At 51.9% G+C, this 133047-nt stretch overlaps 13 protein-coding genes across 27 annotated transcripts in view; 5 read left to right on the forward strand and 8 right to left on the reverse strand.

The window, feature by feature from the left end:
* Positions 1-10866: 10866 nt before the first annotated feature.
* On the reverse strand, positions 10867-12632 carry Epo (erythropoietin). The gene is made up of 5 exons (XM_026413216.1): positions 12620-12632; positions 11922-12064; positions 11609-11695; positions 11193-11372; positions 10867-11022 (listed from the first exon to the last, which is right to left on the reverse strand). The coding sequence occupies exons 1-5, from the start codon at positions 12630-12632 to the stop codon at positions 10867-10869; spliced, it is 579 nt and encodes a 192-aa protein (XP_026269001.1).
* Positions 12633-23075: 10443 nt separating this feature from the next.
* On the reverse strand, positions 23076-30933 carry Pop7 (POP7 ribonuclease P/MRP subunit). 4 transcript variants are annotated; one of them, XM_026413170.2, is made up of 2 exons: positions 30703-30933; positions 23076-23908 (listed from the first exon to the last, which is right to left on the reverse strand). In XM_026413170.2, exon 2 carries the CDS (start codon positions 23896-23898, stop codon positions 23476-23478), a length of 423 nt encoding a protein of 140 aa, XP_026268955.1. In that variant the 5' UTR covers positions 23899-23908; positions 30703-30933; the 3' UTR covers positions 23076-23475. The 4 variants fall into 4 exon arrangements, with proteins under 4 accessions (XP_026268955.1, XP_026268952.1, XP_026268953.1 ...); XM_026413167.2 differs by lacking the exon at positions 30703-30933 and adding an exon at positions 30152-30680; XM_026413168.2 differs by lacking the exon at positions 30703-30933 and adding an exon at positions 24125-24360.
* A 357-nt stretch (positions 30934-31290) lies between these two features.
* Positions 31291-43693, forward strand: Gigyf1 (GRB10 interacting GYF protein 1). Of its 5 annotated transcripts, none has more exons than XM_026413135.2 (27): positions 31291-31366; positions 35576-35814; positions 36600-36745; positions 37022-37131; positions 37232-37361; positions 37456-37551; positions 37667-37778; positions 37891-37999; positions 38352-38392; positions 38551-38721; positions 38939-39192; positions 39298-39406; positions 39865-40002; positions 40187-40287; positions 40474-40645; positions 40740-40906; positions 41039-41139; positions 41220-41333; positions 41436-41536; positions 41725-41807; positions 41884-42024; positions 42107-42334; positions 42566-42756; positions 42841-43001; positions 43081-43247; positions 43322-43451; positions 43549-43693. In XM_026413135.2, exons 4-27 carry the CDS (start codon positions 37097-37099, stop codon positions 43599-43601), a joined length of 3105 nt encoding a protein of 1034 aa, XP_026268920.2. In that variant the 5' UTR covers positions 31291-31366; positions 35576-35814; positions 36600-36745; positions 37022-37096; the 3' UTR covers positions 43602-43693. The 5 variants fall into 5 exon arrangements, with proteins under 5 accessions (XP_026268920.2, XP_026268925.2, XP_026268923.2 ...); XM_026413140.2 differs by having other exon boundaries at positions 43352-43451; XM_026413138.2 differs by having other exon boundaries at positions 42569-42756.
* A 2438-nt stretch (positions 43694-46131) lies between these two features.
* Gnb2 (G protein subunit beta 2) lies at positions 46132-51233 on the reverse strand. Of its 2 annotated transcripts, XM_026413134.2 has the most exons (11): positions 51106-51233; positions 49207-49248; positions 48742-48887; positions 48452-48490; positions 48239-48345; positions 47858-47921; positions 47612-47774; positions 47452-47518; positions 47001-47202; positions 46690-46906; positions 46132-46611 (listed from the first exon to the last, which is right to left on the reverse strand). In XM_026413134.2, the coding sequence occupies exons 3-11, from the start codon at positions 48796-48798 to the stop codon at positions 46505-46507; spliced, it is 1023 nt and encodes a 340-aa protein (XP_026268919.1). In that variant the 5' UTR covers positions 48799-48887; positions 49207-49248; positions 51106-51233; the 3' UTR covers positions 46132-46504. The 2 variants fall into 2 exon arrangements, with proteins under 2 accessions (XP_026268919.1, XP_026268918.1); XM_026413133.2 differs by lacking the exon at positions 49207-49248.
* An 8027-nt stretch (positions 51234-59260) lies between these two features.
* On the forward strand, positions 59261-71936 carry Actl6b (actin like 6B). 2 transcript variants are annotated; one of them, XM_077802797.1, is made up of 14 exons: positions 59261-59285; positions 59742-59818; positions 60025-60190; positions 60491-60591; positions 65667-65764; positions 66390-66484; positions 66551-66657; positions 67348-67437; positions 67587-67648; positions 67772-67886; positions 68008-68102; positions 68174-68279; positions 68481-68567; positions 71856-71936. In XM_077802797.1, exons 1-14 carry the CDS (start codon positions 59261-59263, stop codon positions 71934-71936), a joined length of 1305 nt encoding a protein of 434 aa, XP_077658923.1. The 2 variants fall into 2 exon arrangements, with proteins under 2 accessions (XP_077658923.1, XP_026268976.1); XM_026413191.2 differs by having other exon boundaries at positions 68008-68088; positions 68184-68279.
* A 533-nt stretch (positions 71937-72469) lies between these two features.
* Positions 72470-87878, forward strand: Tfr2 (transferrin receptor 2). 2 transcript variants are annotated; one of them, XR_003302992.2, is made up of 21 exons: positions 72470-72491; positions 73231-73280; positions 73538-73598; positions 73871-74123; positions 74227-74413; positions 79480-79620; positions 79709-79820; positions 79927-80049; positions 80400-80516; positions 80622-80761; positions 81098-81261; positions 81814-81933; positions 82351-82433; positions 82517-82580; positions 82679-82746; positions 82829-82905; positions 82984-83068; positions 83157-83384; positions 83748-83888; positions 86668-87149; positions 87817-87878. XR_003302992.2 is itself a non-coding variant. In XM_026413153.2 (20 exons), exons 3-20 carry the CDS (start codon positions 73566-73568, stop codon positions 86938-86940), a joined length of 2409 nt encoding a protein of 802 aa, XP_026268938.2. In that variant the 5' UTR covers positions 72470-72491; positions 73231-73280; positions 73538-73565; the 3' UTR covers positions 86941-87355. The 2 variants fall into 2 exon arrangements, 1 of the variants encoding a protein (XP_026268938.2); XM_026413153.2 differs by lacking the exon at positions 87817-87878 and having other exon boundaries at positions 86668-87355.
* A 3807-nt stretch (positions 87879-91685) lies between these two features.
* Positions 91686-93970, reverse strand: Mospd3 (motile sperm domain containing 3). Its single transcript, XM_026413128.2, has 6 exons — positions 93696-93970; positions 93247-93514; positions 92935-93010; positions 92507-92736; positions 91955-92119; positions 91686-91851 (listed from the first exon to the last, which is right to left on the reverse strand). Exons 2-6 carry the CDS (start codon positions 93449-93451, stop codon positions 91820-91822), a joined length of 708 nt encoding a protein of 235 aa, XP_026268913.1. The 5' UTR covers positions 93452-93514; positions 93696-93970; the 3' UTR covers positions 91686-91819.
* A 1818-nt stretch (positions 93971-95788) lies between these two features.
* Positions 95789-101034, reverse strand: Pcolce (procollagen C-endopeptidase enhancer). Of its 2 annotated transcripts, XM_026413130.2 has the most exons (10): positions 100794-101034; positions 99883-99991; positions 99112-99370; positions 98833-98907; positions 98149-98273; positions 97590-97726; positions 96953-97236; positions 96437-96514; positions 96147-96317; positions 95789-96018 (listed from the first exon to the last, which is right to left on the reverse strand). In XM_026413130.2, the coding sequence occupies exons 1-10, from the start codon at positions 100895-100897 to the stop codon at positions 95852-95854; spliced, it is 1509 nt and encodes a 502-aa protein (XP_026268915.1). In that variant the 5' UTR covers positions 100898-101034; the 3' UTR covers positions 95789-95851. The 2 variants fall into 2 exon arrangements, with proteins under 2 accessions (XP_026268915.1, XP_026268916.1); XM_026413131.2 differs by lacking the exon at positions 98833-98907 and having other exon boundaries at positions 95790-96018; positions 100794-101023.
* Positions 101035-101172: 138 nt separating this feature from the next.
* On the reverse strand, positions 101173-111461 carry Fbxo24 (F-box protein 24). The gene is made up of 10 exons (XM_077802893.1): positions 111342-111461; positions 108880-108978; positions 108601-108784; positions 107408-107646; positions 106946-107180; positions 105991-106149; positions 105602-105723; positions 105224-105355; positions 102836-103006; positions 101173-102513 (listed from the first exon to the last, which is right to left on the reverse strand). The coding sequence occupies exons 1-10, from the start codon at positions 111459-111461 to the stop codon at positions 102151-102153; spliced, it is 1824 nt and encodes a 607-aa protein (XP_077659019.1). The 3' UTR covers positions 101173-102150.
* A 174-nt stretch (positions 111462-111635) lies between these two features.
* Positions 111636-123234, forward strand: Lrch4 (leucine rich repeats and calponin homology domain containing 4). Of its 3 annotated transcripts, none has more exons than XM_026413185.2 (18): positions 111636-111905; positions 115398-115542; positions 115680-115806; positions 116002-116107; positions 118820-118956; positions 119091-119203; positions 119339-119438; positions 119669-119759; positions 119852-119928; positions 120036-120097; positions 120200-120325; positions 120465-120533; positions 120611-120720; positions 120839-120922; positions 121141-121226; positions 121401-121538; positions 121630-121707; positions 122935-123234. In XM_026413185.2, exons 1-18 carry the CDS (start codon positions 111686-111688, stop codon positions 123037-123039), a joined length of 1974 nt encoding a protein of 657 aa, XP_026268970.1. In that variant the 5' UTR covers positions 111636-111685; the 3' UTR covers positions 123040-123234. The 3 variants fall into 3 exon arrangements, with proteins under 3 accessions (XP_026268970.1, XP_026268969.1, XP_026268971.1); XM_026413184.2 differs by having other exon boundaries at positions 121980-123027; XM_026413186.2 differs by lacking the exon at positions 120200-120325 and having other exon boundaries at positions 121980-123027.
* Positions 123235-123316: 82 nt separating this feature from the next.
* On the forward strand, positions 123317-125035 carry Sap25 (Sin3A associated protein 25). Its single transcript, XM_026413188.2, has 6 exons — positions 123317-123740; positions 123906-124005; positions 124106-124195; positions 124285-124435; positions 124544-124641; positions 124736-125035. Exons 1-6 carry the CDS (start codon positions 123595-123597, stop codon positions 125033-125035), a joined length of 885 nt encoding a protein of 294 aa, XP_026268973.2. The 5' UTR covers positions 123317-123594.
* A 245-nt stretch (positions 125036-125280) lies between these two features.
* LOC113199964 (insulin receptor substrate 2-B-like) lies at positions 125281-127931 on the reverse strand. Its single transcript, XM_026413181.2, has 3 exons — positions 127862-127931; positions 127105-127693; positions 125281-126892 (listed from the first exon to the last, which is right to left on the reverse strand). Exons 2-3 carry the CDS (start codon positions 127520-127522, stop codon positions 125835-125837), a joined length of 1476 nt encoding a protein of 491 aa, XP_026268966.2. The 5' UTR covers positions 127523-127693; positions 127862-127931; the 3' UTR covers positions 125281-125834.
* A 4440-nt stretch (positions 127932-132371) lies between these two features.
* Agfg2 (ArfGAP with FG repeats 2) overlaps positions 132372-133047 on the reverse strand; it is a 24115-nt gene continuing 23439 nt past the window's right edge. For both annotated transcript variants that reach the window (XM_026413211.2, XM_026413210.2), the window contains one exon: positions 132372-133047. This exon is cut by the window's right edge and continues 366 nt beyond it. The gene's annotated coding sequence lies outside the window, so the exon portion shown is untranslated.

The raw sequence follows: 133047 nt of genomic DNA on the forward strand, positions 1-133047 counted from the left end.
AAGAAGAAAGAGAGAAGACAGACTTGGAGGGTGAATCTGGGAAGTCTACCATCCAATAAAAATAGTTCAAAGAGAACAAAGGAAGAGAAATTATTTTTAAAAACGGAAAAACACCAAGACAATGTCCTGTCAGTGAAATACTCAAGTCCCTAGATTAGAAGGTGCCTAAGTAAGATGAATGCAGAGACCCAGGGGCAGGTACATTGTGAAATTTCAGAGTATGGGGTGAAGGGAAGATCCAAAGCACTTTCAGCTAGAAAAGAACAGGTCACAGAATAAGGATCAGGAATCAGCATGGCATTGGGGCTTTTCAGTAGCAACCACGGATTCTAAAAGGCGGTTGAACATTGTCTGCAGAATTCCACAGAAGATCATTTCAAACCTAAAATTCTATAACTGGCATCAGTGGCGAAGGCCCCCAGAGGGTCCTATAAAGGGAGAACGGAGAATGGCTGTGGGCAAAGAATTGAAGAAGATAATCACAGAAGAAATACAAACAGCCAACAGATATTTGAAAAGATGTCCTGCTTCACTACCAGTAAGGGAAATGGTGAACAAAACTACCAACTGTGAAAAGGCCTGCTTCTGTTGTGGGAATAGGGGCAGGCTGGAGAGTTAAAAACCCACGACTGTCATACTGATAAAAATTTTAAAAATGGATAGTGTAGAGTATTGGACAGGATGCAGGTAGACACAGGCAAAATATGGTGAGGAGAAGCCCACGTGTCAGTGGGCTAGATTGGGTAGCTCAGTGAGAAGAGCATTTATTTGCCCAGCATGTTCAAGACCTTGGGTTTGATCCCTATACTGCAAGAAAACAAACAAATGTGTATGTTGGTGAAAACTTCTTAGACAATAGTTTGACAATGACTATTAAACTTTAAAATGTGCCTAACTTGGTTTGTGAGTTGTTTTTGTTTGTTTGTTGTTTGGTACCAGGGATTGAACCCAGGAAAACTTAACCACTGAGCCACATCCACAGCCCTTTAAAAAATTTGTTTTTATTTTTATTTTTTAGGTCCCCGGGGATTGAACTCAGGGGTATTCAACCACTGAGTCACATCCCGGCCATATTTTGTATTTTTTTTTAGAAACAGGATCTCACTGAGTTGTTTAGCGCCTTGCCATTGCTGAGGCTGGCTTTGAACTCACAATCCTCCTGCCTCAGCCTCCTGAGCTGCTGGGATTACAGGCATGCACAGCCACACCCAGCTTGTTTATTGTTTTTTGAGGCAGGGTCTTGCTATATTGTCCAGGTTGTATCAAACTTCTGGGTTCAAGTGGTCCTCCCGCCTCAGCTGCCTGAGTAGATGGGCCTACAGGTGTGTGAAGATATGCTCTTTAAAATGTGTGCATATATTTGACTCAACATTCCCATTTTAGGAATCTTCCCACAGAAGCACATGTACATTTGTGCAAACACGTACATACCTTAAAGATATTAACTGCAGCATTGTTTACAATGAGAAAAAATATCATTAAGATGACTTCAGTGTTTATCAGTAGATATGTGACTGGTTTATATTAAGACATCATAATGCAGGTATTAAAAGGAAAGGTGGGGCTGGGGTTGTGGCTCAGTGGTAAAGTGCTTGCCTCTCATACATGAGGCACTGGGTTTGATCCTAAGCACCACATAAATGTAAAAATAAAAATATTAAAGAAAGATGTTCCTCAAAATATTGATATATGATAAAGAAATTCTTCTAGGTATATAGTCAAAGAAATTGAAAGCAGAACCTGTAACAGATGTTTGCACATGTGTGTTTTTAGTAACATTAATTATAATAGCCAAAAGGTCGAAAGAATACAAGGGATCCGACAATAGATAAATGAATAAATTAAATGTGATGTATACACACGCGCGCACACACACACACACACACACACACACACACTCAAATATAATTAGCCTTAAAAAGAAAAAGTAGAGGGGCTGGGGATGTGGCTCAAGCGGTAGCGCACTCGCCTGGCATGTGCACAGCGCTGGGTTCGATTCTCAGCACCACATACAAATAAAAATGTTGTGTCTGCCCAAAAGTAAAAATAAATATTAACAAATTATCTCTCTCTCTCTCTCTCTCTCTCTCTCTCTCTCTCTCTCTCTCCCCCCGCCCCCCGCTTCTTTCCAAAAAAAAAAAAAAAAAGAAGAAGAAAAGGTAGAGCCAGGTCCAGTGGGGCACACCTATAGTCCCAGCGACTCTGGAGGCTGAGACAGGAGGATCTCAGTATCTCAAATTCAAAGCCAGCCTCAGCAACTTGGTGAGGGCCTAACAACTTAGCAAGACCCTTTCTCAAAATAAAAAATTAAAAGGAAAAAAGGGCTGGGAATGAGGCTCAGTGGTTAAGCACCCCTGGGTATCAGGTACCCCAAAATAAATAAAAATGTGGGCTAGGGTGTGGCTCAGGGTGTGATAGAGTCCTTGCTAGGCCTGAATTCCATCCCCAGAGCTGAAAATCAACTAATTAATTAACAAATTAATTAATTAATTCTGACACATGTTATATATAACATTGAGGACACTATGCTTATGAAATAAGGCAGCTCCCAAAGGCTAAACACTTACATGAGGTACCGAGAGTAGCCATATACATAGACATAGAAAATAGAATAACGGTTTCCAGGAACTGGAGTGGGGGGCGGGGAATTGTCGTTTGATGCATAGAGATGAGTTTGCAAGATGATAAATGACAGTGGTGGCCACAGAACAATGTGAATGTCCTTAATACCATGCGACTGGTTAAGGTGCTAAATTTTATGTCATGTGTATTTTGCCACAATTCATAAATAATTTTTCGCTTCATAATATTACTCGATAATATGATACTGTTTATTCAAGTCTTTTCCTGACTTAAAAAAAAAGGAACATTAGCAAATCCATAGAGTCCTAAGGTGTAAAGAGCACTTGGATGTGTTATTAAATGTAAGAGGAGAGTCACAGAAAAAAAAAATGTATGGAATAACCTCATGTAAAATCCCAAATCAGTGTGGGGGCCTGTGTGTGTTTATATACATGCACAGTCATGCCCGACACAAGGACCCTTCAACCAATGATGGATAGCATATAGGATGGTGATCCTATAAGGTTATCACAGACCTGAGAAATTCCTGTCACCTAGTGATGGTGTAGCCATGGTAACGTCCTAATGCTTAACATAACACATTATCACACATTACCGTGATGCTGCTATAAACAAATCTACTGCTCTGCAGTCATCAAAGTATAGTTGCTGGGATCACAGGTATGAGTCACCACGCCCAGCTTGTACTCCTGCTTATTAAAACAAAAAACAAAAAGTTTCCCATTAAGAGTGTGCTGTGATGCCAGGGCCCACCTTCTACATCCTCTTTTCCATATCCCTGATTGCATCAAAAGGCCACATTGAGTGACCCATCTTGTGTAAATACACTCAGCAATGTTTCCACAGGAATTTGCCAAATGACGCAGGTCTCAGGACATGATTTGTTGTAAGTGCTGCTCTGCTGTAGGTAGGTAGAGGTATAAAGGTGGGACCCAAAGTTCACACACGGAGCCACTGACAGTGGTTACCTCTAGGGAGGGGCTGGTGGATTTCCCACACCATGCCCACTCTTAGGCATTATGGGAGTCTCCATAGGAAGAATGTCTCCATCCACTCCCATGTAACAGATTTAGGACATTATGAGAGACCTCCGTGTGAGCCATTTGAGGGGCCAGACTGGAAGGTTTGGGTGGTGGGGGTGGAAGTTGAGGAGATTTCCTTGGGAGACCAGGGACACGTTTTGGAGCTGGTTGGAAAGGAGAAGTAACTGGGGAGTAAGTGTAGAAATGGGCACAAAATGAGGACCTCTCAAGGCAGGAGTGATTGAAGCTTGTGTAAAGGCTTATGGGATGAGTCCAACAGCCAAAGAGGAGAAAAGGGTTTCTGAGAAAGTGCATGGAAGAGTCGAAAAATCAGAGCAAAAGAAACAAGAGGGTTTTATTTATTTATTTATTTTTTCATACCAGGTATTGAACCCAGGAACACTTAACTACATCCCCAGCCCTTTTTAATTTTTTTTTTTTTTAAAGAGAGAGTGAGAGGGGGACAGAGAGAGAGAGAGAGAGAGAATTATTTATTTATTTTTTCTTAGTTCTCGGCGGACACAACATCTTTGTTGGTATGTGGTGCTGAGGATCGAACCCTGGCCGCACGCACGCCAGGCGAGCGTGCTACCGCTTGAGCCACATCCCCAGCCCTTAATTTTTTTTTTTTTTTAATTTTGAGACAGGCAATTGCTTATTGCCTCACCGAGTTGTTGAGGGGGGCTTTTGAACTTGAGATCCTCCTGCCTCAGCCTCCAGAGCCTCTGTGATTACAGGCATTAGCCACCATACTCTACTGACAGAGGGCTCTTAACAGGAGTGGGGAGGGCTGGGCCAGGCAAGCCGTGATGCACATTTAGCTGCTTCTGTTTTATCTGTGAAATAGGAAGAGGGTAGAGCAATCTCCACAGGCACAAAGGCCACAGTCCTGGCCTTCACATCCACAAGCCTTCTCTCCACCCTACATTAGCCTGGTCCCCCCAGGTGGGCAGACAGACATATGAACAAGCAATTACCACACAGTGCTTTGGCAGGGAGCTGTGGAAGGAACACATGACCCCAGTTGCTGGTAACAGGAAGGAAAGAAAACTAGTTAGGGTCAACTCTCCATAGTAGGTGACAACCAAGGGACTTTCTAAAGGACAAAGAGATGGTCATCAGGCAAAGAAGTGCAAGACATTTTTGAAGAATGGCAAGAATAATCTGGGGGAAGGGGGTTGTGTGTGTGCGCACAGTGTACAAGCAGGACTGGGAGGAGGCTGTGCCCTGTCTGGAGGACCTTGAGGGCCATAGCTTTGAGGAGCAGTGGGCTCACTTGATCCCACCTGCATTTTCAAATGGCGGCCCCAACAGGCAGCAGGATGGATCAGAGGGGCTGGCGGATTTGGATAGCTGTGCAGATGGACGCTAACAATCAAGGGTCAAGTGCAGGGAGTGGATCAAGAGCTTTCCAGGAGCCAGAAACAGCAGTTCTTTCCTAGTGACCTAACCCAAACTCTTCACTGCAAATATATTTTCCTCATTTTCTTTTTGGGGAACAGAGCTCTAGAGAAATTTCATCGATTGCTCCCCGTCATTGTCAGAACATGGTGCTGACTCCAAAGCCCCTGGTTCCCATGCTGGCTTCTGCTGAGTCCCACAGTTCTGAGAGCTGTCCCTCTGGGGTTATTGGGGACATCCAAATGTCCAGGGGATATACACCCTAGCCAGAACTTTCCTGCCTTTTATTGGCTTCATAAATGGCATTTCTACTTTAGATTTCAGCCTGAGGGGCACTTAGAGCTGCTTTGGAAAACCCAGTGATGCTTGGGGGGTGTGGTTCAGTGATAAAGCATGAGCTTAGCATGCCCAGGGCCCTAGGTTCCATCTGGAGCACCAAAAACAAAACAAAACAAAACAAAACAAACCCACTGATTCCTGGGGCACACGCAGAGCTGGAGGCTGCAGCCACGGTGGGGGTGGGCAGTGTGCTAAGCTATCGTGAACCCAGATTTTAGATATATATATACATATATGAGTCATAGTTGGACACAATACTTTTCTTTTATTTACTTTTTAATGTGGTGCTAAGGATTGAACCCAGCGCCTCACTCGTGCTAGCAGAGCACTCTATCACTGAGCCACAACCCCAACCCATAATTTTTAAACATTTTTATTTATTTTGTGGTTGTAGATGAACAGAATGCTTTCATTTTATTTGTTATTTGTAGGCAGTATAAGGATGGAACCCAGTGCCTCACACATGCTAGGCAAGGGTTCTGCCCCTAAGCTACAGCCCTAGCCCCATGAACCCAGATTTCTGATACCCACCCCCCCCAGGTATTCCTGAGGCAGCCCCCGAACACTTGTAGCATCAAAGCTAGGCTCAGGGTGCTTGGTCTTTGCCTTGGAAAAGAGACAAAGACACTCATTCTAGCCATTCCCCTGAGCTGTCAGGGAGGGGACTATGTGGTCTTGTACCCTGTGTCTAGTTTTGTGGGTTTTTTTTAATATCTTTATTTTATTTTTATGTGGTGCTGAGAATCGAACCCAGTGCCTCACGCATGCTAGGCGAGTGCACTACCACTTGAGCTACATCCCCAGCCCCATGGGTTTGTTTTTTTTTTTTAATCGCTGTGACTACAGGACCTGACAAGAACAACAAAGAAGAGGGAAAGTTTATTATTCAGGGCTCATGGTTTCAGAGGTCTCAGTTCATGGATAGGTGACTCCATAGTTCTAGGCCTGAGGTGAGGCAGAACATTATGGCTAAAGCAGTCAGGACTTGGCAACCAGGAAACAGAAAGCAAGCTCCGTGCACCAGGGACAAAGTCTAAACCTCAAAGTCATGCCCCCTATGGCCTATTTCCTCCAGTCGCAACTTTCCTGCCCACAGTTACCACTCAGTTAATCTGGGTCTGTGGATTAATGCACTGATTAGATTAAGGGTCCCATAACCCAATCATTTCACCTCTGAAAATTCCTGCATTGTCTTACACATGAGCTTTTGGCGGACATCACATCTAAACTATAACGGTAAGGAAAATCAAGACCCCTTCTGCCCCAGTGAGGTCTGAAAGCCACAGCTGGAATGCCAATAGGGCCATGCAGTAATCCAATCAGGAACAGCACCCTCAACCTCCTTTGGGTTCAAGCTGAGGATATAAAAGATGCCCCATCTACCCTCCCTCCATGGGAGAAAGTAGGTAGTCAACAGAAGGGACAAGGACAGGAAATAGTTAACCCAGGGAAGAGCAGTAGAAGGTCATTGATCCACAGCCCCTCCAAGTTGGGCAATAAGTCCTCTGATGGCTGCTTTTGATGACCTCCTTTGGCACCACAGAGCTAGACGGTCACAGCTTCCAATTTGCCAAGAGGTGGGGAGTGGGAGGTCAAGGAAGGACAGAAAGGTTAGGGGGTGACACACTGGCTCTGCATTTTGGGGAATCAGGAATGGGCAAGGTTCCAGAGACTGGCAGGCTTTAGAGCTTCATAGCTGCAGGAATACAGTCTGAGAGATGCTGAGAAGTAGAAAAGCCCTGGGAGTCACCTCCTAGCTCACTCAGGGGTAAGAGAGATGACGTAACATCCGGCCTTAGTGCCTTCATCCATAAGATACAGGTAAGAGACAAAGTTAACACAGCCAATGTTTTTTTAAAATTAGGAATCTATAGACTTTGGGGAGCATGTAATTTCCTTCCCTTCCCTTTCTTTTCCAACAGGGCCCCATAAGTTTGGAAACAGTTGTTATTCTGCTGCAAATAGTCCCTTCACAAATGTCACATTTTTATGATGGAATTTTAGTAGAATTAGCATTGACCAGCTTGAAATACTGTCATTAATATTCAATTTAGATTCCAGTGTCTGAAAAATCTCATTTAGCTAATGCAAAGATCACCGTCTGTGAGGAGATGGGTAGACAGGTAGTTCCAGTAAAAGCTGAGGTGACCAGGTACATCTGGTCATCCTAAAGCTTGGCTAGAGAGGACCACAGTCACAGGCTGGAGCTGAGATGGAGAGCAAGGGGTGGGGCTGAGTTGGGCCATCATGCTGGCAGGGAGAGAGAGGAGGGAAGGAGGCCTCTCTGCCCTTCAGAGGGTGCGTGGGAGCCTGAGACAGGCGAGGAGCTAGTAGCAGAGATGGAGAGTCTAATGCCTCATTGACTATGATGGGTTCATCCATTCCATTCACCTCTCCTTTCCCCCTGCCTGGTGATCCTGTGCTTCAACAGAAGATGAACCCTAGCTGGAGTCAGGGAACACCTGGCCTCTGGTCCTGACCCTTCCTCTCAATGCCTTGCAACCTGGCCAAGACTTATAATTTCTGGCCTGTTCCCTTAGTGGAACCTATGCTTCGGTTTCTTCCTTTGCTAAATGGGGATCCTCTTCCATCCCTGCCCTCCTCATAGGGTTGGGAGAGCAAATGAGAGGAGGGCCAGGAAAACAACTTGTAAGTTGCCAAGCTCACTCTACACAGAAGGTGACATCCTTAAACAATTAAAGGATGTGCAGACTCAGAACCACAGTGTGATGGAGGCTCCTGATCCCAGCTGGTCTGGTCACTTACTTAGTGGAACCTGGTTTCCCCAGGTGACAGTATTTCTCTATTTCATGGAGTCATGATCTGACATTTAATGCTGGCTCCACCTCCTCTTCTTCCTCCTCCTCCTCCATCACAGTATAGAGAAAGCTCACTCTCCTGGCCTGCACCTTAGGAGACTCAGAAATCTGGAAACACCCTCCCATGCCTCTCATCCGGGGCTCTGGACTCCACCAGGTTCTTCTCACTAACGTGGCTCCAGACACCAAGGAGTCTGGAGACCCTGCCCCTCAACACTCAGTCACATAGCAAGCTATGTCTAAGTTAAGTGTTTCTGTGTCTTTTCTACCAGGGGACTGTCCAATCCAAGGACACTAGACTATGAGTGGCACGGGCTGAGTGTCATGTCATTTCCTAGCACTTAGGGCAAAGGTTTGGCAAAGAGTAGGCATTCCATAAACATGGAATAATGGATGGTGTTTTAACTGTCCCTAACACACTCCCCCACCACACCTAGCCCAGCAGTGGTCAGGAAGTTCAGGTTCAGTGGCCACTGTTTGTTGTTGTTATTGAGCTGGGGTCTCAACTGCCTTTTTTTTTTTTTTTTTAATTGAAAGCAGTAAGACGTTTGAAGAGAAGTCAAGGAATAAGGTTAGTATCCCTGAATCCTGGGAAGAAAAAAGAGACAGTTACCCCATGGGACATCTGTACCTTAGGCAACAAATCAGGCTAAAGGGTAGCCAAGATTTTGAGGTTTTGAGTCCTAAATCTCATGTTCAGGTCCTAGCTGTCATATATTAGCTGAATTCCTCGGGCTTAAGAACAAGTCTCTTAGCTCCAATTTTATCAGTCTAAGAGGGAGATTTCTCCCTTACTGACTCAAATCAGTGGGGCAAGAATCAGATGTCACATGTGGAAGCCACAATACAAATTTGTATTGAAATGTGCAGAGCAGAGCCCTTTGTGGGTTTCTCTAACAGTTCTCAATATGGCCTGAAGAGGGCACTGTAGTCCAGGAGCTAGGTTGGCCACTGTGAAAGTTCTTTTGGGTCTGCTCTTTTGCAGACTCCTCCACCTCAACTTCCCCACCCTCCAGTCTCTCCCCCCACCCCACAATCTAGCAAACCCCTTCAAATTCCCCATCATGCCTGTAATTTTTTTCTGCTCCATACTGTCAAACATTCTCTTTTGCATATGTGCCAGAGCGCATACTGACTTCCCTATGTTTTGTTTTAAAAGCAGAAAGACTGGCCACCACATCTAGGATAATAGCTAACATTGGGGTCCCAGTACACTTTTGTGGCATTTTTGCTGGTGCCTGGGTGGTCCCTTCCAGGTGAAGTATTAACTTCTGGGAAGGAATCAAATCGTTGTCAGAGCAAGATCAAGAGTGAAGTTCAGGTTCCTTGGCTGTGTGTTCCATGACCACCGTCCCAGGGGAGTAAGGGGGCAGGTCAGGATTATGTGGAAGGAAAATCAGATGCAGGAAGATGTTGGGTGGGGGGGCGCAGGATTGGGATTCCTGTTTTCTTGGCCTCGGGCAAGTTACTTTACTCCACCTGTCAGTGAAGGTGGCCGCAGACACTTTCTTATAGGGTCTTGCAAGGGGTTATATAAGGGAGCCACTTGGAGTTGCACTTGTCACAGAGCAAGTGCACAGTAAGACAGCAGTCTGTGAAGGTGGCCCTATTGCACCTCTAGGCCCTCTGTGAATTGCAGGGCAGAGCCTTACTGCGACAATCCTAAGGCCAGAATTGGGCTGCTGGGTTTACGGGAGTGGAGGCTTGTGTGCCAAGGTGGGAAGCTGATGCTTAGGGATGTGGCATGACCCAAAGGGGCCATGGAGGAAAGGTGGGAAATAGTAAGGGTCCAAGAGCCAGAGCTGGCAGCTGTCACTAGTCCCCAAAGGGGGTTCTCATCCTGGCTTGTTTCCTCCATGGCAGCCTGGGCTCACTAAAGGCTTGTCCTGGTGGGCTGGGCAGCTGCCCACTGAGGAACAGCCTTGAATGGGGCCTCCTTATTGACCAGCGTGGGCAGAGCTTGTGGCCTTAGGCCCAGTGGGGTCAAGAGGTCAGACAGGCCATGTGAGGCAGCACGTAGGATCCAACCCCCTCCACTCTGTTTTCCCATATCTGACGCCCTTCTGCCAAGATAGGAGCAGAGCCAGGGCAATAGAGGGTTCCTGGGGAAACAGAAAAGTCTAAGAGCCATGTTGGTGGTTTCAGCTCTTGCCAGTGAGATTGAAAAATACACAAAACTAGGACCCCCTTCCCCCCGCATGAGAGCCAGGAGCCAGCCCCCATTCCATTGTCATAACTCTCATCACCCCTATTGTCCAATGTCTTGCAGTCATCGGAGTCCCCATGAGACCTAGGGGATTCACAGCTGACCACCTAAATTCTCCAGTCCTTCCTGTCCCTGCTTAGTAGGTGCGAAAAGAAGTATTGGCCTTCAAAGCTTGTCTTGATGTCACAGTTCTGCAGGGCACCAAGTGAGTTTAGGTGTCTCCCCAACACAGCTCTGTCCCTGAGTTTGAAGCTGGTGTCTGAATTCTTCCTGCTCTGGGGCCTCAGCTGCTCCTGTGACATTCTTGGATCTCAGAGTTAAGCTCTGGACAGTTCCTCTGGCCCCTAAGATGTCACTGCTGGCACTGGAGTGTCCGTGGGACAGGTTGGCACTGAAGAAACAGCCCCTTGAGGGGATTGGGTGTCGTGGAGGGTAGGCATGGCACAGGCAGAGGTGGTGAGCGAGCTGGTGGATGTGCCTGAGTGGAGGCACCTGGTCACCTGTCCCCCCTCCTGCAGGCCTCCCCTGTATACAGCTTCAGCTTTCCCCGGAGGAAATTGGAGTAAATTCTGAAGAGTTTGCACAAAGTATCAACAGTGAATGTCCGGAGTGGAGCAGCGGAGGCTGCATCTGGAGGCAAGACGGCTTCCCTCTGCCAGGAGAGAACAGGAAGTTACTGTAGTGCTGGGGACCCCAGATGGAAATGGGATCAGGGACAGCATTGGTGGGGGGATGAGGAAGGCCCCCCATATTTCTTGGCAGGATCTTTTCCCCAGCTTACAGAAAGAGCAAGGAGAAGTGTCCACACCCCCTCCTACATACCTGGACTCCCATCGCTCGGAGCAGGGAGGTGAGGCTGCGCAGGCCACTGACAGCTTTGTCTATGTGCAGTCGGAGAGTATCTGATGGCTGGGAGGAGTTGGCCAGCAGGGCCTGGCTCCGCAGAATGGCTTCTGAGAGCAGGGCCAGGCCTTGCCAGACTTCTACAGCCTGCTGCCCAACCTAGAGGGAACAGAGACTTGGAGTCAGGAGGCCCAAGTGACCTCTTCCCCCTCCCTCCCAGCAGCTCCGTGCACCAAACATAGCAAACAGAAAGTAAGCAAGGTGTGTTGGATACGAATGACAAATGAATGAGTGAACATATTCCTTTCTCCATTTCTTTTCTATTGTTTTCTCTTCCACCCCATGAGGGTCTCAAAATTAGACCCCCCTCAAGAGGGAGGAAAAGACAAACTCACCTCCATTCTCCTCCAGGCATAGAAGTTAACCTTGGTGTCTGGGACAGTGATATTCTCACTTAGGCTGCAGCCATCTGCACAGCCCATCTGAAAAACACAGCCCAGGAGTCAGGACCCCCAAGGGCTCTGGTCCTGGGCCCCCAGGACACAGGCCACTCTTGCTTTGCCCCTTACCTGGCTCCCAGATATACTTTGGGGACCACCAGTTTTTAATATTCTTATGGGGGTGGGAGTGGAAGTGCCAGTGCCAGGAAGGAGACCCCTGGAGTCCTGAGAGTCAATTCTGTGGCATGTGCCAGGGAGGGGGCCTCACCGTGACATTCTCGGCCTCCTTGGCCTCCAGGATGTACCTCTCCAGGACTCTGCTGTCACAGATGAAGCGTGCAGGGGTGCCCAGGACTGGGAGACCCAGAGGAAGAAACAGCAGGGACAGCAGGAGCGGCAGGGCGGGACATTCTGGAAGAGCCAGGCTGAGCGTGAGGCCGGGAGGGGAGGGGAGGGTGGGTTTGGAGGGGCAAGTTCGGTCATCCCGCGCCCCTGCGGCCAGCTAGTCCCTGCAGAGCCCAGCCTCGCGGGCGCTCAGGCTCTGCCGGGCTTGCCTTCATTCAAACCCGCTGCGCCGGCACACCCCACCCCCCAGCGACCGGCATCCACTTCTCGGGCCAAACTTCAATCCCGGCGCGACAGAAGCTTCCCGCTCACAGAGCCTGGCTGTCGCTCCAGGACCAGGTATCCGCTGATCAACTGGCTCCCCGCCCACAGAGCAGCGCCTCTCTGCTCCCTGAACCTCCAAACCTTGTCCTGGGCTCCAGATTGAGCTTTTGCCATTCCCAGGGGCTCCCCAAGCCCTGCATGCACGTGGAGGCTGCCCCACCCCCTCCCCCTTCGCGGGTCCTTAGCAGGTCGCAGGTCCTTGAACCCAGCCACCTCCCGGCCAATAGCCCCAAAGGTAAATCCCTCCTCAAACAGGGGCCCGGGCGACAGCAGCTCCCCCTGCCCGCGAGTACTCACCGCGCACCCCCATCTCCGCGCCTGGCGGGGCCCCTCAGCGCCCAGGGGCTCGGCAGGCGCCCACGCCAGGAGCCCTCATCCCTGGAAGCTGGTGGGGCAGGGTCACCCCACGGGCTTGGAGGAGGGGGTCGTGTCCAGGGGGTGCAGGCACGTCGCGGCCGCCGAGCCCGGGGTCGAAGGAGAGCCGGCGCGGTGGTGGCCCTGGCCAGGGTCCGGGAGGACGGCACGACGCAGCGACCGGTCAGGGTTGGCCCGGGGACACTGCGGCTCCGGCCGGGGGTCGGGGTTGTTATCAGCATGTGTGCGTGCGCGGGTGGGGGTGGGGATGAGGCTGAGTGCGTGAGGGGTCGCCAGGGGTGTGGGCCACCCCCGGTCGGAGCAGGGGGCAGGACGCCTGGGTCCGGAGCTGCAGACGCACGTGCGGGCACGGATCTGCCCCCGCGACCCTGGGATCCGGCAGGGGAGCCAGCGGGGTGCGCACACGCGGGATGGACAGAATGCCTGGACCTGGGCGAGGAGGGCTGAATAGGGAAGGCTGGGCACCGGACACTGCCCCTGGGGGGCGTCCCAGTCTTGGTCCCGGAGCTGGGTTCCTGGGTTCTGGCAAAATAGTTGGATCTGAAAGACTGGAAACAACTGGGTGGCCTTCCCTCTCACAGTCCCAGGATGTGGTCTAAGGGTCGGTGTTGTCCATCTGGAGGGATGAATGGGAGTAGATGGAGCAAGGGTTGGAGATTTTTCTCCCCACACTCCTCACTTTCCAGGACCCTGAACCCTCCCCCCACAAAAAAAGTTAACTTTCAGGACACTCCTGCACTTTGACATCAGGGTTTGTGACCTGTGGTATACGTTAAACTCTGTGGCAAAATTCTTAAAAACCAGGAAGAGCTAATCCCAAGAGGTGATGGGAATGGGATTTACAGGTCAGCTTTCCTGGCTTCTGGAACCCCTGAGGCAAAGGGGCAAGTTCCCTAGAGCAGGAGTCCAAGGCTAGTTGGCCTCTGGAATCTTAGAAAGTGGCCTCATACTTGAGCCTCTGTGTCCTCCTGAACTGTCAAATGGGTGTGATGAAAGTACCATCCTCACTCTCTCGGAGGTCAGAAAGACAGCCAGTCCTACAAACACAGGCATTATATCTGTTCTCTAACTCCCTACCAGGTCTCATGATATCAGATATCTCTTATGCATGCATTCAGTACCTACTTTGTGGCTTTGGGGGCTTTGTTTTGTTTTACAGTGCTGGAACTTGAACCCAGGGCCTCATGCATGCTAGGCAAGTGCCCTTCCTCTGAGCCACATCCCCAGCCTATTTTCTGCAGTCATTTGCTACATACTTTGCAAGACAATAAGGGGTGTTGAGATGGAGTTTCTGACCTCCTGGAGTTTGCAGTGAGATAAGTTGGGTACACAGAGCAAGGTGTGCAGATCTGAGCTGGAAGAGGTTGGGAGAGGGGTGGACTCTCCTCCAGCTGGGAGATGTTAAGGCAGTCTGAAGGTGGAGGCAACTATGAGCTTAGCCTGGAAGAGTGAGGAGGGTTTCCATGGCAGATGCCAGGGGGAGGGGGAGGCTAGTATGCTGGGGGAGTGAGCAGGAGGGAGAGGTGGGACATTAGGCCAGAGTGAAGCCTGCGAGGAGTCAGGTTGTAAAGGGCCTTGAATGCCACTCTGAGGAATTTGGATTCTGTTTGAAAGAGTAGGAAACATTCATTCACTTATTGAAGAAATTTCTGTGGAGTTCATACACTCACTTGTGGCCAGGGACCTAAGTCAGAGTCGTGAATGACCAGATAAGAATGCCTGCCCTGGGGCTGGGACTGTAGCTCAGTGGTAGAGCACTTGCCTAGGATGTGTGAGGCACTGGGTTCAAATCTTAGCACTGCATATAAATAAAATAAAGGTCTATTGACAACAACAACAAAAGTATTTTTTAAAAAATGCCTGCCCTGGTGAAGCTGACTTCTAATTGGGAGACAAGGAACACAAGTGAATACAAGATAAAGGATCTCAAATGACATCAAGAATTGAGGAGAGCTGGGTGCAGTGGTACACACCTATAATCCTAGTGGCTCAGGAGGCTGGGGCAGGAGGATCACAATTTTGAGGCTAGCTTCAGCAACTTTAAGCAACTAAGTTGCTTAAAGTCTCACTCAAAATAAAATATAAAAAGGGCTGGGGAGGTGGCTCAGGAACACCCCTGGGTTCAGTCCTGATACAAAAAAAAAAAAAAAAAAAAAATGAATTAAGGAGAAAAGGCCCAGAATGCAGAAAGGCAGAAGCAGGGTTCAAGAGGTTGCCATTGTCAATAAGCCACTCAGGAAGCCACATGGTGAAGGTGACCAGATGGAGGTGAAGGAGGGAGCCGTAAAGGTGTGTGAGGGAGAACATGATCCAAGAGGGGGCATGGAAAGAGGAAAGGGGTATAGATGAGCATATGGCTGGTGGTATCGAGGGCCTGGCCCCTTCTCTCTGCTCACTTCCAGCCTGCTCTGGGCCCTCCCTGAACCTACTGTCCTGGCTTGGCACTCAGAGCCCAGCTGTGCTCCCTTCCCAGGACCCAGCTGCAGGACACGCACATGCACACACGTCCACACTCATCTGCACGTGCGCCTTGTCCTGACCACACACCCCCAATAGACTCTGCTCTCCAGGGCCCCTGACTCCTGCGTCACTGTCCTGACCTAACTATGACGAGGGGGTCGGGGACAGTTGGGGGTGGGGAGGACACAGTCTTGAGGAAAGGGTGGAGCCTTTTGAGCTGTGGGACCTGCCCCTCCTCTCACAGTGACTTGTCAAGATCCCTGGGTTCCTGCCCACCAGAAGGGAAGGGAGACGGGACAGGCCACCAGCCTTTAGGTGATGAAGCCTGCTAGACAAGGTGACCTGTCCCCTGGGACCTTTGGAGAGTTAAGATTACAGCTTGGCAGGGAGTTGGAGGAGAGGCCTGTGGTCCTCCCCACACCCAATCCCAGTGCCAAAGTAATCCTACTGAGGGCAGAGGCTGGTCTGGGGTCCAAATACAACCCAGATGTACTTGGATACACCCCAGCAGGACCCATTCATCTGTCCTCGGTGGCAGGGGACCCTGGGGAACAGGAAGAAAGTAAGAGGGTACCTGGAGCTCCCCCTCCAGTGCCCCCCATCTTGCCACCCAATGCTCCTCCATCTGCCTGCTGTATTTCTCTGGTGTGGTGCTGACCCAGCCGTGGAACTCTTAAGGGGGTCTCCTCCCTGACTTCCCCATCGACTCCCTACCTAACCCTACCCTCGTTCACTTTCCCATTGAACAGCCCCCTTTGTGTGATTCCCCTGAGCAGGAATCTGCGGTGGCTCCCCACTGCTTTGGAACTGAGGACCTCCCTGTCCTGTCACCCACCCAACTTCCCAGCACCTTCTCCCAATGCCCACTCCTACTCCCTCCATCCCCAGAGCTCACTCCAATGCTTGCCCCCTGCCCTTTCCTAACTGAGCCTTCCTCCTGGGTCACCTTCCCACACTATCTCCCCTTTTTCTTCAAATCACAAACCCAAGTTTCCCCTCCTCTTCTCCATTCCCACAGCAGAAAGTTGTCTCCTTCCTCTACTCTGCCATCATCTAGGTACAATCTCAGGTCTCTCGTTGTCAGAGCCACTGTGTCCATCTGTCAGTCTAGCACTGAAAACTCCAGGAGATATTTATTAAAAGTCTCTGCTGGGAGGGATACTCTCTCTAGACATGTGCCACAGGTGTCCTGGTACACAGAGAAGGAAGGGCAGTATATGGAAAGTCTCATATAACTTGGTTCCTGCCAAGTACCCGGCCTGTTTAGGGTCCTTACTCTGCCGTGGGGAGTATTCCATGGGTATCTCCGTGCCAGGCTCCTCAGCCAGAGAATTGGAGGAGTGAGCCATTTCTGGCCAGCTATCTTCCTGGGATCCTGGACTTGGGAAACCTCATCTCCTTTCTAAGTAGGCAGCCATGAAGCCCAGCTTGAAAGGGACAGTTATGACAAGATGGTGGCTGGGGAGGAGTCAGGCTCTGTTCCACAGACTCCTCCTGGCAGCCAATTCAAATTGAAGATCCAAGTAGAAACAAATTTACAACCCCCCTGAGCTGTCCTAAACCCCAGGCAGCACGGAGCCCCAGCTGCATGGAGTCTGGCTGGGGAGAGGGGGGCCTCTGGGCCCCCCATCCTGCCTCCTTTCCAAGCAGTGGCTTCTTGGCTCAGGAGTTCAGCCAGCCGGCCCAGAAGACCTTCTGTGCTGGGAAGTAGGGTGGCTGGGGTCCTGAGAAGGGGTGTGTGTGTGGCGGGGGGAGCTTCCTGGCCCTTGGGAACTGGAAAAGAAGCAAGAATGCTGGAGAAGGGGTTCCTGCTGGAGAATCAAGGCCGAGTCCTTTTCAAGGTTAGTTTGGAGAAACTGAGGCAAGGGATGCTTTCTTGGTCATAAAGCAGCCAACAGAATCAGACCTCTAGGTTTCTGTTCTCAGCAAGCAGTTCTGTGAAGGGGCTCAGTGGCTGAAAGGGGCTGTCTGGTGAACATCAGAGCTGAATTGGTGACCTGAACTCTGCTACTGACTTGCCAGGCACCTATCTTGGCCAGGTGACCTTTTCTCGGAATGGAGATTCTGTAGAATAGAGATGGCAAAAATGATGGGCATTGCTTCCCAGGGCTGTGACGGACTAGAGGACATCTGGCATATGAATCAAGAACACAGCTATTATTACTCTTGTAGTCCTCGGTCTTCCTCTGGCATTGTCTACCGTTCCCTCCTGGGAGTTGGCGACAGATTCGTGGCACCTTGCCTTTGGTACAGTAGCTGCCCTGACCATGCATCTTGCTGGAAAAAGGTCATCAAATAGAGGGCCCTTGACCACACTTCAGCAACTAGCACCTGGACACAGTTTTCACTCCCTGCAAAAGCTGTGAGTGGATAAGGGGCAGATCAAGACAGTTCAAAACTTGGTTTATTCAAAGCCTGGGGCCCACCAGGTATTTCTTGGGGAGATCCAGAGAAGCCCCAGTGACCTTGGTCTGAGTGAGACCTTTGGGCATACCCTAAACAAGCCCTGAAACATTACAGGATCACCTTCCCTGGTTATTTATGTCTTAAATCCCCCAAATACTTGAGTCCTTTCAGGCTCCCACAGCACCATAGACCTCCACATCTTGTCAGATTTCTGCAGAAAGTACCAGACCACATCTTAGGATTCCAGTTCTTAAGTACTGTGAAATATTCTCAAGCCCCTTCCTATATTACTAATCCTGTATCAGAAGATGAGGCTGGTAAATAGTCCAAAGTAGCTTTTCTGTCTAAACAAAAACAAAATTAGAAAGTCTTAATTTCAAAAAAAGCACCACTGAGCCAGATGTTATTATCACAACCATAATCCCAGGTACTCAGGAGGCTGAAGCAGGAGGATCACAAGTTCAAGGCTGGCCTGGGCAACTTAATAGGACCCTGTCTTAAAATAAAAAATTAAATGCTCTGGGGGTGTAGCTCAGTGGTAGAGTACTTGCCTAGCATGTAAGAGGTCTTCAGTTCCACCCCAGAACTGCACAGACAAAACCAAAAACGTGTCTTGCAATTTAAATGGAAGGATTTTTTCCTGCCATGTAGACCTTTCCAGAGGTATGGTTATAATGACAAGTTTCATTTTGTTAACACAGAACTTAGTGACTTCATGAGGATTTTGCATGAATTCCACTGAGCTCTTGTTCCTATATAGGAATGTAGTCCACACTCTACTTCAAGGAAGCTTATAGCAACCTTAGACATACGCTTCAACACCCAAACTTAGCAAATATATTCCCAAATTGTTCATGGTTCATTAAGAACTAATGAACTATCAGAACTTGATGTTTGATCCCACAAGTATTCCCCTAATCTGATGTAAATAGCTCTTTGGCTTGTGTCTTAGTTCATAGCCAGCAAATAATTTTAGTCCTTTCAGGAAAGTGTATTTTTCTTGCAACAAACAAGACTCACTGACTCTGAGTTGGAAGAGATCTAAGAGGTCCTGGGAAGGTGAAGGTTCACCCTCTGCTTGTGTATTTCCAGTGACAAGACATCTGATATCTCAGAGAATTAGAGGCTTGTTTCAGTGAAGCAGCAGGTATCCCCTGTGTACCCATCCATGCATCCATCTACCATTCATTCACCAGAAAAGCATTTCTTGAGGTTATCCCTCAGTTTTGTAATTAATTCCCTGATCACCTTACCTAGAGAACAAGGGACCAGTCACGAACAGGCTTTGTACAAAAATCAACAATTTCTTTTTTTTTTAATATTTATTTTTTAGTTTTAGGTGGACACAATATCTTTATTTTATTTTTACGTGGTGCTGAGAATTGAACCCAGTGCCCCATGCATGCTAGGCGAGTGCGCCCCCACTTGAGCCACATCCTCAGCCCCAACATTTTCTTATTATAAAAACAATATGTAATTTTTGAACAACAAGAAAACACAGTTAAACCGAAACCCAAACTACAAAGTACCCATAATGCCATTAGAGAGATGGAGTTGTAAGTGGCCATTTTCATTCTTTTTTCTTGGGTCTTGCCCCAAATCTCTGTGTAACTGGACACCCTTTGCCCTGAGGAACTACGTTTGAACATACTTGTCCGACTCCTCCAGAGATTCAAGGGTTTGTGAACATGACATTGTTCTCCGACTTCTGACCAAGCACTAGGAACACACTTGGGACAAAGTGCTGGGCCTTCTTAGGAAAGTCATCAGCCAGTCTAAACCAGTTCCTGTGTCCTAAGGGCCTGGCCTCTCCCTTTCTATGCCTGGCACCATCAAAAGCCTGACAAAACTAATAGCCCAGACATCACTTCCCTTCCCTTCTCCCCAGTCTAAGATGCCTAAAATCATTTTTTAGCCAGATGGCTTCAATCCACTCCATAGTAGCCCTGTTGACTGAGCCCTTACTATTACTAGGACAGTTCCAAGCAATTTGCAAATTACTTGTCTTTTTAAATCTGTCTTGCTTCCCACTGGACTTTACAGGACCAACATTTAATACCTCTTCTGGAAGGCATGGAGCCCAGCACAGATCCCCACAAATAGCAGGTGCTCAAAGATGCTATGGATGATATGCGAATGTCTACACCTCCTCCAAGATAAGCATTTGGATTTGAATCTGACCTCCTGGAATCTGTTTCTGAATTGGGAGTTCATTTCCCATTCATTGTGGGGTCTGCACCGGTTGAGTAAAAAGGATTGACACACTTGTGTCCTCTCACCTCCTCTGTGGGACTAAGCTAAGGTGGAGGTCAGAGAGCCAGTAGAGGGAACAGAGTTTGGGGCTGGCCTCTCTGCAGAGGTCCCTAAAGACACAAGGATTCTTTGCTCCACCCACTCTGCATGGACCCAACAGATGCATGAGCCTGGTTCACACCCACTACCTGCTCCCACTTTCTAAAGCCAACAGTCCCTCTTGCTTCAGTAGCAACATCTATGGGCTGGTTCCCCAGAGGCCACTGAGGAAAGCCCCACTGGCAAGCAGTAGGGAAACATGGAAGAGAAACAACAAATCGGCCAGGAGTGGGAGCTGCCAAAACAAACCAAGTGCAAAACGGCTGCCTGCCACCACCTCAGCTGGGCCCAGGCCAGGAGCGCAGACAAGAACACATACGTGCAGGGAGACACACAGGCCATTCAGTTCCTTGCAGGCTTCCTACTATGCTACTGGAACTACTGGGGGCTCCAGAGTAAGGGAGCCTTGCAGTCAAGGGTGATGGAGGGAGGAGGATGACAGAAATGTCAGCAGCCTCATCTCCCCAGTGCCTCCTGCTTCTTAGGCACCTTTTGTCCCTCTAGTTCCAGAACATGCCCTGCCTATTCATGAGTCCCCCTTGATTTCTCTGCCAGATTGCCCCTTCCCTCTTTACTGCCTGTCAAACTCCTATTTATCCTTCAATACCAGGTCAAAGGTGAAGCCACTTTGGACCCCACCAGGAAGTCAGCCCTTAGCATGTCTTCACTTTTATTACCATAGCAACTATTACTTCTTACACATCTTACTCATTCACAAATGTATGTGTGTCCACTTCCCCATTAAGTGCTGAAGTCCTTACAGGTATGGGCCATGCCATATACACAAGCCAGGGGAAGAGATTTCAATTAGGAGCCTGTAAAGCTTTCAGGTTCAAACCAAATTACCTTCATAGTAACTATGATAAAATTCAGTTACTAACCTTCCAAGGCTTTCAAACTCTTAAGACTTCAAACAATAGTCAATACCAAAATTTATATCCTAACTAGTACACATGTGTATACAATCATCTTTTGGTGTCTGAGTGGGATTGGTACCAGGACCCCACTGAGAATACCAAAATCCAAGGATATTTAAGCCTCTTATATAAAATGGCACAGGATTTGCATAGAATTTGTCCACATCCTCTTGTATATTTTATTTTGGTACTGGGGATTGAACCCAGGGGCACTTTACCACTGAGCTACATTTCCAGCCCTTTTTGAGACAAGGTCTCCCTAAGTTGCTGAGGCTGACCTTGAGCTTGCAATCCTTCTGCATCAGTCTCTCAAATTGCTAAATTACAGGTATGTGCTACTGTGCCCTCATATACATTTTAAATTACCTTTAGAGGACTTATAATTCCCAAGACAATGTAAATGTGTGTAAAAAGTTGATATATTATTCAGGAAATGATGACAAGAATAGACAGTCTATATATTTAATACACACTATTTTAATATTTTCAATTGAATCCAAAGATGCAGAGCTTGTGGATAAAGAAGGCTAACTACATGTACATATCTGATTGAAAAAGCTTCAGTAAAATAATACCAGCAGGCACAGTGGCACACATCTATAAACTCAGCTACTCTGGTGACTAAGGCAGGAGGATTACAAGTTTGAAGATAGCCTTGGAAATTTAGCAAGAACATGTCTCGAAATAATTTTTTTTTTAATTTTAAAAAAATAAATGGGAGGGGCTGGGGATGTGGCTCAAGCGGTAGCGTGCTCGCCTGGCATGCGTGCGGCCCGGGTTCGATCCCCAGCACCATATACCAACAAAGATGTTGTGTCCGCCGAGAACTAAAAAATAAATATTAAAAAATTTCTCTCTCTCTCTCCTCTCTCACTCTCTCTTTAAAAAAAATAAAAAATAAAAAAAAAATAAATGGGAGCTGGGTGCCGTGGCACACGCCTGTAATTCCAGCAGCTTGGGAGGCTGAGGCAAGAGCATCTCGAGTTGAGTTCAAAGCCAGCCTCAGCAAAAGTGAGGCACCAAGCAACTCAGTGACACCTTGTCTCTAAATAAAATACAAAATAGAGCTAGGGATGTGGCTCAGTGGTCGAATACCCCCAAGTTCAATCCCCAGAGCCAAAAATAAATAAATTAAAAATAAATGGGAGTGCACACCTGTAATCCCAGCAACTCAGGAGGCTAAGACAGGAGGATTGCAAGTTCAAGGTCAGCCTCAACAATTTAGTGAGACCCTATCTCAAAATAAAAAGGTCTAGGGATGTGGCTCAGTGGCTAAGCACCCCTGGGGTCCATTCCTGGGATGTAGCTCAGTAGTAGAGTGTCCGTGGACTCAATCCCTAGTACCCACCCACCCCCAAAACTAAATTGTATTTTTTTAGCTTAGCTGCCTTTTAAAAACAAGGCTGTGACCCAGTGTATTGATCTCAAGGTCCACAAACCTGTCACCATCACCTTGATAAACACTGCTTGAGATGACTCAGGTTTGATAAACCTGAAAGATCAGGTCATCCCATAAATACCCAAATGAGAAAGCATGTATTACCTGTGTGCCCAGTAATTATTCAGGGGAGACTTATCTTTCTCACCAAACAGCCTAGCCAGAAAGGCTTCAAGGGCTCTGGACTCCAGTTGCCCAGAAGCTACCTGGGCCCTGCAGAACCAGGAATTAAATCAGTCAAAACTGTCCATTCCTTCCACAGAGACTGACATTAGGAGATTCCATCTGCTTCCATCATCCTTAAATCACCTTTCCTTTTTTTTTTCTTTTTTTTATTTTTTTTAATTGGTTGTTCACAACATTACAAAGCTATTGACATATCATATTTCATACATTAGATTGAAGTGGGTTATGAACTCCCAATTTTACCCCAAATGCAGATTGCAGAATCACGTCGGTTACACTTAAATCACCTTTCCTGTGCCTGGGAACCATTACCAGGGAGGAGTCTGGCAAATCTATAGGCATACAACAAGCCCAGCTGCATAGGCAGGCACGTGGCCTTTATCCATCCAGTCTTCCTCTGAGGGCATGAAAAATGTTAAGGCGGACATCGAGATTATTGGGCTTCTGTACCCAATAAACAGTTTGTTTAGGTTACAATGTCATAATCTGTGTTCTGTAGGAAATATCTGGATTCCCCTCCTGTACCTAAAAAACTTGTAAAGTTTACTACTCTCCCTATTCAGGGACACACAGAATTGCACAGGGAAGAAGCAGTAGCAGTGAGTGGCAGGACACCAACACAACTTGTAGTTTTTATTGTACAGGACAAGAAAGATCCACTGTTGGGGCCCAACAAGAGACAATACACCTCCCTGCCCTCAATTCAGAGTCCTTGAGCTGAGGGAACAGGCCTTTCTTTTGGCACCAGGGACTGAAACCAGGGGTGCTTAACCACTGAGCCACATCTCAGCCCTTTTTCTTTTGAGACGGGGCCTAAGTAGGTGAGGCTGGCTTTGAACTTTGACTCCTCCTGCCTCAGCCTCAGTCTCTGGGATGAGTGTTCTACCACCCCGGCTTAACAGGTCTGTTCTCAAGTTCTGGCAGTCATCAGTGAAAGAGCCAAGTCAAGACAGCCACATCCGGGCCTACCTGAGGTGGTGGGGGAAGGGGGGTAATAAGGGGGGGCAGCTTCATTTCGATTACTTGGGCGTGACCCTGAAGACTCGGATGTGGATGGCCGAGTTGTTGCGGATTCGGGTCAGTGGCTCTCTGGTGTCAGTTTCTGGTTCCAGTTCATCCACAAGCTCCACAGTGGAGGTATTGGCAGCCACCTGCAAGGACCCGAAGCTGCCTGCCTGCAGCTGCAGGGCAATGTTGATGGCACGGTTGATGGCCAGTCCCAAGCCGTGAATGTAGATCTCAGTGCATGCATTCTGACCCCGTGTCCCTCCGTCCAGAAGCTTCTGGCAGCGGGCCAGCTGGGCCTTAAAGTCAGTCTTCATGTTGACATAAATGTCATTGGGCCTCCGGGGCAGGCGGTGGGGAAGCCTTTTCCGAAGGGTGTACTCCACCGGGTCCAGCTCAGCGTCGACTGCCCCGCGGGGCTCTCGGTTTTCAGCCATGCTGTGCACCCTGGCATGGGAAAGGGACAAGATGGGAGAGTCACAAGTTACTCTGGGTATTTTCCCATCCCGCTTCCCGTACAAAGAGTGTACCCGGGAGGGGGCACGGTTGACGCCCCTCTTCCCTTCCAGCCTCTCTACCCATCTCCGGTTCTTATTCGTTCGTCGAGTCTTCCCCAACCTCACGCACCTCCACCGCCCCCTCCGCCAGCTCTACCGCGCCTACCCTCTGCGCTCCACAGTGCCTTCCGGGCGCGCGGCCCGCTCCGCCAGCCCACTCAAGGGTATGCGGAGCAACCCAAATAGAGGCTGCGATCCGCGACCTTCAGTCGCGGAAAGGATAGGAAGGCGGTGCGCAACACGCACGCCAGACCCCAGCCCAAAATAGGGTAGTAAACTGCGCCCCTGCGCCCAGCCGTCCGCGAATTGCCTTCCCGGCCTCCGTTCTCCCCGCCCCTTTCCTGAGCGCTCGCGCGAGTGCGCGAGGAGTTTGAGCACCGCGAGGCTTCCGGGCGTGACGGGATCTACACGTGTACGCCGGGGGCGGGGCGGGCGGCAGAGGGAGGAGCCAGGAGGTGCGGGGCGGGGCTCCTTCGGTCAATCCCGGGTTCCCTGCGGCGGAAGGGGTCTAGAAGTCGGGGGAGAGCAGCAGTTAGCTATCCCAGGGGCCTGAGCTGGGGATTCTGAGACAGCGGGCGAGTTCAGAAGAACGTGATCGCGAAGGTCAGCAGAGGTGTGGGTAGATGTAGACAGCTGACCTCTCACCCAAGGTCCCTGTAGCCCAAGGATCGAAGGGGGATTTAGTAAAGGCCGGGTCCCCACCTTGCTCGAGGAAAGAGCCCGGGAACACCCCTGTAGCTCACGGAACCGATCTTTCTCTCCTGACTGCGGGGCCACACGCTCTGCGCCCAGCCTTAAGAACTGCTCACCCACACCTCTGCTAGCTCCCCCAGCTTTTCGGCCTCTAGCCGAAACCCAGAGCAGAGACGTACCGCCCCCTGGCGGGGAGGACTGGGGTTCGCAGCTCCCCAAGGCCTGTGAGGACCGGCCTTTGTTCAAGATTGGTTTAGCTTCTGGACAGTTCCCTTGGAAAGGACTTAGACCTGCACTGGGGACCTTGAACAATTGGGCTTTGGCTTCCCCATCACTCAAATGCTAATTGAGTTGTTAAACCCATTGTCTTCTTGTAAATTGTTAAGTCTGCAGTGAGTTGGCTTGTTTGTGCTCTCCAGACTATTCTCTAGTTGCCATGGGCGGGGTCTGACTTACTGGACCAAAGGTTGGAAAGAGAACTTAGCCCCACATCATCTAGATCCTGCAGTTTTCTTCTTTAGCTTCAGATTCTTTGATTAACCACAAGTGTGGGGTCTTTATGTTAAAATGGAAGATAAGACAGTAGAGATACCAAGTCCTTCCAAATTGATCTATAGTTTTATGATAATCTCAAGAATTTTTGTAGATATAGAGAAGTTTTTTTTTTTTAAGAGAGAGTGAGAGAGGGGAGAGAGAGAGAGAGAGAGAATTTTTAATATTTATTTTTTAGTTCTCGGCGGACACAACATGTTTGTTGGTATGTGTGCTGAGGATCGAACCCGGGTCGCACGCATACCGGGTCGCACGCATACCAGGCGAGCGTGCTACCGCTTGAGCCACATCCCCAGCCCCAATATAGAGAAGTTTATTTTAAAACTAATATGGAGGGCTGGGGATGTGGCTCAAGCGGTATCGCGCTGGCCTGGCATGCGTGCGGCCCGGGTTCGATCCTCAGCACCACATACCAACAAAGATGTTGTGTCCGCCGAGAACTAAAAAATAAATATTAAAAATTCTCTCTCTCCTCTCTCACTCTCTTAAAAAAAAATAAAAATAAAACTAATATGGAAAAGCAAATGAAGTAGATTAGCCAAAACAATTTTGAAAACGTTGTTGGAATCATGCCATAGAATTTTGACTATTTAAGTGTAAAATAATGAAGAAAGTGTGGTACTGGCAGAGGGATAGACACAAAAATCAATATAGTGAAATACAGAATCCAGAAATAATACAGCCAATTCATTTTCAACAATGATGCAAAGGCATTTCAGTGGAGAAAGGTTGGTCCTCAACAAGTGGTGTTGAAACAACTGGAGAAATAGGCAAAGAAATGAACCTCAGTAATACAAAATCAATGGTAGATCTAAATGTAAACCATGAAACTATAAAACCTTTAGATGAAGACAGGGGAAGAGTCTTCATGAAATAGGATCAGGTGAAGAGTTGTTAGACATGATTCCAAAAGCACAATCTATAAAAGAAAAATTGATAACTGAACTTTTGTCAAAATGTCAAACTTTTTGCTCTGAAAATAAACCACAGACTAGGAGAATATACTTGTGAGTCACATGTCCAAAAATCCAGGATATGTAAAGAACTCTGAACTCAAGACTTAGAAAATAGAGCTGGGTGGCAGTGTGCTTGCCTGCACATGTGAGGCGCTGGGTTTGATCCCCAGCACCACATAAAAATAAATAAATAAAGGTTTTGTGTACATCTACATTTAAAAATATTTTTTTAAAAAAGAGAAAATAGGGGCTGGGGATGTGGCTCAAGTGGTAGCGCGCTTGCCTGGCATGTGTGCGGCCTGGGTTCGATCCTCAGCACCACATACAAACAAAGATATTGTGTCCGCCAAGAACTAAAAAATAAATATTAAAAAATTCTCTCTCTTTAAAAAAAAAGAGAAAATAACCAGGCACAGTGGTGCACACCTGTAATCCCAGAAGCTTAGGAGGCAAGTCAGGAAGATCATGAGTTCAAAGCCAACCTTAGCAAAATCAAGGTGCTAAGCAACTCAGTGAGATCCTGTCTCTAAATAAAATACAAAATAGGGCTGGGCATATGGTTCACTGGTCGAGTGCCCCTGAGTTCAATTCTCGGCACCTCCAAAAAATGTTAGAAAATAAACAACTCAATTACAAAATAGGCAAAAGTCTTGGACCCTTCAGCAGAAAAAAAAAAAAAAAAAGGATATAAGGACATCAGAAGATGTTCAACATCATTAGCCATGAAGGAAATGCACATTAAAACCATGAGGAGGGCTGGGTTGTAGCTCAGTGGTAGAGCACTTGCCTAGCCTGTGTGAGGCACTGGGTTGGATCCTCAGCACCACATAAAAATAAATAAAGGTATTGTGTCTATCTACAACTAAAAAAATGTTTAAGAAAACGTGATGCGGGCTGGGGGTTGTGGCTCAGTGGTAGAGAGCTTGCCTAGCACATGTGAAGCACTGGGTTCAATTCTCAGTACCACATTAAAAAAAAATAAATAGAATGAAAACTTATTTTAAAACATGATGAAATGCCACTTACATATTAGAATGGCTAAAATACAAAATCCTGACAATACTAAGTGTGGATGAGAATGCAGAGAAATTGGATCTCTCATACACTGCTTGTGGAAATGTAAAATGGTAGAGTCATTCTAGAAATAGTTTGGCAGTTTCTTCTAAAAATAAACATCACATGACCAAGCAAGAGCACTTGGGGGCATTAAAAAACCTATACACTATTGTGCATAGAAGTTCCATTTATAATAAATTTCCCAAGTTGGAAACAATCCAGATGTCTTTCAACTGATGAATGGTAAAATAAGCTACAGTACATCCATACCACAGAATACAACAAAGCAAAAAGGATTGGATCAAAGCAACCTGTCAAGCCATTAAAATACTGTGTATATTACATAATACTCTGGTAAGCAGCTCCTATTTTGGTGTGAAAGATAAGATGAGCAAGATGATGTGAATTGTGTTAAGGGAGAGGGGGTAAGTATAGGATTTGGTGAACCCCTGGGAAGGAAGAGCCAATATGATCTTGAGGGTGCCAAGGTTTTCCAGAGGAAGAACAAGTAAGCTGAGACAGGGATGTCTAGCAGTGGGGCCCATATTCTGTTAGAATGGACAAGTTTTGCAGGACTAAACCCTGGGAGGTTGGGGAGAAGTGGAAGAACCAGCAAAGGCCTGAGAAGTAACAACTGGTGAGGCAGGAGGGAAACCAAGGGAGTGTAGTGTCCCAGAGAGCAGCTGAAGAAAGCCTTTCTGGAAAAGGGGGTGACCAGCTGGGTCATAGGCTGCTGACAGGTCATATAAGATAATGGAATTTAGCAATGTAGAAGTTAACTGGTGACTTGACTGAAGTTATATTTGGTCGATCAAAGAACTTAGCTCCTGGCAGAAAGTTATTATGAATGCAATAAATTAATTTTAAGGCTCATTAAAGTGATAACTGATAATAAGCAGTGTATGAGCTATCCTACATGACTAAGTTCATGTATCTTTTCTTGGTATTTAAAATCCATTTTGAGACCTCTTTTATCTCAACTAACCATCATAACCAAATCTGTTAGTTCAGTTCGTATGCTTGCACATTTAAAGACCAAGACATTTTACAGCACAGCACCTGAGTAAACAAAAATATTTTAGGCCCAAGTGATTTCTTTGAAAAATTTTCTATAATTTTGTATGGAAGACTCATGGTTTTGATTTGTTTCCTTTTTCAGAATGGAAGATTATCCCCTTCAATTTCCTCAGCGTTATCAGAATCAGTGGTCCCATTTTAGAGTTGAGGAGATTACTGGTCACAATGTTAATGTCACACACTGGTACCCAGGAAACCCAGGACCATTCCTCCAGTCTTCCATCTTAGGAGTCAGGGTGCTCTCCCGGACATGCTGTTTCTACAGTGGTCCTAATCTCCAATCAAAAACAGGATTGGGTTAGGGTTGTGGTTCAGTAGTAGAGTGATTGCCTAGCATGTGAAATGCACTGGGTTTGATCCTTAGCACTGCATGTAAATAAATAAATGTATAAAATAAAGATTCATCAACAACTAATAAAAATATTATTTTAAAAAATAAGCCTGGGCTGGGCACAATGGAACATTGTATACCCCAGTTACTCAGGAGGGTGAGGCAGGAGAATCACAAGAGTAAGGCCAGCCTGGGCAACTTAGCAAGATCCTACCTCAAAATAAGAAATAGCTGAGTGTGGTGCCACATGCCTGTAATCCCAACAACTCAGGAGGCTGAGGCAGGAGGATCACAAGTTCAAGACCAGCCTCAGCCATTTAGCAATGCCCTAAGCAACTTAGTGAAACCTTGTTAAAAAATAAAAAAAAAAAAACTGGGGCTGGGGTTGTGGCTCAGTGGTAGAGTGCTTGCCTAGCATATGTGAGGCACTGGGTTCGATTCTCAGCACCATATATAAACAAATAAATGAATAAAGGTCCATCAATAACTAATAAAAATTAAAAAAAAAACTGGGGATGTCGCTCAGTGGTAAAGCACTCCTAGGTCCAATTCCCAGTACCAAAAAAAGAAAAAAGAGCTGAGAATGTAGCTCAGTGGTAGAGCACCCCTGGATTCAATTCCCAGTACTAGAAAAGAGAAGAAAAAAAAAAAAAAAGGAAAGAAAGAAAAAACCCAAAGTGATGGGCTGGGGGTAGAGCTCAGTGGTGGAGCACTTACTTGCCTAGCACCTGAACTTCATCAGGGCAAAAAGAAAAAAAAAAAAAAAAGACCCTAACAGTGGCAACCCAGGCTTTCAACTAGTACCTCAGTGGTTTTACTAGTTTCAACTTCACTTCTTCTCTTCTGGGTCCTCTTCCATGAGCTTGGACCACCCACTATTCCCAAGCCTACACCCACTTTTCCTAAACCCACCCAACACACCTGCCCTTCCCTTCAGCTCAGCACAAGCCACACTCTGGCTCCACCACACAGAGGTTCCCCTTTTTTCCCTATCTTTTCTCTACCTTTACTAACTCACAATCTCACATTTGCTTATGAATTATTAAAACATGCTAACTTCATATGATCTAGAGGTTAGGCTCCTGGTTACCTCAACCACCCAATCTAGAAAAATTAAAGGAAACAACAAAAACTTTTTAAAAACAGCTGTCATGAGCTTACAAACTTTATCCTGGGAGAAGATTCAAGCTTGGATTTTTTTTTTTTTTTTTTTTAAGCCATGCTAGGGCCGGGAAGCCAGGGCCTCATGCGTTCTAAGCAAGCCCTCTACCACTAAGCTGTACCCGCAGTTCACATTTTCAAACAGTGTTAATAGTCTTGAATACTGCGTTTCTGGAACCCTGTGCAACCAGGAGCACCTATGAGCTGGTATTTGTGGTGGTCCTGACCTCTGCCTATATTACATGCAAAGAATAGTTCACTAAACTTGCTCAGAGCCAGTTAGTATTGGATGGAACAGCGTACAGACCTTTTTCCCTTAACCACTGCCATTTTCCAGGAAGGAACTTAACACCTGAAGCAGGAACTCTGGCTGCCATGAACGTCAAGGGGCTGTAAAAATACAGACTCGGGAACTACAAGTGCAGATACATCTTGACAGTCCCGCGTGCAGAACAAAGGGTCTTCTAGGTCGCCCCTTGAGATCTGCATTCTCCCGTGGCAAATTCCAGCTGGCCAAGCGACCTTTCCCCCCCGCTTTGCGCCTTGAGAGGGATCACATTGTGTTGGACAGGGGCTGGTTTAGAAAGCCGGGAAGGGGCGTATGCACACACAACTTCTGCGTTCTTAAAAAGTTGAGCGCGCCTCGGGAAAGTCATTACTGAAAAACCCCGTTTTTAAACAAAGCGGGCCTCGGTCTACATCTCGCATTTGCATAGTGGGCTCGCCGCCTCTCGAAGCCTTTCACATTCACTTATTTTAATTATCAACAGGACTCCGTGAAGGAGTGGCACGAGGCCCCGGGTGGGGCGCAGAACAGCCTTACACCCTCCGGAAGGAGAAACTGAGGCTCCTCCGCACCTCACTCTCGCCCGAGCCCGACGGACACCGCAGGTCCGGTCGCCTCGCGCCGCTTCCAAACCCTCAGCTCCGAGCTCCTTTCCTACAGCCCGCGACGTTCGAGGAACGGTTCTGATTGTGTTTTTGTCTCCTGCAACCCAGGCGGGCTTCCCGCAGGAGGTCGGACAGACGGGAGAGGTCGGCGTCTTCGCGAGCCGCTGCCCCGGTCCCGGGGGGCCCGCGGGCGGCCCGCGACGCACCCGAGGGACCCCCCCCCCATCGCTCGCCGCGGGCTCGCGTCACGTGACGAGCGGGACTCCCGGGTCACGTGCCGGGGGGGCCGGGGGCGGCGGGCGTCCGGGCCGTGCCCCGCTGGGCTCGCCGCGCGAGGCCGGGCAGCAGGTCCGAGCGGGCCGGGGCCGCGGAGGGCGAGGGCGGCGGCGGCGGCCGCGGCGGCGCTGGAGGGGGCGGCCCCGCGGCCCCGCGTCCGCGTCACGTGGTGCGAGGCGGGCAGCCATCTTGCTACAAACACAAACAGAGAGGAGCGGCCGCCGCGGGAGCGCCAGCGCCCCCTCCCCCGCCGCCGCCCCCCCCCCCGGCCCGCCGCGCGCCGCCGCCGCCGCCGTCGCCGCGTCGCCAACGCCCGGGACCGGACCCTCGCGCCACCCGCCCGCCGCCGCCCGCGGTAAGCGCTCGGCGGCCCCGCGGACCCCGGCCCGCAGCCCGGCCCGGGCAGGCCCGCCCCCGACGCCGCGGCGGCCGCGGAGCCTGCGGGAGCTCGAGCCAGCGCGCGGGCCACTGGCGCGGCCCCAGCCCCGGCCCTCCCCCAGGCCGCCGGCACCGCGGCCCTCTCCGCCCCTCCCCGCGGCCAGACCCTCCTCGGGAGCGGGCCGACCTCGGCGGGGCCCTGGAGGCCGGCTCCCGGCGGGCGGCCGTCCCCCGCGCGCGCCCAGCGCACCTGGCGCCCCTCCCTGAAGGGCACGCCGTCCTCCGGCCCGGCCCGCGCCTGCCCACCCCCGCGCTCCTAACGGTCGCCCCTCCGGGATCCCGCCCGCGGGGCCGAATGCCCGGTTCTGGCCGGGCCCCTGCTGGTTGTGTGCGCGCCCCGCGCTCCCTCGAGGTGTCCCCAACGTGCCGCCGGGTTCTCCTCGGAACGATGGGGGCCTCGAGGGTCTTCAAGTCCAAAGCGTTGCAGCACTTTGGCCAACATGGGAGCTTCCCCTCCGCCCAACCACTTCGCCTGGCTCATCACCTACGTTTCCTGCATTTCAGGCTGCCACCTTAGTGCTTGGTCATTGGGGTCCCCTTCCTCCGGTCGGTCGCCTGGTCGCGTGAAACACCTGCCTTTGCACCGACACTAGTCTCGGACACCAGGCCAGGCCCACCCTAGCCCATGTCCCCAGTGCAGCAGCTCCCTGGTCACAGCCCCTCACACTTTGCCTTTTCCTTTTTTTTTGTTTTTGCAAGTAACTTTAATGGGACCTTCGTCTCTCTTTCTTCCAACCCGGTGGTAACTACAATTCCCAGTCAACTTCCAGATCTGTTCCACTCTAGTGCTGGGCTCTGAGAGATGCTAAATAAGTACTAATTGGCCTCATCTTTCCTCCACCTACTCCAGGTGACCCCCCTACCCCTGCTTCTCACAGAACTGCTTTCCCAAAGATCTTCACCCTGCCGGCAGCCTCTCCACGGCCCCTGTGAGCTGTCATGTTAGCTTCCCTCATCCCCCCACTGCCATGGGCCAGTAAGCTGCTCCACTTTGCTGCTTACAAGTGGGAGTTTGGTCTCTGGCTCCTGCTCCTCTCACTGTTCTTGCAGCCCCAGGCCAGTCTCTCTCCACCCCAGCTCCACCTGTACCTCCTAGATTGTAGGTCTTGGTCCTCCAGTTGGGAAGGAGTTGGAGCAGATCTGGACTTTATGTTCCCACCATTGCCTGGGGACCAGTGGCCTTGTGGGTCCCAGATGGTGATTATGGTCAAGTGGATTGTGTGCTTAGGCTTCTGAACTGGCTTTATCAGCCAGTGGACATGTTAGTGTTGTGTGTGACTTTTTAGATCAGGGACCCCAGTTTGCCCTGGCCTTTACATCTGAGGTTGGAGTTGGGGATGGAAAGATAGCCCTACCTTGGAGAAGAAACGGGGAAAAGAAGAGGCTTTTTGAAGGATTTAAAAGTCGAAGAAGAAATTTAAAATGGTTTCAGATTCTCACAGAAAGCCTGAGTGTTTGGGATGGCTACTGCCACTGTTTGCACCTTCTCCAGTCCTGGATAGCATGAAGCTTCGGGGTTCCCTGATGGGGCAGGTGCAATTCCCCTTCCTTGTTTTCCCTGGCTAGAGCCCCAGGCTGGGCAAGTGGGCAGAAGGGATCAAATGAGGTAAAGTGAAAGTGCTTTGAAAACTGTTAACTAGTAAATAGTTGCCAAGTGTTGGTGGCGTTTGTCACGTGGCATAGAGAGGAGAGTGCTGGGATAACTGACCAGCCCAAAAGAATTTGGGTTTGCAGCCCTTCTAAGCTTCAGAATCCTTGTCCCACCACGCACGCAGGATGTTTCCATCCTGGGAAAGGGCCGAGTCACCTCCTACAGCTTGGGACTGGGCAGTTAGTTGCTCCAAATGCTGAAGCGGTTGGGATTCTGCCTCTGTTAACGTGGTACCTACGGAGCAGTGCCAAGGCACATCACTTTGGATTGGAACTAATTTTAGGGGTGATGGAGTAAGGAAATAATGTTCTCAACTTAGTGTGCGCTGGGCCAACCTCTTCTCTACATTGTTTACTTCTGTGAGTTCTGAACCCCTCAGAACAGATTCCCGGTCCCTGAAGCCAGTTGGGAGCTCCCAGGACTAGTCTGTGCCCTCACCCCTTGTCTCCAGCAGGTGGCAGCCGTTTAATAGCGATAATTCAGCTGCTAGCGAAGTGAGGGTTCACTGAGGTCTGAAAGAAGGGGTGAGGAGGTAGCCAGAGGCTGAGGCTGGGGCAGAGGCAAACTGCAGTGGGCCTCTGACTCCCGCTCAAGCAGCCAGAGAGAGGATACAGTTCCTAGCCCTGGTTTGCCTCCTCTCCGCCCTCTTCTCTCTCAGAGATCCAAGTGCTTGATTGGGAGGGTGTGATGGGCAAACTAAGGGTTATTTTTTCATCTTTTTCTCAGGGATTTTCCTACTGGCAGGTCTTAAGATTTCTCTCATGGGACAGTGTAATTAGGGAGTAATTTTCCTGCTGTTCAGAGCAGGATACAAATGCGTGTACTTAGGTTTCCCTTGTCTTGCATCTTCTCTGTAAACACTGAGTAGTGGCTGCTTGGGCCCCTGGTAGAGCAGGGTTTCTCAGCTCAGCACTGTTGACATTTTGGACTTTTTTGTTGTGGGAGCGCTCCTGTGCATTGTAGGGCGTCCGGTAGCATCGCTGGCGTCTACCCACTAGATTCCAGTAGTGCCCCTCTGCCCAGTTGAGACAGCCCCAAATGTTCCCATCCACTGCTGAAATTCCCCTGGGGACCACAGCGCCCTAGTCAAGACCCCTTGGCTTCCAGGCAGTGGGTGTGGCTGAGGCCTGCCTTCTGGGAGTAGTGGCCTTGTACTGCTTCTCTGGTCCCTTCAGGCTGAAGAAAGGGCCAGGCACTCCCTGGCATCAGGCCCTTCTCTCACTGGGCCCAGAGAGTTACCCTCTTTCTCCTGATTTTTTCCCCAGGAAGGCACAGGCTCAGGCTCCTGGGCTTTGCCTCCTTGCTCCCACTCTCCTGCCTCTGCAGTGTCCCTGCTCTTCCCATTTTGCCTTTGATTGTTGTTTCTTCCCACCAGGATAGCCTGCCCAAGGCAGGAGGCCGGAAGCAGGAGTGAGGCTCCTCCCCTCTCCACCCAGCAGCCTTTTGTGCCCCCGAAGTAGTGTCTATCCCACTAGAAGGAATGATCTGAGAAGGCTCAAAACTGCTTTTCCTGAGGCTTATTTGAAGGAGTATGGAATATTTTTCTTGAAGCTTTTTTTTTTTTTTTTTTTGAGCTGGGGATTGAACCCAGGCCTTGTGCATGCTAAGCATGTGCTCTACCACTAAGCTACACCCCAGTGCCACTAAAGCTTTTTTTTTTCTTTTTCTTTTTTTGTACCAGGGATGTTTAACCAGAGCCACATGTTCAGCCCTTTTTATTTCTTATTTTATTTTAAGACAGGATCTTACCAAGTTGCTGAGGCTGATCTCGAACTTTCGATCCTCCTGCTTCTGTCTCCCAAGTGGCTGTGACTACAGGCACGCACCACTGCTCCTGGCTTGTTTTCTAAATTGATAGAAAATTTGCCGCTTTAGTCATGTTTTTCAGCGTACAGCTCTGTGGCGGGAAGTCCATTCGTAGTGTCCAGGAGCCACCAGTCATGTCAGAACTTTTTCCTCGTCCTCTGCTGAAACCCTGGATGTGTGCAACAATTCCCCTCCTCCTACCCTCACACTAGCATCTCCCAGACGACTCTCCACCCATGACTTTGAGTCACCTGGTACCTCGAGTAAGAGGATTCCTATGGTGTTTGTCTTTTTGTGACTGGCTTGTTTCACTTAGCATCACATCCTTAAGGCCATTCAGTTGCCAAGTCACTTTAGGGTTGTAGTGTAGAAAGATGAGCCCTCCTCTGTGGGCCGTGGAGGCCTTCTTGAACACAGTGGACAAGAGAGCTTTCGACCTGTCAACAGGTTCTCTGACTTCTATGTCTGGCAGGGCTACTGTTGCCAGCAGTGTCAGCAGAGGCTCTCATGGAGGAGGTTCACAGGCTGGGAACCTCGCCAGTCAAGGTGTCTGTGGGCACCACGTCATGCTCTAGACCTAGAGCAGGGACACTGACTCTGGGTGACCCCCATGTCTGAGAGAGCCTTTCTCCTAGGCTCTGGTGGAACCCTCTTCCTCCTCCTTCCTAGGCTCCTGGCATCCCGGAGTGGATGGGCCCTGCAGAGGTGCTCTGGCCCAGCCTTCCTCCTAGCCAGTGACGGAAGCCCTCGAATAGCCCTGGACACTGCCTGGCCTTCATCTTTTGCTCCAGTCCCACCAGGGATGAGCCCTCTCTCTCGAGTCTCCTCCATTGTTCCTTAGAGGAATTGATTGCTGCTGCCACCTCTCCTGTCGGCCTCAGTGACTCTGCCTTGCTTTCTACTTCATGGTGAGGCACCTTCTTCCAGCACCTATGAGAATGTCGTTCCCACCTTGACTTTTTGTTTGAGTAGCTGTTCTTGATCTGGAGGAGAGGTCTGGGTGTGTGCTTCCTCTTGGTAAACCGGCCCTGGGGTGGCACCTGCCACCCAGCAACTCCAAAGACTGAGGCAGGAGGGTGCACAGTTGTGGCCACTTGGGGAGTTCAATGAGATCCCATCTCAAAATTATCAAAAGGCGGCTGGGGACATAGCTCAGTGGTAGAGCTCCTCTGGCTTTGATCCCCAGCACCGAAATAAGTAAGCAACCAGCCTGGGGATGCCGTGGCCAGGCTTTCCTGCCCGGAACCTCCAGTGTGGGCCCATCTTTGGCCCTGTAAGAACCCTTTTTTGCTGGGTTTCTCCACAGACCCAGGCCCTGGATTCTAGTGTTGGAACAGCCAGCCCTAATGTCTGTCCTTGAAGGAAGTAGTTTAGTTCATGTCTGATCTTCTCTCCAGGGTTGACCTTTTCTCTGTTGGATATTTGTGGCTGTAGGAGCTTTTTTGCTTGTTCTGTGGCCCTGAGTGTCCATACTGATTGTAGTCTACCTCCTTATTGCATTCTGTGCCACACCTCGTCTCAGCCTCCTGATGAAAGTGCTGATGACCCGAGACCAGGCCTGGCATTGTTCTCAGCCATACCTTGGCATCTACCTTGTGTCCTGCCTATGAACAGGGTCTCTCTAGTTGTGTAGGGCAGATGGCAGGGATGCCATGTGACCCACATGCACACTTAACCCTCACTTCTCTTTAAGGATCTTTCCTAATTGTGAAGGTCCCTCCCGGGCACTATTAAGGCCAGACCATTAGCCAGTGGCTTGGGAACAATAGTTCACTCCGTACTGGCCCCTGCCTGAAGAGAGCCCAGCACCCGAACTGCTCCCCAGGACAAGGCCGCCAGGTGAGTATTGGGCTGTGGGAGGGTGCCCTGTGAGGCAGAAAGGCCTCTAGCTTCCTGGTTTCCTCACTCTCCTCTGTCTGTCCCCCACCCTGACTCAGCCTCGTTTAGCTCATGGTGTGAGTGGCCACAGGGCTGGCTTAGGTGAATCCTTTCCCAGCCCAAGTGACCCACCCACTGGCCTTAGGCCCAGTGCAGTGCCTATGAAGGGTGGGACCAATGGCCAAGTTGCAGAAGCTCTGTGCCTGTCTCATGTTCTCTGTGTCTGTGACCCCATAGGTATTTGGACAGTGTGTTTTGGATCCTCTCTCCTCTGCTAATCTCCAGCCCCTGGGAAGCAACCCCAGCTCCACAATGGCAGCAGAGACGCTCAACTTTGGGCCTGAGTGGTGAGTCAATGGGTGCAGCGGCTTGTGTGGAGCAGCTGGGGAAGAGGTCTAGGGCTGCTTGGACCCTGGTCTCTCTGCTTCCCTTCTGTGCCTATTCTAGGCTGAGGGCCCTTTCCAGCGGAGGCAGCGTGGCCTCCCCACCCCCATCCCCTGCTATGCCCAAATACAAGCTGGCTGACTACCGCTACGGGCGAGAGGAGATGTTGGCCCTCTATGTCAAGGAGAACAAGGTGGGGTAGCCGGGGTGTGTAGCTCCCTGTTCACTTGGCTCATGCAAGGGCCCTGGGGCATGTGGTAGCTTGGCCTTTCCACCCCCACTGACAGGTCCCTGAGGAATTGCAGGACAAAGAGTTTGCTGCCGTGTTACAGGAGGAGCCGCTGCAGCCCCTGGCCCTGGAGCCTCTGACTGAGGAGGAGCAGGTGGGGCCTGGCCAGGGGCTGAGGCAATAGGAGCCTGGGTTGGGGGCTGGAGTTGGGAATATGGGCAGTGGTCGGGCTCCTGGGTCCTCACTCCCACCCCTGGCTCCCTCCTCAGAGAAACTTCTCCCTGTCAGTGAACAGTGTGGCTGTGCTGAGGCTGATGGGGAAAGGGGCTGGCCCCCCCCTGGCTGGCACCTCCCGTGGCAGGGGCAGCACGCGGAGCAGAGGTAGAGGGGTGCCTCTGTGTTCAGGGGTGGGCAGAGTCGGGCCTGTGGTTCTAAGGGTGTGGAGAGAGGATCTGGCGGGTTTTATACCCAAGTGTGCTGCATCCTTCTCCAGGCCGTGGTCGTGGTGACAGTTGCTTTTACCAAAGAAGCATTGAGGAAGGCGAGGGGGCCTTTGGGCGAAGTCCCCGGGAGATCCAGCGAAGCCAGAGCTGGGATGACAGGTGGGACTGGAAAGAGGTGGCTCAGAGACAGAGCTGGGCGGAGCCCTAGGCTGGGCAGTGTCCCGGGGAAGGAGGCTTGGGTTTTTGTCAGCAGAGAGTGACCAGAAACACCATCTGAGCCCTCTTCAGAGCCCTCTGTGCCCTCCAACCTCCTGGACCTAAGCAGCCCTGTCCTTCTTGTGCTTGAGGAGCTTTTTGCCCCTGTCACCTTCTCTGTGCTCCTGCTCCTCAGCTTGCTTCTCCCTAGTTCGTGTCCCTTCCTCCTCAGGCAGAGTGGACAAGGTGTGCAGCACTCCACAGGGTGGGGAGGGGCAGTTGGGCTGTTTCTGACTAATACCTTTCTCTCCTGCAGAGGTGAGAGGCGGTTTGAGAAGTCGGCAAGGAGGGATGGAGGTATGAGAGTGGCAGGCATGGCAGCCGAGGTGGTGGGCTTGAGATGGGTGACCCTGATGGGGATTTACCAGGGGCAGTGATGGAGGCAGGAGGACCTGGAGCAGGGTCTAGCAAGAGTCTTCCAGAGACTGCAGTGACGTGTCTGTCCTTGCCCCTAGCCCGATCTGCATTCGAGGAGGGCGGGGCTGGCCCACGGAAGGAGCATGCTCGCTCAGATAGTGAGAACTGGCGTTCCCTGCGAGAGGAGCAAGAGGAGGAGGAGGAGGGCAGTTGGAGACTAGGGGCAGGACCCCGGCGAGATGGAGATCGCTGGCGCTCCACCAGCCCTGGTGAGACTGGGCAAGGTGGCACTGTGGAGTTCAGCGGTTGTCCCTTGAGGGTGGGCTCCTCTTGCCAAGAGAGAGAATCTGAAAGCTTGCTGAGGTGGGGTTGAGCGGGAAGCAGTCCTGGAGAGGCAGTGGTTCCTGGGGTATCCTTTAAATGGCAAAGGAGGGGAAGTCCTCGTTTGACTCGGTGGCTGATTTTCCTTCTCCAACTTTCCCCCAGATGGTGGCCCCCGCTCTGCTGGCTGGCGGGAACATGGGGAACGGCGTAGAAAGTTTGAATTTGATTTGCGTGGGGAGCGAGGAGGGTGTGGTGAAGAGGAGGGGCGGGGTGGGGGAGGCAGCTCTCACCTCCGGAGGTGCCGTGGACCTGATGGCTTTGATGACGACAAGGATGGGCTCCCGGAGTGGTGCCTGGATGATGAGGATGAAGAAATGGGCACTTTCGATGCCTCTGGGGCCTTCTTGCCTCTCAAGGTACCTGTGAGGAGGCAAGGGGAAGAGTGATCAGAGGAGGGTGGAGCCTGCCTGCAGGGTCTCCTGGCTCCCTCCACTGACGTGCAGTCTCCCTTTCCCACACAGAAGGGCCCCAAGGAGCCCATTCCAGAGGAGCAGGAGCTGGATTTCCAGGGCCTGGAGGAAGAGGAGGAAGAGCCTTCAGAAGGGCTGGATGAGGACGGACCTGAGGCAGGTAAGACTGCAGAACCATGATGGGGAGGCTGAAGATCCTTGGGCTGGGGCCAGGCTGCCAGAGAAGTCTGTCATTGGGCTGCGTACTTGCCCACGTATAGGGTTGGGCTTCTTAAAAACATAAGCAAAACAAGAGCTCGGATCTAGGGAGGGACTCCAAAGCAGCAGGGTTATGCCTAAAAGGTAGCAAATCAAGTAAAAATAAAGTAGGATCAGTGACATTTGAAATCCCTGGGAGGCTTAGCAGAGTACACAGGTAGATAGATGTCTGGCATCATATGCATGTACCCACACAGCCTTATGGGACCTGCTGATGTCCCACCCTGCAGGACAGGGAGTTGGAATACACAGTGAGTCCCTTGTGCTCAGTGCTGTCACAGCTGGTGGGTTTGCACGGCCTCCTGTGCAGGGCCTTCTGCATCTTGATTTTAATTCCTGATAATCACCCTTCTCTTTTAGGTGGGAAGGAACTAACCCCACTGCCTCCTCAGGAGGAGAAGTCCAGTTCCTCATCCCCACTGTCTACCTTGGGCCCACTCTGGGGGACGAATGGGGATGGTGAGGAAACTGTGGAGAAAGAGCTCCCCACAGCTGAAGGTAGACAGATGGGGCTTTTTGTGGGCTGGGGCTGGGGGAGAAGGCTCACCACACCTGTGGGAGGGTGCATAAGGCACTGATATTGAGAAAAGAGAGAGCAAGAACCCGTTTTCTTGGAGGGTGGATAGAGAAGTGTCTGTCCCCTTCACTGCACCCTCTTTCACTTTTCTTCCTTCATCCCTAGGAGATGAGCTGAGGGGAGTTCAGCTGAGTCCTGGGGTGGCCTCACCCCCTGCTCCACCTGGAGATCTGGAGGATGAAGAAGGCTTGAAGCACCTGCAGCAGGTGTGGAGGGTGCCTGACAGAGCCCCAGGGATTCTCCCCCGTAGGGGCTCAGCACAGTTGTTTCATCTGTCCCTGTCTCAGATCATACCCACCTTCTCAGTTCTGTCCTGCCTCATTCATGACCTGTCCCAGCCCCATCCTGATGTGGCTGTGATCAGGCAGCTCAGCCTCTTTTTCTCTTCTCAGGAAGCAGAAAAGCTGGTGGCCTCCTTGCAGGACAGTTCTCTGGAGGAGGAACAATTCACGGCTGCTATGCAGACCCAGGGCCTGCGCCACTCCACAGCTGCCACTGCCCTCCCCCTCAGCCATGGCGCTGCCCGAAAGTGGTTCTACAAGGACCCACAAGGGGAGATCCAAGGTAGCTGTGGGGGATGGGAGGGCTGCTCGGGGAATTTTCTTGCTCAGGGCGTCTTTGGCTTGTCCTCTGACCCCAGTGGCTTTCCTTGGTCCAGGCCCCTTTACAACCCAGGAGATGGCAGAGTGGTTCCAGGCTGGCTACTTCTCCATGTCATTGCTGGTGAAGCGGGGCTGTGATGAGGGCTTCCAGCCTCTAGGAGAGGTGATCAAGATGTGGGGCCGAGTGCCCTTTGCCCCTGGGCCCTCCCCACCCCCGCTGCTGGTGAGCACACATTTCCTCTGCAGGTTACAGGGAGGGCCAGTGGGAGCGGAGAGCTGGTGGTACTGGGCAGGCCCAGAAGAGCCTGTCCTCCCTGCCACAGTGCGCGCTGGGCCTGCTCTCGCCCTCCTGCAGGGAAACATGGACCAGGAGCGCCTGAAGAAGCAGCAGGAGCTGGCCGCAGCGGCCTTGTACCAGCAGCTGCAGCACCAGCAGTTTCTTCAGCTGGTTGGCAGGTATGGGGGACCTGCCGGGGCTCAGAGGTTGGCCAGGCAGCAGGGCTGAGTGGCCCACCACATGTGCCCTGTCTCCATAGCCGCCAGCTCCCACAGTGCGCACTCCGGGAAAAGGCAGCTATGGGGGACCTGACGCCGCCGCAGCAGCAGCTCACGACATTCCTGCAGCAGCTCCAGGCTCTCAAACCCCCCAGGTCTGGGTGGCTATGTGTACCTTAATCCTCGGGATGTGCGAAAGGGGAAGGTGGGCAGACCAGAGGTGGATGTTGGGCCCTGAGTCATGATTTGTTCCTCAGAGGTGGGGACCAGAACCTGCTTCCGACGATGAGCCGGTCCTTGTCGGTGCCAGATTCAGGCTCCCTCTGGGATGTACATACCTCAGCCTCATCACAGTCTGGTGAGTGGCCTGTTGGCCCTCCTTTCCTCCTTTTCTCCTCCCTTGGGTGCCACCTTCCCCCTGTGGCAGGGATGGGGACCCAGGTCCTTACCTCGTGCTGCTTGGTCCACCTTTTGTGGCTGAAGAGCCATGGTTGGGTAGAAGCAGGGGCCCCAAGTGCACCCCTGAAGCTGCCTTTGCCCCTGCAGGTGGTGAGGCCAGTCTTTGGGACATACCAATTAACTCTTCGACTCAGGGTCCAATTCTAGAACAACTCCAGCTGCAACATAAAGTGAGTAGGCCTGGGCTGGGTGTGGAGGCTGTACTGAGGCCGCCCCATCCCCTGTCTGATGTGTGACGTGGCTCAGTTCCAGGAGCGCAGAGAAGTGGAGCTCAGGGCGAAGCGGGAGGAGGAGGAGCGCAAGCGCCGTGAGGAGAAGCGCCGCCAGCAGCAGCAAGAGGAGCAGAAGCGGAGGCAGGAGGAGGAGGAGCTCTTTCGGCGCAAGCAGGTCCTCACCCTCCCAGCCCCTCTCAGTCTGGGCCCCACTGGCTGCCATCAGCTACCTTCACCCCCCTTGTTTCTCTGCCCAGGTGCGGCAGCAGGAACTGTTGCTGAAGCTGCTGCAGCAACAGCAAGCCGCAGCCGCTGTCCCTGTGCCCCCTGCACCCAGCTCCCCACCCCCGCTCTGGGCTGGCCTGGCCAAGCAGGGTCTGTCCATGAAGACCCTGCTGGAGCTACAGCTGGAGGGAGAGCGGCAGCTGCACAAGCAGCCTACACCCCGGGAGCTGCCTCGGGCCCAGGCCCCCAACCACCGTGTGGTAAGTGGCTGCCCCTTCCCCCAAAGACGGGGACCTCTCTGTTCAGGGTGATTCAGGGAGGTGGGGGTCACAGCCCAGACTCCTATCCAAGGCCTGGTTCCTCATTTGATTTCGAGGCTGTCTTCAACATAGCCCTCACCTTGTCCCTTGTCCCTGTGCCTCTTAACAAGCCTCCCTGCCTAGCTTTCTCGGGTCCCTTATTGGAGCCTCCTAACTTCCTGCCATCTGCAGCAGCTTGGGGGCCTGGGCACTGGCCCCCTGAACCAGTGGGTATCTGAGGCTGGGCCACTATGGGGCGGGCCAGACAAGAGTGGAGGCAGCAGTGGTGGCAGCTTGGGCCTCTGGGAGGACACCCTCAAGAGCAGTGGGAGCCTGGCCCGCAGCCTCGGCCTGAAGAACAGCCGGAGCAGCCCATCTCTCAGGTGGGCTCCCTGCCTGTGGGGCTGGGGTGGGGTAGAAGAATGCTGAACACCTGAGCTAATCTCCAGATTCACCTCCCGCCTCAGCGACTCCTATAGCCACCTGACAGGTCGGCCTGTTCGCAAAAAGACAGAGGAAGAAGAGAAGCTGCTGAAGCTGTTACAGGGCATCCCGAGGCCCCAGGACGGCTTCACCCAGTGGTGTGAGCAGATGCTGCACACCCTGAGCACCACGGGCAGCCTGGACGGTATGGCAGGTACACCTGGGCCCCTTCACTGGGTCTAGGGCCTTCGGACCTGGCCTGATTGTTCCACCCTGCCCTATAGTGCCCATGGCTGTAGCGATCCTCAAGGAGGTAGAATCCCCCTATGACGTCCATGATTATATCCGTTCCTGTCTGGGGGACACGCTGGAAGCCAAAGAATTTGCCAAACAATTCCTGGAGCGGAGGGCCAAGCAGAAAGCCAGCCAGCAACGGCAGCAGCAGCAGCAGGTAAGGTCTGGGTAGGGGAGAGCAGGGAAGGGTTGCCCAGTGCACTTGTGACTCCCTCCCATGCGCTGCTTTAGGAGGCGTGGCTGAGCAGTGCCTCTCTGCAGACAGCCTTTCAGGCCAACCACAGCACCAAACTTGGCCCTGGGGAGGGCAGCAAGGCCAAGAGACGGGCATTGATGCTGCACTCGGACCCCAGCATCTTGGGTGAGTGTGGGTAGGACCAGGAAGGAGCTCTGTCTGCTTCCTCCATACTGGCCTGTAGGGGTCTGGGGGAGCTCAAACCCTTCTCCCCTGGCTTTAGGGTACTCCCTGCATGGACCTTCTGGTGAGATCGAGAGCGTGGATGACTACTGACCAGCCCATCCCACCAGCCCCATGGGCTGTAGGCCAGGGGCGGCAGCAGCAGCAGCTTGGACCCTCGGGTCTCCAGCCTGCAGGCTCCCAGCAAGGAGCAGAGGAGGAAGCAGGGGCAGGGTCCCCAGCACTTGTTACAAACCACACGATGCACCTTAATTCACCCACCACGAGGCACTTTATAGATTGGGGGGGAAGGGTTTTTTTTTTTTTTTTCTTTTTTTAATTTTAAATGACTTTGAAGAAAATGTTAGGAGAGGACAAAAATATCGTTAAAAAACTAGACTCTAGACACCTTTCCCCTTGAGGGGTAGTGGGTGTGACAATGGAAGGTCCACAGAAGTTTTTTGTTTGTTTTTGTTTTTTTAAAAAAATGAAAAATAATGAAAAAAAAAAAAAAAGGTTAGGAGGCTGAAAGAAAAACACACTGTTATTTTGGGGCAGTGGGGCACAGGCCCCATGGACCTGTCTGCCTGGCCCCCAAGGCTGCACTTACCCTGCTGCCCCCAGGAGGTGGGCCACTGGGGTAACTGGAAGCTGGGGTGCCAGCAGTTTGCACAGCGAGGCCCCCTCAGAGCCCCGCCTGCCGGACCCGCTGTGAACCAGCTCCCTGTTGCTGTGACTGTGGCACAGGTGTCCGGGATGGGGGCCAAAGTCACCCCTTGGCTTCGCTGCTTTGGGGGAAAGTTGCACAAATTGGACAAGTCGCCTCGGCCCCAGCTGCCGCCACCCTGGCTGATGGGAGATGGGAAGGGCCGGTCAGTGCCAGCCTTGTCAGGTGGTGGGACTCAGATCCAGGCCTGCTGAGGAGCTTCCCCCACCGCTGCCATTTTGGGGGACGGCCTGGGTGTGATACTGAAAGCCCCAGCTCCCTGCCTTGCCACATGAATGTATTCTTTGGCCCCAAGCCCTGGCCTCACCCCCATCAGAGGAGGGGGGTGGAGCAGTTCCTCCAGGAGCTGGGAGGCTGCTTCACGGACTGAGTCCTTGTTCCTGTGAGGGGCAGGAGGGCCTTGAAGGGCCAGGAGTGGGCGGCTTGGGGTTGAGGCCTGCAGTAGGGGAGCTGTCCTAAGGGAGCCCCCTGACCTGCAGCCGGCTATGTGGGGTGTGGACCACCCGGCTCTGCACCTGACCCCTCCGTTGACCAAATGGGAGAGGAGCAAGTGGCCTCTCCTCTCCACGCCGTTTTTTAATGTTGGGTAAGGCTGGGGGTCGAGAGTGGAGTGTCTCTCCTGGGTCAGGGGTAGGCTGCCTTGCCTAGTGCTCACCATGACTTCTCACTCCCAGTCCCCTGCCTGGGCTTGTCATCCGTTTTTTTAGTAGTTTGTTTTATCTTTTGGGTTTCTCATAGAACTTCTCCCATCGACCTCATTGCTGAGAGTGCAGTATTAGGGCAAGACTGCCACTGCCTCCCCTCCATGAATGTATTTCTCCTTCCTGCCCTGGGGAAGTGGGGAGTGGCCCCGATTTCTTTCCCCATTTATCCCCAGATTTTTCTTTTTTTTTTTTTTGCACCAAAGTGGCAACTGGGTCAGTGTTGGGGATAAAGCTGGCCTCGGGGTGGAAGGGCCCCTCCACCTAGTTCTCCCTGGTTTTGACAGTGTTAGTGTCCGTGAAAAGACAATATTCTCTCTAAAGCAATAAGGGGGTGATGGGCCAGGGGGAAATGTGTTGCTGCTGCTGGCCCCCCAGCTCCCCCTGCCCTCTTGCCGCACACTGGCATTAGAGGGGTGAGGGAGACTCCTGTTGTGACTGAATGTAACCACCCTGCCCCTGCCGCAGCCAATGCAGGGGAAGGGGGGACACTCTTCCTGTCTCTTCCTGCCCCTTCCCCCCAGCTAAAGAGACTTTGAACTGGGGGCCCACGAGCCTGGAGAGGCCTTAACCCTGTGAGGAAGTGTAGGGGGAACCCTCTCCCAACCCATCCCCTCTGAGAGTGGTCAATGTTTACAAGCCCTGAGCCCTCAGCCCAGGGACTCAGACCCCATTGCTGTCCTTTCCCAGTCCCAGTCTTCCTGGGCCCTAGCTGCCCCCTACTTCTAGGGTTTGGGGTAGTGCAGGGGTCATTCTGTGTTCCCTGGTCTGCCTTGTACCCACCATCTCCCTGCCCTACCTCCACCCTGTGTGACTTCCCTTTCTTCTTGCCCCTGTAAATATTCCTTCCCCCAATAAAACTCGGTGTGTGTGTTCTCCCCTTCCACCTCGCCTACTGACCTTATTTGGGGAAAGAATTATAGGGATAGGGGCACAGCTCAGCTAGGAACTAAAGGAGCACAGGGCAGGGGCATAGCCAGCCCAGGTGGGGGAGACACTGATGGGCTGTGGTTACCCGATGACCTCGCTGGCCCTGCTGGACAGGAGCATCTCCTGCCTCTGGCTTCAGCCTAGTGGGGGGAAAAGGAGTCGTCTTGTCCGTCCGTTCCCCCCCCCCAGGCAGGCCTGCTGCTTTGGGCCTGATAGCCCACTGCCTGCCTGCCCTCAGGCAGCAGAGATTCAAAGGAACCAGACAAAAGCAAGAGAGGAGACCAGGTACAGAGTTGGAATTGGTTCCTTTATGGAAAAACTGAAAATATAATAAAAATTAAAATAAAACCAGTTTTAAAAAAGCCAGCCCCTGGAGTTTCCACCTCCTGCCTCTGGCCCTCCAGAGGGGTGAGGCCTTGACCCCAGGGCAGCAAAAGGATAAGGGCTTCTGCCCCTCCTCTTCCCCCATTCCATCCCCATCTTTATCTCCACAGTGGGGGCCCCCCGGGAGGAACCAAACCTGGGTGGGGGAGCAGGGACCCAAGGCCCTGTGGTCCAGGGAGGGAAGCTCGGTGTGTACCCAGCCCCAAAGCTCCCGGCCTGTAGTGTGGGCATGGGCAGGGCCCCTCCCAGCCTGGGCCCAGCTGGGGTTGGGACCGTTAGTTCCAGATCTTGAGGAAGGAGTCCCAGGAGCCTGTGGCCACAGCCATACCATCATCAGTGACCCCAAGGCAGCTCACACGGTTGTCATGGCCAGCAAGGACACCTGAGGGGGAGAAGTACATAAGTACTACCTGGGTGCATCACTACTCCCTGCCTGCCTGCTCCAGCACCCAGGTCTCACCTGCGCGGTCGCCCTTCATGGCATCCCAGATGTTGCAGTTGAAGTCATCGTAGCCTGCAAGCAGCAGCCGGCCACTGCGTGAGAAGGCAACCGAGGTGATGCCACAAATGATGTTGTCATGTGAATACATGAGGAGCTCCTGATCAGCCCGCAGGTCGAACAGGCGGCATGTGGCGTCGTCAGAGCCCGTGGTGAAGGCGTAGCCGTTGGGGAAGAACTGTGGGACATGGGCCAGAGGGGGTGAGGATGCGAGGCCAGGGTCAGTGGCCTGGAAGGAAGGGGCCAACCCTTCGGGCTCACCCCCAACTTACAGCCACAGCGTTGATGTCGGATTCATGACCAATGAAGGTCTGTCGGCACATGGAATCCCGCACATCCCACAGCTTGATGGAGGCGTCACAGGCACCTGACACAAAGGTGCGCCCATCGGGGGCCAGTGACAGAGACATCACATCCCCACTGTGTCCAGCAAAACCCACAGTCTGCTGGCCTGTCTCAATGTCCCACAGGGCACTAAATGAGACAGAAAGAAGGAAAGGAACAGAGATGAAGTGAAGGACAAATTCCCTGGCTTCCCATGTCCTCTCCAGAGGAACCTACCCCTAATCTATGGAAGGGGCCCAGGAACTTGCTCTCCACCCAGGCCAAACAGCTTTAGGAGCCCACCTAGAAAGGGAGGCTAGGTGCTCGAGACTGAGCACTGAGATGACCTAGGGAGGGAATGTGGGTTAGCACAGTCTGCCCAACCCTGAAGGGCCTTACCAGGTGGTATCCCCAGAGCTGGTGATTATTTGGTTGTCATCCAGGAAGCGGCAGCATGACAGGTACCCTAAGGAAGAGGGCTGGTCAGTGGAGTCTCTCAGGGAGAGCAGCAAGGCCCTGACCAGATAACAGCGCCCTTACACGGCCAGGCCCCACTCACCAGTATGGCCAGGCAGCTCCCGGCTGACCCTGACATTGCCCTCGCGGGTCTTGAGGCTGTAGATGGAGCAGATATTGTCCAAACCCCCACAGGCCACAAAGTTCCCTGAGGGTGCGTAGGCACAGGTCATGACCCAGGAAGAGCGCAGTGGGATGGCATGGACCTACAGAGAAGGGGCAGCATCCAGGGTCAGAGCCAGTCAGGGCCCGCAGCCCAGTCCCACCCTGCCTCAGGCACTACCTCTACCTTGTTGGTGGTGTAACTGTCCCAGATGATGAGCTTCCCATCCTGGGAGGCGCTGACCAGCAGCCTGGTGGAGAGCAGCCGGGGAGAGGAACAGGAGTCAAGGTACAGAGCAACAACCCCCTCCCATCTGAAGGAAGGCTCTTCTGAGACACCCCAGTAGCAGCTCAGAAGCCCTGTCAATAAGGCCCTGCTTTCCCTGGTTCCCTGAAGACAGTGGGAGTCAAAGTCTCCCCAAACTTCATTTGACACAAGGGGCAATCTGTACAGCCCACCAGACCTCTGCAGCTGCCTGCCCCCCATGCCACTCTGCCCACTATAAAATCACCCTGGAGCCCTTAACACCAAAGCTGAGCACAGAGTCCCAACCAATCACCCATGCACCTTGAGTCTGTCCCCCAGTGCATGGCATAGATTTTTGCCAGGTGTCCACGGAGGGTCCTCCGTGTTCTCATCTGGATTCTTCCCACTGGGTCCAGCCCAGCTGTGATCTGGAGGTGGGCAAAAAAAGGGGCTCAGGGACACCCAGACAAGAGGACCTCCACCCCCAATCCAGCAGTATGCCTCAAACCCTTGCTTCTCCAGGAATCATCTCACCTGGGTCAGTGTTGAATCCCCGCATGCTTTCCGGGCATCCTGTAAAAGATGGCAGAGCCAGAGAAAAGCAGGAGAGAAGATGGGTGCAGGAGGAGAGGGAAGAAGAGTAAAGAAAGCAGGAGACAAGGCAGTGGGGAGTATGAGACATTGAGAGATTAGGGTACCCTCCCTCCCCCCACCCACAATGCCCCAGGCGGCCCACTGGGGGCAGAGGACAATGGGCAGCAGCACACACAAGCTGTCTGGCCCTGCCCGCTCACTCTTCCCATCCCCGCCGGCCAGGCCCTCACCCGGATCTGGTTCCGGAGCTGCTCGGCCTCCTGTCTCAGTTGCTCCAGCTCACTCATGGCGCCGGGCCCGTGGGGCGGGGTTGGGGGCGGCTGGGGGCCGCGGGACGGGGGCTGGGGGAGGCAGCTCCTGGCCGCTGGCCCGAGGCCTGGGGGATGCAGGGCTGACGTCAGACCTCAAGGCCGCCGGGGAAGTAGGGGCAAAGGCGGGGTGGAAGCGCGGCCCGGAAGGGGTAAGCTCGGCGGGGGGGAGGGGGGGCCGTGTTGTCCCCGAGCAGGACAAGGGTCTCTGGCATCCGAGAGACGTTACGGAGGTACCCGCGACTTCCCCAATCTTCCTCCCGCCCCCCCGGAAACAGAGCGGGAAGTGCAAGAGGAAGCGCAGGGGAAACCCCTCCCTCGGACAGCAGCCCGGGCGGGACACCCGCGGCAGGAACTGGGAGGGGGGGAGTCCCTTCGAAAACAGACCTGGCGTCCGCCCCAGCCGCACAGGCACCGCCCTCCCAGCACCTAATTTTAAAAGGGGAGGTGCCTCTTTAAATTCACCCCCACACGCCGCACACCCTCCACACACACCCCCAGCTTCGATGGTGGGGGAGACAGGAGGGGGAGGCTGGGCTGTTCGTGGGGTTGCCTAGGCAACCGTCACCCGGACCGAGAGCACCTCATTGGTGAAATGCCCCCACCCTAGCCCCGTTGCCAAGGCAACCGCATCCACGGCAGAGACCTGTAGGGTGGGTGACCCCACCCCCGGCCCCAGCGCCCCCGCCCGACCCAGCCTCCCGCCTCTCCCCTGAACCGGCCGGGGTGGCTGTTTACAGGATTTGGGAAAAGCCGATTGGGCACTAATAGGTTCGGGACGGCTCACCCCGGATAATCCCCGTGCCGGCTGCGCCCCATTAGCCGCCCGCAGCGGGAGGGGGCGAGGGAGGTGGGGAAGGCAGCCCGGGGCCGCTGCTCCTTCCAGCGCCGAGGCCACTCGCCCCGCCGCTCCCGCGGAAAGCCCGTGGGAGCCGCTCCGAAGTAATTAGGACTCGGAAGAGAGGCCCCTGGCCCCAAGGCGCGGAGCTGCTCTCTCTCAGGCGCCGATGGCCAGCCCCAGGCGGCCGGCCCCGCCGCCCTCGGCAATCCAAAAGCCCAGCCCGGAGCTCGGAGTCGGGACCCCAGGAACCTGGCTGGCACCGCTCCAGGGCCCGACGTCCTGTCCCCACCCCCAACACCTGTGCGATCTGGCCGTGCACACACCGCTCAGCCGACCCGGGCGTCCCCCACCCAGCTCACACTTCCCCCAGGCGCTGGGCGTTCCTCTTCCCTACAGATATTTCCCCTCGGTAAATTCTGCGCTAGGGCCACAAGATGCTACTCCAAAGGCGGGGGTCAGGGGGCAGAGCCCCTACCCAATCTCAACCCGGGTACAGACAAAGCCTCTTCCTTCCAGATGCCAGCAGCCTAGGCCAGGCGGCAACGCCAGCGGCCCGGGGCAGAAGGAAGCAGGCCAGGAGGAAGCCACTGGGGGTGGGGACGACGCTCCCAGTTCTCTGTCCCATCACCCTCCAAGGCCCCCTCGACAGCTCCCTGATTACGGGAATAACAGCAGCCAAAGCCCCAAACAGAAAAGAGGGTGCCACCTCATCGCAGGTCTGGCGGGGAGAATTGGGGGCCAGAGGAGGGTCCCCATATCAGGCAGCTGGAAGGCGCAAGCTGATGCGGCGCTGTGAAGCGCAGTGGGCCTGGCCTTCTGGCCCCCACGACCTCCATTTTGCCCTAAAGAAAGCTGGGCGGGGGGCAGGAGCCTGAGAACTAGGCTTGGGTTAGCACTTGTAAAGGAAATAAGGTACCGAGGTCTCCAGTTTAGGGCTTGGGGGCCAGAAGCCGCAGCCAAAGACCAAATCGAGAGTAGGGTGGAGACGAAGGCAAGGGTGGCCTCGCGGCCTTGCCCGTCTCTCCCCGGATTCTGGAGTTTTATAAGGCAAATGCCGGCAGGGGTGCGAAACGGGTGGACACGAGGGGTGCCGTCCAGGGGCAGGCGGGAGGGTGGTGGTGGGGAAAGGGGGCGGGACAGGGCCTAGAGGGAGCTCGGAATTTAGCCCCCCAACTATTAAGGGAGCAAGAGGCAGACGGGGCTGGGATTGGGTCTGGGGTCGGGAAAATACCGCTGATGGTGCAGGGATCGCATGCATTATTGGGGCCCTGGGTCCCCCAGTTCCCCTTCCGGGTTTGGAAGCTACGGGGCCAGAGGAAGGGAGGGGAGGTCTGGAGAGTTACTCCGCTCCCAAGAGGCTAGATCGGGGAGACAGAAGAAGGGACATTTCCCCGTGGGAATTTGGGGCTGGGGGGAATGAGCACTCCTTTTGTCAGCGGAGGTACCTGTGGCGGTAGGACTCTGCGAAGGGATCGCTGGAGGAGCGCGGGAGGTCCTGTCTTCCTCCGCGGCGGAGGCGGCAGCGGCGGCGACGCGGATGGATTTCCTCAGTCACCCCAACTCAACCGCCCAGCGCTGCTCTCCCCAGAGCGGAGGGATCCCGCCCGCCAGTGACGCGGCTGTCGCCGCCGCGCCCAGGGCCCGGCTGGGCGAGACCAAACTAGCTAGTGGGGGGAGGCCAGAAGAGAAAGCATCACTTCGAGGGCAAAAACTGACTCGGTCACAACAAAGATACTACTTCATGCAATTTTGATGCTAAAGGGACCAAAATAATGTTTGCTTCCAGAAGAGGCGTAAGACTTCTCCTCTGGGGCTGGCAGAGATGGTACCGGCATAGGGGAGGGTGAAGAAAAAAAAAAAAACTCGCTGGTCACGTGACACGTCTCCGGCCCCTCCCGAATTGGGCGGTTCCAGACCGGGAAGGGGAGCTCGAAGCCCCAGTTCTAGATTTAACCACGCCCCTCCCTGGTGATGCCCCGCCCCTCTGTTGGAGGAGGAGTTAGAGAGATCCGGACTATAGCTGGACTGGGCCCGACTCCAGGCGGCTGGAGGAAGAGCTGCGATTTGGGCTGTACCGGTCAGGGTTGGGGCCGCTGCGAGCCCGAGTAATTGAGGCAAGTCTTGCTCAGGCAGTTTATCTGTATTGCCCAGTGGGCTTTTGTAGACCACCCTGTACAGGGCCACATGCCACTGTAATGACAATTTACATTTGTTGAAATCCATGCTTGTTATTTAATCCGCACATCAATACTGTGAAGTGTCAGCAGTACCCTGATTTTATAGTAGTGAAACAGACCCAGGCTGCAGAGTGGAGATACGAACCCAGGAAGCCTTAAAGACTTTATTGTGCAGTTATATCGATACAATTTCTTTATGTAACCCCACTGTGGACCACCCGAAGGTATGAGAATGACAGTATAGGCCTCAGTTTACACATCTGTTCAATGAGGAGTTGAAGCCTTCTGCACTGCCAAGCCTTTTGAATTGTCATGGGATCCCCATGGTTGTGAAAAAACTTTGGAAGGAAAGTTCAACATATTGCCTTCATGGATTCCTCATAACAAAAGCACCAAAGCATTCTATTCATTAGCCTTTGTGAAAGGCCCTAAATAGCTTTCAGAAGAACAACTTTTTTTTTTAAGAAAAAAAGTTACATTCTTTGTTACGCATAAATTCTATTTATGTGCACCCAGCAACTAAATGACGTATTTGCAACAGATAATAGATGTCAATTAGACATCAGAATTTGGAAGGGACTTTATAGATAATTTTCAGTTTTATCTTCTACAAAGGGACCTAGTGACTTCCCCCAAGGCACTTTAGCAGCCTGAGACTAGACCCAATTCTGTCAATCTTTATAGGGCATTTGATGCGGCTTTATCTCACTCTGGTTTCTGCGTTAATATGCTTTCTTGGTTTAACTCATTCAGCTAAAATTTACTGAACCCCAATGATGTGTCAGGCTTTGTGTGTCCTAGCACTGAGGATACAACCACAAACAACATGTGCATCTCTTCAGCCTGCCTGGACACAGAGATGGATGATACATGGGCAATGAAATAGCAGTGCTGGTGGTCTGGAGATGTCTTTCTTTCTTGTTTTTTAATTTTAATATTTATTTTTTAGTTTTTTCGGTGGACACAATATCTTTGTATGTGGTGCTGAGGATTGAACCCGGGCCGCATACATGCCAGGCGATTGCGCTATGCTTGAGCCACATCCCCAGCCCCCCCCCCTTTTTTTTTTAACAGCACTGGGGATTGAATCCAGTGGCATTCTACCACTGAGCTACATCCCCAGCCCCTTTTTAGATTTTTTTCTTTTGAGACAAGGCCTCATTAAGTTGTCAAGACTGGCCTCAAATCTTCTATCCTCCTGTCTCAGTCTTTTGAGCCACTGAGATTACAGACAGCCAGCTTGGAGATGTCATTTATTGGGAAGGGACACATTTGGGGAGGAAGATCAAGAGTTTTAGATTGGGATGTTTTAGATTTGAGGTGCCAGGAGAAAATGCTTAATAGGCAGCTGAAGAAGAAGGTCTAGAGCTCAGCAGAGAAATCTGAGTTGGAAATGAGCCCCAAAAGTGAGTGGCACATTCAAGCAGATGAAGTCATAAAGAGGTTCAGAGAAAAGACAAGATGGCCTAACACCAAAGCTCTGAGGAACTCTAATATTTAGAGGTCAGGCAGAGCACAAGCTGCCAAAGGAGAAATCAGAGAGCTAAGAATAAAATCAGGAGAATGTGGATTTCTGGAACCCAAAAGAAAAGAGTCTTCCAGAAAGGGGATGGTAAATTGTGTTGAATACTACAGAGATGAAGCAGGACTGCACGGAGAAGTGCTTAAGGATTGGGTAAGATGGAGGCACTGGTAACTTTGTTCTGTGCAGTCGCAGTGGAATCTAGCTAGGCATCTACCTGCAGTGGCTTATAGGGTGACTGAGCAGTAAGGTAGTGGAGACAACGGAAGTGGTTAAGACTTAGGAAATGTTAGCTCGGAGGGGTGGAGAAAGATGGGGCAGCAGTGGAAAGAGAATATGGAGTCCGATATTTGCTTTTTTATTTTTGGTGGGGGGATATGATGCTGGGGGTTGAATGCAGGGCTTTGCACTTGCTGGGCAAGCATTCTACCACTGAGCTACATCCCGGCCACAAGATATTAAGATATTTGCTTTTGGATGGGAACTACTTGAGCTCATTTAGATGATAATGGGAAGGACAGACGGAGAGAGGTAAAGGATACAGGCAGGTAGGGAATGACCCATGGGGGTGACCCACGTGTGGAAGAAGGCAGAAGCCCTAGAGCATACGTGGAGGATGGGGCTCTGACAGGTCACCAGGACATTACCTGTTCCTTCTCAGTCGGCTTGGACTCTACTCCTCCTTAGGGCAATCTACAAATGTTGCTTTTCCAGGATCTTGACTTTGGCCTTTTCTTCTCATTTGCCATGTTATTCCTTAGTGACTTTATCCACTTCTGTGACTTTATCCCCTAATTGCACATAACTCTCAAAGCCCAGATGTCTCTTCCCTGTGTGCAGACTTGGTACATGTCCAACTGCAGACTGAATATCTGCATTTGGATGCTCATGGGCAGTGGTGTGCTGGCGTCAGCTGGTGCCAGCTCATATCAGCTCACAAGAGCTCATTATACACCTCTCTTCCCAACTCCTTGTTTAGTGAATTCATGTTGGTTGTAGTGACTTGAAATTGGCTATGGTGAGAGTATTTACATCTTGGAAATCGGCAAATTCTTCTGATCAGTGCTTCCTTTCCCTGAAGATCTGATTGTTAAAACATTTACTGCACACTGCTGTTTGCAGACAGTCTCCACTCAACATATTCTGAACTAAATCACCTTCCCCTGGACCCCATCCTGCCAAACCCTATCCTTTCCTTCAATCTCTTTGCCAGTTAACAGCACCCAGGAGTGTCCTACTACCTCATTTCCCCATATCCAAAGAATGGTCATTTAGTTAAGGTATAGGGTAAGCTATAATAATAATAAAAAAAAGAGCTCCCAAAATTCAATGACTTAAGTGATAATTGCAAAATAGATACTCCAGGATGATGGAGGCATCTAGACCATCTTCAACATCTCTGTGTCCAACATGGCCCATGAAGCAACCACTGTCATATCTGAATCACATGCATTGGGAAGTGGGGTCGGAAGAACAAGTTCTTCCCTATTTAGGGACATCACTAGTTTCTGCACAGAAGCCAGTCAGATGCAAGGAAGACTGGGACATGTAGTCTTCACCTGTGCATCCAGATATAATATTATTAATAAAGAAAAAAGGGAGCTGGGTGCAATGTGGTGCATGCCTGTAATCTGCTACTCAGGAGGCTAAGAGGATGATTTGCAAGTTTGAGGCCAACCTCGGCAACTTAACAAGACCTGGTCTCAAAATAAAATTTTGAAAAAGGGCTGGGGATGTAGGTCAGTGATTGAATGCTTGCCTAGCATGTGCAAAGCCCTAGGTTCCCCAGTACTGCAAAAAATAAAAAAGGGAAATGGGTATTGGTATAAGGCTAGCTAGCTTTTTAAAAATTTCTGCTCCTTCTCCTCCTTCTTCCTCTCTCTCTCTCTCTCTCCTCTTTTCTTTTTTGTTGTGGTGCTGGGGATGAAACCCAGGGCCTTGAGCATGGTAGGCAAGCATTCAACCACTGACCTACATCCCCAGCCCTCAGGGCTAGCATTTTGTTACTGGTGCTACCTCTTGAATAGTGTGTGTGTGTGTGTGTGTGTGTGTGTCCCTTATACTGTATGCCAACTGTTATTACCATAGTTCTTGTCTATTTCCTGGCCTCTAGAATTGTCCCTTTCCAATCAGCTTACCTAACGGCTGCCAGAGATATCTCTAAACCTGCAAATTGCATAGTATAACTTACTTGTTCAAAAGCATGCAGTATGACTGGGGTGTAGCTCAGTGGTAGAGAGCTTGCTTAGCTTGTGGGAGGCCTAGGTTCAATCCCCAGTGCTGCAAAATAAATAAATAAATAAAATATTTCAAGCCATGCTGTAGTTCCCCCATGGATTCCCTGAGGAGAACCAAGCCTTCGTGCATGACATATAGGCCAGGTCTTGTCCTTCTCGACTCAAAATGCTTCCCACCCCCACTCCAACTCTGTCTCCTTGTCTGCCAGAAAGTCGGGCCATTTTCTGGGACTTAGTTTAAATGTTCCTCTCTGACCACACTGTTTTTGTGTCACACTGCAATGCTGGCTGCATTCCTATTGCAGGCTTTATTAGACTGTGTATTTCTGGGCACCCGCCACCAACACTGGGACAGGGGCTCTCTGTAAAGCCAAGGCACTTGGTTTATCTGGCAGAAGGGCTGGATAAGTGCTTGGCCAATAAGGAACAGACCTTACAAGATGCCAAATCATTTCCAAGATGGGAATCTGAGAGGATTGGCCCTGGCCCCAGCACCTTAGACATCATTACCTGATGCTCAGGTTTGACCAACCTGAACATAGATTTGGAATGTGACCGTATCTAGAATATTCTATTAGATTAATTGTTTAATCATCCATCTTCCTGGATGGACATTAAACTGAAGTTACATATTGTCCTCTGAGCCATTTTATTCCCAGTGCCAATTAGGCACCTAGAGAACATTAATAGAATGAATAGAAGCCCAACAACATTTGCCGCAGAATCAGCACTTTCCACATGTCTCAGTTTAGGTCTCAACTCTGTCATATAACAGCTGAGTGTCCTTGGGCAAGTCACAAGCTCTCTGCCTCTGTTGTCCCTAGAAATTTGGGATCTTAGTCTGGTTGCTATTGAGACTAAATGAACTAATATTTGTAAAACATTTATAGCAATGCCTGGCATATAGAAAGCACAAAGTGTCTACTAAATGAAAACAGAGTTGCATGGGACTTGGGGTGTAGCTCAGTGGTAGAGAGAATGCCAAACATGTGTGAGGCCCTGAATTCTGTCCCAAGCACGGTGGGGAGGGGAGTTGTAGGAATGGACCATTTGATCTTTAATTATTTTCTAGTCTTGTCTTCCCCTAACCCCACCCCCCAACACTGCCCTCCTTCTAGACTGAGTTTCTATTTCCACATATTCCAGAATTTTACATGTCTTCAAATCTTTGCACATGCTGTTTTCTGTGCAAATATTTCCCATCTTGTTCACCTCTGTGCCCCTATAAATACTTCCCAGTTCAGCTCAAACTTCATTTTGAGATACCTTCCCAGAGACATATAGTTGCAGGCATGAAGAAGGCATAAAAGATGTCTGCTGAATCAATAAAGGGACAAATGTCGAATTAGATCCCATGACAAATGCAAATTGGCCACAGTTGGCTGGGAGGTAAATTGAGTCTTACACCTTGCTGACCATAGCTTTTCTTCCTACCACAAGAGGAAAATTCACTTCTCATTACCAGATAGACTGCAGGCTTCTAACTTATGCATAATATAGTAAAGCTTCAAAAAACTCCTAAAGGACATTTTTTTTTTAGGTGCAGATGACACAACACAATGCCATCATTTTTATGTGGTGCTGATCAAACCTGGGTCCTGCCCATGCTAGGGGAGCCCTCTCCAGCTGAGCCACAATCCCAGCCCCCTAAAGGACATTTTTATGACCCAGTGTTCACTGAATAGTCCTGTGTACTCAGCTCTCAGCCAGGCACTTGATTCTGTCATCAGACTGAGTCCTCACCACAAGCTACCTTATGGATGGAGACAATGAAGCTTGAGAGGAGCACAGAGGTGTTATGAAACAGGTCATATCTCAACTGGCTGATAAGAGATATGGGCTCTAATCCTGGTTCTGACCCCAGTGAGCTTCATGATCCAGACAGAGCCTTCTCTCTATCTGGGGAAACCCTTATAAAACCCCAGGGTGAAGAGGCAGGTGTTAATTCATGATTGGTAAAGTTTCAAAATCTGAGAGGATTTGGGGGAATGCGGCAGGGGAGCGGGTAATGGGAATTTACAAGGTGATTTCACAAGAAGTGAGGCAATATCATTAAATGTCAACAGAAGGAGAGGTGCAGGCCATGAATAGAATTGCTTCCCTCTCAGCATTCCTTTGATCCTCTTAACATTTTGAAAGATGAAGAAATGCAGGTCTCACCAGGCACAGTGGTCTCTGCCTGTAATCCCAACAGCTCTGGAGGCTGAGATAGGAGGATCACAAGTTCAAGACCAACCTCAGCAATTTACAGCAACTTAGCAAGGCCCTAAGAACCCTTGTCTAAAAAATAAAACAAAAAAAGGCTGAGGATGCTACCCAGTGGTTAAGCAACCCTAGGTTCCCAAAATAAATAAATAAATAAATGCAGATCTCAAGAGCTTAAGGGGCCATCCAATTCATCAAGGTCTCAATGATTGATCAAGGGTCACTCGAGAAAATCTCAGTCTCCCAGCTCCTGAGTCAGCTATGTTCTCTACAGCTTATCACTCTTGCTGATAGCAGGAGTCCTCCAGTCTAGGAAGCCACAACTGAACTCAGAATTAATCCTGGGCATGTAAATGCTATTGTCACCAGGAGATAACCCATGAGCCAACTCAATCCATCTGACCTTTGGCTGGGAAAAGTGAGGTCCTTCCAGAGTGGGCATTTGATGAGCAGAGAACCTTCAAGGGCAGGAGACTGTCATACAGTGCTCTTTTCCTATGCCACCTCTGGTCTCAATGCACCCTCCACCCCCAACAAATCCCAATACACAAGTGTATCTACATTACATATGTCTACACATACTCACAAATACCAGCACACACACATGCTCAACTAACGCAAGCTGTCAGAGATGCTCCTTTACCTTCCCCAGCAAAAATGCCCTGAAGGTGGGACCAGCAGCCCCAAAGAACCTAGGAAGCTACCAAAATACCCACTTCTTGATCAATGCCTCCTGAGAACAGGTGTCTAAATAGAAAGATGGGGCAAGGTGTCTAAAGCCTGATTAGCTGAGTACCTATGTGTGAACACATGTGCACAGATGTGTACGTGTAAGGCCCAGGCTCCAGGGGATGGTCGAGGGAAAAAAGTGGTCATCAGAAAGACAAAGATGGAAAGAATCAGAGAGAGACAAGAGACACCCCCCACACATACACCTCTGGTCCCTCTTTCTATCTTTCCATCCTCCCTCTCCCGGTAATTTCATTCAGGCCCGAGGGTGACAAAGCCTTGCTCAGGAGCCTGTGGATGGTTGACTCTTCAGGTGCCCCAGGGCACCTTCACCCCCCACCCTATTTTTAAAATGAAGGGAGCAGGGACCTCATCAGTCACCATACAGAGCCCTGGTCCCCGGATGGAAAGGGTCTCCGTCTCTTTCCTACTCTTCTCTCTGCCTCCTATTCCGCCTATTCCGTAGGTCCTGTCAGCGTTTTTACCTACTCCACCCTCATCCCTATACCGCACCAGAACGCCAAGGCGGCTGTCCCTTTAAAGCAGCGGCCCCCGGCCGGGTTATTGTCTGGCCTCTCAGCCAATCCGCGGCGCCGTTGGGGGCGAGAGATCCAGCCTCCTGATTGGCCGCCGCGCGCCCCGCCCCGCCCGGGATCCCGGGAGCTGTCCGGCCGCCTCGGTGCTGATCCCACCGCCGCCCACGGGCCGCGAGCGGTGTTAAGAGGGCACTATGAGCGGGGGCGTCTACGGCGGAGGTGAGCCAGCCTTGGGCTTCGGGCTCCCAGCCCCGCGCGGCCTGGCCCGCAGCCCTGCGCCCCGAACCCGCGCGACCCAAGCCTTGGGCACCCTGGGGCCTGTCACCTTCGCGCTCGAGCAGATCAGCGCGAGATTTGTGTCTCCCGCCACCTCTACCTTCGGTGACGGCCCCGAGCGCACCGAGCCTAACCTCTCCACTATACAACCCGCCTCCGCCCGGCCAATGGCCCCTTGCTTCCCCTCCAGGAGAGTGGCTTGAACAAGGCCACTGGGCGAGAGGGACTCTGACAGCTTGACCCTCCACTCCCAGGACCCCGAACTCCAGGCCTAGCTCCCACCTGCTCCCAGCAGATATTGACCGTGGCAAGACCGGCTGTGCCCTGAGCTCCTCTTGAAACTACCCCGGGGGAGAGAGTTCGGGGGAGGTCCCCTCACACTCCTGTCTCTCTGCACAGATGAGGTGGGAGCGCTGGTCTTTGACATTGGCTCCTTCTCAGTCCGCGCTGGGTACGCTGGGGAGGACTGTCCCAAGGTGAGCCTTCCAGCCCCCTCCCCAAAACCTAGGGCTTCTGGACTTAGCTTCAGGCTTCCTGTGATTCAGAGCTTTCACAGCCCAGCCCCAAAGCTGTGCTGAGCGGGAATGTGGGAGTAAACCCAGAGGCGGGCTGAGGGCCCTGGGTGGGACTGGACAGGGACAAGAGGGCGATCTCTCTCCCTACCTATCCTCCCCACCCTCAGGCTGACTTCCCCACTACGGTGGGGCTGCTGGCCACTGAAGAGGGGGGCGGGCTGGAGCTGGAGGGGGAGAAAGAGAAGAAGGGGAAGATCTTCCACATTGACACCAACGCCCTGCACGTGCCTCGGGATGGAGCAGAAGTCATGTCGCCCCTCAAGAATGGCATGAGTAAGGGGCCCCTACCCATCACCTCCTCACACAGACCGGGAGCACCCCCCTACACACACACACCACCTGGGATACAGCATCCCATACCTTCAGAGTCATCCTTGCAACTGCCCAAGTCCCAGGGACCTCCTCACAGCTTCCCTCCGCTGCCTGGTACCCAGTCCAGGGTCCCACCATATTCCCGGGAATGGGGACTTTTCTGATGGAGCTGGACTCACTCTTCCCAAGACTCTTTTCCTTCATGTCTGCCAACCCTGCCTGCCCACCTGCATCTCTCCACACTGGTCTTCTTCCCCCAAGTCGAGGACTGGGAGTGTTTCCGGGCCATTCTGGATCACACCTACAGCAAACACGTCAAGTCTGAGCCAAACCTGCACCCAGTTCTCATGTCGGAGGCCCCGGTGAGTGCCTCATTCAGACTCACATCCAGCTCTGGGGCCCCCAGCACACCCTTTCCATCATTCACCCCTCACTTCAAGTCACCCCTATCAGTGGCTTCACCTACATTTTCCTTCCAACCTTATAATGGTCAACCAGTTTTCTTCCTTCCTGGCTTCTCTCCTCCCTTCCAGCTCTATCCACTCTGCCCTTCACCCCTGCCCCCAGTTCTTTTTTGACTTTTTAACTTAAAATCTTGGGTCAACATTATATATACATGTAAGAAATCAATTTGCTTTATAAAGTGTGTTAAGGTAAAAGCCTGCAGTTCTTACCCTCCTCCTTCCATTTCTCCCATTCCAAAGACAACTAAACTGCTTTTCTCTTTTTAAGCTAGTTTTTAAATTGTAGTATTTTTTCTATATCTCTAAATGTCACACTTAAATTATTGCACTTTTTTTCCAGTATGGGAACTGAATCCAGGTCCTTGCATATGCTAGGCAAGTGCTTATCCCCAGACCACATGTGTACATGTACACACACACACACACACACACACACACACACACACACTGCTTTTTTTTCTTCTTCTTCTTCTTTGAGAGAAGGTCTTGCTAAGTTGTCCAGACTGGCCTCAAACTTGAGCTCCTACTGCCTCAGCTGCCTAAGTCACTGGTTTACAGGAATGTACCCCAATACCTGACTGCATGGATTTTCCCCCCTAAGCTTTAGATATTTTTTAAAAGGTAAAGCATTCTTTTTTTAGCCTTTATTTTATTTATTTACATTTATGTGATGCTGAGGATCGAACCCAGTGCCTCACAAGTGCTAGGCAAGCGCTCTACCACTGAGCCACAACCCCAGCCCCAGCTTTAGATATTCTCTATGAATTTCCCACTAATGAAACAAGCATTTGGTTCTTCACCACCCCCACTATATCACACACATTTCTGATTCCCCACCTTTAAGTACATTTGTCTTTTATACTTTTGAAAAGATCAATACTCAGAATCTATGCTTTTATTATTTTTTATCCTGAGCAGGCAAGAAAATATGATTATTTTTTCTTTCCTGTGCAACTTTTTGTTCACTGGATCTGAAAATTGTCTTGGGTTTTATGTTGCTTAGTCTTCTATCTACTTAATAATGTGACCCTATGTTATTCATATGTTATTCATATATAGTTATCTGTATATTTTCTCAAGACATTAATTGCTTTAGATAGTCTATTAATTTCATCTTCTTGAAGAAATTTCTCCAGGAGAGCCTAATAACCTATTCCACTTTGAATAAGCAGCCCTCTACACCAGGGGCAGAACTGTCATCTGGTATCTCCTTTTGTCACCCCGTGGAGAATCCTTTTGTCACCCCGTGGAGAATCCTTTTGCCTCACTCCTATATTGGGGAAGAAATTTGGACCTTTACTACCCCTGTGTTAGAAGTCCTGTTTCTTTTTTTTTTTAAATTTTTTTTAAATTTAGGTGGACCCAATATCTTTATTTTATTTTTATGTGGTGCTGAGGATTGAACCCAGTGCCCCATGCATGCTAGGCAAGCACTCTACCATCGAGCCACATCCCAGCCCCTAGAAGTCCTGTTTCTGATATTTGATTCCATTTCTTGTTTTACTTCTTAGAAAGATTATAGGAAGTAAATTTTTTGAGATTTTGCATGTCCGATGTTGGATTGATAGCTTAGCTAGGTATCACACTCCAGGTTGGAATTTTTTTTCTTCTTCAGAATCTTGAAGGTATTTCTCCATTCTCTTCCAATATCCACAGTTGCCACCAAGAAGGCCGAAACTGTCTAGCTCCCGATCTTCTGGTGTGATTTTTTTTTTCTTTCTGAAAGTTTATAGATTTCTCACTCCATCCTAAGTATTCTACAATTTTACTATGATATGTACTGATATTGGTTTATATTCATTCATTGCTGTATATACTTAATATGTCCCTTCAATCTAAAAACCTCTGCCTTTCAAATCAATGAAAAAAGTTCATTCATTTTATTACTTATTTCTCTCAATTTTCTCTGTTCTCTTTTAAGAAATTCTATTATTTAAATTTTGGGCCAAAACTGGTCCCCTGATTTTTATTTTATTTATTTTGGTGCTGGGGAATTGAACAAAGGGCCTCATGCATTGCCAGGCACATGCTCTACCACTGAGCCCACATCCCCAACCCTTTTTCTTATATTTTCTCTTCTGTTTTCCATCTCTACTTTTCCCCTCTAGTTTCTAAGATGTTCCCTCAACCTTACATTCCAACCCTTCTTTCAAGTTTTCCATTTCTGCTCCTACATTCTTACTTTCCATGAGTTCTTTTTTTGTTCCATGAATGTTGCTATTTGAGTGTCCTTGCCTGGTTTCATGGGTGTACTATTGTTGGCTCCTTCACTAAGAATATTACTGATTTTGTTTTTGCTCTTGTATCTTCCTGAATAATCTCTGTTCTTCCAAGTTGTTCTTACAAGTGGCACGCACCTGTAAAATCCCAGTGGCTCCAGAGGCTGAGGCAGGAGGATCTTGAGTTCAAAGCCAGCTTTAGCAGAAGCAAGATGTTAAGCAACTGAGTGAGACCCTGTCTCTAAATAAAATACAAAATAGAGATGGGGATGTGGTTCAGTGGTTGAGTGCCCCTGAATTCAATCCCCAGTACCCCCTTCCCCCGCAAAAATAAAACAAAATTGCTTTTTTATCTGCATTGTTTTGGGGAAGGTCTCTATCTCATTGTAGAGACATTTCTTAGATTCTGAAAGCCCATGTTGGCCTGCTTATTGTTTCGTGGTGGGGCTCTAAAAAGCTGATCAGAAACCCTGGTTCAGGGGAATGGAGAGCTTATTGATTGATGTTTGCTATGGGCTAATCTAAATGGAATGTTCTGGTGGTCAGCATACAGATGCTGTACTATACAAATACTGGTATCTTCAGATTTGGGAGGGGTACTGGATTGAACCTAGGACCTCTCATGCATAAGGCATATACTCTATCACTGAGCTACACCCCAACCTGTATCTTTAGATTTTTGATGTGACCCCATAGGCTTCCACCCTGGAGACCTGCTTGGATCCCTCTTTCTTAGAGCAAGTGAGAGAATGGGGCTGGTAGTCTCAGCATCCAGTGTACCTGGCAACGCTTCATTCTCTGCCTTGGGCAGATGCCCTCACTCCCGCTGTGTCCAGAGTCCCATCAGTTCAGGAATCCTCGGTGTCATCCTCTCTGGGGTTCTGGAACTGGCATGGGGGATAATAGCTCAGTGACCTGGAGTTGGGGAGAGAGTTTAGGAGTCTGTTATGTGAGTAGCTTCAAACAATCTTATTTTAGATTTCCTTTCATTTCCACTTCTAGAAATACCTGAACCCTATTCCTGAGGCCTTTCAGGATTCTGTGGCTTATCACAGGTTGTTCCTGTTTTTTTTCCACTACCAGTTTAGGAGTCAGTTTGCCAAACCTCACCACTCACCTGATTCCCAGCTCCAATATTTTGTCACTGTTTCCCCTTATTATTCCCAACTCAAGCCCTCCTCTCTCTTGTTTTGTCCCTCTTGCTCTCTCTCTCCAACCCACCCCAGAACAGAGATTAATACAACTTAAAATTAACCTTTCTAAAGTTAACAATTCAGTGGCATTTAGTACATTAACAGTGTTACAGAGCCATTACTGCTATCTGGTTAAAACATTTTCATGATCTCAAAGAAGAACCCATTTCTGTTAAATAGTTACTCTGTAATCCAAGCTCTTAGAAATCACCGATCTACTTTCTGTCTCTAAGTATTTAATTGTTCATATAAATGGAATCATACAATATATCTTTTTTGGACTGGACATTGAAGTCAGGGACACTCAACTAATGAGCCACATCCCCAGCCCTATTTTGTAGTTTATTTAGAGACAGGGTCTCACTGAGTTGCATAGGGCCTTGATAAGTTTCTGAGGCTGGCTTTGATACTCCTGCCTCAGCCTCCCTGAGAGTATTACAGGTGTGCACCACCACACTCAGCTCAATATGTTACTTTCACCCTTCTCCTTTTTCTTTTTCTTCCTCTTCCTGTGTGCTGGGGATTGAACCCAGGGCTTCATAAATGCTAAGCATATACTCACCACTGAGTTACACCCACAGTCCTATGTCAGTATTCTTTCACTTAACATGTTTTAAATGTTCATCCATGTTTAGCATGTATTAGTACCGCATTTCTTATTGTGGCTGAATAATGTCCATTGTACAGATATACCACCATTGTCTTATCCACTTTCCACTGATGGGTATTTGGACTATATCTAACTTTTAGGCATAGTGAGTGCTGCTTTGAATATTTGTGTACATATATTTATTGGAGTACCTGTTTTCCATTCTTCTGAATATGTAATTAGGAGTGGAATATCAGAGTCTTATAGTAATGTTTACTTTTTTGAGGAACCAACAACAGTGACTGAACCCTTTTATGTTCTGACCAGCAGTGTGAGAGAGTTCCAATTTCTTCACGTCCTTGTCAGCACTTGCTATTTTCTGTTTTTTAATTATTTTACCACTCTAGTGCACACAAAGTAGTATCTCATTATGCTTTTGATTTGCAATTCCCTAATGGCTAAGAATGTTTGATTTGCATTTCCCTGGTGGCACTTCTTTTCCTGGGCTTGTTGACTTCTGTGGGTTTAAATCTTTTTAAATTGCCCCTTCATTATAGTTTCGCTGGGATCTTGGGAGGGAATAAAATTAGATGTTTGCATCATTACCCAGACATCCTCTTCCCCAGCTTTCTTGCCTCTGGATGATTAGAATGGGGGAAAGGAATGACCTGGGGACTGGGAAGAGCCTGAGATGTATTTGTAACAATTAAGAGCCCCTGAGCCAGGCATCAGAGGAACAGGACTCCAGATCCAGCTCTGCCTAGAGCTTCCTGTGTCATCTTCCTCTCTGAGTGTTGTTTTCTTCATCTAGGTTTTGACTATGATCCTTAAAATTCTTTATAGTTCTCTCAATGTGAACTCTTCCCCTAGTATGAGTTGTGTGTGTGAATAAGTGTGTTTGCATATATGCGTATGTAGATGTATGTCTATGTGCATGAATGTGAGTGTGTCCCTCCTGCACTCTCTCCGCAGTGGAACACACGGGCCAAGCGGGAGAAGTTGACTGAGCTGATGTTCGAGCAGTACAACATTCCTGCCTTCTTTTTATGCAAGACAGCCGTGCTCACCGCGTATCCTCTGGGTTGTGCTGCTCTGCTGGGTGGAGGGACAGGGTGGGGTGTGTAGGCCTGATTCTCTGGAGATCAGAGTCAGGACTCTGATCAGAGCCAGACTCCTTCCTTAGCCACACCAGGACTAAAGACCCATGGGCAAGTGCCCAGGACTTCAGGAGTCCAGATAAGTGGCTTTCCCCATTCCATGGATCAGGCTGAGCAGAGAAAGAGCTGGGCTAAAGGGACAGCAGGAGCTGGGACTGGGCAGAGGAGGGAGGGGTATATGACTCTGAGGCTGTCCCTTCTCAAACCACCAGTCAGCATTGCTTTTTTTCAGCATCTGCTTTGCACAGAACCCTGTGCTAAGCACTCACTGGCGGGACAGGGACCACAATTCAGGGAGCCCAGATCTTAGAACCAAGAATAAAGAGAGGCTGGAGTTTCATAGGAACAGAGGAAGAAGTTGCAATTCACCCAGGAAAGAAGTGACTAAGGTCTGAGGAGCCTATCTCCAGGAGATGGGCCATAAGTCAAGGGGAGAGTCTTGCAGACTGGGGGTTAGATGGACCCCAGGAAGAGTGGGGAACCAGGCCAGCCCCTCACTTGCCACAGCTGTCTCTTTGACTGACTCATCCCACACCAGCTTTGCAAATGGACGTTCCACAGGCCTCGTGTTGGACAGTGGGGCCACCCACACCACGGCCATTCCAGTGCATGATGGCTATGTCCTGCAACAAGGTGGGGCCTCGGCAGGGGCCAGGGGGGCTTGGAGAGGGCCAGTCCTGACACTGCCTCCTCTTCCAGGCATTGTCAAGTCGCCCCTGGCTGGGGACTTCATCTCCATGCAGTGCCGGGAGCTCTTCCAGGAAATGGCTATTGACATCATCCCCCCTTACATGATCGCAGCCAAGGTGGGACCTCTGGGGAGTCCAGAGCTGCCACCATAGAGTCCTGGGTACCTGTCAGCCCACCAACCCATGATATAGCAGACCAGAGAGCAGCAGGACCCCCAAAAGATCATAGGTCCAGTTCTTCATTTTTCAGTCAAGGCATCAAAGATTGAGACATGCTGAAGGACATGGCCAAGGTCATGCAATCGGCTGGCAGCAACATGTGTGAAAACCAGTGTGTGTGTGTGTGTGGGGGGGTCCAAATGGCCCAGGTTCAAGTTCTGCCTCTGCCACATAAGAGCTGTGTGACCCAGAACATGATATTGACACTCTCTGGACCTCAGTTTCCTCTCCCGTTAAGAAAATAACAACAGGGAAAAGTGTTAAATGACACTGCGTGCAGAGGGCTTCTCTAGGTCCCCACATGGGATAGAGCCCAGGAAGAGGCCTTCCCCATATGCCCTCTGCTTTCCCTAATTGGGCTTTTTCAGTCACCTGTACCCAACATGTGTATGGCACAAATGGGAACAAGTTCTCCCAGTTCCCTCTCCTCTCTGTCAAGGAAGGACAAGAAACCCTTCTTTGGGGCAACAAAGCAGAACCCCCAGTGCTTGTTAACTGCAGAGCTGGTGAGGGCTGGGAAGGCAGGTGTGGACAGGGGGTGGACAAGCACTGGCGAGGGAAGGATGCTCAGAGACTGTGCCCCTATAGGAGCCTGTGCGGGAAGGTGCTCCCCCAAACTGGAAAAAGAAGGAGAAGCTACCCCAAGTCTCCAAGTCCTGGCATAACTACATGTGCAATGTGAGGCACTAAGAATGTTCCGCAAAGAGCTTCCCTCCCCAGCTCCTGGCCCCCTGCCACAAGCTGTGGGGAGGGACAGAGGCCCTGAAGGCGGGTGGGGTGTGGTGCTCGAGAGGGAGACCAAGTCCTCATCCCTTCTTGATTCTCAGGAGGTGATTCAGGACTTCCAGGCCTCGGTGCTGCAGGTCTCAGACTCCCCCTATGATGAGCAGTGAGTGGGGCTCCATGCTGGGGTGGGAGGAGTGTACAAGTGGGGCTCAGGGGGCACCTATGGAGCTTCTTACCTGGGGACTTTGTGAGCACCCCAGGAAGAGTTTTGATCCTTCCTGGGCAGGGTGGCTGCGCAAATGCCCACAGTCCATTATGAGATGCCCAATGGCTACAATACAGACTATGGCGCCGAACGACTCCGCATCCCTGAAGGCCTGTTTGATCCCTCCAATGTCAAGGTTTGGTGGGGTGGTGAGCACTGATTTGGGATGGGGGCTGGCTGGAGTTCTTAAATCCTAGGGTGTGGGAGAGGCTGGGAAAGATCATAGGGGCCAAAGCCCAGGTCACCTTTGTCCACAGGGCCTTTCAGGGAACACCATGTTAGGCGTAGGCCATGTGGTCACCACCAGCATTGGCATGTGCGACATCGACATTCGTCCGGTGAGGCCTGGGCCAGGGCTGCGTGAAAGGGTCCAGGAGTGGGGAGGTTGGGAGGGGTAGTTCCCTGCAGGCTCACTCTTCCTCTCTGCTCTCAGGGCCTATATGGCAGTGTCATTGTCACTGGCGGGAACACGCTGCTTCAGGGCTTCACTGACAGGCTCAATCGAGAGCTTTCCCAGAAGACCCCACCGGTAGGTGTTCACCCCTTACCCGGGGCCCTGGACTCCACTCCTGGTGTAGCCTTTCAGGACCAAGTCCATCTTCCTTCCCAAACAAGGAACGTTCTGTCCATCAGAGCAGACCTCTTGCCCCTGTGGCTTCTTCCCGCCTTCCAAGCCCTGTCCCTTCCCAGAGCCTAGATGTCTGCTTCTCCTGCCCCTTTCTCCTCACAGAGCATGCGTCTGAAGCTCATCGCCAGTAACAGCACCATGGAGCGCAAGTTCAGCCCCTGGATTGGGGGCTCCATTTTGGCCTCATTGGTGAGAATGAAGGGGCCTGGCCTAGTGCTGAGTGTGGGGAAGGGGACACCCAGACACACTCCACTGCCTTGCCAGCATCCTCGCTCATTCATTTAACTAACATTTATTTATTTATTTATTTATTTTGAGAAAGAACAGTGCTCCCAGAAACCTAAATGCTTTATCAGGACACAAATCAGGGAGCAGAAAGACAGGAAGTTGGGGATGGGTTGGGATGAGGTCGTGGTAAGGCACCCACTGTCCTCTGTGAGCAGAGGGGATGTCCTGGGGATTTAGGGCAAAGGAGTGATGTGATGATGACAGGCACCTCTGAGAAGACTGTCAGGCAAGAGTCTTTGTGATCAGGGTGTGAGTGGGAACCAAGGAGACCTTGCCAGAAGCCTCTTCCCATGGTCTCTGGAATCGTGGATTGGGAAGCAGCGGAGGTGGGGGAGAGTGAGGAGCAACAGGACGAGAAGTGGGCAGGTTGGTTCTGGTGCAGGAGGTGGAGAATTTAGTCTGGATCAGCCACTGGGGTGGACACAAGTCTTTGAGCAGGGAGCTGGGATGCAAAATGCATCCCCTCACAGAGGGGATGGCAGAGCCACTACAGAAAAGGACATCCACTAGAAGGGGAGACCTCCAAGGAGACAGAAAGGAGAGTCAGAAAATCAGAGGCTGGCAGTTAGAACTTAGCTGGGGGCTGGCACATGTCAGCTCCACAGTGACTGAAGGCCTCCTCTGTGTTTCAAGTGGACAGACAGCCTGATAGTCTCTGTCTTCCTGACAGTGACAGTCTACAGTCAAGACTGTTAAACAGAAAGTGACCACAAAGTGTGCAGTGATCCAGTTTGGAAGTTTCAAGGGCCTTCAGGATTATAAACTCAGATGAGAAGAGTATGAACTTGAAAGGCAAAGCGGATAACACGGCATCGACTGTGGGGAGGGCCAGATGCAGGGCCAAAGACAGATGCAGCAGATCTGGGTTTTAGGAGGTCCACATGCTCCCTCATAAGAGTGGGGAGTGGATCAATGGGGCAAGGCTGAAGGCAGGGACAGGGGCTGGGAATGTAGCTCAGTGGCAGAGTGCTTGTCTAGCAGGTGCAAGGCCCTGGGTTCAATACCAAGTGTTACAAAAAAGAAAAAAAAAAAAAAAGAGAGAGAAAGAAGGAGGAGAAGGAGGCAGTGACAGAGCTGCTACCATCTCCACTCCGAATGGGACACAGCAGAGCCATGGGTACCAATGAGTGTACACTGGAAGCTTATTAAATGGTACATGGACAGTACGTGGACACTGTTCGCATGCAAGAGAAAAGAAAGAGACAACGTCAAGAACAAGACACAGATGCTAACTTAGGTAGGGGCTAGGTCAGTCCTACCCAACAGGAGCACAATACAAGACATATTTTAAAAATTTTGCTGGGTGCAGTGGTGCACACTTGTAATCCCATTGGCTTGGGAGGTTGAGGTTGGAGGATTACAAGTTCAAAGCCGGCCTCAGCAATTTATCGAGGTCCTGAAGCAACTCAGTGAGACCCTATCTCTAAATAAAATATTAAAAAAGGGATGGAGGGGCTAGGGCTATAGCTCGTGGTAGACCACTTGCCTTGCACATGTGAGGTTCTGGGTTCGATCCTCAGCACAACATAAACATAAATAAGTAAATAAAGATATTGTACCAACTACAACTAAAAAAAGAAAAAAAAATTTAAAAAAAAGGCTAGAGATGTAGCTCACTGGTTAAGCACCACTTAATTCAATCCCTGGTGCAAAAAAAAAAAAAAAATTCCTGTAGCCATGTTGAAAAATAATACAAAAAAAAGGCAAAATTAATTTTTAAGAACATACTTTATTTGATCCAATATATCCAAAATATTACCATTTTAATTTATGACCAATATAAAAAGTTCTTAGTGAGATATTTTACATTCTTTACATTGTATATTTAGTCATCAAAATCCAACATATAACTGGACATGGTGGCACATGCCTGTAATCTCAGCGACTTGGGAGGCCAAGGCAGGAGGATTGCAAGTTCAAAGCCAGCCTCTGTAACTTAGCAAGGCGCTCACCAACTCAGTGAGAACTTGTTTCCAAATAAAAACATAAAAGGGGGTGGGGATATGGCTCAGTGGTCAAGCACCTGTGGGTTCAATCCCCAGTACTAAAACAAACAAACAAAAAAAATCAGCATATTGGCCAGGTGTACTGGTACACAATTGTAACACCAGTTACTTGGAAGGCTAAGGCAGGAAGGTCAAAAGCTCAAGACCAGCTTGTCACCTTAGTGAGACCCTATCTCTAAATAAAATAAAAAGGGCTGGAGACTAGCTCAGGGGTAGAGTGCTTGCCTAGCATATGCAAGACCCTGGGTTCAATATCCAGTACCAAAATAAATAAATAAATCCAGTCTGTATTTTCCCCATAGACCATATCTCAGTTTGGATGAAGCACATTGAGATGGCGGGCTACCAGAGGCTAGTGGCCACCACATTGGAGGGTACAGGCATGGAGAGTGGGAAGGATCAAAGAAACAGCGGGTTTAGGCAGAGCCTGGGGGAAAATTGCTTACTCAATTACAGACATAATGAATTTAGGATCCAGAGGAAGACTTAGGGCCGTGAATCTAAGAGACAGCTGGACGTTTGGGTTGGAAACAAGAGATTGGTTAGGACTGGGGCTGAATGAGCCAGGCCAGGAAGTCTGTTCTCTGAGGAGAGAAACAGAGACACAAGCCAGGGCTAGACACTAACTTTCAGGTGAAGGCAGAACGGCCATCCAAGAGAAGGAACAGGGTGAGATGCCCAGTGCGAGATGCCCAGTGCGGGACCCCTCAAATGGCAGGCTTCAGTAGGGGTGGGTGACAGCGGGGCACCAGGACCTAGAAGTTAGGTGGTTTCAGAATGGTGAGGGAAGAGGAAAGACTTTCCTTGGGAATGAAGGCGACTTGAGAGTACGCCTGCGCCCTGATGGAGTGTGGAGAGGCCCGGACACCTGGTATGCGTGTGTAGAGGGGTGTTGGGTGGGGGTGATTGGCTAGCCTGAGCTGTAAGTGCCACCACTCAGCTCAGGAACGGTGCCTGGCTCAGGGCAGACAGGTGCTCTATAAATCCTTGCTGAATGCTTGAAGCCTTGACTACAGATGCTGTCTGTATTCCCTCTGAATAACAAAGAGGGAACAGACGGGCCAGGGAGGGTGAGACCCGCGAGGCCAGAGGAGGCCAGGCCAGAGGAGGTGCGGTGGGGTGGGGGCGGTCCCTGCCCGCTCCCCCTGGACTGCCCTGACCGCTGTGTCGCCCCTCCTCCCAGGGCACTTTCCAGCAGATGTGGATCTCCAAGCAGGAGTACGAGGAGGGCGGGAAGCAGTGCGTGGAGCGGAAGTGCCCCTAAGGACGCCCCTCCGCACATACCCACCTGCCGGCAGCGTTGGGGACAGCGGGACGCGAGGGGGGTGTTCCCCGGCCAGGCCTCCGCGAGCGCAGATCCCAGCCCGCTCACCCCAAGCCCTCATCACCCTCCCTCTTCCCTTCTTGTCCTCCTAGGTTGTGATGTTTCTGAGTTAAAAGAAATAAAAAACGTTTTACGAAAAAAAAAAAAAAAGTTTGGCCTCTTTGGGGGTGGGGAGCGGAGGGAGGCGAGGGGAGGCGCACCTACATTCATCCAGATCCGACGGTGGGCGCCCGGACACAGCCTCAAGAGCCACGGACTCCTCAGGTTTGAGGGGAAGCGACCCCGAGAAGTCCACTCAGGGAGGATCCAATGACCAGCAGAGCTTCGAGTCCAGGGGCTGCTGGAGGCGGATGTGGTGGGGGCGGGGCCAGGCGAGGTCCAGTATGGGGGCGGGGCCTGGGCGGGACCCGTGAGGGGCCTAGGTGGGCGGGGCCTCAGCACAGGCTTTGGGTCAACTGAGAGTAGCGCTCAAATTCCCCAGGACCTATACCCCAGGTGAGCCAGGGCTATAGAGGGTCTCTTGGCTTTGACAGGCGTGGGTCGGGGACTAGGGTTCTCTGTGGGCCTGGATGGGAGCTGAGGTTTCCCAGGGGAGTTCCTGACCTGGACAGAGGGCTAGTATCCTGGAGTCCTGGGATTGGACACTTGCGACCACCACTAGAAATTTAGGAAAAACTTAGTTATTTATAACTGTGATCTGTTTCTGGGTGAGGTTATCTGGCCTTTCACTAGACTCTTAGAAGGTCTCAGACCCACCTAATAGAATCCACTTAATTTAAGTCATTTTGTGACCAAAGAGGCTCCAGCACCCAGGGTGGACTACAACTTCTCCAAGATCAGGCTGCTCTGCCAGCCTTGGCCAGGACGCCCCCAATGACTGGTGGGCCCTGACCCTGACTCCAGCCTCCCTATCCTGGATATTCACTGGTCCCTCCTGACCACATTACCCTACCCATGTGCCTCCCTCCCCAGTAGTCAGTAGGGACCTAATTCCAAAAAGACTTCCATCCACATGCCCAGTCCAAACCCTGAGTCAATTGACCCAAGTGTCTCCAGCTTAGGATTCACTAGGGCAGTATCAGGGCAGGGACAGCAGCCTGGGCCTCAGGGGACCTGGTCCAGATATCTTCATGGTGAATTTTGCATGGGGTTGAAGGGTTTAGGAAGGGATTAAGGTCACTGGGAGAGTTGGAAACAGGAGAGGTACCCATATCCTCTTCTCCCTGGTTTTCAGCCCCCTCCCCCACCCCTGACGGGAACTAAGAGGCCAAAGTCTGCTCCAAGGTAAAATAAATATTGATTGTTTTGCAGCAAGGGGGCAGGAGGTTGCTGTGGAGGGATTGGCAGGGGAGGCGTAGCCCCTTGTCCTCTGGCCTGGGCTGGGGGCCCTCTGGAAGGCTGGACTGAGGCCAGGACTACGCCCCCACCCTTGTGTGTGTGGAGGGGTGAGAACTGGCCTGAGTTCAGACTGCCTGCCAGGGCTGATAAGGGGCCCTCGGGGGCTCCCACAAACGGTTTATCACTGGGGGGGGGTGTTGTAGCCTGCAGGGCTCAGGAGGGGGCACAAGCATGGAGCGGCTTTGGGGTCTACTCCAGAGAGCGGTAAGACGAGTGGGGTTGGAGGATACCTCAGGCCTTCCATCAGGTCCCCTGGCACCCCCAACCCATAAAACCGACCCCTTCTGACCAGCATCCTGACCCTTCTCCCTCCTCCTCCTATTCCCCTCTGGCTCCTCCCCTCCAGCCTCCTTCAGGCTCCTCTCCCTGCCTGGTGCTCATTCAGCACCCCAAAGTCACAAACACCATTATTGCCAGATCCCTCCTCTTCCCCCAGGCCTTTTCCCCTTATCTCGTGCTGGCCCTGTCCCCCACAGCAACAGTTGTCCCCACAACGCTCTCAGACCATCTACAAACGTGTGGAAGGCCCCCATCAAAGGCGACTGGAGGAGGAAGAGGAAGACAGGGAGGAGGGGGCCGAGCTACCTGTCCACTTCTGCCCCATGGAGCTGAGGGGCCCTGAGTCCCCGGGCTCTAGAGCTGGGCTGCCAAACCTCATACCGTGGGCAGCAGCAGGACGAAGGGCTGCCCCCTACCTGGTCCTGACTGCCCTCCTGATCTTCACTGGGGGTGAGTCATGCCCTTGCCCCGCAGTGAAGGGCCTGGACTGGGGGAGATTTCTGGTGTCCACAGAGGGGCACAAGGAGAATCTCTTCATCTTGCCACCCACCAGCCTTCCTTCTCGGCTACGTGGCCTTCCGAAGGTCCTGTCAAGCATGTGGGGACTCCTTGTTGGTGGTCAGTGAGGATGGCAACTATGAGCTGGGCCTGGACTCCCATCAGGGCACTTTGTACTGGAGCGACCTCCAGGCCATGTTCCTGCGGCTCTTGGGGGAGGGGCGCCTGGAAGACACCATCAGGTAAGATCAGCCTGCCCCCTTCCTGGTCCTCAGTGTCCTCTCCTCTCAGACTGGCCTCCCTTTCTGTTTGTCCAGGCCCCTGGTGTCTGGTGTCTGGTCCCCTCCGAGTTCTTCCACCTGCTTCATTGGTCTCTTGGTTCATTGGAAGGATGGCAAGCACTTAGAGCTGAGCTCCAGGGGGCTGAGTCTCTGAGGGTGGCATATTTTGGAGATGAAGATGCTAGCTAATGAGAAGAGAAGGGTCAATATAAGGCAGGACAAACCCAGAAAGGTCCTGCGTGCTGTACCTGGGGGCCAGGATACCAAATTGGCAGGAGGGAGCTCTGTGGAACTCAGAGGAGGAGTGTTTTAGGAGATAAGGAAAAAAAAAAGTGAATGCTTTTGTAGGGACAGACCCCCAACTACAGTGCGGGAGGATGCCCGCCAGACTATGCAGGCCTACGGTGCAGCAAAGATAGGCCTGTGTCTCTCCTCCTGTGAGGTAGTCCCTACACCCTAGGGGAAGGAGCCCAGCTAGGTCCAGAGAAGAGGTCAACCCACCCACGGCCCTCATCTGTTTGGGAATCATGTTCAGTGGGTCCTCCTGGGATTTCTAAGTAAATAATATAAATTGCAGTAAGCAAGAGACACATATTCTCTTTTCTGATGTTTGTATGTTTTATGTCATTTTCATTTCTTACTGCATTAGAGACAGCATGAATTTGGATATTGGTGATGGTAGCTATCTTAGCCTACTTCCTGATTTTAATAGGAATTTTTTTATAATACTTTGTTATTGAGTATGAAATTTGCTACAGACTTTGTATGGCTTTCAAAAACTTCAATTGGCCAGCTGCAGTGGTGCACCACTGTAATCCTAGGAGGCTCAGGAGGCTGAGGCAGGAGGATCGAAAGTTCAAAGCCAGCCTCAGCAACTTAGTGAGGCCCTACACAACTCAGAAAGACCTTGTCTCTAAATAAAATATAAAAAAGGGCTGGGGATGTGGCTCTGTGATTAAGCACAATCCCCAATACCCCCAAAAAAATTGAATTAAAGAAGTTTCTATTCTTAGCTTACTAAGACCTTTTTATTTTATTTTATTTTTTTTACAGTACTAGGGATCAAACTCAGGGCTTCACACATGCTAGCCAAGTACTGCTCTATCATTGAACTACATCCCCAGCCCAAGACCTTTTTATTTTATTTTATTTTATTTTATTGATATTATGTAATAATCAGGAAAGGAAAAACAGTATGGAATTTTTTTAAAAAAATATTTTTTTGTTGTAGTTGGACATAATACCTTTATTTATTTATTTATTTATTTACTTACTTACTTACTTATTTACTTATTTTTGGTACTGGGGATTGAACTTAGGGGCACTCTACCACTGAGCCACACTCCCAGCCCTATTTTGTATTTTATTTAGAGACAGGGTCTCACTGAGTTGCTTAGCACCTTGCTGTTGCTGAGGCTGGTTTTGAACTTGAGATCCTCCTGCCTCAGCCTCCCGAGGCACTGGGATTACAGGCGTGTGCCACCATGCCCAGCTTTATTTATTTATTTTTATGTGGTGCTGAGAATCAAACCCAGTGCTTTGCACATGTTAGGCGAGCGCTGAGCCACAACCCCAGCCTTGGAGTTTTATTATTATTATTGTTATTATTATTATTATTATTATTATTATTATTATTTATGTACTAAGAAGAGACCACATGATTTTTCTTTTTTAATATTTACATCATAATTTGTATTCATAGATTTCTTCATTTAAACTTGATCAAGGAATGTTATTACGTTTTTGATACACTGGAAAGTACTTTTTTTCCTTTTGCTAAAAGACCTCAAATCTGTGGCCTCTACAACATTGAGGGATTTGTTTGTTTTCTTGAGCAGCACTTGGCAGCCCCAGGACTGGCTGAGGAGGTGGATGATTTGACAGGCCTAGGAACATGGTTAGCACTGTGGCTCCATCCCAGGCAGGGAGGAGAGGGTGGCATCTCGGGGCAGGGCGATGAGCTGATGCGAGGCTCTAGTTTGGCTAGGAGGGGAGGGAAAGCAGAGAGAGAAATTGACGGACGTGGAGAAACTGGACAATCCGGACTGCCTAGGTTCAGGAGCAGATATGCAAGGGTAAGGGAGCTGGTTGGAGCCTGAAAAGGTCTAGTCAGAGAGTGGATTCTGGAGCTTTGAAGTCGGATCTGATAAACTCTCACTGTTTCTCTTGGAGTCTGCAGTACTTTCCACAGTGCCTGGTACTTTGTGGTTTCCAGTAAATCCTCAATGGATAAATATTCCAGAGATGGAGTTCTGGGTAACGAATGAGAAGAGCCAGGAAGTGACCAGGGAATTGTGTTGGTGGTAACATGGATGAAGTCATTTATTCATTTACCCAACAAATTTTTTAGCACATGCTATGTGACAGGTACTAAGCTGAACTGGTGGACATCTGACATCACAGAGACCAAAGCAGTCTGATCCTCCTGTTATAGAGCTTGCAGTCCACTGGAGGAAATCAATAGGAAACTAACAGTCACATTCATGACCATATAATCATTACTGGGATCATGGCTTTGAAAGAAAAGTAAAGGGTGTGACAAATGACCATTATCAGAGGACCCAATTTAGACTGAGGGTCCAGGAAGGATTCCTTGAAGAACTGACAGTTGAGATCTGAGGGATGAGTAGTATGCCAGGAAAAAAGTAGGTGGCAAATCATTTCAGGCCCCAAAATGACATGTGCAAAGGGTCGGAGCACGGACCTGGACTTGGCTCTCCAGGGCTGCAAACGTTGTTTTAGACTTTTTTTTTTCCTTTTTAAAATATTTTTAGTTGTCCATGGACACAATAACTTTATTTTATTTATTTATTTATTTATTTATTTATTTATGTAGTGTTGAGGATTGAACCCAGTGCCTCACATGTGCTAGGCAAGCGCTTTACCACTGAACCTCAATCCCAGCCCTGTTTTGGGCTGTTTCATTATAAAAATCTTCATCTGAATATGTAAAGATGTTTTTCTTATCACTGTTCCCTAAACTATACAGTATGACAACTCTTTCCATAGCATCTACATTATATTAGGTGTTATAAATACTCTAGAGATAATTTAAAGTATCTGGGAGGATACATGTGTATTATATGCAAATATAACTATGCAATTTTATGTAAGGGACTTGATCATCAGTGGACTTTAGTATCTGTAAGGGTCCTGGAACCAATCCCTTGTGGATACCCAGGGATGAGACCCAACATGTAATGTTGTTTTATGTGTATGTGTAGGTCTTTTAAAACAGTAATGTTGGGAATGGTAGAGTGTGTGCTTAACATGTATAAGGCACTGGGTTCAATGGTTCAACCCCTGGCACCTAAACATATACACGCACACACACACACACACACACACACACACACAATGCTTGTGTAAAATGCTTTTTTTTTTTTTTTTTTGTACTGGAGATTGAACCCAGAGGGGCTTTACCACTGAGCTACATCCCCAGCCCTTTTTATTTTTTGAGACAAGGTCTCACTATGTTGCTGAGGCTGGTCTCAAACTTGCAATACCCCTGCTCAGCCTCCCAAGTCACTGGGATTACAGGTGTGCACCACTGTGCCGGCTAAAAATTATTTCTAAACTTAAGCAACATGGAAAAATAAAAGTTCTTTTTAAAAAAAAAAACTTTTTTTTTTAGTTGTTGATAGATGTTTATTTCATTTATTTATATGTGGTGCAGAGAATCGAACCCAGTGCCTCACACATGCCAGGCAAGTATGCTACCACCGAGCCACAGCCCCAGCCCCGAAAAATAAAAGTTTTTACAAAATCACTCCAAGACCCATTAATCAGATATAGCTATGGTTAGTGTGTTTTTAATTTAGATTTTTTTTTAAACTTCACACAATGTTTTAAAGTTCTGTCTCTATTGCTGTGTAGTCAATTGTTCCTTGCTGCCACACAGGACTTCCGGTACAATTACCATATTTTATGTACCCATTGATTGATTGGGTGCAACTCCAAACAAGCACTTGAGATTCTGGATGGGAACTGAGTTGGGGGGAAAGACATGGCCTTGAGCCCATGGACCATCGTGGTCCTTATGAGAGCTGAAGATGGTGGCAGAGACTAAGGGGTCTCATCCACAGAGATTCTGATGCAGTGCAGCACTGGGGACCATGGTGAGGTGTGGAGGGGAATGATAAGCTAAATGCCTCAATGAGAATGGATGATTGGTCAGAAGCTACCAACAGTGAGGAGGGAAGGGCTGGAGAACTGGATGGCTGGGTTTCCATAAGAAGAGAGTTTCACCCAGGAGAAATGGTCAGAAATCAAAATGGAGAACCAGGAGCACCTCACTGCAAACCCAGGGCAATGAGAACTGAGCCATGCTCTCTGTAGTCCCTCTGTGGACTCAACTAAGAGCCAGGTCTCTGCCCAGGACAGATGTAGAAGGGGTATTCTGTGATCATCAGAGGGGACAGGACTTTGTTTGCCACAGAGGGCACAGTTGGAGCCAGATGACAGGTAAGCCAGGGACAGCCCAGGACAGAGGTGAGATGGAAGAGCAGTAAGAGTTAAGGTGACAATCTGTGGGTGGAAACTATGACAGAAGGTGCTGTCTGCAGTAGACCATGTGATTCAACATTAAGTGTCCCAACCTTGATGCAGTGTCTCCAGGAGGCCCAGGTGGAGGAGGAGGTGCAAAACAGGGTCTGCTGCCTGGGCACACAGGCCCGCCTCTGCAGGTGCCTGTGGGCAGTGCCCCCGTGCCCCACATGCAGGGGGAAGCAACATGGATCCAGGAGTTTGGTCACAGCCAGGAAGAAGCTAAGGGGTGGTGGACAGGCTCCCTGGCTATGGGAAGCTAAGGTCGAGTAGGAGGCCCTGGAGAGGCTGGGGGCAGAGTCCTGGTGGTGATGGGAGAGAACCAATCATAAGGAGAGTCCCCAAACTTAGCCCCTCACTGGCCCTACCCTGGGATGACCCCACTTCTCTGGCATCCTTCTCTGCTCCTTCCCACTCCTGCAGGTTCCTGATGGCCCACCTCTGTCCTGTTCTGGGCCTCAATTTCACCTCTCTCCACTCAGGGAAACCAGCCTTCGCCAACGGGTGGCCGGCTCCCCCGGGATGGCTGTCCTGGCTCAGGACGTCGTTGCAGCGCTCTCCCGCCAGAAGCTGGACCACGTGTGGACAGACACTCACTACGTGGGGCTGCAGTTCCCCGACCGGTGAGTGCGCGGGGCGGAGGCGGGGCGGAGGCAGGGCGGGGACACGCGATGGGGGTGCGCTTAGACAATCACCTCCCCTGCTCCTCAGGGCTCATCCCAACACTCTGCGCTGGCTCGACGAGACCGGGAGGGCCGGGGAGCAGCTGCCGCTGGAGGACCCCGACGCCTACTGTCCCTACAGCGCCACCGGCAACGCCACGGTGAGCGCCTCTTGCCCACCCCCAGAATGCGGAGCAGCGCGCGTACTTCCCGGGGCCGCGGAGGAGAGATGCGGGCAGCAAGCCTTATGGTCCCTGGCGTCCCCAGGGAAAGCTGGTGTACGCCCACTACGGGCGACCGGAAGACCTGCAGGGCCTGCGGGCCAGGGGCGTGGAGCTAACCGACAGCCTCCTGCTGGTGCGTGTCGGGGTGACCAGCTTTGCCCAGAAGGTAAGGGTCCTTGGATCCGGCAGCATGCAGAGCGTGCGGGCTGGGAAACCCAGGGGTTGACCTAACCATGGGAAGCTTCTAGAGGCTATAAAAGGAGGAGAAAGGAAAGATCAAGCATCCTGCTGTCATATATGACAAGTTAGAATAAAAAAAAAATGTTGGTGGCCACAAAATCCGGAGGTTCCTGGACATCAGATGGGGGGTTAGAGTCTGTAGGGGGCGCATCGAGGATGCACACCCACTGTGGCCCTCTGATAGGCCAGCAGATGCCACGGAGGGCCCATTAAGGATGGTCAGCAGCAGATCAAAGGGACTATTTCACTTTTCCTTGCTTTCCTACCCTCCCCCAGGTGGCCAGTGCCCAGGACTTTGGGGCCAAAGGAGTGCTCATATACCCTGACCCAGCAGATTTCTCCCAGGACCCACACAAGCCAAGCCTGTCCAGCCACCGGGCTGTATATGGACATGTGAGTCTGGGGAAGCCAGTAGTGCTTTCCTGAGGTCCAGGCCACAGGTCCTTGGAAATGGGGCTAGCCCAGCCCAGTTTCAGAATGGGCACTCTTTTACCACAGGTGCATCTGGGAACTGGTGACCCTTATACGCCTGGCTTCCCTTCCTTCAACCAAACCCAGTTCCCTCCAGTGGCATCCTCTGGCCTCCCCAGTATCCCCGCCCAGCCCATCAGTGCAGACATTGCCTTCCACCTGCTAAGGTGAGGGGAGACAGGGAGGCAGAGAGTGGGATGCAAACTAGAAAAAAGGAGACTCCTTTTCTGAGTGGACACGTTTTACTAGGGTCCAGCATTTAGCAAATAGAGCTCTCACTAGATTTCAAAACCCATCTCTGCTGGGCACCCTGGAGCAGGGCACAACCTGTACAACTGCCCAAGGCTGCCCTGGCTGCGCTACCCCCATCCCAGATGAGGTACAGAGGCAGAGACCTGGAGGCCAAGGGTGGGAGAGAGAGTAAAGCGGGATCTCTGGGTTCTTATGTAGCCTGGACAGCTCTCTCTGCCACTTCTAACCCTTTCTGCTCTATCCCTTTCCAGGAAGCTTAAAGGCCCTGTGGCCCCTCAGGAATGGCAGGGGCGCCTCCCAGGCTCCCCTTATCGACTGGGCCCCGGGCCAGGCCTGCACCTAGAGGTCAACAACCATAGAACTTCCACTCCCATCAGCAACATCTTTGGCTGCATTGAGGGCCTGGCAGAGCCAGGTGGGTCTCCCTTGCCCAGCACCCACAGCTTGTGGGAACAGAGCCCTTGCTCATAACCCCTGCCATACAGGGCAGATGTAGGAGGCCCTGGAGAGGGAACAGGAGGGGTATCCAGGGGAGGGAGACTGGCAAGTGGAGGCTGAACTGGGACTGATGGGGGTTGCAGTGAGGAACCCTCATGACCAGAGACAGAATGGGCAGCATTGCTGGGGAGTAAGCTCCTGAGCCTGGGGGGTGAGTAGACACAGGTGGGATGGATGGGTTATTTATAACTGAGACTCAGCATAAAAGAGGTCCAGTTAGCTGGGTGACTATTCCAAATATGACTTCATGATGGTGGGGAATTGAAGTAGGTTGCTGACCTGGAGAATAGGGCACCAGACACTTGGGGAAGAGTATGGCCCTGTTAAGCACCCAGATAAGCACCAGGGAGAGGTGCAGGAGGCCTGTGATGAGCCTGGGGTGAGGATGCAGGAGGTGGAGTGGGGGTGCGGGGGAAAGATTTTGGGTACTTCCAGTGTAAGAGATGGGAACCAAACACATCCTTTCCAGATCACTATGTTGTCATCGGGGCCCAGAGAGATGCATGGGGCCCAGGAGCAGCCAAGTCAGCTGTGGGGACAGGCATACTACTAGAGCTGGTGCGGACCTTTTCCTCCATGGTGAGCAATGGTAAGGTCAGGGCCTGGGCCTGGGCTGGGCAGAGCTGTCAGGTGCAGCTGCAGGGGTGGGGCAGAAAGGCAGTTGGGAGCTCAGACCAGAGGGAGGTCACTGGGACCTGGGCTCCACACCTGGCACCTCCACAGCCTAGCATGTGGCCTTAAGCAAGTCACTTCACTTCTATTTTTTCATCTAAAAATGAAATAATGGTGTCTTTGGGTCTGAGTGGAAAGTTAAGCAGAAATTCCATATATAGCATCATCCCCATCACTATTATTGTCAAGTCAGGGCAGATGTAGGGAAAGATGGGCTGGGATGGGGGTTGGTGAGAAGGAAGAGGAGACCCCTTGGGGACCAGGACAGAGGAAGACAAAGGGGGATCTTTGGTGGTTCCCAGAAGAGCCCATCCTTCTTGTCCCCTCATTGCAGGCTTCCGGCCCCGCAGAAGTCTTCTCTTCATCAGCTGGGATGGAGGCGACTTTGGGAGTGTGGGCTCCACAGAGTGGCTGGAGGTGATTTGGATCCGGGCAGGTAGCCAGGGGGTGGGGAGAGGTATGGCGTGGGTTCCTTCTCCATACTCTTCCCCCACCCACAGGGCTACCTCAGTGTGCTGCACCTCAAAGCTGTAGCCTACGTGAGCCTGGATAACGCAGTGCTGGGTGAGCTGGGGCAATGCCACCACCCGACCCCCTCAGGCCCACCCTGGCCCCTGGGCCCATTCCTAAACCTGGTATACCTCCCCTCCCCTCTCTTCAAGGGGACGACAAGTTCCATGCCAAGACCAGCCCACTGCTGATCAGCCTCATTGAGAACATCCTGAAGCAGGCAAGAGATGGGTCAGAAAGAAGGGCTGAGGGGCAACTGCGGGGGCGGGGCGGGGCCTGACCACGCCCCCACCTGCCCCCAGGTGGACTCTCCTAACCACAGTGGGCAGACTCTCTATGAGCAGGTGGTATTCACCAATCCCAGCTGGGATGCCGAGGTGTAAGTTGGGGTAGGGTGGGAAGCAGGGGGTTGGGAGGAGCCTGAGCCCACGGAGCCCCCCAACCTACCTGCCCCCAGGATCCGGCCGCTGCCCATGGACAGCAGCGCCTATTCCTTCACGGCCTTTGCCGGGGTCCCTGCGGTGGAGTTCTCCTTCTTGGAGGTGAGGCTTTCCGGCCTTGCCCCAGGGCATCAGTCTCTGGGCTTGTGGGAACCACGCCCCTGGCCCTAGCCCCTCCCTGTCCCGGCAGGATGACCCGGCGTACCCATTCCTGCACACGAAGGAAGACACATACGAAAACCTGCACAAGATGCTGCAAGGCCGACTGCCCGCCGTGGCCCAGGCTGTGGCCCAGCTCGCTGGGCAGCTCCTCATCCGGCTGAGCCACGACCACCTGCTGCCCTTCGACTTCGGCCGCTATGGGGACGTGGTCCTCCGGCACATCGGCAGCCTCAACGAATTCTCTGGGGACCTCAAGGTCCAAGATGCCAACCTTGCTCCCAGCCTCTGGGGGTTGGGGGTGCTCTATCCTTATAGGGTGCTGCCTAGGTCAGGGGGTCCAGCCCCTCAGTCCCTGGAGTCTAGGTCCTCTGACTCCTGCCTCCAGTCACCCTAGCCCCGAGGACACAACCGGTACCTTCCAAGCCCCAGGCATCTGTCCTATCCCAACCTCAAATGTCCAGGGTCTTCTCCCTGCTTCCTATCCCCAGTCCTCTGTCCCTCTATACCTCTCCCATCTTGCAAGGCCCAGGGTCCCAGCTCTGTCCCCAGGAACCTGGACCCTATCCTAGGCCGGGGTCCCGGTCCCTGCCTTCGGCCCCAGCCCGCGCCTTGCCCTCAGGCCCGCGGGCTGACCCTGCAGTGGGTGTACTCGGCGCGGGGAGACTACATCCGGGCGGCCGAGAAGCTGCGGAAGGAGATCTACAGCTCAGAGGAGAGGGACGAGAGGCTGATGCGCATGTACAACGTGCGCATCATGCGGGTGAGGCCCCGCCCGTCCCGTCCCTTTCCGGTGGCAGCGCAGACGCCTTTGCCTTAGCGCACGCGCTGTTCTCCAAGCTCGTGCACGTCGCTTGGCTGCTCTTGTCCGCCCGGCGCGCCTTGTTGTGGACATAGTGCTCACAGACCAGCCAGGCTGGAGGAGCTGCGGGGTCACAGAGGCAGGCCCTGCAGAGTGATGAAATGGACAGGCGGGACCAACCCAGTTCCCACTTACTTCTCCCGCCCCTTTGGAGGGACAAAGCGTAGTCCACAGTACAAGGGGCACTGGGTTATAGCCTGGGAGGTGCCAAAGACCAAAGAATTGGGAGGGTGGAACGTTCTCTTCTGATAATGAGGTGGGTGGAATCATGGGAGGCTGCTTGGAGTAGGCGTCAAGTAAAAGTTAAGCGCTGATTCCCACGCTAATCCCTCCTGTGTCGCTTTGAATACTTGGAGGTCCACCGTCTCCAGTTCTTATCCTTCCATTTTCTCACCGTAAGAATGCAATCCCTCAGGGAAAAGGTCTATAGGGTAAAATTAGAAGCAGGATCGATCATCCTCAGCAAGTGTGGGGTGAACAGGAAGCCAACAGTGTACGCCACATGTGCACAGGTGTGCCAATGCCCATGTCCTTTGGCGTCACTCATTCAGTTTACAAACCTGTCTTTCCTGCTCATTCTCCTTGCCTTCAGGATCTCCTCTTCCTTCTCTCTTGATCCCTTATTCTCCACTTCCCTCTGTCCCCACCACTGAGATATACGTGGGCCTGGGGCGATCCAAGAGATTGGCTATGTTTTGTTCTCATTTATAGGTCTTGGTTTAATTTCTGATGCCTTAGACTCCAAGGACGAACCCCTGCCCCCATCAAGGGATAAAGAGCACTTTTGTGTGCGGAACGTGACTCAGGCTTAGGGAGGCGAAGGAAAAGACTAGGACTTAAGAGCCAGAAATACAGGGCTGTGCTAGACCCAAGGAATTTTGTGGCTCTAAACCAGCAATTGGCAACCTACAGGCAGCATGCCACATTCAGCATGGAGCCTGCTTTGTAAATAAAGCTTTCTTGCAGCACAGCAATGCTCATTGCTTTTCATATTGTCTGTGGTTGCTTTCATGCTACAGTAGCAGGGCTGAGTAGTTGGGTCTTGAACAGGCAGAAGTTCAGTTGGTTCAAAGAAAAGAGGACATTTCAGGGTGGAGAGACCCAGAACGAGGGTGTGGCAATAAAACAGGTCTGGCATCCTTGGAAACAGGGCATGGGCCAGCAGAGCCGGAATAGAGGCCCTTTAGAGGGGCTGAGGAAGACAGTGGCAACGCAGAGAGTGGCTTAGGGGTCAACAGTGGGAGGCGTCCAAAGCCAGGATAAGAAGTTTGGATTTTGGTTCTGGGCATCAGGAAAATCTGGAGCCAGCAGATGATATGGGCAAAGTGGAGTTTTTAGAAAGGATTTTGACCAGAGAGTAAATGGCTGAGAAGGGAATGAGGTTGAGAAGGCTGAGCTCTGGATGAGGATGGCAGGTGGACGGACTGATGTGAAGCATTCGGATGGAAAAATAGGGTATTAAGGGAACAGAAGCTGCCATGTGCTAGGGGCTTTACTTCATTTTGCCTAATAGAACTTCCTAGACCCAGTGAGGTTGCTAGTATTGTATGCAGATAATGAGGCTCAGAGAGACTAATAACTACCCAAGTTACACAGAGCGATAGAGCTGAAATTGGGGCCAGGTGATCTGACCTCGTAGCCTGTACCCACCCCACACTCACCTGCAAGGTTGAGAGCCCAGGCTCTGGGGAAGGCTCTTAGCAAAATGAGGACATAAAGCAGGGTTTTTGTCTTTGTTGTGTGGTGCTAGGGATTGGCCCCTGGGCTCCAGGAGTGCTAGAAAAGTGCTCCCCCGCTGAGCTATACCTTGCTCAGGTATTACTTGCTCAGGTTTTGGGAGAGATTGGCTCTAGTATGTGAGTGGGGCTATGTCCAGGTGGCCCCTATCCTGTGGGGCAGGATTCCAGTGGATGATTTGGTGAGGAGATTTGGCAGTGTGCCCACAGGGATCCTTGAAGACTGAGAGACAGATGAGCTCTGTGTGCAAATACATTGAAAAGATTCGAGCATCTGAGGTCCCCTGTAGAGATTATGTTTTTTTCTGGGGTGGTGCCTAGGCAATGATGATTTAAAACCTTCCCTGGATGACTCTTAACATCCATCCAGGGCTGAAAACGTGGGACTATAGGTAAAGAAGGATAGAGGGAGATCACACCTTGAGATCTGCCCACAGATGGGGTCAGAAAGGTGGAAGAATGACCAGGAGTGAGAGCATCTGGGGAAAGAGGGAACAGCACTGTGGCAGAGGGTGACAGTGTGCTTCATCAGGACTGGGCTGTCTCTTGACCTTTGCTCTACGGACATTGGCAGAGGCAGGGCAGAGTGACAGGGGAGTGCGGTGTTGAACGGCAGGGCAGCAGGAGGCTTTGGGCAGGTGCGTGAATGGATGAGGGCGACTGGGGCGATCTAGACGCAGCTGTGGGCGCTGGGCATAGAACTACCAGAACAGAACCCAGCACAGCAGGAGGAGGCATCCTCCCCGGCTACTGGTGACGTCACGAGATGGCTGCTCATGATTGGACAGCTAAAGGGAGGTGGGACTTAAGGAAGCCGCTGGACAATATTTTTGAAGTAGGCACTGGGTCCCCAGGTGGGCTAGGAACTGCTGGAGGGAGGCGTGGTTGGCACCTTCGCCCTCAGCACAGGGTCCCCACCCCGACCTGATTTCCTCTTGGTGCAGGTGGAGTATTACTTGCTGTCACAGTACGTGTCGCCGGCCGACTTCCCGTTCCGACACATCTTTCTGGGCCATGGAGACCACACGCTGGGCGCCCTGCTCGACCACCTGCAGCTGCTGCGCTCCAACAGTTCCGGGGCCTCCCCCAAGTTGTCCCAGGCTCTAGGCTTCCAGGAGAGCCGCTTCCGGCGCCAGCTGGCCCTGCTCACCTGGACGTTACAGGGGGCAGCCAACGCGCTTGGAGGAGACGTCTGGAACATTGATAACAACTTCTGAGGCCTGCCTGGAACCCCACAGGCTCCTGACCCCTGCTGAGGAATCTTGATCTCCCTGCTTGAGTGGTGCAGGGAGAAGGAGGTGACCCATGTACCTCTCACTGCGACCGATTTCTCATTAACCCATCCGATCTCTCCACCGGCTCTGCGCAGACACCCACACACCCCTGGTCCTACAGTGCAGATGAATAGCTCATCCGTAGTGTGACGGTGAGCAGCATCCTTTGGGGCCATCACAGCCCCCTTTCCATTTCAGGAGCAGGGGCCCCAGTACCCAGAGCCCACTCTGAGAGCTTTGCTGGGCTCTGGGACCTGGCCAGTTCCCTTAATGGGAGAGACAGCTTTAGGGCCAACAGGTGGTCTGTGGCGGGAGGGGCACCGGTTTGGATGGCAATAAACCACCTGGTTATATGTTATTCATAAGCACTTTATGCTTCCTCCTGTCCCCCTTCCCCGCCTACCCCTCCTTTGAGACCTGGGGAACAGAAGGGGTCAGAGAGGATGTGTGTAGGACACAGCCTCCACTGGGAGCATTGAGCTGTGTGTTACCTTGGGAAACTGCCTGAGCAAATGATGAAGGCCTGTTGTGGTTCTCCGAAGACCACCATGGGGCTGGGCTGGAGGACTGACATTGGAACCAGGGACAGCTATATTATTTGCAAGGCCTGGTGCACAGTGAAAATGAGGGACTTTTGTTTAAAAAGTGGAAACAGCGCTTTATTCTCCCACAGTCTCCATCTGTCTGGGTGTTTTGTCACACTCTGGCATGGAGATGCTTAGCGTGAGTGCAGACCCTCCCAGGTACCCAGGCTTCTGCTCCAGTTTGGTAAAAAGAACCTGTGTGCCTAACCCTGACCTTCCCTGTTCTTGTGCCTAGTCCCCTGCTGGGAAAGGAAGATGGCAGCTCTTCCCTGGTAGGGGCAGGGGGACAGCAAAGACTCACCCCTGGGATGCAAGTGTCTCAGCATAAGCTCCAGCTCACTTCACTTCTCTCTCTCTTTTTTAAAGGTATTTATAGTTTTATTCTACTACTACTTTTAAATATATCAAGCAATTCTACATATATAGAAGGACTAGATATTCCACATGAGCACTTGTCCATTATGCACACAACAACTGGTAAATAAAATTGCACATGTAGCAATGGTTTCCTTCTAAAACATAAATTCAAGATGATATTAAGAATTTCCAGCCAGGCATGGTGGTGCACATCTGTAATCCCAGTGGCTCTGGAGACTGAGGCAGGAGGATTTGAGAGTTCAAAGCCAGCCTCAGCAACAGTAAGGCACTAAGCAACTCGGTGAGACCCTGTCTCTAAATAAAATATAAAATAGTGCTGGGGATATGGCTCAGTGGTCGAGTGCCCCTGAGTTCAATTCCTGGTGTACACACAAAGAATTTCCAGGGGCTGGAGTTGTAGCTCCGTGGTAGAGCGCTTGCCTAGCACATGCGAGGCACTGTGTTCAATCCTTAGTGCCACATACAAATAATAATAATAATAATAATAATAATAATAATAATTTTAAAAAGAATTTCCAGGTGGCTAGCTCAGGAGGAGAACTTGCAGAAGGATCACAAGTTCAAAACCAGCCTCAGCAACGAGGCCCTAAGCAACTTGGCAAGACCCTGTCTCCAAATAAAAATATAAAAGGGCTGGGGATGTGGCTCCAGGATTAAGCACCCCTGGATTCAATCCTCAGTACCAGAAAAAAAAAAAGAATTTTTCAGACAGCAACTTCAGAGCATAAACTCCAAATAGTGGGTTCCCTTGTGAGAATGGGCCCTAGAAGACTAATGATCACACACCTGCTCGATTGGCCCTGCCTTGGACATCTGTCCCTGGAATTGCCTTTGGCCAATCTTTGTCCACTGACAAAGTCTGAGCTCCAAGAGGGCAGGGGATTGTAAGTGCTGGTGCCTTTTTCTTTTTAGTCACAGTTTCTGGAGGCACAGTAGTGGCCTCTTTTTCCCTGGGCAGTGATATAATCTTAGGGCCCATCTCCTGGTCATCTGCTCTCAGCATGGCATGAGACACCTCACCTAGCTCCTCAGGACACTGGGAAGTAGTGGCCACCTGAGGTTAAGGTCTGGGATGCCCCTTCTGGGTTCAGGAGGAAACTGCCCTCTTTAGCCCCACGAGCCTGACGTGGTGGATTCTGGGGACTCTAAATCTCAACTATTTGCTTCCCAGACATACACTCCAGAGAAAACTTCCTAAATGGCCCCACTTCTTCCCCTTGTCTCTTTGTTCCTTACAGCAGACGAGCCTACTTCCTAATCCCTGAAACCTGAAAAAGAATGTCATCTTGCATGATGATGTGACTAAGATTTAAGAGATGGGGAGTGTTATGAGCTCAATTTGTGCCTCACAAATTCACTTTTTTTTTTTCTTTTCCTCAGGGATTGAACACAGGGCCACTCAACCACTAAACCACTTCTCCAGCCCTTTTTAAAATTTTATTTAGAGACAGGGTCTCACTGAGTTGCTTAGGGTTTGCTAAGTTACTGAGGCAGGCTTTGAATTCCTGATCCTCCTGCCTCAGCCTTCAGAGCCACTGGGATTACAGGCATACATCATCACATGTCTGGCCCAAATTCACATCTTAAAGCCCTAACTCCTGGAACCTCAGAATGTGACAATATTTGGATATAGGAACTTTAAAGAAGTGACTAAGTTAAAATCCAATCCAATCTCACTGGTGTCCTCATAAGAGGAAATCTGGACACACAAAGAGGCACCAGGGATAGAGCACTGACCTAGCAGAGGTGAGGCCTAGCAGAGGTGAGGCCCCGGGTTCCATTCCCAGCAGTGGGAGAAAAAAAAAAAAAAAAAAAGATGGAGGGAGAGGCCATGAGCCAAGGAACACAGGTGGACTCTCCAAGCTGGAAAAGAGCAAGGAAACAGATGCTCCCTGTTGCTTCTAAGAGAAATGCATCCCTGCAACCACCTTAATTTTAGCTCCAGAAGCCTAATTTTGGATTTTTGGCCCCTAGAACTGTAAGAAAATAAATTTATGCTTTTGTTTTTTCTGATGACGGAGATTGAACTCCAGACCTCACACATGCTAAGTGTCCACTCATGCACTTGAGCTACACCCCCAATCCCAATTTATGCTGTTTAAAGCCACTATCATGATGTGTAACAGCAGCTACAGGAAATGAACACTTTCCCGTTCCAACTGCTGTAAGCTCAGTATTGTTTTCTAAAAAGTTTGCTTAAAAGGCATTCTATGTCCCAAGCCCATCTGGCCTCCATCCCATCCCTTCACAGCTGCATTCTGGAAGCTTTCTGGGTCCCACTGGCTGTCAGTCCTCTTTACAGGTACATACCACACAAGGACCATAATCTGTGCTCGACTGCATTTTGGGGGCCCAGGCCCAGCCCCTACAGTGCTAATGGCAATCATCCACACACATGTAACTCGGTGAGAGGGGTTTCCTGAGCCTGGCAGGTGCGCCTCAGCACACATTGGGTCCATTTTCTGTATACTTATGGGGCCACACCCCACTATGGCCAGCTCAGGATATGGGAGGGACAAGACTTCTAGGGCAAAACTGAAACAACAGATCACCTTCCAGGAGTGTACCAGACTCAGTCTGTCTAATAAACATTTACTGATTCTTTGTCCCTAACCAACAATCTTCCCAGTGTCACAGAGTCCCCCTCTTCCCTTCTCCCCTCTCCTTTAGCATCTGAAGGAGGGCAGGTGGGTTGGAAGCTACTTTTTGAGGATCTGGTTTTATATTTTCCTGTGCTGTAGTTTCTCCTGCCTGGTTAGAATGAGGTTATATCAGGCAATGCCATTTCTCACCATCTTGGCAGGGACCTTGGTGTTTCTTATTCATGGGAGTTGAAATATTAAAGGAGAGATAAAATGAGAACAGATAAAGGTCACAGAGGCAGAAAAGGATTCTGGGGACTGTAAGCATGTGGGTAACCCAGGCAAGAGATCCTTCTGGTGAGATGTGGGTTTTGCATCAGGCAGGATTAGGTGACATTTCTGTTTGTTTCATGTTAAGTTAGGCAGTTTGGCTTGGAGGACAGGATCCTATGGTAGGGCAAATTTTTTTTTTTTTTTTTTTTTTTTTTTTTTTTTTGTGATGATAGTGTGATACTCCCAGCCTAAAGAGTAACTTAAGAATCAACTTGGAGCCAGGTGTGGTGGCTCACACCTGTAATCCCAGCTTCTCAGGAGGCTGAGGCAAGAGGATCATGAATTCAAAGCCAGATTAAGCAAAAGCAAGGTGCTAAGCAACTCAGTGAGACCCTGTCTCTAAATAAAATACAAAATAGTGCTGGAGATGTGGCTCAGTAGTTAAGTGCCCCTGGGTTCAATCCCTGGTACCAAAAAAGAAAAAGAAAGAAAAGAATCAACTTGGTAAAGTGGGAGAGTATATGCTTAATATGCACAAAGACCTGGGTTCAGTCTTCAGCACCACATGCTCACACACAAGAGAATCAACTTGCCCAATGCCCTAATTTTAGAGGTATAGAAACCAAAGCTCTGAAAACTAAATGACTTGCTCAAGGTCACATGGTCTTTTGGAGGAAACACCAGGATTAGCTCAGGTCTTCTAAATCCCACTAGGCCTCTTCACTGCCCGAGCTTCTGGATCCCCTGGGAATGGACGTGAGAGGAACAGAAAGATATCAGGGCATCAAGGAAGGAATGGAAAGCTAGGAGCAAGTACCCTATATTTCTCATTTAAAAATCCATTTTATTCAATTTGGAAAATGAGTACAAATCCCTGGATATTTTTCTTGGTGGGGTTAGGGAACAGATGGGAAGAAGAGGATTGAGGCAAAGTACGTGCATCACAGTGGCTGCCTCAGGTCCCTGCCTGGGGAGGTGACGGTAGGGTGGGGTTGAGCAGGGAGCTCAGGTCCGGAGGAACACCATGGTGAGGAGGCCTGGAAGTAGAAAAACAAAGAGAAAGTCCCAGGAGCAGCCCTCCCCCGGCCCCTGCTCCCCTTTCTCTACAAGTGGGCCTGGGTCACACTACTACTTGCTCACCTAAGACATAGGCTGCCACCAACTTTTGTCCCAGGGAGACGTGCAGGACTTGTGGCAGTTGGCTGCCAAGTTCATCCTGGAGTGGGAGCAGCAGGAAGGCCACAGAGACAATGCCCGTCATCAAAAAGAGGAGGAAGGAGCTGGTAGCCAGTTGCTGGCGGGGGTCTGGGAAACAAGGCTCATCAGCATTGACAGTCCCCTAACCCTCTCAACTTTGGTCCCTTTCTTCCCTCTGCCTCATTACTGTCTTCCATACACAATGCAGACCAGCAGAATTGCTCCATAGAGGTCTATTGTTGAACTGAACTGAGCTGACACCTGATAGGAAGTATGATAGAGCTAAGGAAGAACTCTTTCCTCTAAGTAGAAACCAGAAACCAGAGAAATTGTAGTCTTTCTTCCCCTTAATACAAAATCTCAATTAGAAGTGTTTTCATCAAAAGGCAAAAGACTGGACCAGGAAACTTCTTCAAATTCAATTTAGCTCATTTCCAGAATAATGCTAGTTCCTCCCTCCAGACAGAATTCAAGAATCCCCATCTTCCAACTCACTCTCCTGCAAGTGTCTTGTCATGGGTGGTGCTGTCCAAGCAGGAGGCTCTGGGTTGGGTGTTGGCTGGGGCGGTCCCTGAAGTTCAAGGGGATAGGCTGGGGCCCGCAGAACTGAGGTGATGTCTTTGCGTCCCACCACTCTGCCCTGGGTCCCTTCCTCAGAAAGCTCAATTCGGAAGCGGTCCTGGATGTCATAGTGGCTGGGAATGGGGGCCACATGGCGAATCACACTAGCTCCAAGACAGGAGAGAAGCCCATTGGGAGGAAGTGAATGAGAAGTAGAAATTTAAGTAAATCCAGGTCTCCTCCCCAGGAACCTTTCCCTTAGGGACACAGAAGGTGGGGAAAACAATTTCAGGAAAACCCGGTCTCAGACCTAAGTGGCAGTGACCCCTGGCTTCCATCAGCCTCCCCAACTCCCAACTCACATGTCAATGCAGGACTGAGGCTTCACATATCCTTCTGCATCAAAAACCGTGTATTTGGCAGGTGCTGTACACAGGACTGTGGGATAAAGGTATACAAAGAAACCCTAAATAAGTCTGGCCTCGGTGTAACCAGCGTCCCCTCTGCCTTCTATTCCAGCCAGGGATGGTTAGGATTCTTCTAGTCACCAAGGGTGGGCATCTGGTCCTGCTCATCTGACTCTTCCAGCCCAACAACCAGCCCATTGAAGGACAACCCCTCAATGTCCTTCCACCAGGCCCCAGATCCCAAGCACGAGATGCCCATTCCTTCACCTCGGAAGCGAAGCGCGGTTCCCGTGGGGTTATAGAGGGTCAGCAGCTGCCGGGGTCCACTCCTTTGGTCCGCTCTGAATACTAGATCCGGGGGAAAGACGAGGACCGGGACAACGGATCCTGAGGGAGGAGGGGCGCCCCGGGACCCCCGCCCAGGGGCCCCCGGACCCACCAGCTCCTGGTCCTGGGGCGCCCCACGGCGCATGCAGGCTCTTGGCGGTCGGACATCCGAGGGCAGAGCTCAGGGGGCAGGGCCTGGAGTCTGTGGCTGGGGGCGCGAGGGACGAAAGAGGACAAGACTAGATCCTTGCGTAAGGCCTGGACTGATTCCGTTGCCACCTCGAAACCCCGCTGGATGCGGCTCTCGCAGACCCAGGCCCAGGACCCCCAAACCTCCCCTTCACAGTTCTGGTCCCGCCCCCAAGCTTCACCTCGACGGCCACGCCTACCTCGCCAAACCCTGCCCCTCGTGGCTCCCAATCCGGTCCTTCTCTTCGGGCCGGGTCGCGATCTCCTTATCCCTGCCCCGCTTCAGACCCCGCCTCTTCCGGGCTCTTCAGGGCTCCCGCCCAGTCTCTCTGGCCAGACTCCGCCCGCCACAGCGGCCACATCTGGAACTACCCTTTACGCCTCCGGCTCTCCGGGACACCTGTATCTACGATCCCTCCCCGACCTCGGCAGTGCCCGTCGAGCTTCCGTCTCCGAACAGCCGCTCGTGCTATGATGATCACCTTGTGGTCAAAGCACCTGCCAATCAGATGTGGCCAGACTGAGGGCGCCATCTTCCGGAGAGTCCCTTTTCACACTTCCGCCGTACGACCTCTCTCATTGGTCATGACAGCCTCATTTCCGCCTAACTTTACCGTGATTGGTGCCCTTAAAGATCTCACAGACACCTGGCGCAGGTGATTGGATTGATCCTTGTGACGTAAGACTTTTAGGGCATCTCTTATTCTCACTGGAGTCCCAAAGTAACTCTGGGAGGCAGAGCGGGGCTGAGTGCAGGGCTTTGTTCCTTCCTCCATCCTCAGACTACCCAGATCGCTAGATCTCTTCCCTTCCTGCTCGGGCCTGGGAAATCACTTATATTTGCTCAGGGAATTAAGACTCGCCGAATCCTGCCGCTTACGTCATCCCATCGAATCTTTAACTTCTTTTTGCAGACAAGGACACAGCCTTGACAAGGTAAAGAATTTCACCGTACGCCACTCATTATTAGTGGAGGAAAAACTAAGTTGATCTTTTGGGAAAGCCTTCCTGGAGCACCTTACAACAAGTAGAACCCCGCCCCTCTTTGTCCCCTTATACTTTTGCTTCCTTTTATAAACACATAGAGTGCCACTTGACGTATTTTTCTCTCCTCCAATAGAATGTTCTTATTATAGAAAGGACTTTTGTTTTCTCCTGTATCTTTAAACAGTTCTTAGCATTTGGAATTAATAAATGAATAAGAGACTAGGATGAACTTTGATCAGAAGTCTGATTAAGATATGGAAGAGAATTCTGGAAAAAGGAAACAGTAAAGCCTGAAAAAGTGTATTAGAAGTAGGCAAGGAAAGCCCGGCTCTGTGGCGCAAGCCTGAAATCTCATTGACTCCGGAGGTTGAGACAGGAGAATTGCAAGTTAAAGGCCGACCTCAGCAACTTAGTGAGACCCTGTCTAACAATAAAAAGGCTGGGAGATGGAGCCCAGTGGTAAAGCTCCCCTGAGTTAAATCCCCAGTACTGAAAAAAATAAATAGGCAAGGAACCCTAAGGCATAAGGGAGACAGAAGAGATAAGGTGGAAAAGAGGATGTAGAATACCAAGAAACTTAGAACTTAGGATAGTAATTTGCATTTTATCCTGAGAACCATCAAGAGAGTTTTGAGCAAAGGAGTGATAGGACATTCCCCATACCCCCTCACCCCCACATTGCGATTGAACCCAGGGTGCTCTACTTCTGAGCTACATGCTCAGGCTTTTTTTTTCCTCCTAGCCCTTTTTATTTTTGTGGTGCTGAAGATTGAACTCAGGGGCATCTTACCACTAAAGTACATCCTCAGCCTTTTTGAGATGGGATTTCACTGAGTTGCCCAGGCTGGTCTCTAATTTGTGATCCTCTGTTTGTTTGTTTTTTTTTTAAAGAGAGAGAGAATTTTTTAATATTTATTTTTTAGTTCTCGGCGGACACAACGTCTTTGTTGGTATGTGGTGCTGAGGATCGAACCCGGGCCGCACGCATGCCAGGCGAGCGCGCTACCGCTTGAGCCACATCCCCAGCCCTAATTTGTGATCCTCTGGCTTCAGCCTCCCCTATAGCTGGGACTAAAGGCTTGTGCCATCCAAGTGTAGTTCTTTCTTTCTTTCTTTTTTTTTTTTTTTTGTGTGTGTGCTGGGGATTGAACCCCAAGGAAGCAAGCATCTACAATTGAGCCACATCCCCAGCAAGCCTGGCTCATTCCTAAAAGATTATACAGTAAAAACTTGTGGAATGAATAAATGAAATCTCCAAGGTGAGCCCCTAAACGATAGAAACAGACATACAACATCTTCCTCAGTTGAGAAACATTTATTTGAATAAGAAAGGCAGCACATGAGCCTGGGGCTGCAGCTGGTCTGGCTCTCAGGCCTGAGACTCTGCAGCTTGCCTAGGTTGGGAAGAACACTTTCTCTTGCTGAGGTTGGTGAGGATCTGGTCCTGGCTGGGCCGGTGTTGAACCACGAAGCTGTCTGAAGGAATGATGGGACCTCTGTTCTCATCCACTTGGCCCATAATCAGATAATTGAGTCCTGGGGGAGGAAGGGTGGGATTGAGAACTCACATTGCTGATACCTTGTGTCAGGGTGTATTCTCAAGATTCCATGCCTATCATTTTAATGTGGCTAAGTGCCCCCTTTCCCATTCCCATCTCTGTTACCTTTCTTCATGAGGGGGCATGGCCTGCAGGGCACGTAAAACTTCAGGAGGGTGTCAGTGGGCGGAGAGGGCAGGTCTAGTCCTCCAGTTTTATAAGCACCAATGAGACTGACAGTGACAGTGAGACCCTCTCCTGGGCCCCGTACCATGGACTTCACTGTTGCAGTCACCACTGTGGGAGAATGGGAGTGAGAGAGATGAGAAGACAGGAGGCCAGGGCAGGTGTGAAACCAGAAGGGGATTATAGTTAGAGGAGCTGGAAGGGCAGGAGAGGGAGATGGGTCTTCTTACCAAGATCACTGGCACAGAAGTTGCTCTGCAGTGTGCCTGTCCTCCGGCATTGCTTTGGGCAAGGGACAGTGGGTGTATCTAGGAGGGAGGGTTACTGTTTGTGGAAGGTGACCTACCCAGCAAGTATGGAAGGACCACTTTTCCCCATAACAGTCCCATAGGTTTGAACCCCTTCAGAGCTCTCTTCACCTTTGGTTCCCAGCACCCAATACCAGCCATTGGCAGGAAGGAGGCTCTAGTGAGTGCTGAATAAACAAGCCAAGGAAGAACTATCCCCTCCCCCAGCTGGTAATGGGGATTGACCCCAGGGGTGCTACATCCCCAGCCCTATTTTTGAGACAGGGTCTCACTAAATTGTCAAGGCTGGCCTGGAACTTGGCATTCTTCCTGCCTCATCCTCCTTAGTCGCTGGGATTAGTCAGGATTACAGACGTATATCATAGGTCAGCTAAGGAAGAACTTTTTGAAACAGTTCTGTTCAGTTCACATCCTCTTCTTCACCCTTCCTAGACTCACCAGGGCCCAGTGGAGTTGCTTGGGCTTCAGGTGAGACCTCTGGCTTCTCTCCAGGCTGGAGTTTGGGCTTGGTGGGTGGCTTGACTTTGGGCCTAGCTCCAGGTTTTGGGCCAGGGCCTAGAGATGGGGGACCTGGCCTGGTGTCCTTCCCTGGGTTTGGGGCTGGCCCCTTTTCAGCAGTGCCTCGTGGCACGGTCCTGTAGGAGGCTGAGAAGCCGTCGGCGGTGACACTGAGATCTGAGACGAACTGGACCAGAAGCTCATTACCTTCTGAGGAGATGGGGCTGCGGGCAATGGGCCATCAGGAGGTATTAGAGCAGGCTGTGCACCCCTCTCCCTCCCAGTCTGATGGTCTTTTGATCTCTGCTCCTCAGTTGTCTGCATTAGTTTCCTGACTTCACAGAATCCCCATTCATCTCCTAGTCTCTGGATCCACAGACCCCAGACCAAGCCTCCTCCTTGTCCACTACTTGTTCTTTGCTCTGGTTTGGAGCCCAGGAGCTCAGATCCCACCCCTCAGCCGAGTTCCAACCCTCAAAGCCCTGGCCAAGCCAAGCTGACTCACCCAGAGAAGCGACTCTCACCCAGTGAAGTGAAGATGCCCTGGCCACCGCCCACCTAGGTTCTGCCCCCTCACCCAGGGGATGTGTCGCCGCAGAACTTTCCCAGCCTCTTGGCATCATCATTCACTGCTCCATTGAACACGCTGACCGAGTCATAGCGGCAGTAGGTGTCTGGCTCCAGGTCAAACTTCCCGAAGGTCAGCGTGATCACCTGGTGGAGGCGAAGGCTGCGCTGGGGGACTGCTCCTGGTGCCTCCCAGGTGCTTGCTGGAGTCTTATCCACTCCCTGCAGCCCTCTGAGCCCCTCCCTTAAGGCATTCTCACTGCTGCTCCTGCTTGGAAGGTCATGAACTCCCTCGGTACCCTGCAGGAGTGTCCATCACCTGCTCACTAGGGAGAGACTCCCACCTGCATAGCACTACACAGTTTGCTAACACCTTGTACCTAGCTCTCCTCCTAAGACTTGTCACAGTTTGTAATTTTAGCTTTTGTTTGAATGCAAGCAGGGTCTGGGTCTGGTTTTGATCCCCAGTTTAGGGCTCCAGACACAGAATGTTAAATAAATCTTCACTGGCTGCATGTTGGAGGATGCTGCCTGGGTCCCCTTGGGCAGCTGGGACTAGGATGCAGTACCTGGTCTGGGGGTGCGATGATGTGCCAGGAACAGCTGATGCCCGGGGGGTAATCAGACTCTGGCCAATTGGGCGTGGTCAAGGTTCCCTGTTCCTTCTCCATCCGCCCCCCACAAAACTGGTGCTCTGGGGAGGGGAGAGAGGGGCGGGGGTGGGGGGCGGTGGAAACCCTCGGTCAGCTCCAGAAGAGCTCTAGGCTGGGAGCCGGCAGGCAGCTGGGATGTCTGGGTCTCAGGATGAGTGGACAAGAATCAGGGCAGGAGAGGGGGGAGGTTAGCAGAGAGGCGCTGGGAGGAGCAGGACAGTCTTGGGCCACAGGGCCCTGGAGGAGGGCAGGAACTGGCTGGATGTGCTCCCTTCTTGCCCCTCCCCTACCCACTGCCACACCGTGCCTCTTCCCCTGGGAGATCCCATCTCCCCGACCCGGCAGAAGAGTCCCCTCTGCAGGCTGGAGAGCCCCCACGTTTTGAGGGTGCCCTCTACTTGGCCTCTTTGGGGAGGTCCCTGCCTGAAACATTTCCAGGGAATTTCTGCTGCCAGGAGGGGGTGATGGGACCGCAATCGGGAGCCCAGGGCTGGGTGTAGGGAACTCCAGGTCGGGGGAACCTAGTCCCCCAGTCCTGGGATGCCCCCTCGCGCCCGTCTGAAGGAGCCCGATTGCGGACGGGGGCGGGCAGTTACTCACCGTCCCAGTAACCCCAGGCCGCCCATTCCACCCGCGGGTCCATGACCCATTTCCGCCTCGAGCCTGGGGGGGGGCCTGGAAGAGGGGTGGGTGGGAGCGGGAGGGGGAGAGAAGACCGGGAGGAGGGACTGAAGGGGCGGTTAGTGAGGAGAAAGGGCAAGAGAGTACTGGTGGCCCTAGGCTCAAGGCGCAGGGTCCTCTGGGGGTTGAGGTTAGGGCTGGGGCGGGACCTGTACGGGGCGGGGCCAGGAGGGGGAGGCGGAGGTGAGGGAGGCTCACCGGTGCCGGAGGTGGCCCGCCCGCTGTACCAGAGCAGGAAGCCTCGTCCTCCTGTGCCCTCGTCGGCTGTCATCCTCAGGGTGACCTGGTTGCCGGGGGCGACTAGGGGCGCTGGCCTGAAGGTCCCGCAGAAGCGTCCAAGCCGCTGGCCAGAGGTTCCAGATCCAGCAAAGACTTCCAGAGCATCATAACGGCAGGAGGGGTGCAGCTCCAGGTCGAAGACTCGGAAGGAGAGAGACACAGTCTGGCCCTCAGGGACCTGATGGTGGAGCAGGAGGCAGGGGACCCACAGAGTCAGACTACACACAACCCTGACAGAGGGCATCTCCCCTTCCACAAGCATTTTCTACTGAAATGGCCTGGACTAGAGGGGATCTCATTCAGGTGCAGAGCAAAGGGTCTGGGCTCTGCAACAGCCTATGGTCTCAGGAGATTTTAGCAAAGACAGAAAGGAAGTTGGGAGTAGGGAATCAGGATTGGAGATATGAATTAAGGATTAATTAATTCTGGGGCTGTAGCTCAGAGGCAGAGCACTTTTCTAGCACATGTGAGGAACCACATGTGCTTAGCATCACATTAAACAACAACAAAAAAAAGACGGCATGTTGTTTATCTACAACTAAAATAAAGTGCAGGGCACTTGTTATTGTAAGGACTAGATGCCCTCAGTGAGCAGAGGGAGAGCAGCGCTTGGAAGGTGGTGCTTGGCAGGGGGCACTCCTTGCCTGGGAGACTTTGATAAGGGGACAGTGATCAGAAGGGCTTTCTCACCGTTATTGTCCAGATGCACTCCTTATTGGGGGGGTAGAGGTTGGGAAAGCCCTCACTTGCCACGTAACCCGACTCCCCAGTCACATCCCCTCCGCACAGGAACACAGGTCTGGAGAACAGAAGAGGTGTCAGGAGTGGGAAGTAGTTGAGATAGGGATGGGTTAATGATGGGAGGATGGGTGATGAAGGAGGCCAAAGGGACCCTGAGGAAGCCTCAGCAGGCTGACTTGCTACTCCAGATTCCTGCAGACAGGAGAAAAAAGTGGGAACAGCAACTGGACCATCCCTCCAACCCCCCAGAGGCCCCACCCCCACCCCAACAGGAATTCCCGGAATCCTTCTCAGCCTCCCTTTCTCACTACTCTCCCCCCTTACCCTGCCTGGCAATCCGGGACAGGAGCCGCCTAACTACTTCCAGATGTGGACAAGCCACGAGGCTGTAGGGGGGAGGGGGCAGAGAGATGCCGGGAGTGGCAGCAGGCAAAGGCCCTCCAGTTGGACCTGGAGACCAGGCTCCCTGCGTTCCCACCTTTGCCCTGCTCCTGTCCTGCTGGCTAGAAGTATCTGACACCCAAGTCTCTGCTCATTACCCCCTCAACCCCCCACAATCTGATTCCTTTCTGGAATCCAGATGTCAGCTACCAGGCAAGTTGGGGTCTTGGCTCTGACTTCAAGCTTCATGGGGGGCCATGGGTCTGGCTGGTGGGGGAGACTTAGGAGGGTGAAGGAGTGGAAGACTGCTCCTGCAGCAGAGGGGGAGGACTTAGGCATAGGGTGGTGGTGGTGGGAAACCTGGGGGGCTGTTAGCAGAAGAACCCAAAAGACTCACAGGCATTACCGTGCCTCCGCACCCCCGGAGGAGTCAGGGTTTTGAAGCTCAATCCAGCCATCTGGAAGATGCCGAGACCTACCTGGTGTAGTTGGGGGTCTGGCCCTGGGCAAGAGGCAAGAAGGGCAGCAGAGCCCAGGCCGTAAGGAGGGGCCCCAGAAGGGAGGCTGGGGCAGCAGACAGCATGGTGGGGGGAGTGTGCTGGGGTCCTCAGCCGGAGGCAGCAGCTGACTTCAGCAGCAGCAGAAGCAGCAACAGCAGCAGCGGCGGCAGCAGGATAATCAGTGCCAGATGAGGCAGCACCGGGTGTGTGGGCGTGGGGACTGGCCAGCAGGGCGGGCGGCAGGAAGGCGGGACAGGGAGACAGCTGGGACAGTGGTGAGTCCTGGGGCCTCTCTAGGTCTAGTACACATCATGACCTAAGGAGGAGGTGGAGCAATGAGGGGCAGAGGGAGTATCATCCATGCATAAAGTAATGTCATCTGGAACCCCACTCTGTCCCGTGTCCGAGTACCTTGTAAGCACAGCTCTGGACCTTCCTGGGGCTCTGTTCCATACTTCCCCACCACACACCCTGCTTCCTCAGAACCCAGATGAGTTCTTCCTGTGTCTTCCACCCAAATAATTTCTCTAGCCTCTTGGCCACCCTCAGCCCTAGCCAGCTTTCTACCATACATTTCTATGGCCTTCCCTCTATCTCTGGGCCAGACAGGCCAGGGAGGAAAAATTCTGCACACCCATTCTCTCTTCAAATAACTGAGGTACAAGAGAGTTGGAGGCATGGAGTGTCCCTCTTACTAAGGAAAGAAGGGAAAGAGTAGTAAGTAAGGCAAAGAAAGGATACAGGAGACCAGGCCTGGGAATAAAACAGGAGGGAGAGAGGAGGGGACTGACTTCCCTGGAACTAGGGCCATGGGTAAGGGAGCTTTACAGAGTCAGAAGTGGCCCCTAAGGATGGAGAAAACACCTGTAGAGAGGATCCAAACTGGGGGACTAAGCAGTGTATGTTGACTGAGTTGTTCCTGAAAGTGGGGCCAGGGCTTCAAAGTCAAAAAGACCTGGTGAAGTCTTGAGAATAAAGCCGAGGACTCAGGTGCCATCAGCTCTTAAGCAACAGAGCTTGAGCTGCTCCTGCCCTCCTTTATCCACTGGGTGGGCATTGTCCCCATCCTCTGCCCAATCCCCCCCAGGCTCCAGGGTTCCAAACGGGGCCTCACTTCAGCCTTTTATTCTATTTGTCCATCAAATCTCTTGTCCATGATAGTCAGACTGGAGGCCCCTCCTGGGCAGCCCCCTGAACATTTTACAAAAGAGTTCCCTGCCCTACCCCCTGTGACCCATCCCCACATGCACACAGTGTTCACTGTCACCACTCCATCTCTCCTTAGCCCCTGGCCCGGGGCCAGACTCCCTCCAGGGGTGAGGTTGGGAGAGGGGAATCAGCTCTCAGGGGTTGATGGGCCTGGGCCAACACCACCAGCAGCCCTCTGCAGCATGTCTAGGGCCTCCCAGAAGAAATCCTTCTGTGCGGCCATCAAGGGCATCCAGCCCACGATCTCCTTCATCTTCTCCATGCGGTCCTGTAAGGTGGGGCAACTGTGGATCTGGCTGAGGTACTCCTCACAGGCCCGGGCTGCCCCCCCAGGGTCCTGGGGGCCTCCAGTCCCCAGGCTGGGTTCAGGGCTCCCCACCACCCTGCTGGCTGGCAGGTCCCTATAGGCAGGGTAGTGCTCAATGTCATGGCTAGACAGCATGTAGAGGCACTCTCTGGTGGAGCAGAGGGAACAGGCACACAAAGGAACCTAGGAGGAAAGAAGGGGTATGGGGTTATGCTCCTGGCTCCTAGAAAGCTGGGCTAATCCACTGTTATATTCACCCTCTCAGACCAGCCCTGAGCCAGCAAGTGAGCTACAGCTGGCTCTCTGCCAAGGTATGCAAGGTTGGACGAGGCCAGCAGGGTCTGCTAAGGGAGAGAGCCATGGAGTGGCTGGAAAGGGAGTTGGAAGGTGCTGAGGAAATGGGACCACTGGGTCCCTGTAGGGGTCCCAGCTATAGTCCTATGGGCTACCTGGCTCTATTACTCTTGCCCCCGCTGGTTGCCCCATTGCCTCACTCTGCTCTGACCTTGACGTGGAGCTTGACGAAGGAGGCACTCCCCTTAGGCCAGCCGGGGAGGCGGCCTCCAGCCCCACAGCCGCAGCCCAGAAGTTCCTTGCTGAAGTCCGAGCCCTGGCTCAGCACCAGGGAATGGTTGAGGCCGCACCACAGGGCAATGGGGCATTGCAGATAATGTACCTAAAAACACATGGCCAGGGTCCTTGATGGGGGAACCTCAGGGGGCTGGGAAGCCCAGATCAGAGAAGGTTAACTAGGAGGCTCAGGGCTGAATGTAATTAAGGGAGGGAAGAAATGGGAGTCTGCTCTCCTCCTCCAAGAGGTCTGCACTGCCAAATGCAGAATAGCAGTAATCTGTCCCTTCTTGGTACCCCTGTAAGCCTCCAACAATCTAACCATATGGGGTGTCTGGTACTTCTGTGGGTACCTCATCTTTGCTCCCCAGAAAAAAAGCTCTTGTCTGAGGCTGGGGCCTGCTATCTACTCTACTCCCTCATTTTCAGGCCGCAGGTCTGTGCCATCCAGCCTTGTAGCCTCAGAGGGGATTAGCCTTCCTCTTTGAGAGTTGAAGCCTCCTCTCCCTTCCTGGGCAATTCCATATTAGCCCCAAGGAGACATTCCTTCTACTATCCCTCCTGGCCTCTAGCATTTTCATTTGTCCTATCATTATCTTCAAAAGTGGCCACACTATTTTGAAAAAAGACCACCTGATTTCTTTTGCATCGCCCCCCCCCCCCATGCAGAATTGGTTATGAGACCAGTCTGAGGTTGACTGTTCCTGTTCCTTACCATGGCTAGTCTTTCCTGAACCTCCTTTTGATCTGGCTTTTCTCCCTATGACTCTACTGACATGTTATTTCCAAAGGCATTTAGTCTCCCAGCTGCTAAATCCCAGGACTTCTCATATGTTCATTCTCCTGAGACTATTAGAACTTTAATTCCAAAGACATGAGTAAGTAATTTAGGGTCACTAAAGGAAAAATGACAATGTATTGGCAAGCAAAAATTTTAAAATCACTGGAAATCCCACTACCAACTATTAGCATCTGCTGAATATTCTTCATTTCTGACTGAACAAATACACATAAATTACATATTTTTGAGCAAAAATGGGATTATACTATATAATCAGTATCATAAAGATTTTATTCTATATGTTTTGTGGCACTTGGGATTGAAACCAGGGCCTACACATGCTAGATAAGTGCTTTACCACTGAGCTATATCTCCAGCCCTTTCTATTTTGAGACAGGGTCTCACTGAATTTCCCCTGCTATCCTTGAGCTTGTTATCCTCCTGCCTCAGCCTCATGGTATTACAGGTATGTGTCACCACACCCAACTCTTCAGGTTTTTTTTCTACCTAAAAATATGGAACAACCATCTTTCCATGTCAGTAATGGAAAGTTCCTATATTGCCACACTGTGACCATTACCACCCTTCTCATGTACTTCATTTGAAAAGAAACTTTCTGCTCTCATGACTTTTGGAGTGTGGCATTAGAGGGGCATGCCTCCTGTTCTTTTCTTCATTTCCCTGCCTATCATTGTGATTACTGCCCACATTTGCTTTTGTCATTTCAACCTTGTTTCAATGTGGAATCTTATAGCCAGCTAGATATTTCCAACTTAATACTTTCCTCTCACAGAAAAAAGCTAAATTCACACTCTTTCCTCAAAGCAGTAATCAGTTTCAAGGGCCTGTTTATTTCTTCTAAAACATCTCCTATACCCACCCATTCCTTTTCATTTTCACTGCCACGTACCAGCCAGCCCAGGTCCTTGTCTCAGGCGCTGCTTTCCCTTACCAGCTTCCTGGGAGGCTGCCTGCTCTGGAGCTCCATTGCACTATGGTCAGCTGACCAGTTTGGTCACCCCTTGGTGGCCACCTTCTGTTCCAGAACCTGCGATGATTCTTTCCCATGTCTACCAGGCTTGCAACTATACTGATACCACCTCATATTCTCACTGATTTCCAACATACCCTCCCTTTAATCAGGCCAATCTTTCAATGGTCTCAGGTATGTGCAAGATTCAACCCTGTCCCCATCCTCAGAACAAAAACTACCTTTCCCTATCCCCACCTGAACCCTATCTAACCCATAAGACCCTGCTGGCATCTCACTTCTTCTAGTTACCCTAGTCCACCCAGGTCCCTCAGTCCACACCTTCACCAAATTCCCATTACAGTGACAGCATGCACCACACAGAATGGACATCCTAGTACCAACCCTGGTTAAGCTTATGCAACAATATCACAGGCATTACCCTAATGATTGGCTTAACTTTCCTGGGGAGGAGAAAGTGAATTCTGTGGAAATTGAGAAGTGGATAGATGCAGGGATTAGGAAATTGGAGGAAGAGGGTTGGGATGAAAATTACTGGGGAACAATCTTACCTGTGTGGGTTCCCCTCGATCCATTTTGTCCCCTGTTCCCAATTGCCCATATCTGTTATTTCCCTGCATAAAGATTCGGCCAAATTCATCCACCAGGCCAAGGTGATTGTAGCCAAGAGCACAGAATAGGATCTACGATATAAGAGAAAAAGAGCAGGTGGGCCTTGGGCTCCCTCCAGAGGAACCATGAGCTCAACTGCTAACCTGCCATCCCCCAAGCTCATCTCTTTTGGCCTTGCCCTCTATGTTACCCCACTCCTTGAGTCCCCTGCCCCTCTCTGATCAATCATTTAATTTCGGTCCATATTTCAGGCCCTTGGTGTCTTCCAATCCCTAAAGCCCCATCCCTCTGGTCTGCCCCATCCCTCCAGATCCTACCTTGGCAGGCAGTGAGAGAGCGAGTGGCATCTGCTGGTCCAAGGGGTCAAAGGCTTGAAGGGTCCCAAAGAGATCACGATACACCCCTGGGGTATGCACCTCAAAATACACTCCCCCCTGGTCTGGGGGGTCGGGAGCCCTCAGCTCAGCAGCTTTGGGCACCCGTTTCCTAGGGATAAGCCCCCACCTGGGATGAAAACTGCAAGATCCAGGGAGTCTCATACCCTCTAGAAATGCATCAGCTCTGATGCCTGGGAACCTAGACATATCTTTTCACTAGGATGCCCTAAGGGGTTTATGTCACAGAGTTGGAATAAGGGTTAGGGGTGTCAGCATTTGGAAGGGCTATTAAAGGTTGGGATCTTGAAAGGAAGTGAGATGCTTCTTACCCGTGATGTAGAGGGTACTGCTCTGGTTGGAAGCCATGCAGGTCACACGCAGGTGAGGCAGGCAACGGGACACTTTCCTGAGGGCCAGCTGAACTGTGTAGGAGCGTGGCTGGTCCAGCTGGGTCTCATTCACTACCAAAGAGTAGATCTTTCCTTCCTCTGGGGAATGAGGGTAGTCATACAATTATGTGGGGGAGAGGGCATATCAATATCCAAATCAATGCTCAATGGACTCCTTAAGCCATGCAGGGTGAAACATTTACTGCCCTAGAATGGGGTTGGAGAAAAAAAGATAGACATGGGGTTGGGGTTGTGGCTCAGCGGTACAGCGCTTGCCTAGCATGGGCGAGGCCCTGGGTTTGATCCTCAACACCACATAAAAAAATAATAAATAAACATAAATAAATACTATATATAAAGACTAGACACAAAATAAAGGAAGAGAGGCCTCAAGTCCCTCAGGCACCAATTGCAAAAATACATCAGAAAGTAGTTCAGCATGAGAGATGGGGAGAAAACGTAAGCGTTAGATATGGCAGAATCTAATTTGTTAGGAAGAATGAAGTCTGGGGACTTAGGGCCCTGCCTGGCATTCAGAAGTCCACAGGAATTCAGACTTGAGGGTGTGGTCAAGCATAAAGGATACTGAGAAGTGGAGGACAGCTTGGTGTATTAAAGTGAGGTCCCTGGCATGGAAGTTGGGGAGATTAGAATTTTAAAAATTAGGCATTCACTAGAGCAGTGGTTTCTGGACTTTTTTTTTGGCAGCAGGGCCCTTTATTGGTATAAAATAGGATGCAGAGTTCTAGACTGAGAGTGAGATAAAGGCGAAGCTATTTGGATTGAGAACCAGAACAGGTGGCATGTGGATCCTGAGAGGCCTCATCCCTGTCCCCTGCAGCAGGTCTTGAAGAATCTGCAGGACACATTTACTAAACATTGCTTCAGGCCATACCTGTGAGGAGCAATAGAGCCCGTTGGGTCTCCTGACCAACCAGCACAATCTGTTTGAAGCTCATGGAGTGGTGGAATGTCATCTTGAAGACCCGCTGCCCGCTGGACTGCAGATAGACCTCCACGCAGTCACAGGCCCGACTGCTGGTTGTGCCTACCACTCCTGGCTGCTCACGAGTGGCCAAGACGTAGAGGTATTTACGGTAAACTGTGTCACATCTTGGGTCTGAGGCAAACTGTGGAGATAGATGAGGGATCTATGACCTGGGAAAGGGATGGGGCTGGAGCAAGTGAATCCTGGGGTGGGAGCAGAGGTATTTGCATCCAGGTTTGGGAAATAAAAACTTGTTTTCAGGTTCCTGGTAAGAAAGGGTCAGTGTCCTAACAAGGGCACCCTAGGACTGGGGCCTCAGGGCCCTGGAGGAGGGGGTGGGTTCTTAGCTGCCACAGTTCTGCTACTCACATCCTTGGCTCCACGACATAATACAACATAGCGGCAGGCCCGCTTCCACTGGATCTGGCCAAGGGTGGAGGAGACCAGTGCGTTTTTAAGGAAGAAGAGGGTCCCCACGTAGTCGAGAATGAAGACATGATCCTTGGTGGGCAAAAAACGGCGGTAGCCATGGGCTAGAAGGGGGGCCACACTCTTGCTGAGACATCGGCGGCGGCCACCAAATGCCTGAAAATACAGGCCCTTCGTGTCTGGAGAAGGGAAGTACATAGAAGGTTAAAGAGTGTCACTGACACAATGTGGATGGGTCAGAACACAATGTGGATGGGTAAACTAGATTTCTCAGACATCTTAATATTTAGCTTTTCCTCATCCCTAGGACTGGGGAACAGGTTCCTTTCCAAAGGAGACCTGGAAAGCTTAGATTATACCCCATATCTTCCCCGCCTCAGCCCAGGGTCAGACACATGCTTATTTTAAGTAAGCACCTCTTTGGTCTGACCTTTCATCAGAGTCAGCAAGGAAACATAAGAACAAATCCACAGAAATGAGGCAGAAAGAGAAGTGAAAAGGAATGACCAAGAAAGGCCAGTAACCTTCCCTCACCCCCAGCTGTGGATCTGTTTTCTGGATCAGTCTTCTCCCCTAATCTCCCTGTGTGTGAAAGAAGTAATTGGATAGGGGCTCTCTGGAGTGGCAGGGGTTTACAGTATGATTCTCAAGCTAGGGGTGATTTTGTCCCTTGGAAGACATTGGTTGGTACAACTAGGGGAGTTGCAACTGGAATCTAGTGGGTAGAGGCCAGAGCATCCCCTAACATCCCCACAGTGCACAGGAGCCCCACAATGAAGAAATACTTCACCCAAACTGTCAATGGTGACAAGGTTCAGAATCCCTGGTTTAGAAAAGGAAAACTCCAGGTTTGGGGAATAGATTTAAAGAGCTAGTGTATGGAGGGAGACTTGGCAGGGATGCTAATGGGGGCAGTGGGAGGGAAGGACGTATGTATATATTGGAGGGTGGCCCCAGAGCCTTATAGGAAACTCAGTGGACTATGTTTGGATCTGATAAGTTTCTTCCAGAGAAAAGGGCTGGGAGGTTGACAGGGAGTGCAGAGGTCAGCAGGCAACTTTACAGAGCAGGAGGTTTCCCAGAATAAGAAAGGACAGAAGCAAGGAGGGAGGTAGGTGCTGGGGAAGGTGTACAGTTAAGAATGGCAGCTCTCTTCCAGGGCCGGACCCCAGAACCCTGCTCTCGAAGGCGTGGACTGAGCCTGCGGCAGATGCGTCTCCACACTCCTTCAGCATCGCACACTTCATGGAAGTAGTGGCAGGTCTGGCCTAGGGCGACTACATCTCTGACTGGAAGGAATGAGATGATATGCTCCACCTGGAGGTAGCAGGGAGGAAGTGGAGGTCACTGGGAGCCCCTAGTGGCCTGGCCCCCAGTCCTTCATTCTCAATACTTCAGCTCCTAAGACTCACCAGCTCTGGGGGAAACAACTGAACAGAAATAGGATTCCCTCTTCCCTTCTTCTCTTCACCCCCTGGCTCCGGGCCACAAGAAGGACAGCTCCGCTTCACCTGCAGAGGGAAAGGGGAAGTATGGGGGGTCCTGTGAGGGCCCCACCTCTTTTTCTCCCTGCTCTTGACCTGTCTTTCATAAATTCCTGTTGGGGCTCATCTGACTCCAGCTCTGTGCTGTCAAATCCTCCCATCTCTCTCCAGGTCCCTGGGCCAACCCTCCCTGTCTGCTTTGTTCCTTGACATAACCCATCCCCAGATCTCTTGCTGCCATCATCTCCCTGCCCTTCCCTTGCCTTGCCACCCCCTCACCCTGAGCCCCTCCTCCCGTCCGCACAGCCCGGTCAATTTTTGCAGCTTTTGTCTCCGGCTTCTCCTCATCATCCTGCCTGTCCCCTCCCTGCTCCTGCCCTCATCTCTCCGGGCCCCTTGGCCCCCCGTACTCAGCTCCCTGGCCCCTGTCCTGGCTGCCTTTCCCACACCATGTCCCCTGCCTGGGCTTGGGGGACCTCTGGGGCCCCTCTACCTCCTAGGCCCCTCCCCCATGGAGTCTGGGACAAACAAACCTCTCTATGACCTCACTGTCCAGCCACTGTGACCTGTTTGCTTTAACCTGGACCACGGACCTGGCTCCTGGGTTCTAGATCAGCTCTAGCTACTGGAATGCTCGTGAGCTTTGCATTTTACTAGAGAAATAAAGTGTAATCTACTGGTAGATGAGGCCTTGACTTTCAGGGAATAGTAGGAGATTTTCCATATTTCATATTTTCCATCAGTGTTTCCTAACACTGATGAATCCCCCACATTTCAGCAGGCTGGGGCCTCCAGGCACTTCAGTTTAAGAGTATAAACTCAGAAAAGGAAAAAAAAAAAAAGAAAAAAAAAGTATAAACTCAATTTTATAGGTGAGGAGGAAAGAGGACTCTGCTCTGACTACTTTGCTCACAAAGGCACATAGCAGATGAATGTGGGAACAATTTGGCACAAACTTACAATCTTAAGAAAACACATTCAAAAGCAGATTGCTTTCTGGAGGACCAGTAACATCACTGCATGTACAAAGGGACAAGCTATTAAGGTGGGAAATATGGATGGATTTGCTCTGAAAGCTTAGAATCTATCTCCCAGAGCCTAGGCGATTGGCTTCTTCTATGGGGGTGACATTTAGGAGAAATAGCAGGAGTTGAGGTTGTATCTGACCAGGTAGGGGCAGAAGATCTGCAACAACAAATCCAAGGAGTAGCTGGCTCTTCCAGGGACTCAGTCCTGTTAGACAACCAACCTGCACAGCACCAAATTATAGATCCATTCTTTGACTAGCTAACCAACAGACTGTTCACCACCCACTCCAACTTCCTTATTTATAGTAACTAGTAAATTGCTCCTTTGGGGCACCTAAGAAGAAATTTTAACAATTTAATAAACATTTAGGCCTATCAACATCTGAGATGTGACTTAGGAGAAAGCAACTTCAGTTATTGGTGATCAGGCAACCAGCAGCATACGAAGTGGACTCTATGAGGGTCTTACGGGGCTGCAAAGGGTGGTATGACTTTCAAGGAGACAGAACAAGCACTTTCTGCTGCCTTTTGCATTTGGTTCCCTTTCTTCATTTAATTCTGAGAAGTAAACAAGAGATTTCGAGCAGACACTGTCCACTCTAAACACAGAGGAAGTGAGGAAGGACCCCACGTAGAGGACTGAGATCTGGTTTTGGGTGCCAGCAGTCAGGGTCCTGCTGTTTGCTCTTGCTAACTCATCAACTTCTCTCTGCCTCAGTTTCCTCATCCATAAAACGAAGGTCTTGTTCTACACCAAGAGGTCCTTTCTAGCCTCTAAAATCCTTAGGACGGGTGGTCACCAATCCTGCCCAGGGAAGCTTCTCTGGCGAAGCTCGCAGGCCAGGACATTCCCCCTCCGTGAGCTGGGGGTCTATAGGCTCAGGGAAGCCGCCGCCCTCTGCCCAGGGATGAGGGGAGTCAGTGCTCAGACTCCTCAGGCGGAAATAGCCCTGGGGCCTCTACGCAGAGACCAACGCCTGTGAGCTGGCCTCAGGTTCTCATGGGCCTCTCTCACGCCCTCGACGCCAGCTAGCTTCCTAACATGTCCAACTTGTATACACTATCCAGCCCCTGCACTGCGGTCCCATCCGGCCCAGCGCGCGGCGCTCACTTTCTTTACCTCAGTCTCAAAGTTCTAGCTCACCCGCCTCCTTCTTAGCGAAGGGACCGCCTTCTCGCCCATGCTATTGGTAGGTAGAGCCGTCCCTCAGAGAAGAGGCCGGGCCAGGTTCCCTCCGGAGGCGCTAATTGGCCTTCTTGACAGTCACTCGCCTGTATCTGCTTGCGATTGGCCTTCGTTAGAAGAGGACCACGTGCCTCCGGCTTGTGGTCTCTCAGTCTCTATCTCTCTTAGTAGAGTACCGGTGTCCCCGCCTCCTGGTAGGACCTGATTGGCTCCATCTCCAGTTCTGAGCATTGTGATTGGATGCGGCTGCGCGGGGTGGGCCGGCCCGGAGCGTCGGCCGTTGGCGAGCGCTCCATTCTCTCCCCCTCCCTCCCCTCTCCCGGCTCGTGCGCCGGAGGCTCCACCCCCCGGGCGGGTTCTGATTAGCGGCCTCCGACGCTTCTTCGGACCACGATTGGTCCGCCGAGTCCCTGACCCCGTTTCCTCCCCCTTGAGGCGACTACGGCGGCTCCAAGGAGGGGGAGGGGGAAGGAGGGACGGCCGGTCCCGTCAGTCAGGCAGCGGGAGCCGCCGGGAGCGGATGGCGGCGGCTGTAGCGGCCCCTCTCGCCGCCGGGGGTGAGGAGTCGGCAGCCACGATCCCCGTGCCAGGGTCTCCGGGTCTGCCCGGGAGCCGCAGCGCAGAGCGGGCCCTAGAGGAGGCCGTGGCCACCGGGACCCTTAACTTGTCTAATCGGCGCTTGAAGCACTTCCCCCGGGGCGCGGCCCGCAGCTACGACCTGTCAGACATCACCCAGGCTGGTGAGTGCGCCCGGCCCAGGGTCTCACTGCGACCCTCATTTGCATAGCCCCGCCCCCTCTTGTTTCCCCTCCCCGCTTGCGAGTTTGACCCGCCCCTTCACCTGGCGGTGGGGGTGCACGCCCCTCCTAATTGGCATAAGGCTGCGACCACCCCCTCCCTGCTGTAAGAACCACTGGACAATGAGCGCACTTCTAGTTTACACAGAACACCCAGAGTCTCTGGCCGAGCATTATGAGACACTTCCCCTCTTATTTGCATATTGCGCACCTGTAGAGTGGTCCCGCCCCTCACCTGGTTGGCTCATTTGCATGACCTCTTCAACCTTAGTTCCATAAAGCAGCCCCCATGGGCTTTTCTAACTACACCTTTCTCTCCCTTCTCGTTGTCTCCAACTCCTTACCCTCTTCCACCGAGATCCGAGCAGCCCCGGGCACCCGTTTCCCATGGATCGCTTCTAACAACGGGATGTTTTTGCTTACTTTGCCGTAGTCCCGCCCCCTAAAGTCCCAGACCCTCTCTACTCTTCACCCAGCCAGCCTATGGGAAAGAAGCAAATCTGCCTCCCTTAACTCTTCTCCCTATGCTCTTCCGCTCATTATCCCTGAACCCCTTATTTGAGACTCACTCTCTTTCCTGTGTCTATGAAGTCACTTTGGAGCCTGTGACCTCATAGGGATCCTAGAATTCCCTTTTCAATTTCTGCTTTTCCTCCGCGAAGGACTTGAGGCAGTTGCCAAAAGGAAATATATCTCCTAGCCGGGAGTGCTGGGCCTCTGGAGACTCCTCTTTCACGTTCCGCCCTCAGAATCCCTCTAATCATGCTGTCTGCATCCTAGTGTCCGTTGAAGGTGGCTGGTGGGGGGTTCTTCTTTGACAGGTGAGTCAGGCCTCAGCTGCTCAGGAGGCAACCTATGACCTTGGGCTGGCAGCTAGGGGTGGGGATCAGCAGAGAGGAGGATTGCATTCCCCAGCTCCACCCTAGCCTAGGCTGGGGTGTGAGGAACCTCCTCCACTTTTTCTTATCTTCAAGGCCAGGGCTCTGGGGCTGGATGAAAGAGTGCATTTTTCTTCAAGCAGGTGACTGACCACCTGTAAACACTCAGGCTGGCCCAAGCACACACTCCCTCTACTGTTTTGGGGAGAACCAATTTAAACCTCTTTGCTTTTCTTGTTCACTATGCTGTGAGTTCAGGAAATGGGTGAGCCCCACAAGCCATTCCTATCCTTCCCAGGCCCCCCTCCAACCCTCAAGCTCCAGATTGACCTCAGCAGCTGTGTGACACTTGCCGTCTGTTCCCTTTCCCCTCCCCGTTGCTTGTTTTTTGACAAAGACCAAATGTTATTCTGTACTTTCATGAGGCTCTGTCTCAGTGAGTGGACTCTTGGGGAAAACTACCAAGAACTCCAGGGCCCCTCCCAACTTCTGCCCCCTCTCAGCTTCCTCCCCCAGCATTCCGGCTCAGGGTGCAGCATGTGTAGTGAAGCGGGAAAATCCCAGCTTCCTTAGAACCCCTGTGTGCCCTTCTCGGTCCTTTCAGGGCCGGGTTCTAGACCAGGTAGGTTCCATCTCATCCAGATCTCTCTCTTCTGTCCCCTTTCCCCAAATGGAGTGCTCCTAGCCTGGTGTGGAAAGGGGAAGTGACAAAAACACAGGGTTGCCCTTACCCTGCCCTCCACATCTCCTTGCTCTCTAACTCAGACAAACTGCTTCAGCAGTCTGCTGCCAACTCATTCTGAACTCTCTCCTGCTGTTCGTCTTCCCTGAATGTTTCCTATGCTTAGGTCCCTGAAACCCCATGGACTGTTCCCTAGGCCAAATAGTCCTAAGGTGGGGGAGGAAGGGCTGTTCAAGCAAAGGAGAAGTGTCGCTCATTCTCTCATAGACCACATCCTGTGCCCCCTGGGCCCTGCCTCCTCCAGCCTGGGCTCCCTTCCGTTCCTAGCTTACCCCATCAGAACTTGGTCTCCACCCACTTCATCCACATGCACACACACAAAATACATTTGTAGACACAGAGGAAGCAGGCAGGTGTTGAGTGCGGTTGGGAGAACAGATGCTGTCCTCCCACCCTCTCCGGAACCGTCTTCTCTAGTGCTAGGTCTTCTGTCTGTGTACCGGGGCTGGAGCAGAGCAGGAGAGGGAGTGATTCTTGGGACATCAGGCTGTCCTCACCCTAGCAAACAGAGCCTACCAGAAACAATCTGATGGATAATTTCCACTTGATTTCCTGTCACAAGACTCATTTCCTTGGGGAATATGTCCTAGCTTCTCCACACCCCCTCTGCTTTTGCTCCCTCCCTGGTCCCCCTCACACCACCAGAGGGCCCTCAAAGAAGTTCTGTTGCCTGGGACTTCCCCAGCAGGCCTGGGCCCCTCCCAGTGGAGACTGGGCTGAGCAAACAGACACTGACTTATATAGGTCTATGCAGCCAGTGTCTCCAGTCTGAAGGGCATCTCCAGTCCTGCCTCCTGGCACTGCCATGACAAGATACTGCTTGAGATAGAGTGGGTAACAGCTCCTTCCCTCCTCTCACCTCCTCTTCCCCCTCTGTCCCCATACTCCTTGACTTGCTTGAGATAACATACAAAGGAGCCCGAACTCTTGAGGGCTGGGTCAGTCAGAGGGGAAGTAGAGGAAGACCAGTGGCCTAGAAGAGGGTGAAAAGGAGGCCAACCCTGAGGCAGGGGAGCCTAGGGGGGAAGGACCTGAGGACACTGGCTCTCTGTTCATCTCAGCCTTCTCCCTTTGCCTCTCTGTCTTTGGGAGTATGGAACTTCAGGGTCCTTTGGTTCTGGGGCTAGTGAAAAACAAACAAAAACTTGTATCCAGTGCTAGGGCCTTTCTTAATCTCTAAAACCAGGATATAGTGACCCCTGGTTCTCCGTGTGTTGAAAACAGATTGAGGTTGAAGGAGGACTCTGCCAGGAGGACTCTCCCCAGGTATTTTTCATATTCTCTCTCTGAGCTTTCCAGCCTGTCATTTTACCATTTCTTTACTTCTTTCTTTCTTTACTTTTTGGTGCTGGGACTTGAACCCAAGGCCTTGTGTATGCTAGCCACATGCTTTACCATGCCTTAGCTCCCACCTTACTGTTTTCTTGGGACCATAATCCTCTCCTGTGACCTTTTGCCTTCTATCTCTCCAGGCATCTCAGAACATAAGGGACTGTAAGAGTTACAAAATCCAGCCACCCTTCCAGGAGAGCTCTTCATCTGGAGATTGGTGTATCTCTATCCTGCCCCAAATCTGGGCTTCTCCAGCCTGGTGACCCTAAGGTCTTTGCCTTCCCTTTGCGTTTCTGGTCATGCTTGGTGTGTACTCCAGTTTGCAGAAGGCTTTGTTGTCTCTCCAGAAGCCCAGATTTATGGGCTTGATTCTTTAGGTCTTCTGGGGATGGAGAGCAGTATGTCTGATCCAGAGGACATTCAAAGTACCCCTATGCAGGACTGGCCTTTCCACAGCTCTCCCCTGGCACTTGATTTCCCCAGACCTGTCCCGGAACCGGTTTCCCGAGGTGCCTGAGGCAGCATGCCAGCTGGTGTCTCTGGAGGGCCTGAGCCTCTACCACAATTGCCTGAGATGCCTGAACCCAGCCTTGGGGAATCTCACAGCCCTTACCTACCTCAACCTCAGGTAGGGAGGCAGCTGGTCTTTATTGGCTTAAAGAACCAGTGCTTAGTACCCTGAATGACCCTTCCTGTCCCTGAAAAGTGGGCAGTGCTGGGATGCTGTGACTGGGGAGTGAGCCTGCTTCTTTTCTCCCTTCACAGTCGAAACCAGCTGTCATCGCTGCCACCATACATCTGCCAGCTGCCCTTGCGAGTGCTTATTGTCAGCAACAACAAGCTGGGAGCCCTGCCTCCCGACATTGGCACCTTGGGAAGCCTGCGACAGCTTGTGAGGATGGGAAACAGGGCTAGAAGAGGGACTGTAGAGCCAGGCACTAGAGATCTTTGGGGGAGAATCTGGGGAAAGCAGGAAGTATCTTTGAGGAAAGGCTTGGACTAAAGGCCAGTAGCCAGGAAAGACAAGAGGACAGTTTCTGATGATCCTAGTCTTATGACCCCTTCCCAGCTACTTTCTTGATTTCAGGATGTAAGCAGCAATGAGCTGCAATCCCTTCCTGTGGAGCTGTGTAGCCTTCGTTCCCTGCGGGATCTCAATGTTCGAAGGAATCAGCTCAGCACCCTGCCTGATGGTAAGGAAAATGAAGAATTGGATGAGGGGCATGCATGTGTGTGTGTTCGTCATCTCAGGCTGCTGCAACAAAGATACCATAGGCTGGGTGGCTTATAAACAACAGAAACTTATTTCTCAATTTGGAAGCTAGGAGACCAAGATTAGGGTACCTGTGTGGTCAGGTTCTGGTGAGAGCCCTCTTCTTATTGCCAAGTTTTCTGGGACTGCCAGCTTTTAATTGTGGAAAGCAGGAAGGAGAACTGTCTGAGGTCTCTTTTATAAGAGCACTAATCCATTCTTGAGGGCTCTACCCTCATGACCTCCATTGCCACCCAAGTGACCCACACCATTCATTTCAACATATGAATTTGGGGGAAACAAGAATTCAGTCTGAAATAATGCATCTACTTTGAAGAAGTCACAGGCAAGAAATGTTTGAAGAAGAATCATGTCTTAGTTGTACTGGGTTTTACAGTATTTAAAGCAAACTATAAATGGTTTTATTTGCTATGTTCAAGCAACCCTCTGAGGCTGGTAAAGCATGGATTACAATCTCTGTTTTACAAATACGGGAACAGGCACAGACAGGGGAGTAAGTGAGTGGGTTAGCTCCACGTAAAATCTCAAGGTTAGAAGGGGCCTTCACAGTCACCCAGTATCACCATTAACCCTACCTTGCTCTGCGCTTCCTCCCCAGGGCTCTGAATCAGAAGTCATGCTAAGCGGCCCCATTCTAGCCAGCTAATTGTGACACAACAACATTTGATAGCCTCTGCTTGGGAGAAGGCACACCTTCTTTTATTTGGCAGCACTGTTTTTGTGTGTGTGTGCATGCGCTTCCTGCATTTTACATAAAAGGCAGGTAGATGTGAGAGCCAAATAGATGTGGGTGATGTGATTAAGATCTGAGCCAACAATCAAGGGCTTAATGGTTTAATGGGGAAATTTATAGAGAACCATTAGAGCAGGATGCTGAGCCCTGGGAGCTAGCGGGGTGGCAGGGCTCTGCTTGGGAAACCTGAGGAGGACTTCTCCCCAGAGGCTCTGGCATGGCATAAACTGACCTTGGAAGGAGAATTCTCCATCCTTTATCCATGCAGAGGAACCACCATGTGCAAGGGTTGGAGATGGGAAGGAGCATCCTCCAGCAGGGAAGTGGTTGCAGTTAGAATGGCAAGCCAGGCCAAGGCAGGAAGGGTATGAACTTGGTTTTGAAGAACAAGAGGGGAGTCAGATGATTATTCATTTTCTTTGCCTTCCCCACCCTTTCCTGTACCTTCTCTCTTTCTTATAAGTCAGTAGGCATCTTGAACCATATTCTGTTTCTGTAGCAAAATATCTGAAACCAAGTAATTTGTGAAGAACAGCAGTTTAGACAGGTGCACTGTTGCATGACTATAATCCCAGTAACTTGGGAGGCTGAGGCAGGAGGATCACAAGTTAGAACTCAGCTTCAGTAATTTAGTGAGATCCTCAGTAACTTGGTGAGACTATCAAAAAAATAAAAAGGACTGGGGATGCAGCTCAGTGGTAAAAGCACCCCTATGTTCAATCTCCAGTACCCACTCTGCCCTTAAAAAAAAGAATAACAGTTTTTGGCCCATGGTTTTAGAGGTTGGGAAGTCCAAGAGCAGAGCACCAGCATCTGCTCAGCAACTGGCAAGGCCCTTGTACTGCATCACGTGGCAAGACAGCAAGCAAGCCAGAGAGAGCGTGCTTTTATAACAAAACCACTCCCTCAATAACCCATTAATCCATCAATGGATTAGTCCATTCATGAGGACAGAGCTCCCATGACCTAGTCATCTCCCGCAGGTTCTACCTCCAAACACCATTACATATGAATTTGGAGATTAGTTTCCAACTCATGAAATTTAGGGGACACATTCAACCCATAGCAGTAGGTGTACAAATAAACATTTGTTCAGGGCTTTCCCTGGGCCATAAAAAGAGATCCAAGCAAAATGCCTTGGGAACACAAAGAAAGAGCAATGAATTCCATGACCCTGAGGTGTCTAGAAAGATTCATGGACCCTTAAGGTGAACCTTGAAAGATACATAGACTTGGAAGATGGAGTTGCATGTTTATTCCCAGCTGAGTGTAGAGGATGTGGAAAGGCCCAGAAACTGAGAATCCAGATGGGCGGGCAGCAAGGTGGGAAATGGGAGTGCAGGGGGATCATGACAGCCTTGGTCACACTTGGATAGGGGCTGTGCTTTTCTATTCTGTGTCTAGGGCTGCCACAAATCCAGACTCTGCATTTTTGAGAAATAACAAAAGTCACCCTCTCTGTGGACAGACTGAGCCTTGCCCAAGGTGCAGGTCCTGGCTAGCACAGGGAGATGAGGCTGCAGCCAGTGGGTGCTCTTGGGGAGGGCACAGCTCAGGCAGCCTCAGTAGTCCTGACTGGATAGCACAGGAAGATTTTGAGCAGTGGGCATCACTGTTTGACTCATGTCTTATGCTGATCACTTGAGAATGAGGGATCAGTTGCAGTATTGATAGACAGGTGAGGGCTGGGTAGGAACTCAAGTCTAGATAGGCCTTGTAGGGACCAGATGTGAATAAGAAGAGGACCAGGAAGATTGCTTCTGGGGATTGACCTGAGCCAGCTAGGGCAGAGGCTGTGATGGTGTCAGGGGTGACCAACCCACCAGAACAAAGGGTGAGGAAGGGAGCACAAGGTCCCAGACTCGGTCTGCTCCTGACTCTTCCCTCACCCACCCCCAGAGCTGGGGGACCTTCCTCTGGTCCGCCTGGATTTCTCCTGTAACCGTGTCTCCCACATCCCGGTCTCCTTCTGCCGCCTCAGGCACCTGCAGGTCATTCTGTTGGACAGCAACCCCCTGCAATGCCCGCCTGCTCAGGTGAGGTGCTGGGTGGACCCTGGGGACAGGGATGAAGTTAGGCAGGAGTGGGGCCGTTACTGTGGTACCTTTGGTAGCCAGATCTGGAAAGCTGCTTTTCCCCCTCACTCTCCTTCCTGCGCCTCCTTATGCAGATCTGCCTGAAGGGGAAGCTTCACATCTTTAAGTACTTATCAACAGAGGCTGCGCGTCGTGGGGCTGCCCTGGGGGACCTGGTCCCTTCCCGCCCCCCAAGTTTTAGTCCCTGGTAAGTCCCAGTGGGAAGGAAGGAAGCCCTTGCATTTTCATGCCCCCTCCTGGCCCCAGAGACCCCCTCATTTCCTGTAGGAGGATGTGGGTGCTGTCAGCATGGGGCTGACCAGATCTCCCTGGCTGGCCCCAGCCCTGCTGAGGATTTATTCCCGGGACGGCGGTACGATGGTGGGCTGGACTCAGGCTTCCACAGCGTCGACAGCGGCAGCAAGAGGTGGTCTGGTAATGAGGTAAGGCTCTTTTCCAAGGGTGATTGGTGGTGGCAGCCCTGGGAGAGAACCTCTGCACTGGGGGGCATTTTGCCTCCTACCTCTGGCTCTCAGAGTGACAGGCAGTGGCTAGAGCTCTTCTTTCCCTCTGTCCACCATCCCAGACCCTACTCTCAGTCCCTCACAAGACCCCCTGTGAATCCCCAGCACTGCAGAGAGCCCACCTCCCATATGTGCTTCTGCCTTTACAGTCAACAGATGAATTTTCAGAGCTGTCATTCCGGATCTCAGAGCTGGCCCGGGAACCTCGGGCCCCCAAAGAACGGAGAGAAGATGGCTCTGGTGAGTAGTGGAGTGGGGCCAGGGAGGCACAGGGAGGACGAGGGCCCAAAGGCCCCCATCTGCTTGCTGACTGATGTTTTCTTCCCCTCCAGCTGATGGAGACCCAGAGCAGGTTGACTTCATTGATAGCCATGTCCCTGGAGAAGATGAAGAGCGAGGTGCTGCTGAGGTGAGGACCAGCCATGCCCCTCCTCCAGGAGGGGAGCTGGAGGGAGGGAGGTGGTGCAGTCTCTGGGGACCAGGGATTCCTTCAGCTTTACTGTGTTCTCTTTTCAGGAACAGCAGCCACCTGAATTAAGCCCTGCTGCAGGGGACGGGGAGAGGGCACTGAGCAGCAGGTAGCCCAGCTCCTAGCCCACATTGCCCTATATTGCAGTCCCTGGGCCCCTCCCCTTTCCCTGACTGCCAGTATTTCTTTCTTGCTTTGTCTTCATCCTTAGGCGGGAGGACCCAGCAGGGGAGGAACGCCGGCGCCCTGACACTTTGCAGTTGTGGCAGGAGCGTGAACGGAGGCAGCAGCAGCAGCAACAGCAGAGTGGGGGATGGGGGGCCCCCAGGAAGGACAGGTGTGGGTTTAGGACAGACTGGAGCTATTGCTGGACAGTGGTCTGGGACTGGGTGGACACAGGCACCTCCTGAGCTGCTCTGCCCCTCAGGTCCGTGGGCTGCCTGGCACAGCTGACTCCCCCCTCTATCTTCTTCTAGTTTCCTGAAGCTGGGGATCAGGGCTGCTGGGGGAGGTGCTGCTGCCTCATCCACTCAGGCTACTTACAAGTAGGTTTCGTCCCTGTGACCTCTGCCCACAAACCTTTTCCTTGATCCTCCCTTTTAATTCCCTTTCTGTGTCTCAGCGGGCTGCCTAAGTCTAATACCATACAACCACAACCGGGAACTTCAGGGGGGCAGGGAGTCCCTGTGCCTGCCCCTCTCCCCCAGGAGTCCCTGCCTATGACTGGACCAGGTAGGACAGAGACTTTGGGAAGAGATGGGGGTGATTGGGACCTGGTGTCCTGAGGGAAGAGTGGGACACCGAGGGGATGTCTTTCTCACCTGTCCTTCTCCCTGACTTTGGCCCCCAGCGACAGCACCTGTTCCCCGGCCACTAGGCTCCATTCAGAGACCAAACAGTTTCCTCTTCCGTTCCTCCTCTCAGAGTGGTTCAGGTGGGTCTCCCCGTTCTCCCCAGTACTGCCTACCTTCAGCAAGCCCTGACCATGAGACTAGTGCCACACACTGGTCTGCAAGCTTTCTGGGTCTGTTGTCCCTTTGTGTTGAAAATCCCACAAGCAGAGAGACAAGAAGTGTGGGTGCCGGACACTGACAGCTGGCTGCAGTCAATGGTGTGTAGTGGAGACAGCCCATGCCTTCCTCTTCTTCTTAGGCCCATCCTCCCCAGACTCTGTTTTGAGACCTCGGCCAGCACCCCAGGTTCCAGATGAGAAGGAATTAATATCTCAAGTGCGCCAGGTAAGCAGAGGTAGAACCTTCAGGGGCTGGGCCTGGGCTCAGCATGGTGACTCCTCCAGCTTCTTCCCTCCCTCAACACCCTTTCTCACCCTGGCCCTCCTGTGAGGTAGAAGAGGGGAACTTGTGCATTCCCTATTGACTGACCCCATCTGCTTCTCTCTCCCTTACTCCCAGGTCCTTGAGTCACGGCTGCAGCAGCCCTTGCCTGAGGACCTGGGCGAGGCTCTGGCCAATGGGGTCATCCTCTGTCAGCTGGCCAATCAGCTACGGCCTCGCTCTGTACCCTTCATTCATGTACCCTCACCTGCTGTGGTCAGTTGGGGTGCAGGGAGGAAATAGGGGATGGGTCAGGGACTTCTGTGGCCTCTCCCTTACTCTCTTTTCTTTCTTTACCCATCCTCAGCCAAAGCTCAGTGCCCTCAAGTCTCGGAAGAATGTGGAGAGTTTCTTAGAAGCCTGTCGAAAAATGGGGGTACCTGAGGTATGTATGGGGGCTATTGTCTGCAGTAGAGGGTGGCAGTATCCTGGGCTCAGCTGGTCACATTGCATGGATGGCAGGGTTCTGTTCACAGGGGTGTCTGCTCCTAGAGGAAGCATATCACATGCCACCACCCGCACGTCTCCCCGCCCTGCATGTCTGCATGTTGGCATGGCTCTGGCCTTGGCATGTGAGGGCAGGGGTGGGAAGGACTGGCTGCTGCTGCTGACATCTGTCCTTTGTCCTTGTCCATCTGCCCTACCTTCCCTTCCCAGGCTGACCTGTGCTCGCCCTCGGATCTCCTCCAGGGCACCACCCAGGGGCTGTGGACCACATTAGAGGCTGTGAAGCGGGTGGGGGGCAAGGCCCCCCCGCCTGTCTGGCCCCCCTCTGGTCTGGGTGGCTTCGTCTTCTTCTACGTCGTCCTCATGCTGCTGCTCTGTGTCGTCTACACCTGGCTCCTGGGTTCCTAGGACTGAAGTCACCCCCCATTTCTATTTATAAGACTCCTGTTCAACCCCCATCCCCACCAGTGGTGCCTTCAGCCCCTACCAAAGACACTAGTGTACCCCCCTCACAAACACTGACCTCAGAGGCCCCACTCTGGTATCCCCAGAGCTGGGCCCCCTGCCTCTGGGCCCCCTCCTGTAGCCCCTCACTCACTGCCCCTCACCCTCAGTGCTGATGGTACCTTCCTGTTGTTTTCCCACCCAGCCAGGCCCCGCCCTCTGACCCCCCACCCCCGGAGGGGCGGGAGCTTGGTTCTTCCTTCCCCTCCTTTCCCCCCCCCCCCACTAGCTGCTATGGGGGGCTAAATTATCTCTATTTTGTAGAAAGAACTCTATATTTGTAGCGGATGTGGGGCCCAGGCTGGGTCCCTGGCTCTGTGTATAAACTGTACAGACTGTGGCTGCCTGTGTGTTTGCATTTGCTCCTCCTGTGGCCAGGCTCAGTCCTGGTGGGGCCCCTTGGGCTCCATGTGCCAGCTTGCCTGTTCCAGCATTTGCCTCTGGAAATGACAGGTCTCCCCTGCCCCCTGAACCTTGGTCCTGTATGTTACCTCCTTTTTGTTACCTGCTGACAGCTTTCATGTGCATCATTTGTCCCCAAGCTGTGGACACAGTGTCTACCAGGATGTCCCCGACCTTCACCTCTTAACACCTTGCCCGGGACAGGGAACCTGAGTGGAGGGGGTACCAGGGGGAAATTAACCTGGGCCCCTCCCCCCAGGAGTCCCTGTGCCAGCCCCACCACATCCTGGAAGAGGAGGCGGCCCCTGGAAGGGGTCTCCCCCACATCGCTGCTGTCCTCCACGCACTGCTGGAACGGCCTTAGGGGTGGAGGTAGGGTGCAGGGCCACCTGACCCCGGAACCGAAGACCTCACTAACAAGGACTTGGTGAGGGTGGCCTCCGGCCTGACCCTGGGCCTGGGGCTCCCCTCTGCCCTGGAACCTCCTGCAGCTGAGGGTCTGGATGGAAGACCCGACATGATGTTGTGAGCGCAATAAAGAGAAGCTGGAAGCCCCCTAGGTTGGCCCTCTGGTGTGAGTGTGTCTGTCAGGGAGCAGCGGGAACTTGGACGCCCTTCTCCACAGGGCAGGCGGGGCCTGAAGTGCCCTCCTGAGTGCGCCCATGCCGGGCACGGGGCAGGGTCGGGCTGGTGGACCCTGCCGCCAGGGGGCGCCGGTGGAGCCCGGCGGGAGCTCGCGCCACGTGGTAGGGAGACGGCGCTGGCGTCGGGCGAGGCGTCGTGGCTAGGCCTCAGAAGTGGGCCGTGGACCTAGGCTTGTGCACACGGCCCGGCTGTAGGTTGAGGGAGGCCAAGCGGGGCCCGCGGGAAGCGGACGTGGGGGCACAGCGGCGCTGCCCCGTGCTCCCCCAGACGCAGCATGTTGCCCTGGCCCCCTCAGCCATGGGGCACGGGCAAGGAGGAGTCGCAGGAGGAACCAGGCCCTTTGGCGGGCAGTGACCAAGGGGAGGCCTGGAGCTCTGGAGAGGAAGCTCCGGGGGAGCCAGGAACATCCCCACAGGACAGGTGAGGGGCTTGGCTGGGGCCCCTGGGGGGGCAAACAACAGGGGACCCTCCTCCTTTGTGTAAATTCAGTCTCCCCTGGGATCAGGCACACTTGGCCTTGCCACTAAGCCCAAGGAAGTGTTTGGAAAGGGGATGGTGAGTGAAGCATCTCCTTCTCTTCCCCAGCCAGCAGCCCCAGGCCCTGGGTCCTTCCTGGAGCGGGAGAGAGCAGCAGCTGGCCCGCCACCCCCAGGCCAGGCTACCCAGCGGTCCCCAGAAACCCAAGGTAGGCACAGGCCTGGCTACCTCTACCCTCAAGACCGGCTCCCTGACTCTGAGCCTGTTCTAATCTCTTCAGTTGGCCCCCCTTCCCACTTTCCCCCCAGGTGGCTTGGGAGGTGGCCCCCTCAAGGATGACCCTGCTGTCACCCTGGGACCCCAACTATGAGGCTAAACCAAGACCTCGGCTGGTGTGGGTGAGTTGGGAGGACTGTGTGGCTCTGGCTCAGGGTGGCAGGATGTCCTGGGAAGGGACTGAGGCTCCAGTGACTTTCCTGCTCCACAGGGATCCAGCTGTGGGTCAGGTGCCTCCTTCTCAAGCCGGACACTGTGTCATCCCTCCTTCTGGCCCATGTACGAGGTCTCAGGCGGGGCTGCCAGGCCCCTGGCCCCCACTCCAGGGCATCAGAATGAAGAGCAGTCGCCCAGGGATGCAGGTACTTCCCTAGTGCTTTCCGCTCCCGAGGAGTGGTCTAGACTCCACTAGCATCCTGGTGCTGGGTTGGGAGTCCCCTGCTGCCCCCCTAGCAGGCTCTCTTCCTCAGGGCTCCCAGTGATGTGCTGTGAAGATGTCTTTCTTTTGGACCCTCTGCTACCTTGTGGGCAGCGTGTACCCCTGTACCTGTCTAAGCCCCCTCAGCAGGTGAGAGTGACTGTCCTCTGCCACCCTGACACCCCTCCCCCATTGAGCCTTTCTTTGGAGCCTGGGAGGAAACATTTCCCTTCTCTCTCTTCAGAACATGGGCTCGCTGAAGCTGCTGCTGCCGCCCCCCATAATGTCCCCCTCAGTCTGCCCCTCTGCATCCCAGGGCTGCTCCACTGCTTGGCTCAGTGGGCCGGAACTGATCGCCCTCACTGGCCTGCTGCAGATGAGTCAAGGGGATCCGAGACCCAGCTCCCCACCAGCTTCCCTGATCCCTGCCAGCTGCACAGCCCCTGTTCCTGTTTCTGACCACCCAGGCCCCGGTGGTAGCCAAAGGTGTTCTGGAAACACTGACCCACCACTTCCACAGACCCAAGACACCCATTGTCCATAGGCCCCTGGGGCAGAGTGGGCCTCCCACTTCACCAGGCAGGTTCTGTTGACAATAAAACTGTTGGTTTGCAAAACAAGCTCCCTGTGACAGGTGGCAGAATAGAGGCAGGAGTGGCTCTCGTCCTCTACTATGGCATTGACTGTCCTTCCCTCAAATTCTTATCTCTCATTGCCCCATCACCATGGGGCAGGGAAATCCACCAACCTAGGACAGTTACCCAGCAGGGTACCTTTAATAGGTGGGGGATGGTCCACAATACAGAGTTGGGGATGAACCTATAGGAAGCAAGGACTTGGTCAGCTCTGCTGGCTTGTGCTTGACTGGGAGCGGTGGACTAAGAAGGAGGCCGGGTGTTTTAAGATCCTTCCATTCTTCTTGAGCTAGGGCCCCAGGAATTCACACTAAGGCACTGCAGGTGTGTGCAGGAACACCAAGCCAAACAGGAACCTTCATCTGTGGCCTAAGAGCCCACCTGAGTCTGATTCTCTAGGAACTCTTTAGGGAAACAGGATCAGGGTTTCAATTGAGAAAGTCCAGAAGTTTATAATTTGGGGAAGAGGTAGGTTGGGGGGAGGTAGAAGAGGTTCTAGAATTCTCTCCCTTAAAAGAACAGAGCTGGCCAAGGGGCAACCCAGTGCCTCTGCAAGTCTCAGATTGGAGGTCAAGACTTTGGCCTTTTAGTCGCGGTAGGGGGTGTTAGAAGGCATGAGCGGGATGGGGGACATTGGTAACTTTGGCGAGTTTCACATTCTTCCGCTGGCCAGTGCCCCCGTCTGCTCACCGGCGCCTCCCAGAGGTTCTAGAACTCGATGCGCGCGTAGCTGTGCGGGCCGGCCCTTGGGCCGTGGCCACGAGCGTCTAGAGGAGGGACCAGGTCCAGGTCGACATAATTGAGGTAGCCATCGGAGGGCGCCAGCCTAGCAGTGTCCTTTTCTACCAAGTCTGGAGCCCCATACTTAATGCACACGTACTCCCCAGCCAGCTTTGACGGCGGCAGAGAGCAGGGCCGAGCACCTGCAGGTCCCCAGCCGTCCCTTTTGCTGCTATGCTCTGGTGCAGGCTTCTGGGCCTTGGACTTGTAGGAAAAGTGCTCTGGTGGAAAGCTCTTCATGGGCATGTACTCCGTGCCTCCCCAATCTGGAAGGGTCTGGTGGGCAGTATCGCTGTCAGCGAGAGGAAGACCTGTGGGCCCCATTACCACATAGCCGTCTGCCTCTCTAACCCCCATGTGCTCATAGTCACTCCTGGCTCCCATAGTAATGTAGCTCGCACCCCCATCGGACTCCTTGGGGTACGAAGCTGCCACTCCCAGCCTTGCCAAGGTCTTAAGGGTTGCTTGCTCCATCCTCTCAACCAAGCCTCTTGGCTGGGCTGCAGAGGCTGGGGATTCATAAGGTTGGGGGACAGGGGGTCTGGAGATGCTCTTTGGAGGATCCCTGGACGGTGGCTCAGGCCTGCCACTGGCACCACTGCCTCCGAGTCTCTTCATAGCGGCCAGGACTGTCTCGTGGATGCTTTGGGCCACTACAGAATCGGGTGCCTGCAGCCACAGTTCCCCGGGACCTGTGGGCGCCGAGCGGCCAAGCTCCAGGAAGAAGAAAGAGTCTGCGTGGCCGCAGCGGCGCACGCAGAGCAGGGATAGGCGCAGGGCGGGTGGCGACAATGCCTGGGTGTCCCGGGATCCTCTGCCCCCCGGCTTCCGCAGTAGGCTCAGGGACCCGGAACCCAGGCATAGGCGGTAGTCGCCGCTGCCCAGGCCTCGTGTTCGCCCCAGACCCTTGGGCCGCAGCGTCACAGGCCAGACGTCCTGGAAAGGAGCGAGGATCGAGGCCCCGGGGTCTTCGTGGGAGCTGGGACCTGGAAGGACAACGGGCTTATCACAGGGGATTCCTTGGGCGGGAGGTTGGAGTCACCGTCCCCGGAGAATTGGAGACGTGTAAACGCTTAATATTTGAACTTTCGGGAGTTGACCTGTGAGAGGGACAGGTTTCGGATAAACCAGGTCTGCAACCCCACCGCCCTAACCCTCCTGATGGCCCGGGGCTTGACAGCCCGTGTTCCAGCCTCACCCGCGGCGGCGGCGGCGGCGGCGCGCACCTCGAGCATGGCATTGTACCACACCTGTTGCTCCGCCTCGCTGGCCGCTGCGACGCCCAGGCTGCTGTCGCGCGTGTAGAGAACGATCAAGTGGCGCTGGCGCGCGTCCGCGCGCTTACTGATGGTGCACGCGCCCGCCAGGCTCACGCTGCGCCGGGGCTGCGCCCCGCCGCTACAGCCGGAGCGGAACTTCTTCTCACTCTCATAGCACTCGAGGCGCGGCGGGTCCTCCCGCAGCACGAAGAACCGGCGGCGCTGGGACTTCTGCTTCCGTAGGTGGCCGCAGAGCCGCACGTCTGCCGGACAGGGCCAGGGCAGCGGCGGGCAGAGGGGCACGTCCGCTGACTCCAACTCCTGGGTGGCTGTGGGGCCGCCGCCTGCGGCGTTCATCCCGGGCCACAGGCAATAAAGTGGGCCGGCGAATAGCCGATCCGCTGGGTCTAGTTCCCTGGACCGCTGGGAAAGGCCAGCAGAAGTGGGGTTGATGTGTCAGGTCCAGGAGGGAGAGCAGCGACCCCACAGGCTGCGACCGTCTAGGTGCCGGCGACTCTCCCCGGCTCTCTAAAGTTTGGGACACACACACAGCGTGTGTCTCAGTGGCTGCCCAGTAGCCTGTGACACCCAGAGCTCCCTAGGGCCTCCGCGGTTGACCCTGCTGGGTCCCGTCCCTCCCGCCCTACGCCGACCGCTGCCGGAATCCCCACCCACTCGAGGTTTACCCTCGCTCACCTGGGCGCAGGAGTTGGAGTCTGCAAGTGGAGACGAGGGGTCCTGCGCCCCTGGGGACGATGCCTTAGCAGGGGCGGGGACTGTGCTGTCGTCTCCGCCAATCAACTGACCAGTTGTGGGGGCGGAGAAGGGCAGCGCCTGCTGCAGGCAGGAGCTACGCGAAAGCAATGTGTGAGGCGGGTGTGATTGGACTTCGCGGTGATGGCGCTAGCGATTAGAGGGTGGCCAAGAGGGCCATCCTTACAGCAGCCTCCCCTCCGGCCTTAATTACTCCACTGGACCACTAGGCGTCGGTCTCCTGTGTACACTCTTCCCATTCAGAGACGATTTTGTGCTTTTTCCTGCAAATCGCCCCGACAGCCATGGCTGCTGAGCTGTGGGCTGGTCTGATTTCTGAGTTGCAGGTTAAGTTTGTCTGTGGGTTTGGGGTGACAGGAGGTGTTTTAGGATAGGTAGACTTGTGCACAGATCATACTCCCCAGAATCCCTAAGTAGCCACGGAAGGACCTGCAGAGAAAGAGGCCATCTCTCAGGGACACCTCCATGCTGCTCCATTGCTTTCAGCCCCCTCCTCACCATCACACCCCGAAAATGCTACCCGGACCAGCTAAAGACACTGCTCACAGAAGTGTGGGCTCCCTTGTGCATGTCCTCTTTGCCCTTTGCATACTGAGAAGTTTGGCTGGGGCTGGAGGGTTGGACATTTTTGTGCCTCAATTCTCTCAGGACCACTGCACAGTTCAGGGGAAGGATAGTGCTGGCCAGTGCACACCTTCAGACAAGCCCAGGTGACATATAAAGTCTCATAAGGATGGGGCCTTATCAGACTTCAGTGGAGTATATGATCTCATTCCCATGGGCAAGCAATATTACTGCAGGGGAAAACTGAGGGCCTGATGGGGAAGAGGTCAAGCTGTGGCTTCTGTTAAAGAAGGTATTGAGGGGCTGGGGATGGCTCAAGCGGTAGCCCGCTGGCCTGGCATGCGTGCGGCCCGGGTTCGATCCTCAGCACCACATACCAACAAAGATGTTGTGTCCCCCAAGAACTAAAAAATAAATATTAAAAAAAATTCTCTCTCTCTCTCTCTCCTCACTTTCTCTTTAAAAAAAAAAAAAAAAAAGAAGAAGGTATTGGGCTGGGAGTGGTGGCACAGGCCTGTAATCCCAGCATCTCTGGAGGCTGAGGCAGGAGGATTGCAAGTTCAAAGCCAGATCTGGCAATTTAGTGAGACCCTGTCTCAAAATAAAAAGGGCTGGGGATGTGGCTGTGACTCAGTAGTTGAATGCCCCTGGGTTCAATCCCCAGTACCAGAAAGAGAAAAGGTATTGGGAAAGGGCTCCCTCAGATAGAGAACAGAAACAAGGAAACCTGGTTCTTAGACTAGTTCTTAAAGGCAGCCTGAGCAGAAGAGGGCAGGGCTTCCTGAAAATGGGGCCCTTTTCTGAGCTGAATACTGGAGAAGACAGCCTGCTGTGTGTGGTACTGGGATCCCTTAGCACCTTTCCTTTTTTTGGAGGGTAGGTACCGGGGGATTGAACTCAAGGGCACTCAGACACTGAGCCATATCCCCAGCCCTGTATTATATTTTTTTAAAAATATATTTTTTAGTTGTAGATGGATACAATACCATTATTTATTTATTTTTATTTGGTGCTGAGGATTGAGCCCAGTGCCTCACATGTGCTAGGCAAGTGCTCTACCACTTACCTATAACCCCTGCCCCCCTATTTTGTATTTTATTTAGACACAGGGTTTCACTGTGTTGTTCAGTACAACTTGCTTTGAACTCATGAAACTTCTGCCACAGCTTCCCAAGCTGCTGGGATTACAGGCATATGCCATCACACCTGGCCCTTGAGCACTTTTTCAAAGGCCGTGCTGAGAGCAAGATGCAGGGATTTCCAAGGATGGGTGGATGGGCATCTGGCAAGGTGTGCAGGGTCTGCTCAGGTGTCTGTTGGTCAGCCAAAGTCCCATCCAGGGTCAGGAAACTTCTTTGCAGATCAGCTGGTGTGGTGGGAGGCAGTGGCCACTGCCCAGAGGTGGATACTGGCCAAGGAGAGGCAAGTATGGGATGGATCCCTTAGTAGCCACACAAACAGGACTACGTTCAAGGCCAGAGGCCCCTGTGAGGCCAAGAGGCTTGATGTGGGCACCATGTGAGAAGTGACAGGATCACAAAAGATGTCTGCACACCCCTCCCCTTCCCAGTCTTGCTGCCACCTCAATGGCCCACGCCCCTGCTGTGCTGCTGGCCTGGGAGCCCGGACTCCCCTAAGCTTGCTGCAAACCTATCTAAGGAGGCTCTCTTCATGCCTTCTTCCGGTCTCCCTCAACCAGGTCATCTTGCAACACCTGTCCTTGTGAAATCACAGTGACTGTCACACAGACAGCCCCAAACCACATTGTGTCATTGAGCCCTGGAGTGCCGGGTAAAGATAACACAGGAAGCAGCAGCAATCTGAGAGCCTGGAGAGTGGGCAAGCAATGGTGGGAGGTCAGGGGAGGTAGTCAATGCCAGTGAGCTGGCCTGCTGGGTACCAGGAAAAGCCTGGAGTCCAGCTGGTCTACAACAGTCGTCCTAGCAACAACACTGCCCTAGCCCTGTTTCTCCCCAGTGACAGAAGTGGCAGAACCTCAGCTCCACCAGGAGTGCCCCTCCCAACCTGAGGGTTCTACCTTTGTATCCTCATCCAGGTGCCATGTTCCACACCGGTGGAAGAATCTTGTTACCAGGGGGAGGAAGCCAATGGGAAGAGTTCCATGTGGGGTCTTTCTCTTCTGTGAACATGAGTGCCATAGATTTAGCCCCTCCCTCCCACCTTTTGGGTCCCAGGTGGAGAGAATCCTGGGGGCTGTCCCCTGCACCCTTTCCCATAGGGACTGCCTACAGGTAACCCACTGAAGACTGGGTCCAAACCAGAGGACTGTAGGGCAGGGGCACAGTGTTGGCCAGGGGCATGTGTCAAGGGGAGAACTTTGCTAGAAGGTAAAGAAACTGGTGTGTCACTCCAGCCTCCTGCCTATGCATAGAGGGTTTAGATTTGCAGCTGCCAGGCGAGGCTGTGCAGGGAGGAATTTAGCCCAGTCATTTCAGACATTTTTTGTCAGGCCAGGGCTCTTTCCATGCTTTGTCACTGGCCTGTAGAAGGAGGCTGCATGGAGGAGGGCTGGGGCTGCTCATGCCAAGGGAGGCAGCTGCACTCCTAGCCTCAGCCTGTACCCAGAAACTTTTTGATTTTTCTGCCCTGGGCTGTAGGGCTGATCTGGCCCTCTGTCCATGTCAGACAGAGGGACTGGAGGGACCGGAGGGCTGCAGGGAGGCCCAGAACCCATGCAGCAAGAAGGCAGTAAGAAAATCCCTGGGAGATAGCATGGTGTGCCTGAAACGCAGGTGGAAGGCCATTTAGCTCTCTTCAAACCTCAGTGTTTTTTTTGGAGCTAGGAAAGGGTGACTGAAGCTAAGGGGAAAATAAGCTCCAGATTTTAGCTTCTCTCTCTTAGCCCTAAGCAGAAAGAAAGAATGGGAAACAGCAGTAGGGAGGACAGAGTGATAAACAAGTGGTAGAGAAAAATACTGGGAGAGCAGGAAGAGATAATTTCCATGGGAAGTAAAGGATGGGTACACCTGGGAGACCCCCAACAAGAGAGAGGAGGGGAGAGGCTGGGTGAGTGGGGACACAGACTCAGGCGGGGTGGAAATTGACTTTTGGAAAAAGAAGGCCAAGCCTGGCTGGGCAAACAGCAGCAACTAGAGGTCTTTCCAGCAAATTCTGCAAAGCAAATAAACTGATGACCCAATCCCTACATTTCCTTGTTGCTGTCAGTGGAAGACCCATAGCAATCCCAAGAATGACAGCTCAAGGGCTGTTCCAGGGCAATGGTATGAGGGGAGGGGCCTTTCCTGGCCTTGGGTTAAAAACAGCAAGGCCAAGTCCTAGGCCTCAGCCTCAGAGGTGTTTACCCAGTGACTGTCTTGTCACCACATAAACAGTCCAGACACCTGGCTGTTGACACAACAGCTTGGGGTAGAAACATCTAGTGGAGGCTGATAACAGTTGGGGGTGGGGAGGGAGGCTGATGTATTCGTTGGGTCCACTTCCGCCTCCAAGTGGCAGCTGCTTCTTCTGGTGGGAACTGCCCCTTCACTACATCCAACAAAGCCCAATATCCGCAGGGGTTGTCCCCGGACTCCTGATATGCTCCTTCCCCTTGCTAACACAGAACTCGGGTTCAGACAGGGACTGGCTCTGTCCAGTCATGAGTCCTGTCGTCCCTTAACACAGCCTGGTCATCAGCCCAGGCAGTCCAGACCGGTGGAGCCAAGTCAAGAATCAGTCAGTTGGCTGACCTGTGATCCCTCAGGCTGGCCCAAAGCAAGACCAGAGAGCCATTTCCTTTACTTTCAAATGCAGTTCTTTCTAACATTGCCTGCAACGAGCTTTGGTGCAGAAATTTGGTAGGGGGTGAGGCATGTGGAAAAAGAAAGGAAAACAAAACAAACAAAAAAACAAGTCCCAGTCAACTGCATGAAGCCTTTCCCTGGAAAAACCCAGGCTCTGGGGTGGTCAGGACACATGGCTGCCCTCCCCCCATTCCCTGGGACCTCAGTGTTGGTGGTCCTGGCACAGATGGGGATTTCTCCCCACTCTCCATGTTAAAGAGCTGTCTGGGAGAGGCAGCACGGCTGGGTGTGTGTCTATGTATGTGCATATATATGTGTACATATATTTATATATATAATAAGCTATATTAGAAAATTCTCTCTATGTATAAATATAAAACACTGGTATCCAAACATGACACCAATGGCTAACTAAAGTGCTTGATAGAAGTTGGGCATGTGTCAGTATGCAGGTAAAACTAGCCTCCTGAGTGCCAGGACTGGATGAGCTGGGGAAGCAAAAAAAGAAAGTGGACAGAAGCAGGTGTGGCCCCGCCAGGGCACCAAGGGCACTGGGCTGTCTGGCCGCCCTCCCACACCATTGCCATGCCTCATCTTTCCCCTGCTTTCCCCACTGCAGTAGTGTCCAGGAGGAGCACAGTGTTGGAGAGCTGGGTATGGCGCAAGCGTGGGTCCTATGGGGAAGGCCATCCAGGCCATGCCCGCGACCTCCTCAGTCTTCAGGGAGCTCCATGTATATGCCAAGGGCAGGGGAGGAGGGTTATCTTCATAATTAATAAT

Source organism: Urocitellus parryii, chromosome 9 (genome assembly GCF_045843805.1).
Source record: "Urocitellus parryii isolate mUroPar1 chromosome 9, mUroPar1.hap1, whole genome shotgun sequence".
Classification (NCBI taxonomy): domain Eukaryota; kingdom Metazoa; phylum Chordata; class Mammalia; order Rodentia; family Sciuridae; genus Urocitellus; species Urocitellus parryii.

What these genes read in the sequence shown, in the direction of transcription:
- Epo (XM_026413216.1), bottom strand. An exon ending in AGGAGGCCGAGAATGTCACG is followed by an intron (nt 11,696 to 11,921) that starts GTGAGGCCCCCT and finishes TGTGTTTTTCAG; the next exon opens with ATGGGCTGTGCAGATGGCTG. An exon ending in ATGCCTGGAGGAGAATGGAG is followed by an intron (nt 11,373 to 11,608) that starts GTGAGTTTGTCT and finishes TGTTCCCTCTAG; the next exon opens with GTTGGGCAGCAGGCTGTAGA.
- Pop7 (XM_026413167.2), bottom strand. Translation starts at nt 30,174, where the DNA reads ATGGCAGTGGTTAAGGGAAAAAG. An exon ending in GCAGTGGTTAAGGGAAAAAG is followed by an intron (nt 23,909 to 30,151) that starts GTCTGTACGCTG and finishes TTCCCATGCCAG; the next exon opens with GGTGCACAGCATGGCTGAAA.
- Gigyf1 (XM_026413135.2), top strand. Translation starts at nt 37,097, where the DNA reads ATGGCAGCAGAGACGCTCAACTTTGGGCCTGAGTG. An exon ending in CCCACAAGGGGAGATCCAAG is followed by an intron (nt 40,646 to 40,739) that starts GTAGCTGTGGGG and finishes TCCTTGGTCCAG; the next exon opens with GCCCCTTTACAACCCAGGAG. An exon ending in TTTCTTCAGCTGGTTGGCAG is followed by an intron (nt 41,140 to 41,219) that starts GTATGGGGGACC and finishes CTGTCTCCATAG; the next exon opens with CCGCCAGCTCCCACAGTGCG.
- Gnb2 (XM_026413133.2), bottom strand. Translation starts at nt 48,798, where the DNA reads ATGAGTGAGCTGGAGCAACTGAGACAGGAGGCCGAGCAGCTCCGGAAC. An exon ending in GGAGCTGCCTGGCCATACTG is followed by an intron (nt 47,519 to 47,611) that starts GTGAGTGGGGCC and finishes CCTCTTCCTTAG; the next exon opens with GGTACCTGTCATGCTGCCGC. An exon ending in CATGAAGGGCGACCGCGCAG is followed by an intron (nt 46,612 to 46,689) that starts GTGAGACCTGGG and finishes TCTCCCCCTCAG; the next exon opens with GTGTCCTTGCTGGCCATGAC.
- Actl6b (XM_077802797.1), top strand. Translation starts at nt 59,261, where the DNA reads ATGAGCGGGGGCGTCTACGGCGGAG. An exon ending in CTTACATGATCGCAGCCAAG is followed by an intron (nt 66,658 to 67,347) that starts GTGGGACCTCTG and finishes GTGCCCCTATAG; the next exon opens with GAGCCTGTGCGGGAAGGTGC. An exon ending in TTTCCCAGAAGACCCCACCG is followed by an intron (nt 68,280 to 68,480) that starts GTAGGTGTTCAC and finishes TTCTCCTCACAG; the next exon opens with AGCATGCGTCTGAAGCTCAT.
- Tfr2 (XM_026413153.2), top strand. Translation starts at nt 73,566, where the DNA reads ATGGAGCGGCTTTGGGGTCTACTCCAGAGAGCG. An exon ending in ATTGCCTTCCACCTGCTAAG is followed by an intron (nt 80,762 to 81,097) that starts GTGAGGGGAGAC and finishes ATCCCTTTCCAG; the next exon opens with GAAGCTTAAAGGCCCTGTGG. An exon ending in GCTCCACAGAGTGGCTGGAG is followed by an intron (nt 82,434 to 82,516) that starts GTGATTTGGATC and finishes CCCCACCCACAG; the next exon opens with GGCTACCTCAGTGTGCTGCA.
- Mospd3 (XM_026413128.2), bottom strand. Translation starts at nt 93,451, where the DNA reads ATGCGCCGTGGGGCGCCCCAGGACCAGGAGCTGGTGGGTCCGGGGGCC. An exon ending in AACCGCGCTTCGCTTCCGAG is followed by an intron (nt 93,011 to 93,246) that starts GTGAAGGAATGG and finishes TTTATCCCACAG; the next exon opens with TCCTGTGTACAGCACCTGCC. An exon ending in CCTCAGTCCTGCATTGACAT is followed by an intron (nt 92,737 to 92,934) that starts GTGAGTTGGGAG and finishes TCTTGGAGCTAG; the next exon opens with TGTGATTCGCCATGTGGCCC.
- Pcolce (XM_026413130.2), bottom strand. Translation starts at nt 100,897, where the DNA reads ATGCTGTCTGCTGCCCCAGCCTCCCTTCTGGGGCCCCTCCTTACGGCC. An exon ending in CAGACCCCCAACTACACCAG is followed by an intron (nt 99,992 to 100,793) that starts GTAGGTCTCGGC and finishes TCTGTTCTCCAG; the next exon opens with ACCTGTGTTCCTGTGCGGAG. An exon ending in AGTGCATCTGGACAATAACG is followed by an intron (nt 99,371 to 99,882) that starts GTGAGAAAGCCC and finishes CTCCACCATCAG; the next exon opens with GTCCCTGAGGGCCAGACTGT.
- Fbxo24 (XM_077802893.1), bottom strand. Translation starts at nt 111,461, where the DNA reads ATGGAGCGCTCGCCAACGGCCGACGCTCCGGGCCGGCCCACCCCGCGC. An exon ending in CTCTCTCACTGCCTGCCAAG is followed by an intron (nt 105,356 to 105,601) that starts GTAGGATCTGGA and finishes CTTATATCGTAG; the next exon opens with ATCCTATTCTGTGCTCTTGG. An exon ending in ATCGAGGGGAACCCACACAG is followed by an intron (nt 103,007 to 105,223) that starts GTAAGATTGTTC and finishes ATGTGTTTTTAG; the next exon opens with GTACATTATCTGCAATGCCC.
- Lrch4 (XM_026413184.2), top strand. Translation starts at nt 111,686, where the DNA reads ATGGCGGCGGCTGTAGCGGCCCCTCTCGCCGCCGGGGGTGAGGAGTCG. An exon ending in AAGAGCGAGGTGCTGCTGAG is followed by an intron (nt 119,929 to 120,035) that starts GTGAGGACCAGC and finishes TTCTCTTTTCAG; the next exon opens with GAACAGCAGCCACCTGAATT. An exon ending in TCCACTCAGGCTACTTACAA is followed by an intron (nt 120,534 to 120,610) that starts GTAGGTTTCGTC and finishes TCTGTGTCTCAG; the next exon opens with CGGGCTGCCTAAGTCTAATA.
- Sap25 (XM_026413188.2), top strand. Translation starts at nt 123,595, where the DNA reads ATGTTGCCCTGGCCCCCTCAGCCATGGGGCACGGGCAAGGAGGAGTCG. An exon ending in CAAGACCTCGGCTGGTGTGG is followed by an intron (nt 124,196 to 124,284) that starts GTGAGTTGGGAG and finishes CCTGCTCCACAG; the next exon opens with GGATCCAGCTGTGGGTCAGG. An exon ending in TGTCTAAGCCCCCTCAGCAG is followed by an intron (nt 124,642 to 124,735) that starts GTGAGAGTGACT and finishes CTCTCTCTTCAG; the next exon opens with AACATGGGCTCGCTGAAGCT.
- LOC113199964 (XM_026413181.2), bottom strand. Translation starts at nt 127,522, where the DNA reads ATGAACGCCGCAGGCGGCGGCCCCACAGCCACCCAGGAGTTGGAGTCA. An exon ending in CGCCGCCGCCGCCGCCGCGG is followed by an intron (nt 126,893 to 127,104) that starts GTGAGGCTGGAA and finishes TTGTCCTTCCAG; the next exon opens with GTCCCAGCTCCCACGAAGAC.